The 144,179-nt window shown below is 41.7% G+C and overlaps 7 protein-coding genes across 8 annotated transcripts in view; all 7 read left to right on the top strand.

Annotated features, from left to right (window-relative positions):
• Window positions 1-9,894, top strand: part of crfb1 (cytokine receptor family member b1) — a 15,139-nt gene extending 5,245 nt beyond the window's left edge. Inside the window, exons 4-8 of the mRNA XM_028591213.1 lie at window positions 1,244-1,401; window positions 2,365-2,531; window positions 5,444-5,597; window positions 6,652-6,779; window positions 7,530-9,894. Coding sequence (XP_028447014.1) covers window positions 1,244-1,401; window positions 2,365-2,531; window positions 5,444-5,597; window positions 6,652-6,779; window positions 7,530-8,333 — 1,411 coding nt within the window. The 3' untranslated portion in view covers window positions 8,334-9,894. The remainder of the gene's footprint in view (window positions 1-1,243; window positions 1,402-2,364; window positions 2,532-5,443; window positions 5,598-6,651; window positions 6,780-7,529) is intronic.
• Window positions 9,895-9,981: 87 nt separating this feature from the next.
• crfb2 (cytokine receptor family member b2) lies at window positions 9,982-54,409 on the top strand. The gene is made up of 15 exons (XM_028590492.1): window positions 9,982-10,097; window positions 10,708-10,862; window positions 15,679-15,808; window positions 16,376-16,551; window positions 19,366-19,523; window positions 21,527-21,689; window positions 22,549-22,664; window positions 28,288-28,990; window positions 33,020-33,115; window positions 33,554-33,686; window positions 36,219-36,397; window positions 40,588-40,733; window positions 50,212-50,374; window positions 51,774-51,910; window positions 53,669-54,409. The coding sequence occupies exons 2-15, from the start codon at window positions 10,814-10,816 to the stop codon at window positions 53,750-53,752; spliced, it is 2,433 nt and encodes an 810-aa protein (XP_028446293.1). The 5' UTR covers window positions 9,982-10,097; window positions 10,708-10,813; the 3' UTR covers window positions 53,753-54,409.
• A 9,369-nt stretch (window positions 54,410-63,778) lies between these two features.
• Window positions 63,779-78,034, top strand: LOC114564416 (interleukin-10 receptor subunit beta). The gene is made up of 7 exons (XM_028591747.1): window positions 63,779-64,028; window positions 65,394-65,517; window positions 68,752-68,924; window positions 69,217-69,371; window positions 73,970-74,126; window positions 75,751-75,896; window positions 77,404-78,034. Exons 1-7 carry the CDS (start codon window positions 63,971-63,973, stop codon window positions 77,572-77,574), a joined length of 984 nt encoding a protein of 327 aa, XP_028447548.1. The 5' UTR covers window positions 63,779-63,970; the 3' UTR covers window positions 77,575-78,034.
• A 6,079-nt stretch (window positions 78,035-84,113) lies between these two features.
• On the top strand, window positions 84,114-113,452 carry il10rb (interleukin 10 receptor, beta). 2 transcript variants are annotated; one of them, XM_028592049.1, is made up of 8 exons: window positions 84,114-84,292; window positions 94,943-95,066; window positions 98,064-98,254; window positions 101,910-102,070; window positions 106,176-106,329; window positions 107,004-107,158; window positions 109,416-109,576; window positions 110,698-113,452. In XM_028592049.1, the coding sequence occupies exons 1-8, from the start codon at window positions 84,238-84,240 to the stop codon at window positions 110,924-110,926; spliced, it is 1,230 nt and encodes a 409-aa protein (XP_028447850.1). In that variant the 5' UTR covers window positions 84,114-84,237; the 3' UTR covers window positions 110,927-113,452. The 2 variants fall into 2 exon arrangements, with proteins under 2 accessions (XP_028447850.1, XP_028447852.1); XM_028592051.1 differs by lacking the exons at window positions 84,114-84,292; window positions 94,943-95,066 and adding an exon at window positions 96,162-96,209.
• Window positions 113,453-120,873: 7,421 nt separating this feature from the next.
• Window positions 120,874-123,924, top strand: LOC114564426 (dnaJ homolog subfamily C member 3-like). The gene is made up of 4 exons (XM_028591758.1): window positions 120,874-121,188; window positions 123,014-123,124; window positions 123,224-123,348; window positions 123,676-123,924. Exons 1-4 carry the CDS (start codon window positions 121,086-121,088, stop codon window positions 123,766-123,768), a joined length of 432 nt encoding a protein of 143 aa, XP_028447559.1. The 5' UTR covers window positions 120,874-121,085; the 3' UTR covers window positions 123,769-123,924.
• Window positions 123,925-126,543: 2,619 nt separating this feature from the next.
• On the top strand, window positions 126,544-129,994 carry LOC114564427 (dnaJ homolog subfamily C member 3-like). The gene is made up of 4 exons (XM_028591759.1): window positions 126,544-126,589; window positions 129,358-129,477; window positions 129,678-129,782; window positions 129,877-129,994. Exons 1-4 carry the CDS (start codon window positions 126,552-126,554, stop codon window positions 129,950-129,952), a joined length of 339 nt encoding a protein of 112 aa, XP_028447560.1. The 5' UTR covers window positions 126,544-126,551; the 3' UTR covers window positions 129,953-129,994.
• A 7,485-nt stretch (window positions 129,995-137,479) lies between these two features.
• The window catches only part of ifngr2 (interferon gamma receptor 2), a 10,497-nt gene continuing 3,797 nt past the window's right edge, over window positions 137,480-144,179 (top strand). Inside the window, exons 1-5 of the mRNA XM_028592024.1 lie at window positions 137,480-137,688; window positions 139,255-139,366; window positions 140,361-140,530; window positions 141,421-141,566; window positions 144,105-144,179. The exon at window positions 144,105-144,179 is cut by the window's right edge and continues 73 nt beyond it. Of these exons, the coding sequence (XP_028447825.1) occupies window positions 137,649-137,688; window positions 139,255-139,366; window positions 140,361-140,530; window positions 141,421-141,566; window positions 144,105-144,179 (543 nt within the window). The 5' untranslated portion in view covers window positions 137,480-137,648. The remainder of the gene's footprint in view (window positions 137,689-139,254; window positions 139,367-140,360; window positions 140,531-141,420; window positions 141,567-144,104) is intronic.

Here is a 144,179-nt window from a genome sequence, read left to right as displayed (position 1 = left end):
TGTCATGTAAGGGCCCTGTTCATGTTGCACAGACATTTTAGCACCGATTCAGCTCGTTTTTTTTGCTATCGGCAGTACTCATATACTGTACATATAACGATCAAGATTAACTAAAAGTTGCCCGGAGTTCTCCTTTAAACTGATTATATGCTGCACCGCAAGCCCACACTGACTCGAAAACTTGCGTACACGAGTTCAGACCAGACGTGAGATTTTATCGCAGACTACGCTCACATTCAAATTCATAATAGCGTTGCTTTGCGTAGGAGTTGGCGTACACCCGTCCTACGCCTGTTGTAGGTCGTACGCACGTTTCATAAACGAGGGCCAGTATGTCTGTAATGTGGGAGCTAGTTAAACAAGACCCAACCTATTCTGTATTTTTTAGAACTATGCTCACATTGTGAGTTGTTTGCGAGTTAAAAAGTCTAAAAAAGTGATTTTTTTTTTTGAATCAAGGGATCTGTCTGACAAGGTGTTTGGTGTTTTTTGCCCCCAAAGTCGCCTTCCAGGCAGCGTGGCAATGGATATGTTTAGGGTTAAGGTTAGGGTTAGCTGCCTGGAAGGCGACGTTGGAGGCAAAAAACACCATAGAGCATCCGTCTGACACGGTTATTACCATTAGCGCTGCTTGAAATGCGCTCTCTTTAGTATAGAGGATCGTTGATAATAAGCCATGTGGTCATATGTGCCATCTGTTGTTGCTTGATGGGCTCGAGTTTGCCAAATTATGCTCTCAGCATATTTTTCAACATACAGTTCCTTTTCTGGAGAATATTCTAGACAGTATTTGTCATTGTTTTAGATTGTTGCAGTAATAATAAACATTTGCATAAATGTTGTTCCACTCCCATGTTAATGATAAGAGCATTAAAAACCTGAAAAATATCACTCTTAAAATACATTAAGAACAGATAAAAAATGTGTGCATTACTTGTGATTAATCGCGAGTTAACTATGGACAATAATGCGATTAATTGCAATTAAGTATCAACATTTTTGAGAAGGGTCCCTCAAATTTGGTTGTTAAAAATTGAGATCAAGACGTGTCAAATATTACCTCAAACTGTACTTCAGTTTCTTGTAAATAACTGATACTGATATACAGTATCTAATGAGCCAATATCAGGCAATAATCATATTCACCTATCAACTGAGGTGATAGTTTTGTTACCTGCTAGGCCATACTGAGAGAAATGCAAGCATGACATAATGTTTGTGCTCTGTTTCTCTTTTTGTGCAGGGTGAACAAAAAAGAATGGCTACAGTCTACTAAGAGAACATCATTAAAGATAAGGCTTCCACACTTCGACAGGAATTATGCCGTGACTGTCCAGGCGTTCTACAACCAAAGCGTGTCTCCAGAGTCCATAGCACTCTCCTTCGACCCTTCAAGAGACAGTACGTCGATGTCAGAGTCTTTTGAAAACGTGCTTGTTGCCTTGGCTTTATTGAATGAAATATTGTGATTTGTTGCTCACATATAAGAGTCTTACTGAATCACTGCAGCAGTAAATAAAAGTGTTGGCCAGTTAAAGAAAGTATAGCGAATCAGAATCAGAAAAGGGTTTATTGCTGTGTCCACAATAAGTTGACACAGTTGTGTCCGAGGTGAAATCGGGATGAGATTGGTGACAATCGTTCCTGCCTGCCTCAGCGTCAGGGAGGCATACAGGTCCGGGAGAGACGGCCGATTGCAGCCAATCACCTTCTCAGCAGAGTGGATGGTATGCTGCAGTCTGCCCTTGTCCTTAGCAGTGGCAACAGATGGTGATGGAGCAGGGGGAATGATGGCAGTGTAGAAGTGCACCATCATTGTCACCATCAGGTTGAACTTCTTCATCTGCTGCAGGAAGTACATCCTCTGTTGGGCTTTTTTGATGAGGGAGCTGGTGGTCCTGTGAGATGATGGAGCCCAGGAACAGAAGGACTGAGGATTCACCCAGGGTGACGGGGGCGGGTGTCACTTAGTCTATTTCCATACGCCAGTTTTTATGTGAATTTTAAATGTACACCTAAAAGTGGACTTAAACGTCCACCGATTAGACAAAAAGTAGCGGCCGATGAATACATCAATTCTGGTTTGAGATCTTTCCATCATGTTTTCCAAATTGTTCTCATTGTGGTAATAAACCTTTGTTTGAGGTTTGACTTGGCTTAAACCTTGAGAAGAAGCTGAACCGTATGAGCAGCTGACTCAAATTGAATACAGATATATTCACATTTTCTCCTTTAGCTGGCATAGAGCATTGGTCAGAATCTTGGTTAGTGATATTAAAAAACAGCAGCAGAGTTAACCAAAAACATGCCATATAATTGAAATGCACAAATTTAAAAAATAATGTCTTTTCTTCTTGTCACAAGCCAAAATAGGTCCTCCAGAAGTCTCCCTGACTGGATGTGGATACTGCATCCAAATCAACATTTCACTCCCTAAAGCTGAACGTGGCACAAAAATCAAGAATCAAGATATCAAGGCAGTTTTAAATCCTGTATTCGAAATCTTGTGGAAGAAACCTAAAGGAGATGAGGTAAGACATCCATTTCTGACATATGGCAAACCACACATTTCTTCTAATGATTCTGAACTGTACTATACTATTACTGTATTATTACTAAGTTCTCATTAGGTATTACATTTTATATATCATTTCTTTATAAAGGTAATTTGGCACTCCATTTAATACTTTTTATTGCCACATGGACATTTCGGGCAGTACGCCCTTCTTCGGCATTTTTCACAGGCGAGATTGCTGAAGGAACATTAGTGTGGCAAAAAGAAGTATTAATTGGAGTGCTTTCAAAATTACCTTTATTTTTGTTAGGTCTTATTATTTATTATTTAATTCATAGACACAACTTTTTTCTTTCTTCTCCGGAGGGAGAGAGAGTGTGATTGGTTGAGTCTTAGTAGACAGAGGCAAATCATTACTCAAGTTGGATATTATACAATATTTGATTCACTTTACAATTTGATTCACCTCCAAATCACATCATCATTTGTTTACTGTATGTGTTTTTTCCCTAACTACTGCACATACTATCTGAGCGTTACTGACTAGTAGTAACAGCCCAGTCTCATGGCAGTTCGTGAAATGGTCACGTTATTGAATCTATTGATTGATGAACAGGACACGATTATGTTGTTTTTTTCGTGTGGTGAGCACAAATTTTAATTTAATGTATTTAAATGGAAGCATATTTCATGATCACACCACATATATGTTCGAAAATCGTGACCTGTACACGAAATAAACGAGAAATCTGTACACAAATCAATAAATCTAAATAACATGACCATTTCACGAACTAGGGTGAGACCGGGTTGGACTAACGGACAGTTTTCACAGCAGACATTTTCGACACAGGTGGAAATAATACCCATCACAGGGGCCCCATTCCATTTAGTGTCCCAGTAAGCCATGTCAGTGAGTAAGCATGGACAATATCAGAGCCTTGAAACTGGCTCACCTGAATGAAATGCAGCCATCATTAGTGCTTCAACAAGTCTGTCTGTAGTGAAAAGGGAATATTAGTTCTATTATCCAAATTGCTTATTTCTCTTGCCGTTCGGGTTTAACTGCGGACATTTATTCTTCCAGAGCAGCTCTGCCTCGGACAAAACTTAGAACTAAAACTCCAATCTTCTCTTTGGAGTGGAAATGGTGGCATCTGCGACCTCAGCACTCTGTGCGGTACTCTGTGATTCGGTCACGTAGAGGTCCCTGTGCCAACAGTGAGAACTCTTATCCAGCAGCAGCTCATATCTTCAAAGATATTTGTTATGAAACCATATATGTCACATGACTGCTTGGAAAGATAAAATGATTACCCAGGGTGAAACCGAGATTTAAAGTTCTATTGTGTTATATATTTTTATATGTTATAGGGTTACAAAGTGAAAAAGCCCAAAGTCCACCCCAAAGAAACTTATCATCTCCAACAGAAAACACTGTTCACAAACTTCTCCACACAGCTCTATTGTAGTCCAGCCTTTACTTCAGAGACAAACTTTGTAACACACCGTATAATGCTCGCCTAGCTAGAATTTAAAATCCTTCTCCTGACGTAGAAAAACTCTTAATGGTCAGGCACCATCATATCTTGAAGAGCTCATAGTACCTTATTGCCCCACTAGAGCACTGTCCTCCCAGAATGCAGAGTTACTTGTGGTTCCTAGAGTCTCTAAAAGTAGAATGGGAGCCAGAGCCTTCAGCTATCAGGCTCCTCCTGTGGAAATAGCTCCCAGCCTGGGTTCGGGAGGTAGACACCGTCACCACATTTAAGAGTAAACTTAAAACTCTCCTCTTTGATACAGCTTAGGGAGTGAGGAGTTGCAGCGTTCGCCTAGACCGGCAGGGGAGGGTGTATGGCTACAGAAACGTCCCCCCTTCTCTGCTTTTCTTCATTGTCGTCAGATTCCTCTACCAGCCCTTATAGAACTGGCTCAGGTTTGCCTTGGACCAGCTCTTAATTATGCTGTTATAGTTTTAGACTGCCGGAGGGACTTCCTTTGATACACTGAGCTTCTCTCTCTTTCCATCTGAGTGCATCCATGTAATGTAATCCATGCATCCATAAAATTGAATTGAATTGATAGCTGCTAACGTGGCACACCCTCATACTCTGCTTCTGGCTGGCTAGTAGTCCTTACCTAGCTACTGTCAAGGCACGGCCTCATACTCTGCTTCTGACTGGCTAGTAGTCCTTACCTAGCTACTGTCAAGGCACGGCCTCATACTCTGCTTCTGGCTGGCTAGTAGTCCTTACCTAGCTACTGTCAAGGCACGGCCTCATACTCTGCTTCTGACTGGCTAGTAGTCCTTACCTAGCTACTGTCAGGGCACGGCCTCATACTCTGCTTCTGACTGGCTAGTAGTCCTTACCTAGCTACTGTCAAGGCCACCCTCATACTCTGCTTCTGACTGGCTAGTAGTCCTTACCTAGCTACCGTCAGGGCACGCCCTCACACTCTGCTTCTGACTGGCTAGTAGTCCTTACCTAGCTACCGTCAGGGCACGCCCTCATACTCTGCTTCTGACTGGCTAGTAGTCCTTACCTAGCTACCGTCAGGGCACGCCCTCATACTCTGCTTCTGACTGGCTAGTAGTCCTTACCTAGCTACTGAGCATGTGCGACTCCCAACAAAGATGGAACAGAAGTGAGATGTCTCACTCTGTAGCTAAAACAGAGAGCTCAACACACAGGGTGAAAAGAGGAGCTGCAGCAATGTGCAGTACAACAAAAATATGGTGTTTTCTGAAAATTAAACCATGTAAACCTATTCTGGTACAACCTCTAAATACAATTATGAACCTGAAAATGAGCATAATATGCTACATCTAATCACGCAGTAGGTTAATGTACGGAGTGCTGGGGTCACGGATAAAGCTCAAATGGAAATTAATTTAAACAAATTTATTTCTTCATATTTAACCTGCAGGTGTCCATCGAAACAACAGACAGCCTTTATAACCTGACCAACCTACAGTTTGGTACGGAGTACTGTGTAAAGGTGCACCCGAAGATTGCTGGGAACATAAACACCTTACCATCCGATTGGAATTGTACCTTCACTAGCATTGTGGAACCAAGAGGTGAGCTGAACTTTCAGAGCTGATGTTTATTATGTTGTGATGATGTGTGTTATTAACGGTTAGGTTTAGGATAAGATTTTGAATTGAAATTTGAATTGAATGGGCTCTATTGTCAAATAAAGGGGTGAAGAGCAGTTAAGTGACCCAAGCCAGTGCAAGTGCTGTTTTGGTAATTTCATGGCCAGGGGTTCCTGATACACCTGCAACGCACCTGTAACACACTTGGTTACATGTTAGCATCAGAAGGAATTTATTATCATACATTACAGGTGGCCATTTTACAGGCTGCGACAACTGTAGCCAACTGCATTCGATGCTTTCATCCCCTTTTCCTGCATGACCCTCCTGATCCTCCATGAACCCTGCGCGGGGTTGTTCCTCTATGGAAAAATATTATCTAGGATGTTTATAGTTTCATGTATGTTTACAGCAGCTTACATATGCTGCCAAGGCCAGATGATGTCTCTTTTTGAGTTCACATTGTTTAAAATCCGACAATCCAAAGGCTTCCATGTGTGATAACAAGTAATCAGAATCAGGTTTATTGCCAAGTATGTTTTCATATAAAAGGAATTAGCTTGTGTTTTGGTACATAGACAAGAAACAAATAGAAAACTTTTATAATTATATTACTAAATACTATATAATAAGTACAATGCAACTGTTTAAAATGAGAGAGCTACACGGGAATGTGCAAAGATGACTCATACATTAACCATATACAAATACAACCGTAATGCTATACGTGAAATGAAAAATGTGGTCTAGTTGTGTTTTGCATGTTATATTTCATTTACATTTGACAAGTCAAAAGTTGTCTATTCAATCCTGATGATGCTAAAATATATAAACTGGCAGTACGCTATACCAGGGGATACTCACACACTTGTTTCCTCCCGGTTACCTTGTCCTTTTGCATTGATTCACACTTTTGTTACTTTTTGTCACATGGTACATTGTTACATGGTACCGAAGAAGTAAATAGACAATGGAAGGCACTAGTACTTCCAGATTAACGATATATGACTCTGTGTGTATCTGTGCATGTCTTCAGACCTTTTGGTTTTAGGTGCAGTTGCTGCTTTTCTGATTTTGGCTGTCGGTGTCCTGATGAGCTCCATGTTTTGCCTCCACTACACTGGATTCCTTTGTAAACTGAATGCTCTGCCCAGAGTACTACATGTAAGAACATTTTGTATTTGTCTATAATATCTATCAATTTATCTATTTCTTTATACATCCATTATACATCATGTCATTCCTCTCCTGCCACTCGAGGAACTGCAGTTCAGCTGCGGAGCTGCCACTTCGCTTCAATAACACACACAACCAACATTTTCAGCATCTTACTGATATCTTACTAATTACTTAAATAAAAAATACACAAGCACACCGGACACGAGCTAGCATTAGCTTAATTCAGTGTTACATTTTCATTCCTTTATACATTATGTCATTCCTTTATACATCATGTCATTCCTTTATACATCATGTCATTCCTTTATACATCATGTTATTCCTTTATACATTATGTAATTGTATTGTTCATCATGCCATAAAACATTTCAATTCTATGCTTTATACACTGACAGTGACTGACAGACCAGCTTTCTGTTAGGGGATGACTCACTCGCTGCTGTTTAATAATAATAATAATAATAATAACTTTTATTTATATAGTGTGAAACCCAAGGACACTTAACAGATTTACTGTGGCTAAGCTGTTTAGGAGATACTGTAGCTACAATTTACACAATTTCACACTTAACATTCGCTGCCTTAGATCGCTTCCAGCACCATACTTTTATGTGGTTAAATAGATGAGGCCATACTGTATTTAGCAGGGATGGTGCATCTTTGAGTTGGCGTATCTATTACACTGTCTCACTGTCATTTCCCCTCCGTTCCTTTGTTCCCTTTTTGCCACTCTAGGATGCTCTGAGCCAAGGCTACACCCTGACACCAGAGAGAACAATCCCTGACAATATCTCCATCAGCGCAAGGGTGAAGAAACAGAGAAACCTCAACCCTCCCAGAACTCCAAAACCTGCCACCAGGGGCAGTAACTCGGAGGAGGAGGATGAAGAGGAAGAAGAGGAAGAGGAACACGTCTATATGGACAGAGCTGTAGAGCTTTCCTCAGGTGAAAGTTCCTGCCAAAACTCTGTTGATGTGTTGGGGAACAGCAAGGTGGCTGCATCAGGGGGCTCGGCGAGTTTGACAGTAGAGACAGAGGTACCGGACACAGAGGTTGAGGTCACACGCGGGCGCCTTGATCGAGACGAGGAAAAAGCTGAAGGAGCGGAGGTTTCTCTCATGCCTGAGATACATGTCACAGTTGAAGTGCATGAGCCGGAGGATAAGGAGGAAGTGTGTGAGAGCTCAGGCAATATAAATCTGTTCTCAGTCACCCTCGCTGCACTGGCTGTATGCGAGGAAGGGGAGGAGGAGGAGGAGGAGCAGAATACAAGAGATTCTCTCGCAGACTTCTTGTCCGATCTGGAGCTTCTACTGCCCGCAGACTCAAAATGGACTTTGAGCCACAGAGACTCACAAACTGAGTCAGATGATCAGACAACACAAGAAGACTTCACTGCGACTGGGTCTGAAGGCAGACACGCACACAATTTTTCCTGTGACGGTGAGCATCAAGAGACACAGGAGGAGGAGGAGGAGGAAGAGGAAGAGGAAGAGGAGAAGGATGAGGAATTCTCTGGATATATGAGACACACATGATAAGTTGCTATGACGTGTGTTACTGTATGTGTATAAGTAGCATTAATGAATTTCTTTCCAGCAAGAACATTCCATTCTTTTTGAGGGAAAGTTGTAACTGAACTATTTGAACGTAGTTTTGGTGCTCTGATTTCCTAATATTAAGGAAAAGCAAGGACACAAGACATGAATACATTTCTCCTGCAGCTACAATGCCATGGTACCCACCTGCACTTCACAGTTTTTAAAGCCTGAAACTTTTCTGAGAGCTCGGCTATATACGACTTAATAATATAAAAGCCAAACAAATAAAGATACCTCACATTAGCCAAAGCCAAATTTGATAAAAGAATGTTATATGATTATATTTCACAGCAGCCATTTTGGTCTGTCATAGTAGGAAAAGCACAGAAGTTACTAATAAAGATGGCTCCGTTCAATCCAAGTGTCCCAGTAAGCCGCGAGCCACAATGAGCCAACATGCCCAATACGACTGAAGCAGATCAATGGAATTCAGACATTATTTTTTTTATTTACACCTGTGCTTTTGTTCTGTTAAAAACCCTATAGTACAACCCTCATCAAAACTCAACTCTTCAATCATACAACCATCTCAAGTTCACTGATGCCGTGAACACTCACAAGTTCACAAATGGGAATATCTCCCATCTATTTTATATACCCTCCTTTGGGCATTTTCCAACAATTTGGAAATTAAAAGAGCTCACTGAAGGAGGTCACACCAGAAAGGAAATGGTACTGTATAACTTGAGAGACTAACCATAGACTGTACATAAAGAGATGTAAACAGTGGAGTTTTTGGCTATGATGTGAATACATGTGTATGCTGTTCCCTTACAATGCTGAATGTTAGATGCTGTTCTTCATCAAAATTGCCTGAGTAGTTGTAATCTTAATTTTGCACACCACTGATGGTTAATTATTGAACAATTCTTGCCTCTATGCGTTGCAAACAACAGCTGAAGCTGCGCTCACTGCGCTCCCTCCCTCCCTGTATTCTACAGTACTTCTACTAGGTCACGTGATTTCCTATCAAGAACCCTGTTGTCAGACGCTGCCTTCACACACCGCCGGACAAATATAAATCACCTCAACGTGAAGGGGTGTAGATACTAGATCGGATCCGATAGACGTATCGACGTCAAAGGACGTGCCTCGTGGCCCGCCTTATTCTGCCTTGGCTTACCCTGGTATTCCTACGTCGACCATTCTAGCAGATCCGATTTAGAATATACCACGGCCCCAAAAGCCGCAAAATACAACTGATTGTTTTCATAACATAAACATAAATTTGAAGGTGCAGTCATGTCACCACCTGTCTGCTGGAGAATGCTTGCTGATTACTATGTTTTCTATTTATTTGTAATTGTGTAAAATACTTTAACAATGGCCTATTTTGTTGTGTGTCTTGTTTTTATGTTGTAAATTATTGCTGTTAAATTTGTAGATGTCACATTTTCTACATTCTACCTTAGTAACAAAACACATTCCTGATGTACATCGTCATTCTTACATACGGAGAAAGTTGCTCTATTCCTGAAAATTAAAGCAACGTTATAGCCGAAAACGTGTTTACTGTTGTTTTTTGTCGTTATTTTTTTAAGTATCCAGTCAGTGTGCCAAAGGCCACATCGCCGAGCTAAACTGTGGTTCCTTAAAGGCAACAGGAGCAGCTGCAACGTGCGTCCAGTGTTTTTGTGTGTGGTTGTCTGTGTGCGGTTGTCTGAAATTGGTGGATAAACATGGAAACGCTTTTCAGTACAGGTAGCTGTAATATTAAACTTACCATTGAATGTTACGAACAGTTTTATTCTAAAAGCTTCAGCTTGCTAGTTAGTTTAGCTACATGCTGACAAAGTTAATGCTAGTCCGTTAGCTAGCTAGCGCTAGATTCATTTCCACCGGCGAGTGGGCGTCTTGAGAAAAAGACAAATAGCGTTTCTGGGCAGAGTAACGTTAGCTAGATAAACCTTACCGTTATCAGTTTTTGGGAATTCAGGGGGATTTCAACGTGTTTTGTAATTAAAGTAACGTTAAACTGGGTGTTTTAAGCTAACGCAGGTCAAAAAGAAATTATTTTGTAACTCATTCGTGGTTACAATATGAAAGTAAAAGGGTAACGTTAACGTCATTACAGTAATTTGGCGTAATGTTGAAATTTAAGGCTATGCGAAGTAGAAATCGTGACTAGGATTGTTTTAGAGAATAACAGTCAGACACAGTGCCAGTGAACAGTAACCCACTTTACATTGAGGTTACATTCATTTCGCAGACGCTTTTCCTTTTATTTAACCACTTGATATGACATGTGATGTTGTGTCTACAAAGTTCGCAGTAATAACGCCAATTCCTGATTTGTTATTACATACTGTAGTGTTTAATAAGGAAAGTGAAAGCAGCATGTGAGTCCAGAGATGAGGTGTGGTGGCAACTTGCTTGAGGGGCTGATATAGCAGTGGAGCAGGGATGCTTTGCCTGTCATGACTGCTCTCCTCTGGATGGTCGCATGGCTGCCTCAGGTCCTAACAGGTGAGTACCCCGTCAGGTGATGTTATGTCTCAGTCTCATGATAACCCTGAAAGACACCTCCTCTGCACACAATGTTGTCGTTTTAAACAAATTGGTGTGTGGCATGAGGTGTTTGCTATGAGGCCCGGTTTAAAGGAGACCTATCATGCTCATTTTCAGGTTCATACTTGTACTGTGGCTTTCTACTAGAACATGTTTACAGTAATATTACTTGGTAGTCCAACAGCAAGAAGGCCAGTCCGCCGTCTGTCTTGTGGCTTATTCCCCAAAGCTCTCGCCAACCACTAAAAGCCCGTCTGAGATCCAGTCTACCCTTGCCCTCTCTCCCTTTCTCTTCTTCGCTTCCTCCGTCAATGTCCTCTTCCCCTCTGCCATAATGTCCCTGCTCTCTGGTTCTTCCACTACACTGGCATTGCGTCCTGCCAGCATCCTCACTGGCTCTTCAAAATAGTCTCAGAAAAAAAAACTTTTGGTGGAACATTTACACCCCGCACAAGATAACGCCACATACAAAGGAAGTTAACTGTTCACATGATTTCGCATTGCCAGACCTTCCTCTACAGTGCTGCGGAGGAGGGACCGGAGTATAAAATGTCAACCCAAAGAAACCCCCAAGGTAACGGATATCCCAGCCTACATGAGTGAAATCCGGCGGAATGTCCATCGGCAACGGAGCAATCCCGGAAGTGGAACATCGTGGATAAAGACTCCTGTACAGCCAATCAGTGTATCACCATGTGTACTTCATCCACAGCAATCCTATCAGTTGGTGCCAAAACGTCCCAGTAAATGCCATAAAAATATTCTTTGTAAATCTTTACAACCCAAAAGAACCAAGCAGGCCTGCCTCGTTGCACTCTCCAAAGTTTTTTTTCAGCGTGTAGCTTAGTAGTTTCCAGACTGCGATGGTCACATTTTGCAATAATCAAAAAGTGTTTTTCACAACTATCAACATGGCATCATGACTTTGCGTAAACATACACGGCACTTTGCTAAAGCCAAATGGCGTGTTATCTGTACACATTTTGAGCTATCCACGTGGCATCTTATCGCGAGAACGTGCCGTACTATTGCGAGAACGTCACACACGTGTTTAAAAAAAAAAAAAAAAAAGCTTGTGGCTTTATTAACACAACAAAACATGACGGTGACCAACATCACACGCTTAGGAAAACAATAAACGGTTGGGTTTAGGAAAGAAACATTGGGGAAGACTTAAAAAAAAAAGAAGAAATTAACAAAAAAAAACAACCTTGATAAATGCCACACTCAGGACGCGATCCCGACTCTCCTGGGTGAAAGTCCTGTGTTTTACCCCCAACCAACCTCCTTCTGTGGACTTTCATACATGGCGAAAATTCACACGTAATGTAGGTCAATGGCAGTCGAACGGCATTGATAAAAAGTGATTATGCGTCTTGATAACACCCTAAAATGGCATACGAATTGGCATGTCATACATACGCCACTTTATGAGATCAGTCTGCAACTATTTTCGCATGTGCGACCTTGCAAATTTCATGACTTTTTTTGATTACCGTAGGATTTCATGTTGGGGGGAAAAAAGGAGGAGAGAATGAGTCTGCCAGAGTTGGCCAATGTGTGTGAGAGGGGGAGGCTCTGTGAGTGATTGGTTCACCGCGTGGGTAACGTCATCTACACTTGTGTGTCCCGCTTTCGTAGCCTCACACTCATAGGCAGCACGTGCTGTTGCACAGCGCTGCTGTTACCGTGTTTCCGTGAAAATCATGATAGTACAGTCCAAAATATATCTACGAGTGCCGAAGATACATTGGAGGGGAAATGCTGCGTAGTAATAGCCGATAAGGAGTTAGCCTTAGCCTAACGTTGGCCCCTCCTCTCTTCCCCTCACTGTTTCCATCTCCACCTGGATTACCTGCACTTCGGGTCAGCAGAGCTGTGTTGATAGACCTCAGCAGCGTTGTATTTGGTCTGGTCACAAAATCAACCACGTTTTTACTCCGTGTTGTCTCGATCTCAGACACCACAACTCCAGGATATCACCTAACTGCCCATGCATTCACTGATTTATTTGCATTTTTACAGAAATGCTAGTAGGCTCATTGGAGACGAGCCAGGTCTGCTCAGAATCGATCACCGGCGATTGCCGCCCAATGCACGCCGGTTAGATTCGTGTCTGACTTTGATCCCCACTTGCTCTGACGTCAACTATAACCTCACGAGATCAAGGCGGCCGCCGGTTTTAGACGCAGGCAGCACAGTTGCTTTTCACCGACTGCAAGACCCAGGCGGTCCCAGGGGCATGCTGGGAAACGCCGGCCTCTCAGCTGATCTAACAGCTGATTGGTTCAGAATCGACTTAACATATGATGACGTTTTATATGAAGTTTTTATTGAAGGATTTTAACTGCTTTTTGTCTGATTTAAAGGCTTATTGTGTACAGAACACATGTTGTGTGGCTGATAGTTAGGTTTAGAAGTCAGAGAGACTAAATCTGTTCAGGTTACAGATCATCTACAGTGTAAATCGCACAGATCGCACGTAAAGAATTTTCACAGCTACTCTGTCATAATAAAAACAACTGGAGACGAGCTGATACGTATATGGGTCTGATAACATTTTATTACATCAGAATCGGACCTAACAGGATGCAAGTGTTTCTGTGACTTCCTGTTCAGCCCGCAGGCTGCAGGAAACAGCTTTAATCTGTCCGACTAAACCGCAGGACTAAACAGCCCGCTGCTGCCGCCGCCTGCACTCGTCCACTTTACAGGCGAGGCGCAGTTCATCTCAAACGAGCCTAACGTCAGCCCCAACATTCGCATACCGCTCCCCCACTTGGGTGAGAGAGTTAGAGATATGACAGCAGTGAGCGGAGAACGCTTCTTTGAAGAAGAAAAAAAAATGGTTCCCTCATCACTCAATCTTCGCCACAATGGTCGTTGGGTAGTTAGAAACTCTCTTTTCCATGAACGTTTGAACACCTTAGATATGATCGCTATTTCGGTGTAAACAAAAAAGAGAGGAGTGAGGGATAGCCTGTGTGAGGCAGTAATACAGTACGTTAACAGCAATAATACTTTTACATTTCTGATACACATCTGTGCATTTGTAAAGCACTTGTCAATTAAAATGAGACTGTGAACTATAATAAACAGCACATTGTAGCTTCTGTTTCTGTTTATTTATCCCCAACGCATTTATCCGTAAAACAGTAAAAATTGCATTGCAGGTTGTGCTGCTCGATTATGGAAAAAATATAATCACGATTATTTTGGTCAATATGGAAAGTTGTTGCAGTTATTGAACTTAAAAAACAGTGGAAAAAGTTAAATAAATCAACAGTAACAAAAACACAACAGTGAAATTTGCCTTGATATTTTTCCTATTTAAACGTTATTTTATCATTCAGAACAAAAGAGAAAGAGTTTACTTACAAAACATAATGAGCTAAATAATAGTTTTTCTCGATTATTCTGTTTTTGTGATCATTGGTAGCCAAAATCATAATCCCGATTTAATTTTGATTAATTGCACAGCCCTAGATGCAGGTCAATTTCAGGTGTGCGGCCCTACATTTGCTGCCTGTGCCTCTACAGTTTTAAGGCTACAGGGCTCCTAGTTAGAAAAAAAAAAAAGTTAGTCTGGAGCCCTGACTCATGAATAATCATAACTAGGGTTGGGTACCGAAACTCGGTGCCAATAGGGAACCGGTGCCGACGTAAACGGTAGTAATGAGACCGAATAAGAACGAAAGTTTCGGTGCCTCATTTCGGTGCTCAACTTTACACTACACCTGACAGCGTGTAACGTTAGCCTACCGTTAACTAGCAGCTGGATTAATCACGGTTAAAATGCTGACAGCTAACGTTAAACAGTGTAAAGTGTGACTGTATTTCACTGTGGAGGACTTCAACAGCGGGATGTAACAGTCTGCGCAGCAGCTGCCGTTGTCGCAATTCATAGATATACAGTATGTTTATATGACCGTTGTTTACTACCCTTATTTTTTTTCTTCTTTTTTTTTTAACTTTATTGAAAAGTACCGGTTCAGGCACCGTTTAGGCACCGGCACCGTTTTAAAAGTATCGATTTAGCACCGGAATCGAAAAAAAACCAAACGATACCCAACCCTAATCATAACTGTACGTACACACCGCCGCCGACTTGAGCTGCAAAAGAAGCTCTGGTCCACCCTGTCAAGGACGCGTGTCAAAACGTACGGGGAAGCTTTGGCCGCTCTGACGTGGCAGGACAGTCACATCAAGCAAGGAAGACGTGCATACGTACTTAAATAATAAAGACATCACGCCATACTTCACCAACTCACCGGAGACACCAACTATCCCAGCTATTTTATCCCATGCCTCGTTATTTTTATTTTTTATTATTTTTTAACTGGTCCCTACACGCAAACAAAGCAACCCAGCAACAGTTTGGTAGGAACAAAAAAAAAGTTTCTCTGGAATCAGCCAGTGCGAAGGACGTCTAAATTTTCCGATTGGTTGGTGGTCGTGTGCCGCTGAAACAGGTCATAGCTCATTATTATAGTGTATTTTAGTTCTTATAATTTTAATGTTATCATTTTGTAATGCATTATAATCACTTCTATGAGACATTATAATGTGATTACAAGTTGCTGTAAGTGGTATATTTAAATCTATGCAAGAAGAACAAATCTCTGGATTGCACAGTGTGGTTTAGCAAATATAGAAGAGAGATTTACAATGACCATTAAGTCCAATAATTGAGGTGATTGACTGAGGTGCATATGAAAATGGAAATCTACTATATGTATATATCCATTGAATGTCGTGTTTGTTTGTATTCCAGCTATGAGTGAACTCCCCCAGCCTGTCAACGTGACTCTGTCCTCAAAACATTTCATTCATGTGCTGAAATGGGCTCCTGGACCCGGGACACCCACAGGAGTCCACTACCATGTCAGCGTTTGCACAATTCGGTGGGTTTCACCTGTAGTTGTGTGTTTGTACTTGTGTATACACTGCATACTGACATTGTCCTGGAGAATCTCTGTAGGGGCAGTCAGCTGGAGCCCTTTGGATGTGTGCAGTTTGTGTTTTAACCGAAAAAAAGGATAACAGATGTTTGTCAGAGTTTGTTCTCGGACATATGGTTGTCAGTCACGGAGAAGTACTACGTTGTAGTATTAAGTCTTTCTATCCATATAGTGCTCCGAGCAGGTTAGAACAAATGTTTAATGGCTAAACCATCATGTCGTGCAAACGGTAAAAAGTGGATCGGAAATCGGCCAAATGTCACAGATCCACATGCAATAGTGTTTTCTGTTCTCCGTTTATTTACAGCGTGTAAAACTACTGCTGATCCTTTACCAGTTCCAACTTGCGCTTCCTAATAAATTAATTTGAATGTAAAGGCCTTCACAATGAAACCGCAAGTGTTAATAGATAGTATTACTGAAAGCTTACTCAAAACCAAACTTTAAAAACAAGCCTTGTTCTTTTGACCCTCTAAAGTCTGCTTCTTTCCCTATTCTCCGGTCCTGAAGGGGGACTTCCTTGGTGCCAGTGGCTGGCTGCGAGCTTGTCCAGCACCCACTGGTTTGCAACCTGACAGAGGCCTTCTCTAACCCAAATGAGTCCTACTTTACCCAGATTAAAGCAGTGCTGGACGCACAGGAGTCAGAACCAGTCACCCAACCAGAATATAAGCCAATCAAAGACGGTAAGGGGCATTTTATTGAAACTACAAGATTTTAATTAAAAGGGACACATATCAGAGATAGTGTCTCTTTTTTCTCTCCATTTGATCTTCTGTTCTGGTCTTCTGTCAGAAAAAACTTCTTCAGTTCATTTCCATTTGGGGTTTTCTTTTCGTGTCTCTTCCTTAGTTGTGGCTAGGGATCGACCGATACTGTTTTTTTCAAGGCCGATACTGATTTTTAGTAGTTAATGAAACCGATAACCCATATTTTGAACGGATATGAGTTTACGGTGAAAATAAAAGTCAAAAAGTGGAAACAAACATTTAAGTCAAAATTAAGATTTGGGAATGTGACAAACTCCAACACAAAACTTTTGTTTTAATGCTTTAAGCAATCATTTAATAAATTAGAAACGTTCAATATAATCCCCAGTAATAGAGAGTCAGATAGTGTTGTTGGGGGGGGGGGGACATTAAGTCAGACTCAGTGGAGAGTGAAACAGAAGCAGAGGGACAGACACAGAGCTGTAGCTGAACCAAAGTAGACGACTTTATAATTCATTAACTTGATCAGTTATCAGGCAAATAAAACACAGATACAGACGCTCTACAACCTGCCGATAATGGGCCAGGGCTGATAATCGGTCTGTCTCTAGTTGTGGCTTTCCCAAACCAATGCAAATTACTTCAGCTTTCTGGAGGGCTCCTAGGAAGCTTTGTGCTGGGGAGAGACCTGTATGATGGGCTTATGGTGTTGTCATTTATACATATGTTTATTCGGTTTAAAGTTGATAAAAAAAAAATACAAAATAAAAAAATGTCTATCGTGTAGCGGTAGAAAGGGATCCGCAGTCCCTGTTGCATCCCAGGTTCCTCAGGAAGAACAGTCTCTGCTGATGTAGGTAGTGTTCAGGCTCCAGGTCAGGTCCTCTGGGATGTAGACTCCCAGGATATTAAAGGACTAGGGACTAGGGTAGTCCCGATCAGTTTTTTTGGCCATGAATCCCGATCCGATTTTAAAAATATTAAATATCTGCCGATACCGAGTCCCAATCCGATACTTGTATTTGCCTAGATAATAGAGCTGCACACTGTTTTTTTGTTAAGTAAACAAAGTAACTAATTTATTTAACTTAGTGCAGCTTGCTCCTTAGAATGGAGTAGAATTTACTGACAGAAATGGTCGGAGTAAGGTAATCAGGATGCCTGCCGATCCCCGATCAGTTATAAAATGCCCATATCGGCTGCGATCCGATCGGGACCTCCCCACTGGAGACCCTCTCCAGCTCCGCTCCATTTACGCACAGACCATCGTGGAGTGTGTTTTGTTTTGTTTTTTTTGGTGCTTTTCCTGAAATCTTTTTATGATTTCTTTAGGGTTTTCTTGTGTTGAGGATGAGGTTGTTGATTAGTGTCTGGACCTCCTCTCTGTAGGCCATTTGCAGGGAGAGCTTCGTGTCGCTGCGTCTTTGGCGCCGCCGTCTGCATGATATAAACCAGCAAAAAAGCAATGCTTCCATTTAAAAATGCATCTTTGCAGAGTATGGAACTCTGTAGAGACAGTCAATTCAGTGTTATCCTAATGGTCATTAAGATAACACTTTACAGCTCTGGATTTTAAATGTATTGCAATTTATAGTAATTAACCTGCTTTACTCCCTGAACTGAAGGGTTTTGCTTGAAGTTATGAGAGACTTCTATTGAACATTTTTGCATCAAATGACTTTGCATAAACCTGTTTGGTTTTTGGTTACTGTTCGGTACCTGCATTCATTAGCAGAGGAATTGCACTTCAATAAGTCTAATTTAATGCGGCATTTTTATAGTGGTTACACTACCGGTCAAAAGTTTGGGGTCACTTAGAAATTTCCATTCCAGACACAATACCTGCTGAGATCAGTTGTATTGTTTTTTTTAACCAGGGCAGCAGTTTTCAGATTACATTATGTGCTTACATAATTGCAAAAGGGTTCTCGACTGTTGTAGAAAGAAGTGTCTGAAGAAACACTTGAAATTCATGCTTTTTGGTCTAAACGTCATACCCAAATTAAAAGTGGTACAGCTCCCATATACTTTGACACTCAGGGGTGTGCCTGATATCATTGGAAAGGTGATTTGTTTGTGTATTTGAGAAGTGTTGTATTTTGTAGTTTTTTGGCTTTTTTATTTGCACTTTTCAAATAGAAATAAAAAAACGCACAGACATATTTGTAGAAAAGAATTCATATAAAATCCATTTTTGAGTCTTTTAGCTTCTGAATTATTTTCTGTAGTAAGCTGAGACGTGGCTAATGCTGTGTTGTCTGTCACCTGTCAGATGTGTTTACAGCAGTGTATTTTAATAATTTTACAGATTAATAACTTGGACAGAAATAAAAAATCTCCATTCTAGCCTCTGTACCTCTGTGTCAGTAAGGCCTAGAATCACCCTGACACAACTTGAGTGTTTCCTTTCCAATGATATCAGGCACACCCCTAAGTGTCAAAGTATATGGGAGCTGTACCACTTTTAATTTGGGTATGACGTTTAGACCAAAAAGCATGGAATTTCAAGCATTTCTTCAGCCACTTCTGTCTACAACAGTCAAGAACCATTTTGCAATTATGTAAGCACATAATGTAATCTGAAAACTGCTGCCCTGATTAAAAAAAAACAATACAACTGATCTCTGCTGGTATTCTGTTTGGAATGGAAATTTCTAAGTGACCCCAAACTTTTGACCGGTAGTGTATCTTTCCTCAATTTGGATGAACTATTGGTAACCCATCGTGTGATGGAAATTTGAGTTTATGTAACTAAATGATCTTATTTGTCCCTGTGTCTTTGTCCTCCAGCTGACATGGATCTGCCGCTGCTGACTGTGACGCCGTGTGGACGAAACTTGTGTGTGGAACTTCAGCCTCCCATGGAGCACCTTAGGGGGATCTATGATTCTCTGCAGTACAGACTCAGGATACAGGATACAGGATACTCAGGCAGCAATACAGACAAAGTTCAGTGCTGTACATATACTCACATACAGAGTCATGAGAGTTTTAGGGCGCTTTCACTCCTATAGTTCGGTGGACTCGTTGCGATTCGGGGGGTGAAGTTGCAACATTGAGTACATTTACATGCACACCAATATTCCACTATTATTCCGAATATGACAATATTCTGAATTTGATACAGGTCACTAGGGCTGCCATTTCTTTAGTCGATTTGTCATTTTTTTGTACTTATTCATGCTTAATTACTTATTTCCAAGAAACTTCTGAGCACATTTATGGTAAACACAAAATTTAAAGTGGTGCTTTTGCAGGATTAATTGTGGAAAAACGCAGTTTTACAGATGGTTAATTAACTACATTTATATTGTGCTTTTCTAGTCTTAACCACCTCGCAAAGCGCACAGCTCTGTCTATTAAATCAACTAATTGATTAGTCGACAAAATCGTATAAGTGCTAGTCAACTTAGAATGTCTTTAGTCGAGGACAGCCCTATAGGTCACGTAAACAGCATATTCCGGTTGGATATTCCGAATAAGGCCTTTTTCTGAATATAAAGGCTGTTATTATATATTTGCCTACAATAGCTGCACCACAAGTGGGATGTATAGAGTGGAGTACAGTAGGCTCTAAAACGGGCTGTTTTAACTGTGCGCATATGAAATTAGCGTGCCAGCAAATTGGCTTGAGTATACAGCTTTGCAGCACTGGCGCTGCACATAATCATCATCATTATCATCATCATCATCATCATCATCACCACCATCAAATAAATGATTCCTGATGATGTGACCCAAATATCTCACTTTGTTTACCACGTTCAGTGCTTTGTCTGCCATAAAGAACAAATGAAAAACGTTCCTCTGATCCTCCTTCAGTAATGTAATCATGGTAACAGTCTTTTTAGAGTTAAATTTAATTCATACTGCACACCATACTGTGGGCAACATACTGTAGGCCAGCACTATACTGAGTTATCAGCCTACATTAGATAGTTAATAAGACCATACATCCAGTTTTGCACTCTTTTAACTTTTAGAAAGATCCTCTGTATACTAATTGAAGAGAAGAGGTGACAGTATTCCCCCTTGTCGGACCCCATTAGTCACTAAGAGGGGTACAGATATACTTTTATCCCATCTAACCTGCATGGTTTGATGCATATACCAAAAGTGCAAAATCCTTATCAGATATTGGGGGCCCCTTGCTCAATTTAGTCAACAATTTCCATGATTTCTACGGTCAAAGGCTTTTGACGCATCCAGACAACACATAAATATTGTAATGTTATGTCTTCTATACTCAATAACAACCAAATTTGAAACCAAATACATTTTCAGTGGTTATGAGGTATTCTTGAAGCCTATCTGACCAGATTGGTTCTAATACTTTGCAAAGTGCCAGGGCAATTGGTCTTGCTGGTTATTTTTACCGGTTTTGTCTTTGACTACAGGCACTAATAGGAAAGATAAAATAGAATCAGCCTTCGGCTAGCACACTAATGATGTTCTTCTGTCGTTTGGTCAAAGCCACATGCTTTGTTAGCTGCCCATTTCTCAGTGGCATAGCACACTCCATCAGGTCTAATTACCACACCATCGTGGTTGGAAAGATCACCAACCATAACTTGTCACTTTTAACACAATTATCCCCATAATGTTTTCTCCACAGTTTAGCAATATTTTCAGACCCAGTAGTGCCATCAATAATAGGTGGCAAGGGCATCTTAGTGTTATTGATAACCTTAATGTCTTACTTACTTAACTTAGAATCTGACTTCTTTTTGGAACCAGGGGAGTCGCCCCCATGCTGGAAGTTAGAATGCAGGTTTAAGGCACTAACGCATTCAATTGCTGGGCATGCTTTTTTCAGGCCTAGAAGTTGCCACTTGACCTTACCATAGCATTAGCTTCCTATGGTTTAATCTATGGTGGTAATGCTGTGTTTGTTATGTTGTTTTTTCTCTTGTACTAATCTGACATCTGTCTGTGTTCTCTCTGTGTGCAGTATAAATCCATCAGGTCTCTGAGACGAGTGCCTTTGGAGGGTCTGGCATCTGGCAGAGAGTACTGTGTCTCAGTCTGCTTCTCAGACGGTTTTGCGCCTAGGACATCCAGATACAGCCAACCTGTGTGTGCTTCCACCCCTGGTGTCTTCACTGCAGGCACAGGTCACTGTGTTTGTGTGCATGTTTCTCCTACTGTTATGTTTTTCAAATGCCACATCATCTTAAAGGCCTTGCACAGCCACACCGGTGTTTTCAATTCCCCTGGCTTATTAGCCATATTATTTACTCACTTACGTGACTATTAATTAGCCATATGGGCCGCTGGTAGAGAGAAAAAAAAGAGACTGGTTTGCCTTAGCAACCAGCTGAGTTTACAAGCATTTGCTGAAGAGATAGACAGCTAGACAACAGTTAGACTACAAATCAGACAGCAAAAAAGTTTTAGCATGTTTGTAGCAGTTTGCTATTTGTGCTGTGTAACACAGCTGCAGCGAATGAGAGCACACTGACATATTTTACATGTTTATGCCTGAACAAGTGTAGCCAGAGTAGTGCCTTGTTACTCACAAAGGTTTTATTGCAATTATAAGCTTTAAAGTTCCACTTTACTTTTCAATGCGACTTTTGTGATCAGATGCGCAGATTAGATATCAGCTGTGTTCGCTTAAGTGTGTCCTGTCTGGTTGGATAGTGAGCGGTAGCGGCGTCTCTAGGACTTGAGGACATCGGGGGCTTAGCCCGGACCTCTGTTGAATTGTTCTTTTCTTTACTTATTTTTTAAGGTACAATTTTTTTAAGGTACTTGTACTTTAATATTTCCATATTAAGCTAACTTTGACTTCTAATCTACTACATCTCAGAAGGAAATATACTTTTACTCCACTACATTTATTGACAGCTTTAGTTACTTTGCAGATTTAAATGATTTTTTAGAGTGATTTGTTTATTTTATTTTGGCCCCTGGCTCCCTCTGTGTTTATGTGTGAGTAATATGTCCCATGATGCCCTCTCCTCTCTGCAGACCCATGGATCGCAGCCTTGTTGATTTTGTTGGTGATGTTGGTTTTGGTCGTGGTGGCCCTGCTGGTCTTTACTGGTTTCATCTGTCTGAGGAGGTGGTCATTACCATCAGTCCTGGTAAGTAACAGAATCCATTGTAGTGTTGAAATCCGTAGCTGGTGTTGCAGCACTAAAGGAAGCAGTTGTTGGAAGGAACCCAGACTGCCCCTCTAAGTTAATTAGTAAATTTGTTGGTGGTTTAAAAGTTTTCACTCACTTTTTTAATTGGCTTTTTTATTTTTTTAAATGAGCAAATAGTCAGAAGTCATTACTGGAAAAATGGCATGCCACATCTCTAGCATTACATTAATATTCAAAAGGAAGTAGATCTGAAGAGGTCCTTTTGAATGCAAAAAAAGTAGTGAAACATATTTGTGTACACTACAGTACTGTCTCCATAGTGTTGCTACTTAAGAACTTTTGTGGTTTTAGATCTCTGTCATCTCACTATTAGACTCTTTGAAGTAGAATCATCTGTAGTGTGATATGGAATAGACAACTTGAATTGTAGTCATTTAAAGTACAGTTCAACATGATCCAGTTTGACATGATGTGTTGTTATTTTCTTTACCATATAGTAAATATGTCGTTTTGTTTGTGGTTTGACTTTTTCTGAGTAAATTAGGAAAGAACTGCCGGCGGAAACACACTTTGTGCACATTACTCGAGTGTAATGTGCCATGCCTGTGGTTGAACTGTGGTGTAAGACGAAAAGGCAGACGGCTGCAGGCAACTGTGCTGTTCTTCCATTTTCTTTTCTTTTTTTCTTTTGCAACATCTGTTTGATGTACCTAGTTTGTCTTGTTATTGAGCTGCCAGTGGTGGTGTAGACGTTAGATGGTCCAAAAATGAAAAATGAGGCCTGTAGATCTAAAGAAATACTCCATATCTGAGTACCCTTTATGCATGTTATTTAATTCTCATCTAGTTTGTTGGTCCGTGTCTGTGATGAGCCACTGCAGCTGTAGAGGTGTGACAGTGTCTCGCTGGGCAATTGATTCTGTTGCTTTTCTGGGTGAGATAAACACAAATAAAATGTGTACAATATGAACATTTCTGACTTGGGCGACTTTTGCTGACATGCCACCTGTGATATCCCTTTTTCATGTCACGTACAGTGGCCGTCAGTGGCAGCAGTACCCCTGCTCAGTTTCACCTGGAGAATAACGTTAATGCTTTACCTCGAACCATCCAGTCCTCGATTAAAAAAAAAAATGGATTGATCGAAATCAAACCAAACCAATGGCAATTTTATTTCTATAGCTGATACCTTCTTGTATTTTAGTTTTCATATCACATTTTCTAGTTTGTAATTTCCAGTTATATAACATTTCTTAATGTTAGACATTAAATGCCTGTCTCTGCAGTAATGGAAATAATTGTCCAGGACTTTACTATTATATCTATTATTGTTGATGTATAGATGAACGTTGTCCAAACACCAAACCAAAGGGGAAAAAGGAGTTCATTGTGCACCTTCCTCAAGCAATGTGTTGTCACTGGAGCATTATCCACGCACTTGACATGTAAATCATGTTCCTCAGTTAAAGTCTTCGAATGTTTTCGCTTTGTTTTGAATATCTTCTCTCCTTATGTATCAAACAGACCCCAAACATTACTCTCCTGTACATTAATGACTTACCTACAGTCTGTGAACATTCTACTTGTCTCTTATATGCAGATTATGTCATTTATCTGGACATCAAGCTCACATTTGAAGCGCACACAAACTTATAAATACTAATCCGTCCGATCAATTACATAATTGCCTTTTTCCTTCTTTATTAGTTACTATTTTCCAAGATAATACTCTGATGGATTTGGGGGAATAACTAAAGCTATCCTTTTTTTTCTGAAATAAAATACCATATTAGAAATACTATTTTTTACAATTTAAACATGTATTCTTTCTTCTTCCGGAACATTTCAACAACAATCTCTTACCTCAATCTTTCCGATTCTTTAATTGCAACCTATTTCTGTAGACATTTTCAAGTTTTAAACTGCATCAGGCCCACAACTGGTAATGTTTTACATTGCTACGATTTTACAAGTTATGAACCTGGAAAAAAACATAGGGGGGTTGGCAGTTTCTAAAGTGAGATCATTATTCAGTTGGCAGTCACCAATAGCTTTTGAAACTTTTGAAAATTCATATCAGTCATTGGCTTTATTTTATTACAGCACGCTGGGATGTAAGAACTGGTTTGGGCGTGGGCGTCAGTTACAGTTAACCTTTACATTTTTGTGGTGTTTGTCTCATGCAGGGGGATTTGAGGACGCTTTCTTGTAAAATAATATGTAGTTTCATGTTCCATTATTAATTACCTTAAGTCAACCAGAGTGACAGCGAGATGTAGAGGGGGTTTCCCCTCACCCCGGACTTGTATGTGGCCGATAAATTAAATGCGGAATTTGGAGGCCATCCGTTGCTCACCAACAGTTTCTTTCCCCCGCACTTTGTGGAACCCCACTTCCTTTAATATGATTCAGCAACATTTCCACTGCTGGGAAACATGTCGCCTGATAGCACAGAAGGGATACAGCTTCATTTTTGTCAAATGTCGGAACATGCACACATGTGAACAGTCTGATAAGTTGAGGTCGGGCTTAAAGGACAGCTAAGCATCCATTCTGTCAAAGTGTCTTTGAGCAAGAATCCCTACGAGGGTCAGCCGCTGTTCCTGTTGTGACGCATTAAGAGTTTGGTTCGGTTTAGCAACTGATAGCTTGTGTAAAGATATAACCGCATTCAATGGAAACGTCCTTCTGAATTTGTCTAAAATTATAACATTATTATAACATTTGATTAGTCAGTTAATCAGGCCACATCACCATGACGTTGCGCAAACACAAAAATCACTTTGGGTAGACAAATGGCCGTCGATTTGAATTACGGAGATATGTGAAATCTGTTAAAGTATTTATTTTCTGTTGTCATTTTAAGTAGTATATATATATATATATATATATATATATATATATATATATATATATATATATATATATATATATATATATATATATATATATATATACACATATATATATATATACACACATTATACACATATATATATATATAATGTATATATATATATATATATATATATATATATACATATATATATATATATACACATATATATATATATATATACACATTATATATATATATGTATGTATGTATATGTGTATATATATATATATATATATATATATATATATATATATATATATACACACATATATATATATAATGTATATATATATATATATATATATATATATATATATATATATATATATATATATATATATATATATATATATATATATATATATATATATGTATGTATATATATATATATATATATATATATATATATATATATATATATATATATATATATATATATATATATATATATAGAAACGGCTAGAAACTGTCTGACTTGAGAGCAGATTTCTGTCACCGTCCCCGGCTGCTGTCGCCTGCTCTCGTCTACTTTACAGGCGAAGCGCAGTTCATCTCCAACGAGCCGAGAGTTCAGTTCATCTCCAACGAGCCGAGAGTTCAGTTCATCTCCAACGAGCCGAGAGTTCAGTTCATCTCCAACGAGCCGAGAGTTCAGTTCATCTCCAACGAGCCGAGAGTTAAGTCGGCAGCAGGGCAGTCGGGACTCACCCGGAAATGGCGAGCGGAATGAGGTGACTAGAGTCTCTCAAAATCTGACGACAATCTTCTAAACTGACCTTTGTTGAGCTGAGATGAAGACAGATTCAGCAACTGCACGGCCTATTTCTCGCTTAAAATGTTTTCAGAAACATGTTTCAGTGAACTATTTTAGTACAATATGAGATCGTATTCTGAACGGCCGCCATGACAGTCTGGCTCTCAATATCCGGAGAAAACAAACCCATGTGACGCGTTCGTCCAATCAGCTGCCGGTTTTCATTACTTGGGCAACAATACAGAGTAGCGCCGCCTGCTGTTATGTAGACGTATTACGTTTCTCAGCCGCCACATGAAGTAAACAAACACAGCTGCGTTAATTTAATAAACGAGTTAAATATTAAAAAATTAACGCAAAAATTAACGCGTTAATTTTGACAGCCCTAGTGTGTATGTGTGTGTGTGTGTGTGTGTGTGTGTGTGTGTATATATATATATATATATATATATATATACACACATAAAATACTGTTGCCATAAAGTCTAATTTAATGAGGCCTATAATCTCAACTTTGTGTTGACATTGTGTCACCATGAGGAAGGGCGATTTCACTTCCATGTTTGAGCATCAAGGTCATGTGAATCAGTGATAGTGATGTAATGGACGGCAGCTGTGTTTAAATATTCTGCCATCCCCCCCAAATATTCTGCCATTCCCTCCCCCCATTGTAATGTATGAGTGCATTGGGGAGGACAAAACACACCTTTAACTATGACCTCAGTGATAAACATTTGAATTTAAACTTTTCAAACTCATATTCAAATGATGTCCCCCAAAACCAAACTTTGTCAACATCTGTTTTGTCTAAAGAAAAAAAATGTCTTATGAGTTTGTCAGCAATTGATTTTTCAGTGAGGTGAACAAACTTTCTTCTCATTTCAGGGTTCCATCTAGTGGACTGAAAAAGCAAATACCTTATTATTCTAGTACCAAAAGGTTACATTCTCATGTGCAATTTATATAATAAAAGGTCAGTACTTGGCATCCGTGTATCGATACAGTATTGCCACGGATAATATTGCGATACTATGCTGTATCGATTCCCCACCCCCCACCCCTAGTACCTAACAAAGTTGCCACTGAATGTATTTTAATTTATTTTTATCAATAGTGAATAACATATATATATATATATATATATATATATTACATTTGTTGCAGCCCTACAGTTAGCCTTAATTAACTCTCACACTAATGACAACTCTATGCAGTGTTGTAATGTAACAAAGTACAAATACTTTGTCACTGTACTTAAGTAGAATGTTCACGTACCTGTACTTTACTTTATTTATAATTCCGGAAAACTTTATTACAACACTGCATAGTTGGAAAGAAAGAGTCTTTCTCACAAAAAAATGTAATTCTGTTTCTGTTCTTCTCTTTGTTGATGTCAGACTTGATGTTTAAGAAGGTGTGGAAACCCTGAATATTATGCTATAATATAAGGAAGCCACAATAAAGTTCATAATCAAAATTATTTTTTATTTTTTTTAACTTCTAATATTAAGTACATTTTGATACTTAAGTACAGTAAATATCAGATACTTTAAGACTTTTCCTCAAGTAATATTCAATAAGGGGGACTTTAAATTCTACCAAAATCATTTTCTGGTATAGATACTTGTACTTTTACTCAAGTATTGCTTCCAAGGACTTTATACAAGAACTGACTCTGTGTCCCAGCCTCCCAGAGCAAAGTACCATTCATTTGATAAAGGGATTGAAACAAGTAGTCAAATATCACTGATTCCTTTCATGCTGACTAAAAATCAAGAGATTTCAGTTGTATGGGAGCAGCAGGCGGAAGGGCTGTTGAATATCTGCTATCTAAAAACAAGATGGTTGGACTACTGTTAATCTGCTTTATTGGTTTTAACATATTTCATTTGCTCTCTCTCTCTCTCTCTCTCTCTCTCTCTCTCTCTCTCTCTCTCTCTCTCTCTCTCTCTCTCTCTGTGTCTCAGGACATCCATCACATAGAAGGGCTTGTAGTGGTCGCATCCTGCAAGACGTCCCTGTCTTCTCTCCTGGATGTTAATCCAACGGCGCCCTCTTCAGGCGAAAAGAGGACCAGCCAAACATCAGACCAGAGCGACGCCGAGAGTGAAACAGAGAGCACTGGTGGGACCGGAGGAGGAGGGTATAAACTGCGGAGGGGCACTAACCTGCTCTCTTCCTCCTACTCATCTCCATCGTTGTTGTCGGCTCCTTTATGCGCCGAGCCGGAGCCGTTGCTGCCGAGCTTCTCCTCAGACCAAACGCCATCAGACTTCTTCCATCCCCAGCCCGAACCCTCCGTCTCTGCAGAGACACATTCCCGTGCTGGACCCAAGGATTCTCTGCCGATATCAGAGACGAGTTCAGGCCCTGCGGACGCAGACCTTTTGACTGTAGGAACAATCCAGCCAGAGAAGGCGGAGGAGAAGGTGGCGGGAAACGGGGACAGCCAGAATGTCAACCTCTTCACGCTGACCTTCGGCACGCATGGCGAGGAAAAGGAGGTGGAGACAGAGTCTTCCTCTGCTTCAGAGGTGTACCGCACCATCCCAACTCCGCCCTCACAAACTACGGACGCCAAGCACGTTTCCATAGCAACTGTTTCCTACTCTGACGATGACGAAGACGAGGAGGAAGATGAGGTGGACGAGCTCTCTGGATATATGAGGCGTCCATAGATGTCTGACAGGACTTATTATAGAAGTCTTGCGGTTTTCCAGCTGGACATTAGTCCGTTTCACGTCGTTTTACAGTCTCATAGTGTTTACAACGATACACTCAACTCCCGATTCGGTTCAGGATTTTAAGTTGGCGATACCATTCTCTGAGTTTGTTTTTTTTCTTCCAACAAATGACTAAAAAACATTCCTTTATTTCTATAAACCTCTTATCTCTTATCAAAAGGGACACTCAACTTGTATTTTATCTCAAATAACTTTCAAAGTGAAATCAAAAAACAATAATTAGATATTTTTTTAAACAAATCCCACATGAAAAGAAAAAAAGAAATCTCTTCAAATTAATAAATTAAGAAGACGTAGTCACGTGTGAAGTCAAACGTGAAACTAAAGTAGGTTACGCCCTAGGCCGTTTAAAAACTGCATCGCCATTCATTTTTTTGTCTCAACCTTTACACATTTATATCCATTTAGCCAGTTGGCATCCCTATTAATAATGTGTTATCACCAGTGTTATGGAATCAGACTGGTCTAAATACATTTCCACCAACTGAGTCCAGACCCTGAGCTCTGATATACTGTGATGAGTAATGCTCAGTGCAGCATGGACATAACTCCTCTCACACGTACAGTTATAAAATCAGTCGTCTAAAACGATGGGCCTCATGCAGGAACCGCTCGTGCAAACATTTGTTCTTTTAATTGATAAGACAGTTGTAGACAGGAAGCGGGGGGAGAGAGAGGGAAGATGTGTACGAAGGGCCCCAGGTCGGAATCGAACCCTGGGCCGCTCCACAATGGACTGAGCGTTGGTACATGCGTCGCCCAGGTGAGCTACCAGGGCGCCCCACAAACATTTGTTCTTAATGTAAGTAATATTATTAATATAAGTGGCACTTTTGAGTGATTAAGAAAACTTGTCACATTAATCAATTAACATTTTTTCTTTAGCACAAACTGCCGGAGACACGTTCTCATGTATAAATCTGGTTCAGACCGTCTGCCTGTAGTGCTCTTTTAAACTCCACTTCTTGACTCGCATGGACTCACCACTCCATTACATTACATGTCCTTTAGCTGACGCTTTTATCCAAAGCGACTTACAATTGCTATATATATGTCAGAGGCCGCACGCCTCTGGAGCTATTGGGGGTTAAGTGTCTTGCTCAGGGACACATTGGTTGATGTATCGCAGTGGGAATTGAACCCGGGTCTCCCGCACCAAAGGCACGTGTTATATCCACTGCGCCATCACCACCACACTCCGCAGTAGCCGACACTGTTGCCTTCATTTCAGCTGATTTATTTTCACTTAAAACAATCAAAAAACATGACAACACGTCTGAGTATCAATGCCCCTTCCTTTTACCACAGGCGACCATCATCTACTTAACCATAATGCATCCAGGAGTAATTGCACAATAATAAAATGGTTATTAATTCATAAATCAAAAGAAAAAAACACATCTGTCAGTAATCAAGCACATTGTGAAAAATACACTTTTACAACAACAACAAAAATAGCCCCAACACTCCAGCCTCTAATTGCCTATTACAGGGATCGTCAACAAGGGGTCCGTGACCCCTAGGGCGTCCTCAGAGTGAATGCAGGGGGGCCTCCAAATTAATCCAACATATTATAAGCAAACTGGCCTATAGGTAAGGTAGTCACTAAGGCCATCCACAAATACAGTTATTCCTAAGGATTCACAGTGCCACATGTAAAACATTAAAACATGATTTATAAAATCATGCAAACAACTATGCTAATAGCTTAGTATTACAGGTATGTATATAAAGGCTTTAGTCCGCCCTACAGGTTATTGTAGGCCCAGTTTAATATATGTAGTAGGGGGTCCCTGCGCCGTCTCTCTTCCAGTTAAGGGGTCCTTGCCTTAAAAAACGTTGAAGACCCCTGGCCTATTACATAGAAACTAGGGGTGGTACGGTTCACAAAACCCTCGGTTCGGTTCCTATCACGGTTTTAGGGTCACGGTTTTCGGTTCTGTACGGTTCTTGTTATTTTTTCTTTTAATCTTTAACACTCCAGAAATATACTTCAGCATATGATATATAGCTTAATTATCCACAATGTAGGATACAGTATTAAATAATGAGTGTGTGTGTGTGTCAGTCGCGGGGAGACCTGACAGGATCTAAACGCCAGCCGCTTCAGCGAGTGAAAAAACGTTACAGTACATTGATGTTAAAATGTCTACAGGTTGGCAGGACGGCCAGAAATGTTTTGCACCGTCTTTCGCTGTAAATTTTGTTGATAACTTGTCCACACCTCTTCTTTCACGCGAAAAGGAAACACTCTGAGGTCCCAGACGGGCACGAGGCCACATTGCGCATGTGTCGAACCGTGTGGCACACACACATTCCGAACCGAGACAAGCGGACCAAGCGGTTCAGATGTTTTTTCTTGAACCATACCACCCCTAATAGAAATTAGAACAGCTCATACATAGAGCCAATCATTTGGGGCAACTAAAGTGAATCAGTTTTTCAAGTCACTGTACTTATAAATCTTTCAAAAACATCCCATTTATTTTGTACTTCTTTAGCTTCCAGGTAAACAAACTGTTTGTTGCCGGGTCTCTGTCCTACTACAGCTGACGCTTTTTAATCAGGACACCGTGTACTCGTCCTTTAACTCCTGGCACGGTGTGTACAATGCCACCTGCAACTCTTTTATTTCTCGTCTTTGGGAGCTGAGAGCGTTGTGGGAAAGCCACTTGAGTAGAATAGTCCAGGGAGAGAGAAAGCAGGTACATGTCACATGTCATCCAGTGTATTATACTGAATATTTCTGACTGGTGATTTACAGTCTGGGAGCTTCTTAGGGCAATATTCAAACTTGAAATATGCTCCTTCGACATGCACTGAAACTTTGTGAATATAGCGAAGGCAGAATAGTAGTTTGCATAAAAGCTCCACATGAGTAATGTAATTTTTTTAGCTATGTCCATATCAGAATTTATTCACTTCAGCTCTATATAGTGAGACTAGAGCTGACCCTATTAGCTGCCTAATCAGAATGAAATCAAATGAAACCTCAACAATTTGTGGAATTTGAAATATATTTAAAATAAGTGTCAGGTTCATCAATTGAGACATTTTATACTTTGTGATTTGTAGATTACTCTTACAAACAGAAACACTTTAAGGTCATGTATGCAGCACATTTAAATTTATAAAACTCCAAATATTCATGATTCAGAGATGATAGTAGTCGTCATCATCATCATCATCATGTATTTACATTTTTTTTTAAATCCTGACTGACTGTTTAGGTTCTTATACATCATGCATTTCTGATCATGTTTGAACTGTGAATGAGGAATATGGATGAATGTTACACAGTTATCTACAGGACATGGTTACATACATGCCATTCTGTTTTTATTTTTGCCATATCATCGTCATGTTCAATGTACAATCATAATAACATTGCACTTATTGGAAGACACATTGTATCAGGATAGTAGGATAATGTATTGTGTCTAGTTGAAGTATGCAGCCAACTTTATTTCAGCAATATAATCGAATAAATTCCATTTATGTGACATTTTTTTATTTTTATACTCGTTATAAAATTGTAATGTCATGCTCATTACTCAGCCATAAACATGTACAATTCACAACTAATAAAAGTTACATTTTTACAATGCAAGCCATAGTTTGTCATATAATTGCAGTAAAAAAAGTACAAATTCTTCACGCTTACTTTGTACAAAAAGATACTAAAGCCCAGACGAATATACTAAACACAAGAAGGAGAAATAAAAGTCCCAGAAGAAGAAACAAGGTGACGTTGAAGTCGAGTGTGTGACTGTGAGATCTCACTCAGTTAAATGCGGGACTGGAAGGACAATATGCACAGGGAGGGACTTCTGGGGAAACAGAAACTCAGCGCTGCATATGACAACAACCGGTGTTCATTTCCCAACCCCCACACATACCCCAGCTCCCTCCCATCCCTCTCTATATGTTGTGTGTACTCTAACCCTAAAACCAGCCTTTTCTTGTGCGAGACGTTTAACTGCGAGCCAACACACATTCCATGGAGGGAAGATGGGGCTGTGGATGCTTCTCCTTCTGCTTTTACACCTTGGTAATGCTCCCTGGGTTGGATGTGGGGAGAAAGTATGGTGAATATGTTGAGATGAATGAATGCATGTTGTCACTGTTCAGGTCAGCTTTATTAGCGTTGTGAAGGGACGTTGTGTGTGTGTTTAATCCTCTCCGTCTCTCTGTGTTTACACCTTTGGACTGAGATGTGTGCAAGGTGTGTGTACAAGTGTATATGGATGTTGGCAGGAGGAGTAAAGGCTATGTTATTCTGTCAAACTTTGCTTGTAGAGCTCAGAATGGGCTCGCTTAGATGCATGCCACACTTGCAGGAAATGTTTCTGTGATTTGTGCAGCAATGTTTAGTGTTGCAGAGTTATAAAATAATAAGACAGACCAACCAAATATTACTGAATTCTAATATTGTCACTGTCACTCTGGAATTTCATAGTTCATGTTGTCCTTGTGTCCTCATGTGCAGGGGTGTGTGTTTCCCTCCCGGCGCCTTCCAATGTCTCCATCTCCTCCTTCAACATGGAGCACACGCTCCGCTTCCTGCCTGGCCTCGACACCCCCTCTGACGCCCACTTCGCCGTTCAAACCTCCAGCCTCAGGTATTCAGTCCACAGAAAGCCACGATAGAGCGGGAAGAAGAGGCGATAAGAAAGAGGAAGGTGACGGAAACACGGCCGAAAAGAGGCAGGATTTTCCGGCGGCACCGGAGCAATCCTGGTATTAGAACGTCGTGGATATAGACTAGCTTGGATATTAAAAAAAAGAGAGAACTTCTGCTGCAAAATTGTGCAATCAAGATGCAACCCTTAAATATATTTTATAATACATTTACATTAAGAATTGACGCCCAAAAAGTTAGTTTAAAAGTACTTTTTCCATGGTTATAAGGCATATATTTAAAGATTGATTTGGGGATTTTATTAATCGATATCAGATCACTCAACAGAGATTTTAATTGGAGAATGGATTATTTCAACCCAGTCTTCGATAAGCACAGCAAGGCAGACTAAGGACCATTATTTATGAATCATTATCATTATCTAGCGTTAAGCTCCGGACGCAGCGACGGTGGCTCTGCTAAAAAGTCTCAGGAGGGAACTTGTTCTGGTGGGACATTTGCACACTGAAAAAGAAAACACCACATACAATATTAAACAAAGTTACCTGTTGACATAATACAGTAAAGGGAACTAATTAAATGAGCTGATACATGGTTAAACCGAATTGGCTCTTACCAGTATATCTCCGTGTGTACTACGTCCACAGCAATCCCACCAATCGGTCCCAAAATGTCCCAGTTAGAGAGGAAATGACCTAAACATATTCTTTGTAAATCTTAACAATCATTCCCTAAAAGAACCAAGCAGGACTGCCTTATCACACCATCCAAATTTTCTTAAAAACTTGTCATTTTCAGCGTGTAGCTCGCTAGTTGGAAGTTGGTTGTTGTTTCCCAAAGCGAAGGGAGTCTGAGAACAGCAGCTCACAGGGAGCAGGAGGGCCCAGACCTGAGCGCCGGGTGTCAGGCTTTATCCTGGAAATGTACTTGTGTTGATCCAGACTAGCAGTGAGTTGACCAAAAGCCAAATTCACAAACAATCTGCAGCTCTTAAAGAGGGCACAGAACTTTTTGTTGTGTAATTTTGTTTTTTGTCTGCATTTCCTGGATGGTTCATGTCGTTTTAGACTTCAATGGCAGCACCAGTGTCCTTTCACCGTTTACAGATCAGCTTGGGAGAAGGGATCGAGCCAGATCCATTCTGGATTTGTGAGGCCATACACATATCCATATTTAACTGAGAACAACATTATGTGAGATATATAAGCTGACTTTTTTTTTTCTTTTCTTTTCTTATTTTTACATAAACGAAACACATTTAGGGATTCCTTTAAATTAGTATTTTTTTAAAGAATTGAGACCGAGGCATATACTGAGCGGTACGTTCTACTTGAAATTATTGTCAAGGGATCACCAAAGTTATCACACATTATCCTGAGGGGAACATGAATGTCCCACATTTCATGGCAGTATATGGTAAGTATTCAGATCCTTTACTAAAGTAAAAGTACTCTGCTACAAGTAAAAGGCCTGCATTGGAAATGTCACTTAAGTAAAAGTATGTAAGTACCACAAGGAAAATGTACTTAAAGTATTAAAAGTAATCACTTCAGCTGGACTTGTAGGCCGTTGTATTGTTGGCTAGTTACATTTATAATCAAACATCAGATTTTATAAACTACATGTGTTCTGTGTGCAGGAATCTGAATGTGTAAAGTAACTAGTAACTAAAGCTGTAACAGATGAATGTAGTGGAGTAACTAAAGTAACTAGTAACGAAAGTTGTAACAGATGAATGTAGCGGAGTAACTAAAGTAACTAGTAACTAAAGCTGTAACAGATGAATGTAGTGGAGTAACTAAAGTAACTAGTAACTAAAGCTGTAACAGATGAATGTAGCGGAGTAACTAAAGTAACTAGTAACTAAAGCTGTAACAGATAAAGTAACTAAAGTAACTAGTAACTAAAGCTGTAACAGATGAATGTAGTGGAGTAACTAAAGTAACTAGTAACTAAAGCTGTAACAGATGAATGTAGTGGAGTAAAAAGTCCAATATTTCTCTCAGAAATGTAGCGGAGTAGAAGTAGAAAGTGGAATGAAAAGAAAAAGATACAGTAAAGTACAAGTAGCTCAACATTTGGACTTAAGTACAGTACTTGAGTAAATGTACTTAGTTACATTCCACCGCTGCATGGCAGTCGATCCAGCACCTGTTGATATATATATATATATATATATATATATATATATATATATATATATATATATATATATATATATATATATATTTAACTCTTATGTTTCATTTTTGTTTCTCTTAAAGCCTGTGACTAAGCACTTTCCTTTTTGCGTAACTGTGACCAATATCATAACAAGTGAGTTCCTGGTATCAGGATGATGTGCACACAGCCCCCCCTTTCTAATCAGCTTGTTGACAAGAACCCTTGCCTCCCTCTCCACATTGGCCTTCACCTGCCGTGGTGAAAGGCTGGAACATTGTTCTTCCCAGTGGTCTTGGATTGTCTTTTATTCTCAGTCCCTCTGTATTTTCTCTTCCCCCCACCCCCCCAGGAGAAGGAACGTATGGAGGCCAGTGGCTGCATGTTCGCAGCTGACGGCCAGACAGCCGTGTAACCTAACCCGAGCCTTCAAGGACCCGCTGGTTCACTACCAAGCCCGCGTCCAGGCCTTCACAGCCACCCAGACGTCCCCGTGGACCGTGTCTGGCCAGTTCCAGCCTCTGACAGACAGTGAGACACACACTTATGTACTCTGTCAGACAGTGAGACACACACATATGTACTCTGTCAGTGAGTCACACACTTATATACTCTGTCAAACAGTGAGACACACACTTATATACTCTGTCAGACAGTGAGACACACACTTATATACTCTGTCAGACAGTGAGACACACACTTATATACTCTGTCAGACAGTGAGACACACACTTATATACTCTGTCAGACAGTGAGACACACACTTATGTACTCTGTCAGACAGTGAGACACACACTTATGTACTCTGTCAGACAATGAGACACACACTTATATACTCTGTCAGACAGTGAGACACACACTTATGTACTCTGTCAGACAGTGAGACACACACTTATATACTCTGTCAGACAGTGAGACACACACTTATGTACTCTGTCAGACAGTGAGACACACACTTATATACTCTGTCAGTGAGACACACACTTATATACTCTCCCAGACAGTGTACTATATATTCAGACAGTGAGACACACACTTATATACTCTGTCAGTGAGACACACACTTATATACTCTCCCAGACAGTGAGACACACACTTATATATTCTGTCAGTGAGACACACACTTATATACTCTGTCAGACAGTGAGACACACACTTATATACTCTGTCAGACAGTGAGACACACACTTATGTACTCTGTCAGACAGTGAGACACACACTTATGTACTCTGTCAGACAGACACACACTTATATACTCTGTCAGTGAGTCACACACTTATATACTCTGTCAGACAGTGAGACACACACTTATGTACTCTGTCAGACAGTGAGACATATACTCTGTCAGACAGTGAGACACACACTTATATACTCTGTCAGACAGTGACACACACACAGTGAGACACACACTTATATACTCTGTCAGACAGTGAGACACACATTTATATACTCTGTCAGACAGTGAGACACACACTTATATACTCTGTCAGACAGTGAGACACACACTTATATACTCTGTCAGACAGTGAGACACACACTTATATACTCTGTCAGACAGTGAGACACACACTTATATACTCTGTCAGTGAGACACACACTTATATACTCTGTCAGACAGTGAAATACACACGTATACAGTGGGGGAAATAAGTATTTGACCCCTTGCTGATTTTGCAGGTTTGCCCACTTACAAAGAATGCAAAAATCTACAATTTTAATCATATGTACATTCTAACAGTGAAAGACAGAATCCCAAAGAAAATTCCAGAAAATCACATCATATGAATTTATTAAAATTGATAACCATCTGATGAGGAAAAACCATTATTGGCCAGCACAGATGTCAAACGGTTTTTATAGTTGGTGACAAGGTTTGTGCACATTTCGGCAGGGATGTTGGCCCACTCCTCCCTGCAGACAGCCTCCAAATCATTCAGGTTCCGAGGTTGTCGCCTGGCAACTTGAATTTTAAGCTCCCTCCAAAGATTTTCAATCGGATTCAGGTCTGGAGACTGGCTAGGCCACTCCAGAACCTTGATGTGCTTCTTCTTCAGCCACTCTTTTGTTGCTTTGGCGGTGTGCTTAGGGTCGTTGTCGTGCTGAAACACCCATCCTCGACCCATCTTCAGCTCTCTCACTGAGGGAAGGAGATGTCGGTCCAGAATTCCACGATACATGGCCCCGTCCATCCTCCCCTCAATACGATGGAGTTGTCCCGTCCCCTTGGCTGAAAAGCACCCCCAAAGCATGATGTTGCCACCACCATGCTTGACGGTGGGGATGGTGTTCTTTGGGTTGTACTCGGTGTTCTTTGGCCTCCAAACACGACGAGTTGAGTTGAGGCCAAAAAGTTCTATTTTGGTCTCATCTGACCACATCACCTTCTTCCAGGCCTCTTCTGAGTCATCCAGGTGGTGAATGGCGAACTTCATGCGGGCCTGTACATGTTTCTTCTTGAGCAGGGGGACCTTGCGTGCGCTGCAGGATTTCAATCCATGACGGCGTAGTGTGTTACCAACCGTTTCTTTTGTAACTGTGGTCCCAGCTGCCTTCAGTTGATTCATCAGTTCCCCCTTGTGGTTTTGGGATGATTCCTCACCGTTCGCATGATCAGGGACACCCCACGAGGCAAGATCTTGTGTGGAGGCCCAGACCGAGGGAGGTTGGCGGTGGTGTGGTGCTTCTTCCATTTCCTGATAACTGCACCGACAGTTGATCTTTTCTCTCCAAGTTGCTTTCCGATTCTCTTGTAGCCCATCCCAGCCTTGTGCAGATCAACAATCTTGTCCCTGATGTCCGTAGAAAGCTCTTTGGTCTTGCCCATGGTGGTGATGTTGGATGCTGGTTGTTTGGGTGTTGACAGGTGTCTTTTATACAGGTAACGAGGTGAGGCAGGTGTATTTGATGTAGATAATTGGTTCAGATTGGGTCTGTGTCTTAAAGAACGACTAACTGGCTTATAGGAGCCAGAATACTTGCTGTTTGTCCAGGGGGTCAAATACTTGTTTTTCCTCATCTGATGGTTATCAATTTTAATAAATTCATATGATGTGATTTTCTGGAATTTTCTTTGGGATTCTGTCTTTCACTGTTAGAATGTACATATGATTACAATTGTAGATTTTTGCATTCTTTGTAAGTGGGCAAACCTGCAAAATCAGCAAGGGGTCAAATACTTATTTCCCCCACTGTATACTCTGTGAGACACACACATATATATACTGTCAGTGAGACACACACACATATATGTATACTGTCAGTGAGACACACACTTCTATACTCTGTCAGTGAGACACACACTTCCAGTACATACTGTCAGTCGGTCCTTATTTCTCCAGGTGTAACCGAGGGTTTCTTATATCGTCTAGACTCAGTTTGGGCTGTAAAATAAAGACCAGGCTTCCAGTGCTGGAACCAAGACGCCACGGCACGTCTCACTTTATTCCTCCCTGACACACTCAACCGTAACAAAATACAACACTTTATCCACTTCTGTTTTCCCGTCACAATAAAAGCTCTATGTTTACTGTGACTTCCTCTTAACCTTCAACTGAGAGCTTACACAATAAAATACCTTACACAGGTCATGTAAACAGCATATTCCGAATAAGGCCTTGTGTTTGTGAGATATATTCCGATATTGTTCTGGTTTTAGAGGCATTCTTTGGACGTGTACAGCGCATTCGGAATATGCGTCTCAATCAGGGTTTTCACCGCAGCCTTATGGTCCGCTCTGTGCGTTGCTATGGTTTCTGTACACCAAACCAACCAGCCAACAGTTTGCCAGGCTGCAGACCCGATGAGGAGAAACACAGCTACTTTTAAACATTATCAAAGACTTTGATATCAACAGGTTTTTGGATATGCTCAAACATCACTAGGCCGACCTTTTCAAGAAGCTGGTTGAAGGAATGGAAGAGAGAGGCTGTGTTCACACGGTCCAACAAGTCCAACACCGCTGGTTAACTTTGAAAAAATCCTTTTTGCACGGCTACAAGTAAACAGGAATATTAGTGGAATACTTACTTTCATTAGCCATGTAAACAGCTTAGTCGGAATATCACCTTTTTCGGAATTAGTGCAAAAACCGGAATATTATGTGCATGGAAATATACTGATTGAGACACACACTTACACTATATACTCTGTCAGACAGTGAGACGACCACTTCTAAAGGAGCACCTTATTCGATCTATTCTTGTCCTTTTTAGAATGTGCCTTGGTCGACGCGCTTAAACAAGACTCACAATCCACTGATTTCTTTCATTTGTCACATTTATTGTCATTGTTGTCATTCAAACTTCATATTGATATGTTTACTTCTTTTCACAAGCAACTAACGTCACCCTACTAACCCTTCAGCATGGCAAAAAGTAAAAGATATAAGAAAAACAACTTCAATTCACAGTCACTTATTATATTTCAAAGTTACACACATTGCTTCAACCAAACCCAAAAGCCACAGTGGTTCTGAGAGCAAGGTAGATGGTGGCAAACTTCAACGGCAAACGTACAGAATAATTGGTCCATAGAAACATGGAATATGCAGTGTACTTAGTACACATGAGGTTTCTTTTTTCAACATGTTGTAAAAGGAGTGAATGTGCAAGTTCCGTCCAACATCTGAATGACATCTTTGCTTCAGTTTTTTTTTTTTTTTAAACAATGATTATTAGGATCTCCTCCCAGTAGACTGAAAGGTAGTTGGTTTGTGTCTGTAGCTGTGCTGGGACCTCCGGAGGTGTCTGTGTCCGGCTGTGGGAACTGTCTGCTCCTGCGCATCGGAGTCCCAACAACATTGGGTCGGCTGAAAGACCTCCACAGTCAACTCGTCCTCCGTGTGCAAAGGACCAGGGATGGTGTGCAGGTAGGTGTCAGGCTCAAAAAAATGATATTAATAAACAATGTACAAATTGGTTATTTTATACAAATACTTGTGTAAAATAACCATTTGTGTAGGAGCTACAACAGGAAAAGCAGAGGTGTAAAGGTTTCAGGGTCCTGCTATTGTTCAGGCAGGCTCACTGTCATGGCTGCTGGGACAATAAGGCCTCCTGCACACTGGCTGCGTGGCGTGTCCGTTTTTTATTTCGTCTCCCATGGTAACAGGTTAGAGCTTCCACACTGCCTGCGTGGCACGCACGTCTCAGGCACGGGCCTGCTAGAAATAGAACCAACGCCTATTTTTTACGTGCCACGCAAGCGTGTTGGAAGCTTTTCCAGGTAAAATAGAATAGGAAAATATGTTTATATGTCATTTTGACATAAATACATTTAATAAATGACATTTTGATGTTTGAAAGTCTCGAGGTTTTGACATAAACGCAGATATAAATGTAATAAAAAAAAAAAAAGAATAAATAATTATCGATTTGCACCTGTCAATACAGAAGGAAATATTCTGGAGCCTATTTTGCCATCAGTACTGCCGACGTTGTCCTTGCTGTAATCAAATCAGCATATATTTATGGTTATGTTTATGGGAAACATACATGTGTACAGACATGTTTCTGGTGTGCAAAGACAGAAAACGACACGCAGCCGCCACGCAACAGAAACGCCACGCTCACGCCACGCTCACGCCACGCTCACGCCACGCTCACGCCACGCTCATGCCACGCAGCCATGTGCAGGACGCTTAACAGAACAGAACAGAGAATGCGTTAGCGTTATTACAGTAGATGAATGTAGTGGAGTAAAAAGTATGTATATATTTCTGTCTGAAATGTAGCAAAGTACAAAGTGACATGGAAAGAAAAGACTCAAGTAAAGCACAAGTACCCTAAATTTTCCCTTAAAGGTGCAGTAGCTAAGTCTTATAAAACTACCTTTCTGTCATATTTGCTGAAACTGACCCTATGTTCCAGGGGTCTAATTTATAAAACTGTGCGTAGGATCCTTACTATAAGTGTACGTGCGCCCAAAAGCCCAAATTGGCGTACGCCGAAAAAAAGTCAGATGTTGGATGTGGATGTGGGTGGAGCTTATGAAGGGTGGGGGTTGTATTTGTTTGGCAGTTGAGTTTAAATATCAACAATCTTTGCACAGAATCACTTACTTCAACTTTAATGTAAAAAAAAAAAGTAAATGGAGTGCATTTATGTAGCGCTTCTCTAGTGTTAGTGACCGCTCAAAGCGCTTTACACTACAGCACCCATCATTAATCACACACACATTCATTCACTGGTGGCCAGGGCTGCCATACAACCTGCTCATCAGATAAACATGCACACCAGGGCCGATTCTAGGAGGGGCCCTGTGGGGCACCCTCTTAACATTATTCTAACTGTGCATTTTACATCATTTTGAACCATCATGGTAGGGGAAACATTGAATTATGTAACTAGAAAGACACCAACAATTCTGAGAAATCTTCCTTTAATGCTGATCCACAGGGCCATTACTACAAAGGTGAGGTGGTATTGCAAATGAAATGGGATATGGGTATGTATCTCTGTATAAGCAGACATTTCTAATATGCATTGTCAATAACTTTTAAAAATTAGAGATGTATGCGATTTTGATTAATGGCTGACAAGCAAAAATTTTCTGAAAATGACTGTGAATGTTTTTCTGAATGATCTATGCGTCTAGATTCAGGGTTTAGTTTCACGATGCTGTGATATTCCTAGAGCAGAACTCCTTAGCTCACGATAGATTTTTTTTTTTTTTTTTTTTAGCAATAACTTTTTTAAGGGGTGCCAGAATCAAGTTTAGGGGTGCTTTGGCACCCCTATCAAAGGGCTAAAAACGCCCCTGTTTACACACCGATGGCGCAGCATCGCAAACAATCCGGAGTTCAGTATCATGACAAAGACACTTTGATATGTAGACTGCAGGAGCCGGGGATCGAACCACCGACCTTCTGAGCGGTGGACAACCGCTGTTAGAGAGATAAAGAGCTGCCTTGTGGCTTTGCTGTTTTGATTTCTCAGAAAGGTTCATATCTCACATGATTGGAAACTCAGAGCAGCGTGAAATACCGAGAAATCACAACAGCAAAGCCACACTCATATCTACGGCTTAGAGAGGCGTCAGGCTCCCTCAGATGGCTGATGTTTTTCACTGTGTGGGTTTTGAGACACAAACTGTCTGAATAAACTTCCTGTTCCCCTGAAGCTTCAAAACGTGAAAACGAAATCTGGACTATAAAGCCGAGTGAAGCGTGGCATTCAGGAGACATGGGTAGCTTTTTTACTTTCTTTAACAAGCAAGCGTATTACTGAAATAATCTCGAATCAGGGGAGATAGAACAACAGACGTACTGCCACTTTTTACACATCAGTGAGCCTGAGTCTTGCTGCTTTGCGTTTCCTGTCTCAACACCTGGGTGTGCGGCAGCTTTTTTTTCTTGGCAAAATGTGTACTTTGACACAGGAAGTGTCACCTTTGCTACATGAACTGCAACAATTTCTTGGGAAGTACGTAACCAGATAGTTACAACGAACAGTGAAAAAAAAGAAAGAAAAGAGTTTCCCCTAAAGAAACAAATACAGAACTGTTCCAACACACAGAACAAATCTGGCCCCAAAAGTGGCTGATAGAAATAACACGAGATAACCCCATAAACTGAAGAATAAAATACAACAAAATGTGGCTGCAGGTTTTCACAATAACAACTGGAATATTTATTTACTACTCTGTTTGTTCCTTTATATAAATCAGAGACCTTCAACAGCGGGCCCTGGAACCCTAGGGGGTCCTCAAGGTCACTACAGCGGGGCCACCAAATTATTGTCAATTTTAGAAAGTTTTTTCAAAAACAAAAATGTCTTAACATAATTTGAACATAATATCAGCAAATATAAATCTCCACTGATGATAGGCTTACTGGCCTATAGATTAGTTAGTCTCTAAGGTAGCCATCCACAGATACAGTTCATCCTAAGGATTCAATGTGCTACATGCATGTGTAACATTATAAGATGATTTATAACATCATACCTAAAATTATTATTTTAATAGCTTAGTATTCTATGCAAAAAAGGTACAGTATAAAGGCTTTAGGCCATCCTACACGTTATTGTAGGCCTGGTTTAATATGCAACTTCATTTTATACAATATATGTAGTAGGGGGCCCTGCTACATCCCTCTTCAGTTAACGTGTCCTCTGCTTAAAAATGATACAAATTGAAACATGAAAACAAACTTTATTGAAATTTCTTTGTTAATTAAAGTTTTGAAAAGTAACTAGGTAAAATTACTGCACTTAGAACTTTAATACATCTTAAGGAACTTTACTTAAAGGTGCTCTAAGTGATGTTGGGTGATGTCACTTCTTGTTGACATTCGAAGTCTTGTCAAACAAAACGGAGGCTAGCTCGCCCCTCCCTCCTCCTCACCCCGTCCCCTCCCCGCACTAACCCCCCAACCCCCACCCCCAAATCATTCTTGTTTGTTATTGGCTGGAACACTGTTTGTTATGTTTGGTGGTGCAGGGTGGCGCAGTTTGTTTTTGTCGCAGTTTGTGGAGCCTGGGCTGTCTACAGAGACCGGGTTTTTTTTACAGTGTGTTCAGGGGACAGGCAGCTAGCGGATAGTGAGGAGATGTATTTTTTTACAGTGTGTTCAGGGGACAGGCAGCTAGCAGATAGTGAGGAGATGTTTTTTACAGTGTGTTCAGGGAACAGGCAGCTAGCAGATAGTGAGGAGATGTTTTTTACAGTGTGTTCAGGGGACAGGCAGCTAGCAGATAGTGAGGAGATGTTTTTTACAGTGTGTTCAGGGGACAGGCAGCTAGCGGATAGTGAGGAGATGTTTTTTACAGTGTGTTCAGGGGACAGGCAGCTAGCAGATAGTGAGGAGATGTTTTTACAGTGTGTTCAGGGGACAGGCAGCTAGCAGATAGTGAGGAGATGTTTTTACAGTGTGTTCAGGGGACAGGCAGCTAGCAGATAGTGAGGAGATGTTTTTTACAGTGTGTTCAGGGGACAGGCAGCTAGCGGATAGTGAGGAGATGTTTTTTTTTACAGTGGGACAGGCAGCTAGCAGATAGTGAGGAGATGTTTTTTTACAGTGTGTTCAGGGGACAGGCAGCTAGCGGATAGTGAGGAGATGTTTTTTACAGTGTGTTCAGGGGACAGGCAGCTAGCAGATAGTGAGGAGATGTTTTTTACAGTGTGTTCAGGGGACAGGCAGCTAGCGGATAGTGAGGAGATGTTTTTTACAGTGTGTTCAGGGGACAGGCAGCTAGCGGATAGTGAGGAGATGTATTTTTTTACAGTGTGTTCAGGGGACAGGCAGCTAGCAGATAGTGAGGAGATGTTTTTACAGTGTGTTCAGGGGACAGGCAGCTAGCAGATAGTGAGGAGATGTTTTTTACAGTGTGTTCAGGGGACAGGCAGCTAGCAGATAGTGAGGAGATGTTTTTTTACAGTGTGTTCAGGGGACAGGCAGCTAGCAGATAGTGAGGAGATGTTTTTTTTACAGTGTGTTCAGGGGACAGGCAGCTAGCGGATAGTGAGGAGATGTTTTTTTTTACAGTGGGACAGGCAGCTAGCAGATAGTGAGGAGATGTTTTTTACAGTGTGTTCAGGGGACAGGCAGCTAGCGGATAGTGAGGAGATGTTTTTTACAGTGTGTTCAGGGGACAGGCAGCTAGCAGATAGTGAGGAGATGTTTTTTACAGTGTGTTCAGGGGACAGGCAGCTAGCGGATAGTGAGGAGATGTTTTTTACAGTGTGTTCAGGGGACAGGCAGCTAGCGGATAGTGAGAAGATGTTTTTTACAGTGTGTTCAGGGGACAGGCAGCTAGCGGATAGTGAGGAGATGTTTGCTGTATGTGACAAAAAAATGTGGTAGCCTAAAAGACGCATGACATCGCTTAGAGCACCTTTAAATATTTCCGTTTTATGCTACTTAACTTCTACTTCACTACAATCCAGGGAGAAATATTGAACATTTACTCCACTCTTCAACAACTAGTTACTTTAACGAATACCGTAGGTTCATTAGCCCCACCTCGACCAGCTGAAACATGCTGTCAACTAGAAGGGCACTCAAGCTACGATTACAATAAAAACAAATATCTTTTGCTATGTTTATGCCTTGCATCGCGTCCACAATACTGCAGAGTTTCCAAGCCCCTAAAACAGAGACATTTGGAAACACTGCTGCCCCCGTTTTTGGTTTTAAAACTGCGGGGTTGCTTTGTAGTCTGGACAGACACAAACGGAGACATTTAGAAACGACGACGCATGTCACTCAGTCTTATCGGTTAGGTAGGCTTACATACCTTCAGTTACAGCTCCACCTCGTTGTCACTCTAAGCTCCCTGCTCTTACTCTTCACCTTTGTTCTTTCTCCGAGTAGTTTCTGTATTTTCAACTTCACACATCTGTGATTTCCAACCGCAGAGTAACGTCAGACAGACTCCCAGTCCGTACTTCCTGCCGCCCTTGTCGCCTTGTCGTCCCCTGTATCTGCTCTACCTCGTCATTGGTCCAAACAAAGAAAAAGATATCTTACTTTTCGCCGTTGCTGTTTTCTTCCATAGTCTCTTCTGCAACTAAAAGGTACTACCACGCCAACATCACCGGGCAGAGAAAACACGCTGCTTCCTGTTCACACCGTGTTGTGAATGAAAAAATCCGATCGCGACTGTTTTGTGGTTGGAATCCTATCATCTACTGGCTCGACCTCTTGTGAGTTGATTCTGAAAGCAGTGGCGAGATCTCGGAGAACAAAGCGACACGAAGCAGGGTTCAGTTCACAATGTTCTCAAGGTTTAATGAGACACACAAGGATACACATATTCTCTAACAACTGCTACATTCATTTAGTGGCGTGTAGTAAGATACAAAAGAGTCAGGATGGGCGGAAGGATTGTCCAGAGGTTTGTTCACACAGAAAACAGTGTTGCAATTTAGGATACAAATAAAACGGAGAGTTCTCACAGAATGGAATGTGGATTGTAACGTTATTCCGGCACGCACATGCCCAGTATATGTGATTGGTCATGTGATATGCAGTTTGGGCATTAGTATAAATGGAGATTAATAAGCTGCTATTGGAGCTAAAACCCAGAGATGTTTTTTGGTAGCCTGACGTGGTCATACTCAGATTCTAGTCAGAGTCTGATACTGCTCCATTGGGCTGTGATTATGGGGCGGATTTCAACACAACCAGGAAAGAAAATGCCTCTGCACTCAATTGGATAGACCTACAACCAATCAGAGCAACGGAGACAGACAGACGTTGCAGAACCTATAAGTCAAAGGCAGGCTCCGACAGAGCAGAGGCAGAGGTGACAGTTTCTGTGTTGTGCGGACGGGTGTGGCAGTGTGTATACATACGTGGTCGCGGTTCTCTGTTCCTCTTTTAAAATGAATGCGCTGTCGATATCTTCTAGAACAGACGAGATAGCGGAATCTACACATCTCAATTCTCCAGCGGCAGCCATCTTTGTTGTAACTGTTGATCCATCATCATATAAAGCCCGCCCTGACAATTTGATTGGTCCGAACAGCTCTGGTTGGAGCATAGTTGCTCCACAACGGATCAAGTCCAGACCGAACTTCCCAACCTCAAATGTTGTGGGCGGGACTAAGTTCGGCTGGCATCCAGGCTAGTTTTTTGGCTCAAAACGCCACTTAAAAACCAAAACGTAGTAGTGTACAGTACAGGCCAAAAGTTTGGAAACACCTTCTCATTCAATGTATTTGTTTATTTTCATGACTATTTACATTGTAGATTCTCACTGAAGGCATCAAAACTATGAATGAACACATATGGAATTATGTACTTAACAAAAAAGTGTGAAATAACTGAAAACATGTCTTATATTTTAGATTCTTCAAAGTAGCCACCCTTTCCTTTTTTTGATAACTCTGCAAACCCTTGGTGTTCTCTCAATGAGCTTCATGAGGTAGTCACCTGAAATGGTTTTACCTTCACAGGTGTGCTTTGTCAGGGTTCATTAGTGGAATTTTTTCCCTTATTAATAAAAAAGCAAAGGGTGGCTACTTTGAAGAATCTAAAATATAAGACATGTTTTCAGTTATTTCACACTTTTTTGTTAAGTACATAATTCCATATGTGTTCATTCATAGTTTTGATGCCTTCAGTGAGAATCTTCAATGTAAATAGTCATGAAAATAAAAAGGAAACGCATTGAATGAGAAGGTGTGTCCAAACTTTTGGCCTGTACTGTCGATGTAGCCTCAGAGAGGCAGACCTCCAAAGCCAAAGCCCTGTTGGCCCCTGAGCCCTGCACACCTGCTTCCGCCATCACACAAGAAAAAATCACAATGTTTTTCTCATATTGGTTGTGGTGATATTTGTGTTTTACCACGCGTCGCCCATGTGACACCTTTCTACCAAGTTTCATGACAATCAGGGCCAGCAGATTTCCATAATCCTGCTGACAGACAAAAAAAATTCAGGCCTGTTACAAAGATTTTAGAAATGCTAAAGTCATGGAGTTCATCTACATTTCTGTTCTATTTTTTATACATTTTATTTCTCAACATGAAGTTCTAATTGCGGTTTGAAAATTCTAGTGGATACATGCTAATTGCTTCATTTATTTCATCATCAGTTTAAAATGACAGACCAAATTGGATACACCATCAAATTTGGGTCAATGCAGCACCAAGCGTTTTCCCAGTCCTGTGGTAGTTAACACCTCTAGAGAAATGTTGTTTTCACCCAGTGTTTCTTCGTACATTACTGTTGAGTTATTTACCCAAACTATTACTATTATTTTGACTCACTGTTAGACGCAACTAGCTCAGGTTTTAGCCTATTGTTACAAAATGATGACATTTAAAACAGCAAAGGAAACATATGATATAACACAGTACAACCATAGTTTAGCTAAACGTTCACCTCCTGGTGTGTGAATAAATGAATGGTTTATTTTTGCTTACACGGCCCATCCATTATGGGATTATTCACAGTGGTGTAGACTAATGTATTGTAGTGGGTATACTGTACTGTATATTGGCCAGAATCTGCCTTTGGGGGAGGGGGGGGGCATATCATAGTAGGGGGGGACTGGGTGTCCTCCCTCAGGGAAGTTTGGAGCATCAACGACTTAATTTCCTGTTTTCTGATACACTTGTATGCACCAATTTACAGTGGAAATCCCTTTATATAGCCTACATGAAGAAGAGCAACACAGATGTCAATTCAAACTATATCAAAAATATAATGGAAAGTATGTCGTTGCGTGTCATTTTTAAGTGGGTATATGGAAATCTTGGAGCTCTCTTAGTGGGTATACACCACTGATTATTCAGACAGATTTTGAATGAACACTTTCCTAGTGCTGAGTGCTAAACAAGATATTGTGGTGGAAGTTTTCCTTGAAGCAGCAGCATTAGTGATATTCATGATAAAATCGAAACGAATAACGACTGTTTGAGAATTAAACCAAAGTCTGGTCTTTGAGTATTTATTTACATTTGCAAATGGAGAAAACACAGTTTCAGGTACACGCAGCACAACTGAAAATGTCTTTCTAACCTAAAGTCTAAACATCCAAACATCATATAGTGAAGAAACTCCGTTAAGCCACCCCTCTAAATGTATCTTTTAGCATGGCCATAGTTGAAGAGAGGACATCATTAACAGTCACACCATTGTCTCACCTTCCCCTCGGCTCCTGTTCTTTTCATTAGCCTAAACAACAGTTTATCTCAGGAGGCAGAAGGAGACACGGTTTGTGGCCTTCTCCACTTCGTCTGCTAAAAAGTCAACAATGTGAGAAGGTTCAAACTAGTAAAACTAAATAACTCTCTAGGCTATAGTTCACGGTTGCCAACTATTTCACTTGGAGCCTTTTGAATCTACACATGAAGAAGCTAAATCTTGTGGCGTTATAAAACAATCTTTAAACCAATGGTTAATATCATTAAACAAATGGTTAAAATAAAATTTGCCACCACAATATGTACATAAAGTGTACAAATATGACATTTACAATTCAACAAAAAAAAACTAAATAAAGAGTAGGTACAAGTAAGGGTACTAACATAAAGTTCAAATTTTAACATTAAACCCTTTCAGACCAGAATAAATTACAGTAGAAGTTAGGGCTGCACAATATATCGTTTTATTTTTTTTTTATAGTCGTTGAAAAATCAACTGGCACATTAAACATATCGTGAAAGGCTGCTACATATCGCAAAAGACACTCCGATTTTCTGTGACAGTTGAAATCAAATATCAACAGGAGCCGGCACTCCAAACTGTAAATGTGTTTTTATTTGTGTGTGTGTGTGTGTGTGTGTGTGTGTGTGTGTGTGTGTGTGTGTGTGTGTGTGTGTGTGTGTGTGTGTGTGTGTGTGTGTGTGTGTGTGTGTGTGTGTGTGTGTGTGTGTGTGTGTGTGTTGTGTTGCAGTTCACGATGAGTGTGCCTTACGAGGAGGAGCACGTGATCGGGTACCTGCAGCCGGGGGTGGAGTACTGTGTGAAAGTCTTTGTGACGTCGTTCTTCAACACCAAGCATGTCTCCAGTCAGCCTCACTGTGCCTTCACCAGCCCTCCTCCGTCCAGGAGCTCACGTACGTCTTCTTTTACTGCCAGGCTCAGCAGCCGCCAATAAATCAGACAGACAATGGTGATCCAAGCATGTGCCTTTTCTTTTAATCGGTTTATTTAGGGGATGATCATAATAAGCAGACATTGATGCCACAAAAAGAAGATATTTACCTATATGAAGGTCAGATTGATTAAAACTGGGAACTGAACTGTGTTTGAATAGGCTAGTGTTCCTCTCCAGTGTTTAAAGGCTGAAAGAGGAACTTCATTTGAATTTTAACAGTTCCTCTCAGAGATGTTGATATTGGACAGTTTAACACTGAAGCTTGCCAGGTCTCAGGTTATTAGTCTTGCTTTACCAGACCCTCCTCCGCTGCGCCGCAGTGGAGGAGGGTCTGGCGAGGCCACACGGCATTCCAGCATGGGAGAAAAATGTGCTCTGGTTATTGCCTTTTCTTTAAGGCCTCGACACACCTGACTGTCGGCAGAAAAGCCAGTCGGACTGATCAGTCGGCTCCCCAAGGTCCAAAAAGTGCCTCCGAACACACGCTGTCTTGAGCGTACGTGACAACGCGTCACGTGGGTCTGGCTTCTCCAGCTGACACTCATGGTGGCATGTTCGAAATACGAGCTTGTATTTTACGAAAATAGTTCACTGAAAACATTTTAAGTGAGAAATAGGCCGTGCAGTTGCTGAATCTGTCTTCATTTCAGATCGACAAAGGTCAGTTTAAAAGATTTTCGTCAGATTTTGAGAGCCGTTCGTCACCCATCCTGCTCGTGTGTTCCGGGTTAGCAACTTAGTCTGACTGCCTGCCCTCCGACCAAGCATGGTCGGCCGACAGCTCCTTAGAGGGGCGACGGCACGGAACACACCAAACTGACCTCGCCAGAAGGCCGATTATCGGGTTGGTGTGTCAGGGCCATTAATCCAATCACAATCGTCATGGGCGGAGCTAAGCGCCCAACGTCCTCGGGACGGAACTTGTTTTGGTGGAACATGTGTACGTTCAAAAGTAGTTTTAGTTGTGCAACAGAAAACTCCAACGTTTTGGACAGATAGTCTAGCTAGCTGTCTGGATTTACCCTGCAGAGATCTGAAGAGCAGTTAACCATAGTCCTCATAAATCCACCAGAGGTTAGAACGCCAACACAAAGGAAGCGGAAGGGGACGGATTATCCGGCCTAAATGAGTGAAATCCGAATTTCCGTCGGTAAAGGAACAATCCCGGAAGTGGAACGTCAAGGATATAGACTACAGGTTATTTTCTGGGATTCTCACCTTAATGTAATATAGTAGCCATGCAAACTGAAGGCTAATTGAATGTCCAGCCTTTCCACAAGTAACTGGATTTCTGATATAATGACAAGTGTGCCAGTCTGTGAATGTGATGCATGTTGCTGTCCTCCTGTCCTCCCCAGTGTATGTGGTCTTCAGCCTGCTGGCGGCTTTCTGTGCCCTGGGCTTCCTCGTCACTGGATTGGGCATCTACGGTGGTCAGCTGAGCTTTGAATTACTAAGACAACGCCTCCCCAAAACCCTGGTAACAGATCCAACTGTGTGTGCTGGGACTCGAAGAATCAATTGTTCATCCTCGCCTTACATTTAGCACTCAAAATATACTCCATGTGCACACAGAGAGAAGGTGCCACTGTTATCCAGACACTTACTCCGATCAGTCTGTTTGATTAGTTAGTACCTGAACTAATTAAAGGTCCCATGACATGGTGCTCTTTGGATGCTTTTATATAGACCTTAGTGGTCCCCTAATACTGTATCTGAAGTCTCTTTTATATAGACCTTAGTGGTCCCCTAATACTGTATCTGAAGTCTCTTTTATATAGACCTTAGTGGTCCCCTAATACTGTATCTGAAGTTGTTTTATATAGACCTTAGTGGTCCCCTAATACTGTATTTGAAGTCTCTTTTATATAGACCTTAGTGGTCCCTAATACTGTATCTGAAGTCTCTTTTATATAGGCCTTAGTGGTCCCCTAATACTGTATCTGAAGTCTCTTTTATATAGGCCTTAGTGGTCCCTAATACTGTATCTGAAGTCTCTTTTATATAGACCTTAGTGGTCCCTAATACTGTATCTGAAGTCTCTTTATATAGACCTTAGTGGTCCCCTAATACTGTATCTGAAGTCTCTTTTATATAGACCTTAGTGGTCCCCTAATACTGTATCTGAAGTCTCTTTTATATAGACCTCAGTGGTCCCCTAATACTGTATCTGAAGTCTCTTTATATAGGCCTCAGTGGTCCCCTAATACTGTATCTGAAGTCTCTTTTATATAGACCTTAGTGGTCCCCTAATACTGTATCTGAAGTCTCTTTTATATAGGCCTTAGTGGTCCCCTAATACTGTATCTGAAGTCTCTTTATATAGACCCTAGTGGTCCCCTAATACTGTATCTGAAGTCTCTTTTATTTAGACCTTAGTGGTCCCCTAATACTGTATCTGAAGTCTCTTTTATATAGACTTAGTGGTCCCCTAATACTGTATCTGAAGTCTCTTTATATAGACCTTAGTGGTCCCCTAATACTGTATCTGAAGTCTCTTTTATATAGGCCTTAGTGGTCCCCTAATACTGTATCTGAAGTCTCTTTTATATAGGCCTTAGTGGTCCCTAATACTGTATCTGAAGTCTCTTTTATATAGACCTTAGTGGTCCCTAATACTGTATCTGAAGTCTCTTTTATATAGACCTTAGTGGTCCCCTAATACTGTATCTGAAGTCTCTTTTATATAGACCTTAGTGGTCCCCTAATACTGTATCTGAAGTCTCTTTCCTGAAATTCAGCCTTGGTGCAGAATTACAGCCACTAGAGCCAGTCCCACAATGAGCTTTCCTTAGTATGGGCCATTTCTGTGTCTTTAGCTATTGAGGAGGAGAGAGGGGGAGGGGGGGGGGGGGGGTGCAAGGTGGAGGTTGGGGTGTGGCCTTGACCAACTGCTCATTTGAAAGCCATGATGTCTCTCTCTCTCTCTCTCATGGGTGGGCCAAATTCTCTTGGCGGGCAAAGCAGAGAAAGGGGAGGTAACCTTGCTCCTTATGACCTCATAAGGAGAAGTTTCCAGATCAGCCCATCTGAGCAGAGCAGGATACCCAGTGCTCAGTTTACACCTATCACCATTTCTAGCCACTGGGGGACCATAGGCAGGCTGGGGGAACGCATATTAATGTTAAAAAACCTCATAAAATTTACATGCCATGGGACCTTTAATTTTACAAAAAAACAACAACAACACAAACCCTGGTGAGACTTTAGGTAGCGTATTGTCTATCTCTGACTCTTTCTCTCTTCTCTCCAGTCATACATTCTCCTCCAGTGCCAGACTGGTGGATGTGCTCCCGTCGGACTCTCTGACTGTTCATTCACTGAGGAGCAGCTCTGAGGAAGGACAGGAAGACAGCCGCGTGGCTCTGAAATCAAATGTTTCAAGCCGTTTGAAGTGTTGTGGAGGGACAGGATGTAAGCTGGAGACCAGCGGAGTCTGTTTAGGTGGAGTTGGTTTGGTTGTCTGGTTTAGATAAAAGGTAGAAGTTGAGGGGTAAAGTGTATGGTTTACTATCAGAGTGAGATGTTTTTGTAAATTGTTATTATCCTGTTTCTATGCCAATATCCTCTGATTCTTCTTCTGACTTTCTAAAATGTGTTTGAGATAGATGAAGTTGCTGTCTGTTAATGGTTTCTTTCTGCTGCTGTGACTTCATTTCCTAATAGAACTTTTATAATCCATTGAATAACTACATCAAATGAGTATGGACAGAACAGAAATCAAAAGTTCACTTTAGATTTAAAGTAGACTGATGCATTAGACCCTGAACAACCAAGTCATAGGAATAGGCATAAAACGTTAGCATAGTTCATGCATTAGTTTGAGTATTATTACTGCATGCGCTTGTTTTATTATTGTAATTTTACTTAAATGCTGTGATTTTTCGTGTTGTCCTTTTTCTGTGACTCTTTTCTTTGTTACTGTTCTTACATGTATTTTTCTTGAGTGCAATATAATCATAACCATCTGGTGAATAAAGCATGGTATCCTGTAGGAGAGTTGTACGACTTCTTTAACTTTAATGCTGCGCTATTGACTTTAGACCAGGTTTTTGGTCAATGGCGCGATCACTTCCCGCTGCCTCGAGATAGCAATACGCCCAGAATGCACCTGAACACACCTCCCTGTAAGACCAGCACGCCCATGGGCCACAGATGGGCGCAGGTATTTGCTATTTAAACGACGTGGGCGCTGGACGGTCTTAAAATAGCAAAGACACTTGCGTCGGGCTTTGCGCCGCGCTGGGTGCAGGATAGGACCCATAGTGTTCATGGGAAATTGTGGGATTACTACTACAAGCACTGTTGCCAGATGCTCATGTTTTCCAAGTCAAACACACACACACACACATACGTCCCCTAATCTGAAGTCTCTTTTATATAGACCTTAGTGGTCCCCTAATACTGTATCTGAAGTCTCTTTATATAGACCTTAGTGGTCCCCTAATACTGTATCTGAAGTCTCTTTATATAGACCTTAGTGGTCCCCTAATACTGTATCTGAAGTCTCTTTTATATAGACCTTAGTGGTCCCCTAATACTGTATCTGAAGTCTCTTTTATATAGACCTTAGTGGTTCCCTAATACTGTATCTGAAGTCTCTTTTATATAGACCTTAGTGGTCCCCTAATACTGTATCTGAAGTATCTTTTATATAGACCTTAGTGGTCCCCTAATACTGTATCTGAAGTCTCTTTTATATAGACCTTAGTGGTCCCCTAATACTGTATCTGAAGTCTCTTTTATATAGACCTTAGTAGTCCCCTAATACTGTATCTGAAGTCTCTTTCCCGAAATTCTGTCAAAGGTGCAGAATTACTAGAGCCAGTCCCACAATGAGCTTTCCTTAGTATGTGCCATTTCTGTGTCTGTAGCTATTGAGGAGGAGAGAGGGGGGGAAAGCCATGATGTCTCTTTCTCATGGGTGGGCCAAATTCTCTGGGCGGGCAAAGCAGAGAAAGGGGAGGTAACCTTGCTCTGGTTGCACGCGGACCGAGGAGAAGCTTATCCCCTTGGCCAGCCTCCACAAAGCGTACCTCCTATGGCGCCATTTTGATGCTAACAAGCCATCACCCGCCGTTAGCATCCCATTGACTGCCATTCATTTTGACGTCACATTGACAGCGAACAGAGGTGGGTAGAGTAGCCAAAAATTGTACTCAAGTAAAAGTACTGTTACTTCAGAATAATATGACTCAAGTGAAAGTAAAAAGTAGTCATCAAAATAATTACTTGAGTAAGAGTAAAAAAGTACTTGGTGAAAAAACTACTCAAGTACTGAGTAACTGTTGAGTAACGTCTGATTTATTTATATACAAGCATTCAATCAGATGGACAAAAATACAAAATAATCATATTTAGGCAAATTATAAAAGCAGCAGGGGACCCCAAACCGAGCAACATTAACCAGCTCCGACTGGGGGATCCCGAGGCGTTCCCAGGCCAGGTTGGAGATATAATCCCTCCACCTAGTCCTGGGTCTTCCCCGAGGCCTCCTCCCAGCTGGACGTGCCTGGAACACCTCCCTAGGGAGGCGCCCAGGGTGCATCCTTGATGCGCGAACCACCTCAACTGGCTCCTTTCGACACGAAGGAGCAGCGGCTCTACTCCGAGCTCCTCACGGATGACTGAGCTTCTCACCCTATCTCTAAGGGAGACGCCAGCCACCCTCCTGAGGAAACCCATTTTGGCCGCTTGTACCCTGGATCTCGTTCTTTCGGTCATGACCCAGCCTTCATGACCATAGGTGAGGGTAGGAACGAAAACTGACCGGTAGATCGAGAGCTTTGCATTCTGGCTCAGCTCTTTTTTCGTCACGGTGCGATAAATTGAATGTAATACCGCACACGCTGCACCGATTCTCCGACCAATCTCCCACTCCATTGTCCCCTCACTCGCGAACAAAACCCCAAGGTACTTGAACTCCTTCACTTGGGGTAAGGACTCATTCCCTACCTGGAGTAGGCACTCCATCGGTTTCCTGCTGAGAACCATGGCCTCAGATTTAGAAGTGCTGATCCTCATCCCAACCGCTTCACACTCGGCTGCGAACCGACCCAGTGAGTGCTGAAGGTCACAGGCCGATGATGCCATCAGGACCACATCATCTGGAAAGAGCAGCGATGAGATCCCCAGCCCACCGAACTGCAACCCCTCCCCACCCCGACTACGCCTCAATATCCTGTCCATAAATATTACAAACAGAATTGGTGACAAAGCGCAGCCCTGGCGGAGGCCAACCCTCACCTGAAACGAGTCCGACTTACTGCCGAGAACCCGGACACAGCTTTCACTTTGGTCGTACAGAGATTGGATGGCCCTGAGAAGAGACCCCCTCACCCCATACTCCCGCAGCACCTCCCACAGTATCTCCTGGGGGACCCGGTCATACGTCTTTTCCAGATCCACAAAACACATGTAGACCGGCATACTCCCAGGCTCCCTCCAGGATCCTTGCAAGAGTGAAGAGCTGGCCCGTTGTTCCACGACCAGGACGGAATCCACATTGTTCCTCTTCAATCTGAGGTTTGACTATCGGCCGAACCCTCCTTTCCAGCACCTTGGAGTATACTTTACCAGGGAGGCTGAGAAGTGTGACACCCCTCTAATTGGTACACCCCCTCTGGTCCCCCTTTTTAAAAAGGGGAACCACCACCCCGGTCTGCCACTCCTTTGGCACTGTCCCAGACTACCACACAATGTTGAAGAGGCGTGTCAACCAGGACAGCCCCTCCACACCCAGAGCCTTGAGCATTTCTGGATGGATCTCATCAATCCCAGGGGCTTTGCCACTGTGGAGTTGTTTGACTACATCAGTGACTTCCACCTGGGAAATTGACAAGATCCCCCATCATCCTCCAGCTCTGCCTCTAACATAGAGGGCGTATTAGTCAGATTCAGGAGTTCCTCAAAGTGCTCCTTCCACCGCCCTATTACCTCCTCAGTTGAGGTCAACAGTGTCCCATCCTTACTGTACGCAGCTTGGATGGTTCCCCGCTTCCCCCTCCTGAGGTGGCGAACAGTTTTCCAGAAGCACCTTGGTGCCGACCGAAAGTCCTTCTCCATGTCTTCTCCAAACTTCTCCCACACCCGCTGCTTTGCCTCTTTCACGGTAGAAGTTGCAGCCCTCTGGGCCCTTCGGTACCCTGCAACCGCCTCAGGAGTCCTCTGGGATAACATATCCTGGAAAGACTCCTTCTTCAGTCGGACGGCTTCCCTGACCACCGGTGTCCACCACGGTGTTCGTGGGTTACCGTCCCTTGAGGCACAGCTCCTCGCCGCAGCTTCAGCAATGGAAACTTTGAACATTGTCCACTCGGGTTCAATGCCCCCAGCCTCCACAGGGATGCACAAAAAGCTCCGCCGGAGGTGTGAGTTGAAAGTCTGTCGGACAGGGTCCTCCTCCAGACGTTCCCAATTTACCCGCGCTACCCGTTTGGGCTTACCAGGCCCTCCATCATTGCCCACGTGTGCGTTGAAGTCCCCCAGCAAAACAATGGAGTCCCCCACTGGAGCCCCATGCAGGACTCCACTCATGGTCTCCAAGAAGGCCGAATACTCGGAACTCTTGTTTGGTGCATATTCACAAACAACAGTCAGAGTTTTCCCCCCCACAACCCGCAAGTGTAGGGAGGCAACCCTCTCGTCCACCGGGGTAAACTCCAACGTAGCAGCGCTCAGCCGGGGGCTTGTGAGTATCCCCACACCCGCCCGGCGCCTCACACCCTGGGCAACTCCGGAGAAGAAAAGAGTCCAACCCCTATCCAGGAGTATGGTTCCAGAACCGAGACCGTCCGTAGCGGTAAGCCCCACCAGATCTAACCGGTAGCACTCCACCTCCCGCACCAGTTCCGGCTCCTTCCCCCACAGAGAGGTGACATTCCACGTCCCCAGAGCCAGCGTCTGCTGCCCGGGTCTGGTCCGTCGAGGCCCCTGACCTTCACTGCCACCTGTGTAGCAGCGCACCCGACCCCAGTGGTTCCTCCCACAGTTGGTGGGCCCGTGGGATTTGAAACAAGGAAAGCTTATATCAAAATTAAAGCAAACCATGTTTAGCCATTTTGACTGAAAGGTGTTAAGTAACACTAACATCTTAGTGTGTTTTACAGTTTTTTTGGATTGCTTAAGCACGATTTTAACCAGGGCCCGTGTTTTCAAAACACTACACACAATTAGCACAACCACACACCCAATTAGCACAACACCTTTGCACCTTTGCAAAATGAAACACTCTTGCAAAAACTATACACTAATTTATAAAAAACATATTTTGTTACCATATGAAACACACACCTTTCATTTGACTTAATTAAGTTTTAACCATATACACACTGCTGTTGCTAACCTAAAACACTTTAGCAATTCTACTTCTCAGTGATTAGAGTACTGTAAATGAATTACACAGAGATATTTACAATAAGTTCACCAAACACTACACAAGACCAATGCTGCAGACTGAGGGAAATATAATTTATTTCTCTCCATATACCCAAATCAGTCAACATGGAGAATCAACAACAAAACATGTCCCAGTTTTCATTCTACGACAGTAGTGTGCATAACACTGTTAGCTCAGCAAACAAAAAACTTAAAATATTCTATCCAGAACAGGTTACAATCACAGAAAAAACAGACAAAACAAAAAAAAAGATCTGAAAAAGTACAGAAAATACTAGACATTATCTCTTCGCCTAGCTGGATCCGGCCAAGAGAATTTCATCATTATCACAGGTGATATCCTCATTGGCAAGACAACGTGGGAAGAACCATCTTGAATGTCGAATCCATCCTTGCACAGCTGCAGCGTAGATTTGGTCACAGGGGTCCTCTATGGCCTGAATGAGGGGTACCTGAGCCTGGGGCCTCAATGAGGGGTACCTGAGCCTGGGGCCTCAATGAGGGGTACCTGAGCCTGGGGTCAGAGATCGTAAACCCTCGCGTGAATATGGGCCCCCTTCCTCCTTGTTGTTTTCGACCCTCAATCCTCATGTCACAGACATGCCATATCAACAGTGCTGATATGGTGCATCCAATGAGCAGCTGATTACTGTAGCTGTAGACAGATTTTCTTTGACCTGTTTCCTTGTTGAAATGTCCTCATGACAGATGCCACTGTATATCTACTAAGATTTGGCTGAACTCTTAGTCCAGTCTCCCTCAGCATCAATCCGTGGTTCACAACATGGTCCACTAGTGTGCCTCTACCTCTGGTTGGGGCTTTTCCTCTTCCTCTACCTACTTCTCCTTCTCGAATTTTTCTGCAATTGTTATCTTTCCCTCATCATTTTGTACAGCAGGACATTTCAAGCTTGTATCCAAAAAAACAGAAATTAGGCACAGCATGTGTACTCTTCACCTGGTTAACACATTTATAATGCTTGACTGGGAAGCTTCAAAGCAGCTGACTATATCTGAATACAGGATCATGCCTTGTGTCAGCTTTCATGCAGTGTTCATGCTTTTATGTCTTTTGTGACATAACAGTGGAAAGTTGTGTCTGTTTAATAGGCAATAAGTTCCAAAATAAAAGTCTCTTTACAATTGCCATTTCTGGTTAGCACATTGTAGACACATAATCAAAACAGTGTAAGGTAATTATTGTATTGTATCACCCCTTCTTAAGATCACATTAAGGCATTATGAATGTGTTACTAATCATATCTAAGACAAAACAGCAACACTTTATCTTCACCGTATCTCAATTAAGCACCCGAGTCCAAGTTGTATCGTTGACAAAACCCTCTAAAATGTTTCCCTTTCTCAATATATTCATATACAACATTAAACAGATGAAAACAAAAACTATTAACAGAATCTAAATCACCCCCCCAAATTTGAGAATGATGCAAGTACTGAGCACCCTCGATGTCTTGACTCTTCCATCTTTTTTTTTTTTTTTTTTTTCAAACCTGTGTGTGGCTGCACAAGGGTCAAAAGGCATAGAAAGCAAAAAGGAGTCTCGGCCCAAAGATTTCAAAAGGCTCAGACGTTCCTCTTTCTCCTTGAACAAAATCAGTTTATGTTATGGGAGCGGTTGGGTTTGTTTGTTTTCCTTGTCCTGTGTGTCTGTCCATGTTGCTGGAGTGGCCGAAAGTAGGTCAAGGGGCGTGGCCGGGCGATCCACCTACCTGCACAGCTGCTGGCTATCCTGCAATCTCTTTCTGCTCAGCTGTTGCTGATTGTCTCATCACAGCTGCAGTATTTAGACCTGGTTGGAACCTGTCTTCGGCGCCAGATCGTTACAGCTACCATAGTGGTAACTTGGCTCCTAGTGAATCGTGCGCTCAAGTTTCTTGCCTCATGTTTTTCGTGCTCCGCTTACCTATGTTTGTTTTTGTCCTCTCATCCAGACCTACACCACTCGAACCTGTGCCTACGACTGCTGTGCCGCCAGCCTTTCGCTCCTCAAACATTTCATCTCCTCGTTTGGATCCCTGTGAGAGTTGTTTTTGGACACGCCACGCTCTGCCCACGCCGCTCCAGTCCTGTCTCCTCCACCAGCGCAGCCGACTGTCTCAGGCTGCTGAGTTTTTGTTTATGACATTCATTAAAGACATTCTAAACGTTTTCCTCCGTGTTGTGTGTGGTACTCCGTGTTCTGGGTCTTAGCCACAGCCATAACAGTTTATGAAAGCCAGAGCGCAGTGAGCACGGACAGCAGAAGTGCTGCCAGACTGTAGGTCACACATTGGCAACCGAGGGTAGCTGAGGTTGTTGACCAACCACAGAAGACAATTCTATATAGTCCGATGTCCACATTAGAGTATTTTGAGTGATAATCATAGCACAAGTGACAAGAAGAAAAAGCAAACATAATAAAAGCACAAACACAGAGAGAGAGAAATTTGTGTGTATGGCAATGTCATGGTCCATAGGTGCCCAAGAAGATCACACATGAAGACAGGAAAAGGACACAGAGAAAAGGGAAGCAGGAGGGAAAAAAGAGGGAGAGAGATAGAAAAATTAAGGTCAGAAATACAGAAATATAACTGAATTGAGGAATAAAAAGGGAAGTCTAAGTTAGAGTATCAAAGTAAAAAGAAGTCATAGCATGTTAGCAGCACGTCAAAATGACACATGGCACACGGCATGCATGGGTGGAAGGTCACACGAGTGAAGGGAATGGGGAATGACAACAGAAAGGAAGACGTTTCAAAGACACTACAGTCCAACCTCTTTGTTCAGTTTAAACAAGGAAGACATGTTTTTTTTTACATGAATCCGTCATGGTGCAGATCAGTGGCAGAGTTTAGGATAACATAGACGGCATCCTGGATGTGAGAACACATCCACAGGAGTCAGGCTATTATCTCTCATTTGTAATGGCCAGTGGTGTAACATATAAGGTAAATGCAAGTACTTACGACTTATCCAAAAACATCATTAATTCACCCATCGGGTCATTAATGGAGAAATTATGGACACAGTAGGGCCTCTAGATATTTGTGCGTGTGTGTCTTACTTATACTGACTGAGGAAAAAAAAATATTTGAACATCCAATCAGCAGCTCCCTTATAAGCCAGTAGAACAGTGATGCTGGATTGGTTTGCAGCTGCCGCATCAGTTCCTGACTTGCTGCGCAAAAGCAACAGCATCACACGGACACAACTCTATTAATTATGAGATATGGATTTTAATCAGATTTAATTGATTTGTGAAATTGTAGCAGGCAATACTCACCTATTACTGACAACATAACTATGTTGATACATTTACTGCATTTTGTGTTGCAACATTGCAGATTAATTCATTCGAGAACATTTTCTCACTATGCTGATCAAACTGTAATCCAGGCGGCGTTCTTGCTTCCTTCAAAACATATTTGCTGTTGCAATCAGTGGAATATGAATGCTCCCGGAGACAACGTTGGAAAAATCATGTCATCTCCCAAAAGATATATACACATATGCAAGTGTAGCAGTGATCATTGGGTCAAAAAAAAAGTAAAAATAGTTTTGTTAGACAAATGTGGCAGCTCTTTTGTGTTTAACAAATAGAAAACCATTATTCGGACATCTGTTTTTTTATTATTAAGTACTAAAAGCACAAATAAGTCTACTACTGCAGCCGAGTACTTCACCAGACAGATAGTTGGTGTGAATGTGCACACAGGTAGGAAGGAGAGGGCGGGGTGAAGTTCACAGTAGAGCCACTTCTTCAGCTACCATTACACCAATGGTCATGGCAGGGAGAATGGCCCATGCAAAACCACACATCCAAAACAGAAGCTGGTTATGAAGGTCAGGTCTATGACATGGATGAATGGGCAATCTCATGTTATCAACACTGCAAAAGTTAATAGCTGTTTTTTCTTGTAGTTTAACTCCAATGTCAACATTAGCTGGGGAGATTTGGATGAATCAGTTGTCAACACCTGCCACTTCTGTACCATATTTATGTAGTTGTGACACGTTTTGGCACGTGAATTATAATGATGTATTATCTTTCCACAGCTGGGCAGCATTTCATCCAGATTAAAAATGCTGCCCAGCTGTACCTGCAGAGAACAGAGACCACACAAGCCAAATTGTAGAAAGGCTTTTGAAACAGATTGAACAGGTCTTTTTTCTTTTTTTTAAAGAAGAGGCATCCTTACACCTTCATTTTAAAATTCATTCACTTTGGTAGATAGGTGTTGTGGCATTTTGTATGTGTGTGAATGCTTTCTGAGCATGTGTTTGAAAAATGAAAAGCAGAAACAAATTTAAACAGATTGAAACTGAACCTCGGATCAACCCTGAATTCGCAATTTGCCTCACCGTGCCAATTTAAGCATACAGTCAGTACATACTTAAAAAAATAAAAAGAGCAGCCGTTTCAAGCCAACACTACCGAGAACAGCACTGAACCTACTGCAATTAAATACAGATGCAGTAGCTAAAAATAAACCTCAGCAATACCCCACATGTCTTGAAGTGAAGAAAAATCAGCAGCAACTTCAAAGTTAGACTAGACACCAAAAAAAAAAAAAAAGAAAACAGAAAATGAAAGTAATTATGGGAATTAAAGGGGTATCGACTTGGATGAGGCCCATGTGAACTACTGCTCTGGTAGTATTATAACTAATCCAAACCTCCCATTTCTAGGCTACGTCCCATATTTTCTGATATGAAACAAAAATTGAAAACGGGTCAATGTGACGTCAACACAAGGGTTAAGAGCCAGAGACACTTGATCTGTTGGTCCATCATTATACTGTCTATGGATCTGTGCTGCCTGCGCGATCCGTTATGCGCATGCGCTATTCAAAATTCTCGATCCATTCAGAGGCAACTCAACCACAACACTGGAACCTCCCCTATTAGTCTAGTTTATTCATATTTGACAGTAGTCCCTGGCACCGATAGGCTGCTTCCTGGAAGCCGCAGGCGTTTCTGCGCAGGAGTTTCGTTTCCGCGGACTCCCCCTTCTCTTGTCGTCAGAGAATGCTACCAGGAAATACAGTTTATAAATGAAAGCGACTCGCTCACACACACACACACACACACACACACATACTCACACACACTGCCGCTGGACTACATTATAAACTGACAGAAGAGCCTTTGGGATATCATGTCAGCCTCTATTTCTGCCTTTATCCTGACGTTTTCAACACTATGCGGATCCAGAGGTAATAACTGCTCTGTTAATCATCCAGCCGAGAGTATACAGCGCGCGCGCGCGCGCGCGTGTGTGCGTGTGTGTGTGTGTGAGTGTGTTTGTGTGTCTGTTTAATTACTGTAACTGCAGTTAAGGATGAACTGTGTTATCTTTAGATTAGAACGTCACCAGCCAAGTACCTACTTAAAACATCACGGCTATGTTTAAAAGTTGAAAAGTATTCAAGATTAACAGTAGTAGTAGAGGAGTTTATTGAAGGATATTCTGTCATAGGGCTTTTCGATTGAGTTTACATTGTCTGAATAGAAAGAACGTGTTTTTGCCACATCCAGATCACCTGTTCTGAGTTGTTCACCATGTAGCTACTTACTGAAGACGCAATTAAAAAGGGTGACACAGTGGTGATCATAAAGACAACAGCAAGTAGTAGTTCATATTATTATTTATTCAATTCAGAAAACACTTTACACTTTAAATACTTTTTGTATTAGCATAAAAAGATAATTTACTGTTCTCTCCATTCCTGAGTGTACCCAGAGGTGGAATGTAACTAAGTATATTTACTCTTTAAGTACTGTACTCCAGTCCAAATGTTGAGGTACAGGTACTTTACTCAAGTCTTTTTTCTTTTCATGCCACTTTCTACTTCTACTCCGCTACATTTCAGAGAGAAATATTGTACTTTTTACTCAACTACATTCATCTGTTACAGCTTTAGTTACTAGTTACTTTAGTTACTCCGCTACATTCACCTGTTACAGCTTTAGTTACTAGTTACTTTAGTTACTCCGCTACATTCATCTGTTACAGCTTTAGTTACTAGTTACTTTAGTTACTCCGCTACATTCATCTGTTACAGCTTTAGTTACTAGTTACTTTAGTTACTCCGCTACATTCATCTGTTACAGCTTTAGTTACTAGTTACTTTAGTTACTCCGCTACATTCATCTGTTACAGCTTTAGTTACTAGTTACTTTAGTTACTCCGCTACATTAATCTGTTACAGCTTTAGTTACTAGTTACTTTACACATTCAGAAACACATGTAGTTTATAAAATCTGATGTTTTATTATGAATGAAACTAGCCAACAATATGACCATTAAACACACAACTGGTTGGATCCTTTACTCTTTCTACAGTGGGAGGAGAGTTCTTTACTTTTAATACTTTAAGTACATTTTCCTGATGATACTTGTATACTTTTACTTCAGTAACATTTTAAATGCAGGACTTTTACTGTAACAGAGTGTTTTTACAGTGTGGTATCAGTACTTTTACTTAAGTAAGGGATCTGAATTCTTTTTTTCCACCCTTGAGCGTACCTGTAATAATACTAACTTTATGTCGTATTCTGTTTGGATGTGGACTGTGCAGTGGTGTCAGGAGTCCTCAGCCCACCCAAAAACGTGCGCTTGACCTCCTATAACATGGATCTGGTGCTGAGGTGGGATGCACCTGACCAGCCAGCCAGCGGCCTGCTCTACACAACTGAGTACAAGTGAGTCAACACGTATCTCAGCCAATAAAACCCTCTGTGCTTCTGCAAACATTTGCTCTTTTGTCAGTGTGCTAGTGCCAAATGTTCACCGTCGGTTTGCGTCCACTAAAAGTGCTGTTTTTGCGCAGATTATTATTCTAAGTGTCTGACAACATTATGGAAAGGATCCCTAGAGAGATAGACCTTTTGTTAAAGACTAAGATCCTTTTAGTTTAACATGAAACAGCCCCGAAATCACCATCCCCAAACTCCACCAGACTCCATGTAAATTAACAATACTTTAGCATGTATAGAGAGCCAGTATGTAAATGGGTGAATTTCAACCAAACCAGAGCGGTGATTGTTGGAACAGTGGAAAAACGAACCATGATGGATTTTGATTTATTTTGTCCATGTTGACTTTGAATGAAGTGTGTTTTACGATGATACAATTACTGTTAATTTAATCTGGTGGGTTTTTGCGAGAGCGATTTCGGAGCTGTTTCATGTTAAACTAAAAGGATCTTACTCTTTAACTAAAAGGTCTATCTCTGTAGGGATCCATCCCATAATGTTGTCAGACACTTAGAATAATAATCTGAGTCTGTCAGTGGCAAAAACAGAACTTTTAGTGGACGAAATTGAAGGTGCGCAATTGCCCATTAACGTTACATTGTAGCTTGTTTTGCCCCTGCCGACTGCAGCGGTCTTGCTTAATACTGGACCAGTTTCAAAGATTGTTGTTCCCATCAGTCACTTAGACACAAAAACATGGGAACATAGGGTCCAGGTTGGAAAAACTAAACAAACTTACCCTTTAATGATTAGAAATTTGAAATGTGGTTAATGTGGTCTAAAGGTTGCTGGATTGGTAAATGCTTTGTTGTGTATTTGGATTGGGGCTTTGGGTTTAACAGCCAGATTTTATCAGGGTGGGGGCATTTTTTAACTAACTGAAAAACTTGCAAGGCAAGTAAGCACTTACTATCAAGCCCCACTCCCCCTCTGCCACTCGACACAGAAACTGTGACCAGTGAAACGTTTCCTATGAGTGGCGTGGTACAGAAGTACCTTCTCTTCTGGGAAAGAAGACTGATCCACCCACTATAAGATAATGAGCAAACACATTGTTGTCCTCCTGACACACCAATCTGAAATCTATGAGCTCATTGTTCCTAATTGACTTTCCACAGTTTACCGTTAAGTTATGACGATATGACTTATGCAGTGCAACCTGGGTAACATCAGTGAGTCGGTGATGCATTATAGTTTTAACGTAAATGATAAATCTGTAGGGCTGCAACTAACCACTACTTTCATTGTCGATTAATCCGAGGATTATTTTCTGGATGAATGGATTAGTTGTTTGGTCTATAAAATGTCAATAAATGGTGAAAAATGTGGATCATGGTTTCCCAAAGCCCAAGATGACGTCCTCAAATGTCTTTTTTTTTTCCCCAACTCAAAGATATTCAGTTTACTATCACAGAGGAGAGAAGACACTAGAAAATATCTCAGAATTTTGTTTTCATTTTGGGCTGTGTTCTAGTATTTTAGAAGTGATTGGCCGAATTATGCCGACATGGGTTAGGCGATTAAAGATAAAATAGACTTTATTAATCCCACCTTGTTACAGCAGCTCAAAAAAAAATTCACACATATCAGAATAACACAAATACACATTAAACATACATAGGAAAAATATACAAAAAGTATTATAAGAAATAGAAATAAATAGATATATATATATATATATATATATATATATATATATATATATATATATATATATATATATACAGATGCGGATGAACAGTAATGACATATTGCACAGTAGGAGACACATAAATAAATGAATACGCATAGTGCAGAATATTGTCAAGTGATGGCTCATATTGCAGAATCAGCTAGCAGTGCTACATTATAATGTTGTATTAAAGAGTCTGACTGCTGCTGGAATAAAGCTACAATAATCAATATTTTTGTATAAACAGGAGATCAACTGACTACGGGCCATGTGAAGGGCATCATAGTGAGGAACCCACAGCAAAGTATCGCCTGGCTCTGCTGCTCCCCTCAGAGCTACACAGCTTTGTAGTCAATTTTGGTTTTCTGGCCCACACTTTCAGATATAGTTGACTTTGTTTCCAGCAGTGGGCAGACAAAGAAAGATGGCAGCTGCTGAGTGGAACATCTAGAAGCTAAAGCGATAGATGGTTTCCTAGGTAGTGTAGAGCAAAACAGATCTAAAAAGAGAGAAAACAAGAAAACCACATTCTCATCAATCTCGTTTCCAACCGCAGCAGCTGTTTTTCAGTGAAAACGCTCTGATAAACCCACTACATACAGTGGGAGACTCGCTGGTGAACATAGTGGAGCATTTAGAGACACACTCTAAGAAATAAATCTGCAAAATAACAGAAAAAGTTCTGGCAGCTCATCACCTGGACATTGCCCCGTGATTTAAAAAAGGAAATTGTGTGTGTAGCAACAGTAAAAATACAGAATATTTTCTGTTATTTAAAATTCCCTCATAGAAGCTACTCAGTTATAAACGTCTGAAAATGTTGAAGAAAACTTCCCAAATGTCGGAAGAAAGTGATAACCGTTAAAAAAGGCAACAGAAACGACAAAAATGACGGAAAGAGCTTTAAAAAGGTAAAAAAAGTGACAACCTGGATTTCTATAATCTCCAAAGCCAACCTCCGTGGCCGACCAAAGTTGTCTGAGCACAAATTATACAATTCGAAATGTAAAAATCAAAAATACAGCTGTGAATCAATTCTATGGACCATTTCTATTAAAAATATACAGTCATACAACATATTTCTTAGAGTGCACATATTGTGCTCTGGAGATGGTGGAGACCAAAACTGAGCTAAATAAAAGTAAATATTGGATTTACATTCATCAGGTGGACACAAACACAAATGAATGCTAATGTTGCTCTGTAACTGCTGGATGTTTACATAGGCACCTGCTTGCTAACATGGGGGTGGGGGTGGGGGGTCATAGCCTCAATCAATGTGTTGATGTATGATCAGGTCTTAATTAGACATCCTTGTGTCAAACGTATTTACACACATGCACACACTGACACATGCGCCACACACTGTGTTGCTGTCAAGCTCACAGTTTAACAGGGGTTTTGTTACTGCTGTTCTTTTTCTAAGTTGTCATCACAAACACACCTGACAGGGACGCTGAAATCACCAATGGCACATCTGTAACAGCAGCACTGTGTTTTGTCCACAGCTCCTCCTTCATTAGCTACAAAGGCTGTGTGAACATCTCCACCCTTGAATGTGACTTGACCAACCCCAAGCACATATATGAGTATGGAAGGTATACAGGCAGAGTGCGGGCGCAGCTGGGGACAGAGAGCTCCGCCTGGGTGGAAAGCAACCAAATTGCCTTGGACAAAGATAGTGAGTAGAAACTCTCTGTTTTCATGGCTTGTCACTGTAAAACACTGAACAATGACGCAATGGGCCAGGGGTGAGGTGTGTTATGCCCTCCCGTTAAAAGTAAAAAATGTGGGGGCGACCTCTAGCTCAGAGCGTGCGCCCCATGTGGGTTGAGGCATTCGCGGCCTTTTTTCTCCACAACCATCAGGCGACCCCCCCAGAATTTATCTTACGACCCCCTTGTGGGGTCGGGACCCCCAGGTTGAGAACCACAGCTTCAAGCTTTGTTAACTCCTTCCTCTCTCTTTCTCAGCTGTCATCGGTTCGCCCAATGTCTCTCTCTTCTCCAACGGGGCTACTATTGAAGTCAGCATCAAAGATCCAGTGTTCAGGATCTCTACACTCCTAGATGTTTACAACCTGGCCAGCTACAAGATCACCTACTGGAAGCACGACCAGAAGGAAAAGGTGAGGTGCACTGGTTTAAAGGTGCTGCATACGACATTCAGAACATGAATATACTGTAGCAGAAAACAACTCATTGACATGTAATGCTAGTTATGCGTGATGCGTCGGTGATGGGTTGGGAGTGTCTGCACAGCCAAAGTGATGTCACACCATCAGACACGCCCCCCTCCCCCCTTTAATTACGTGGATGGGTGCCTAAAATGTAGTCAAGAATCCGGCATGTGTTGTAATCTGAGCTTCTCTGTTCTTTGTTGTGGTAGCTGGTAGGGCTGAAACTGACCATTATCTTCATAGACGGTTAATCTGACGATTATTTTCTCGATTAATCGATTAGTAAAATGTCAGAAAATGGTTAAAAAAAAATGTGGATCAGGGTTTCCCAAAGCCCAAGATGACATCCTCAAATGTCTTGCTTTGTCCCCAACTCAAAGATATTCAGTTTACTGTCACCGAGGAGAGAAGATACTAGAACAATATTTACATTTATATACATACACACATTTAACAAGCTGACATCAGAGAATTCTTGACAATTTATCATTAAATCAGATTTTTTTGTTTTTGTTTATTTGTTTCAGTTCCTATTTATCTTGGCCATGTCCTGCATGTCACCGTACGGTGATTTCATTTAATTAAATTGTGTTTTCTGTCTTTAATTTAACAAGCTGCATTCAAAACCAAAAGCCCGTCAGAAGATTATCATCTGTTTGTGGTGGAGAATGAGATGACCAGTTCTGTTTGTCTGTCCTCGCACCCTGCTGCCTCTGTGGTGTCCTGCAGGCTAGCTGCTGCACACCTAGTCTATATCCACGACGTTCCACTTACAGGATTGCTCCGGTGCCGCCTGAAATTCCGCCGGATGTCCCTCTTTTTGGCCGGATGTCCGTTTCCTTCCGCTTCCTTTGAGTTGTAATTCTAACCTCCGGTGGATTTGTGAGGACTATGGTTAACTGCTCCTCAGATCTCTGCAGGGTAAATCCAGACAGCTAGCTAGACTATCTGTCCAATCTGAGTTTTCTGTTGCACGACTAAAACTACTTTTAAACGTACACATGTTCCACCAAAACAAGTTCCTTCCGAGCCTTTTTTGCAGCGCCACTGCGGCTTTTCTCCGGTGCTTAGCACCGCCCAAGACGATTTTCATTGGTTTAAAGAAATACCAATTAACCAGAGCACGTTTTTCTCCCTATGAAAAACCCTATGAATAAACGAGGTAGAGATGGAGTGACCCTGCCTGGAGGAAGCCTGGGGCCCCCGTCTGGAGCCAGGCCCAGATGGCGGGCTCGTCGCCGAGCGCCTGGTGGCCGGGTTTGCCACGGAGCCCGGCCGGGCACAGCCCAAAAAAGCTACGTGGCTCCCATCTCTCCAGCCCATGGGCCCACCACCTGTGGGAGGAACCGCTGGGGTCGGGTGCGCTGTCGCATGGGTGGCAGTGAAGGTCAGGGGCCTCGACGGACCAGACCCGGGCAGCAGACGCTCTGGCTCTGGGGACGTGGAACGTCACTTCTTTGTGGGGGAAGGAGCCGGAACTGGTGCGGGAGGTAGAGCCCTACCGGTTAGATCTGGTGGGGCTTACCTCTACGCACGGTCTCGGTTCTGGAACCATACTCCTGGATAGGGGTTGGACTCTTTTCTTCTCCGGAGTTGCCCAGGGTGTGAGGCGCCGGTCGGGTGTGGGGATACTCACAAGCCCCCGGCTGAGCGCCGCTACGTTGGAGTTTACCCCGGTGGACGAGAGGGTCGCCTCCCTACACTTGCGGGTTGTGGGGGGGGAAAACTCTGACTGTTGTTTGTGCATATGCACCAAACAAGAGTTTGGAGTATTCGGCCTTCTTGGAGACCTTGAGTGGAGTCCTGCATGGGGCTCCAGTGGGGGACTCCATTGTTTTGCTGGGGGACTTCAATACATGGAGAGGCGTGATTGGGAGGAACGGCCTCCCTGATCTAAACCAGAGTGGTTGTTTGTTGTTGGACTTCTGTGCTAGTCATGGATTGTTTATAACAAACACCATGTTCGAACATAGGGATGCTCATAAGTGTACCTGGTACCAGAGCACCCTAGGCCAAAGGTCAATGATCGATTTTATAATCGTTTCATCTGATCTGTGGCCGTATGTTTTGGACACTCGGGTGAAGAGAGGGGCGGAGCTGTCAACTGATCACCATCTGGTGGTGAATTGGGTCAGGGGGTGGGGGAAGACTCTGGACAGACCTTGTAAGCCCAAACGGGTGGTGCGGGTAAATTGGGAATGTCTGGAGGAGGCCCCTGTCTGACAGACTTTCAACTCACACCTCCGGCGGACCTTTTCGTGCATCCCTGTGGAGGCTGGGGGCATTGAACCCGAGTGGACAATGTTCAAAGTTTCCATTGCTGAAGCTGCGGCGAGGAGCTGTGTCTTAGGTGCCTCAAGGGGTGGTAACCCACGAACACCGTGGTGGACACCGGTGGTCAGGGAAGCCGTCCAACTGAAGAAGGAGTCTTTCCGGGATATCTTATCCCAGAGGACTCCGGAGGCAGTTGCAGGGTACCGAAGGGCCCGAAGGGCTGCAGCCTCTGCTGTGAAAGAGGCAAAGCAGCGGGTGTGGGAGAAGTTTGGAGAAGACATAGAAAAGGACTTTCGGTCGGCACCAAGGTGCTTCTGGAAAACTGTTCGCCACCTCAGGACGGGGAAGCGGGGAACCATCCAAGCTGTGTATAGTAAGAATTGCACACTGTTGACCTCAAATGAGGAGGTAATAGGGCGGTGGAAGGAGCACTTTGAGGAACTCCTGAATCCGACTTATACGCCCTCTATGGTAAGGCAGAGCTGGAGGATGATGGGGGATTGTTGTCAATTTCCCAGGCGCAAGTCACTGATGTAGTCAAACAACTCCACAGTGGCAAAGCCCCTGGGATTGATGAGATCCGTCCAGAAATGCTCAAGGCTCTGGGTTTGGAGGGGCTGTCCTGGTTGACACGCCTCTTCAACATTGCGTGGAAGTCTGGGAGAGTGCCAAAGGAGTGGCAGACCGGGGTGGTGGTTCCCCTTTTTAAAAAGGGGGACCTGAGGGAGTGTGCCAATTACAGGGGTATCACACTTTTCAGCCTCCCTTGTAAAGTCTACTCCAAGGTGCTGGAAAGGAGGGTTCGGCCGATAGTCGAACCTCAGATTGAAGAGGAACAATGCGGATTCCGTCCTGGTCGTGGAACAACGGACCAGCTCTTTACTCTTGCAAGGATCCTGGAGGGAGCCTGGGAGTATGCCCAACCGGTTGAAACAAAATTTTGAACTGAGCCATGTTGGTTTTTGAAAAAGCGGACTTTTCAGGATGAAACGGATCACTTTTTTCATTTTTGTTTTTCATTTGGAGGCCACAGCTCTGAGACAAAAGGGTTTTAAAGGGGATAACATGTGTTTTGTGGATCTGGAAAAGGCGTATGACCGGGTCCCCCGGGAGATACTGTGGGGGGTGCTGCGGGAGTATGGGGTGAGGGGGTCTCTTCTTAGGGCCATCCAATCTTTGTACGACCAAAGCGAGAGCTGTGTCCGGGTTCTCGGCAGTAAGTCGGACTCGTTTCAGGTGAGGGTTGGCCTCCGCCAGGGCTGCGCTTTGTCACCAATCCTGTTTGTAATATTTATGGACAGGATATCAAGGCGTAGTCTGGGTGGGGAGGGGTTGCGGTTCGGTGGGTTGGGGATCTCATCGCTGCTCTTTGCAGATGATGTGGTCCTGATGGCATCATCGGCCTGTGACCTTCAGCACTCACTGGATCGGTTCGCAGCCGAGTGTGAAGCGGTTGGGATGAGGACCAGCACCTCTAAATCTGAGGCCATGGTTCTCAGCAGGAAACCGATGGAGTGCCTACTCCAGGTAGGGAATGAGTCCTTACCCCAAGTGAAGGAGTTTAAGTACCTTGGGATTTTGTTCGCGAGTGAGGGGATAATGGAGCGGGAGATTGGTCGGAGAATCGGCGCAGCGGGTGCGGTAATATATTCAATTTATCGCACCGTTGTGACGAAAAGAGAGCTGATTCAGAAGGCAAAGCTCTCGATCTACCGGTCAGTTTTCGTTCCTACCCTCACCTATGGTCATGAAGGCTGGGTCATGACCAAAAGAACGAGATCCAGGGTACAAGCGGCCGAAATGGGTTTCCTCAGGAGGGTGGCTGGCGTCTCCCTTAGAGATGAGAAGCTCAGTCATCAGTGAGGAAAGGAGCGTCGAAAAGGAGCCAGTTGAGGTGGTTCGGGCATTTGGTAAGGATGCCCCCTGGGCGCCTCCCTAGGGAGGTGTTCCAGGCACCTCCAGCTGGGAGGAGGCCTCGGGGAAGACCCAGGACTATGTGGAGGGATTATATCTCCAACCTGGCCTGGGAACGCCTCGGGATCCCCCAGTCAGAGCTGGTTAATGTGGCTCGGGAAAGGGAAGTTTGGGGTCCCCTGCTGGAGCTGCTCCCCCCGCGACCCGACACCGGATAAGCGGATGAAGATGGATGGACGTTTTTCTCCCATCCCGGAATGCTGTGTGGACTAGCCAGACCTTCCTCCGCAGTGCTGTGGAGGAAGGTCTGGTTATACAAGACTACTGCACACCTGACCCCCTCTCTGTTCTTCCTGCAGGCCATAAGCATCAACGACATGAGGCAAAACCGGGTGGTTCTTCCCAACCTGGACCCCTGGACCAAGTACTGTGTCCAAGTCCAGCTCGACACAGAGAGGAACCCCAACCCCAACCACAGCGAGCCCAGCGCAACTGTTTGTGAGAGCACCACCATCGGTGAGCACCTTTTTCATTTGTTTATTTGTAAAAGCACTAAATCTGTCTCTCTCGCCATTCTTGTGCTCTTTGGATATTCCGGGTGCACTTATTTCATCCTGTGAAGGGCTCATTGCATGGGTGGAAACTGATCTTGATTTAAAAAATAAGTAAAAAATGCACGTCTCCTTTTAAAAGCAATCCTTGAGTTGCTTTTGAAAGAGACATTTAACATGTTTTAAGTCAAGATCAGTTTCCACCCATGCAATGAGCCCTTCCCAGGATGAAATAAACTGAAACTTTATTTACAGGTTCAAATAAAAAATATAATCTATTTGACCGGTGTGGGATATTTCCTGTCTCGTTTGGGCACTTTTTCTGGTTGTGCCCATAGTTATTCAGTTTCTGGGACTCAATATTTAAAAGTTGGTCTGATATTCTGGGACAAGCGGTTAAACCCAAACCCAGTGTTTGCTGTATTTGGAGTACCGGGAGAGGACTGTCCTCTTACAGGACCCTCTCTCTCAGTAGCCACGATGCATAACCCTTCTTACGCGTAGATGAATTCTATTGAACTGGAAACTGGCACAACCTCCCACTTTTACTACGTTGATCAAAGACGTTATGCAGCCCCTAAAACTGGAAAAACTCAGGTATACATTGTGTGGTTTTGTTGAAAAATATTGTAAGATTTGCCAACCCTTCATTGATATGATATTAGAAGTTAGTCATGTGTGTATATATATATATATATATATATATATATATATATATATATATACATTTATATTAGTGCTGTCATTAACGGCGTTAACGCAAACCCATTTTAACGCCGACTATTTTTTTATTGCGCGATTAACGCATAGACAGTTAAAGAAGGAGTAGGCTCGTTCAAGATGAACTGCGCCTCGCCTGTAAAGTAGACGAGAGCAGGCGGCAGCAGCCGGGGGCGGTGACAAAAGTCCGCTCTCAAGTCGGACAGTTTTCCAGCTGATTCCAGCAGCATTCAGGATGAACAGGAAGTGACACAAACGCTGTGGTCCGATTCCGATTTAATAAAATGTTATCAGACCCATATATCAGCTCCTACACAGTCTCCAGTTGATTTTATTATGACAGAGTAGCTGTCAAAATTCTCTACATGTGATCTGTTGCTGTTTTTAATTAACAACAGACTGTAGATGATCTGTAATCTGATCAGATTTAGTCTCTCTGACTTCTAAACATAACTATAAGCCTCACTACATGTGTTCTGTACAGAATAAGCTTTTAAATCAGACAAATCGCGGTTAAAATCCCTCCGATTCAAAATCAATAAAAAAGTTTATATAAAACGTCATCATGTTAAGTTGATTCTGAACCAATCAGCTGTTCGATCAGATGAGAGGCCGGCGTTTCCCAGCATGCAGTGGGTCCACCTGCGTCCGCCTGGCTCTTGCAGTTGGTGAAAAGCAACTGCGCTGCCTGCATCTCAGAACTGCGGCCGCCTTGGTCTCGTGAGATTATCGTTGCCCACGTGTGCATAACGTCAGAGCAAGTCGGGATCAAGTCGGACAAGAATCTAACCGGCATGCATTGGGCGGCGATCGCCGGTGATCGATTCTGCGCAGATCTGGCTCATCTCCTTGGTCTGAATGTTTTGCAGAAGAAGAGGCTCCCTGGCTGGCAGCTGTGGTGACGTTTGTCGTCATGGCAATGGCAGTGGCTGTAGTGGTGGTCGCAGTTGTGCATCGGAAACGTATATCCCACTTTCTATGCCCAAAGGATGCACTGCCTCAGCACTTTAAAGAGGTGTGTATGTTCATATTAGTCTGAATGGATGTGTGTGCACCAGGTGGGTTGGAATGACTCATTCACCCTCCAACCCTGTCAAGTCTTTGTGCATGTGGCAAGCAACAAAACGTGATCTCCTCGTGGTCCACTATATACTGATTTCCACTGTGTGCATGTCTGTATTCATGCATAGGTGTCTTGAAGTGTTTTCCCTTCTTTTGGATTCTTTAGACAGGTATTTAATTAGTTAATCCTCTGAGGACAAAAGACGCACCGGCACGTCCACACAATGTTTGACAAAACTCCTACTCAAAAAGCGATATTTCAGACATTTATTTACAATTTTAATCATATATGCCTAAGACTTTGGTACGCTCAGTTAAGCACTGAAACAATTTGTACAACACATCATAAGTTAAAGTGCTCATATTGTGCTTTTTGGCTTTTCCCCTTTCCTGTATTGTGTTATATATATTTTTTGTCGATTTTTGCATGTTATAGGTTTACAAAGTGAAAAAGCCCAAAGTCCCCCCCCCCAAAGGGACTTACCTTCTCCAACAAAAAACACTGTTCACAAACTGCTCCAAACAGCTCTATTGTAATCCAGTCTCTACTTCAGAGACCAACGCCTATAATGCTCGCCTAGCTGCTAGTGTGGCACGCCCTCATACTCTGCTTCTGACTGGCTAGTAGTCCTTACCTAGCTACTGTCAGGGCACGCTCTCATACTCTGCTTCTGACTGGCTAGTAGTCCTTACCTAGCTACTGTCAGGGCACGCCCTCATACTCTGCTTCTGACTGGCTAGTAGTCCTTACCTAGGTACTGTCAGGGCACGCCCTCATACTCTGCTTCTGACTGGCTAGTAGTCCTTACCTAGCTACTGAGCATGTGCAACTCCCAACAAAGATGTAACAGAAGTGAGATGTCTCAATCTGTAGCTAAAACAGAGAGCTCAACCCACAGGGTGAAAAGAGGAGCTGCAGCAATGTGCAGTACAACTAAAATATGGTGTTTTTTGAAAATGAAACCATGTAAACTATTCTGATATAACCTCTAAATACAATTATGAACCTGAAAATGAGCATAATATGAGCACTTTAAGTCTTGTTTTCAAAAAAGATTTGAGGAATTTCAAAAAGCCAACATCAACGTTTCAGCTTTAGCGCCAAAAAAATCTATTTACACATTGCTCTAGAAAAAAATGTGGCCGGCACTATACGGAAAGCTGAGTTTATTCTGAACATTTTTATATGAAACACATGGGGATCAGTTATATGCAAAAGGTAAATTTAAGGGGCGGCCTGTTACTCACCCAGTAAGAGCGTTTACCCCATGTAGGCTGCGGCCTGGGTTTGAATCCGACCTGCAGCCCTTTGCTGCGTGTCATCCCCCATCTCTCTCCCCCTTTCATGTCTGTCCACTGTCACTATAAGAAAGGGGAAAAAAGCCCCAAAAAATTATCTTAAAAAAAAAAAATTAATTTAACACAAACCTAAACCAGTTTTCTCCCCCCTTCCCCTACAGTACCTGCTGGCACCCCCCAACTCGTCCATGTACCTAGACATGCGAAACTCCCATCCACCTAAGGAGATCTTTGACCCGGTCAGCATCATCGCAGACAGCAGCACTCTGGAGGAAGGGCTCCCTCTGGAGGCAGCAGGGACTAGCTGCAGCAAACAGCCTGGCACCACATAGAGATGCTTGGAAACAGGGAAATGCTGGAAAGCACAGCAGCAATGAAAGAAGTTGGGACTGTTGGAGATTATCAGCAGGGACGACTGCAAAGACACTGACAAACAGGGAAATAACCGATTCTTGCTTGATTTAAGAGTATTAGAAAACAAAGAAACAAATTCTGCAGCAGTCCTATATTATTCCTCAGAGCAGGCGTTACTGTGAAGTGATTAGAAGCCACAGAGACATGTACAGTACTTACAAGATTGGTACCACATCCAAATGATGTGGTTTTTGTGCTGTACAGCTCGCAGTATTACCACATACTGTACTTAACAGAAGGAGTGCGGCACGGCCCTTTGGACCTGCCCGCACTAAGTATTTAAGCTGCCATTATGGTATAAGATGCCCGTACACTTGTTTTTTCAACCTGGACCCTATTTTCCCATGTTTTTGTGTCTATGTGAACAAAATGTTTATTTTTAAAGATTATTTTTGGGGCTTTTTAGGCCTTTATTGACAGGACAGCTGAAGACATGCAGCAAAGGGCAGCAGGTCAGTGTCGAACCCCGGGCCTGCTGCGTTGAGGAGTAAACCTCTATATATGGGCGCCCCCGCTCTACCAACTGAGCTATCCGGGCACCCGAACAACATTTTTTGAAATTAGTCCCGTTTTAAGCAAGACCGCTGTAGTTGGCAGTCAGCAAAACAAGCTGCAATGTAACGGTAAATGGCAAAAGCGCACCTTCAATTTCGTTCACTAAAAGTTCTGTTTTTGCCACTGACAGACTCGGATTATTATTCTAAGTGTCTGACAACATTATGGAAAGGATCCCTACAGAGATAGACCAGCCCTGAAATCTCCATTCACTGTTCCAACAATCACCACTCTGGTTTGGTTGAAATAAACCCTTAATTCACCCATTTACATGTGGAAATATGATGACTAAAGTATTGTTTATTTACATGGAGTCTGGTGGGTTTGGCGATTTTGGAGCTGTTTCCTGTTAAAAAGGATTTTACACATTAACAAAAAGGTCTATCTCTGTAGGGATCCTTTCCATAATGTTCTTATCATTTGAATAATAATCTGAGCCTGGCATTGGCAATAACATAGTGGACACAAACTGATGGTGAACAATTGTCCTATCGGATTACATTGCAGCCTGGTTCACGGCTGACGGTTACAGTGTTCTCGCTCAATACTGGACGATTTCCAAGATTCTTGTTCACATCAGCAACTTAAGCACCAATGCACATAATAGGGTCCAGGTAAAAAAAAATAATAAATTAAATGAAATGACCCTTTAACCGTGTATGATTCTGTATTATCCAGTATGCACGTGGACTGAAAAAAAAATGGCATAATCTGTTTTTAATGGGCATCATATTTTGTAAAGCATACATAGTTTTCATTTCCTCATTGTAGCAATCTGGTACCCTGGAAAACCATATTTCTCGCGAGAGCACAATTTGAATTTGCTCAGCGAGTCACTCTGGCATTGAGTAATGATGCTCATTAACTATGCCCTGGGAGCCGAGCTGAACCAATCACATCGGTGTATCTGATATACAGAGGCGAGCTAAACAGTTAGCTCCACTGGTAGCTTAGCATATGGGTACGCTCTGGATACGTCACCCTGTGTATTGTTGTGATTGGTCATAGTGTTATCCAATTGTAGTGTCATCTAAATGCAGCGCTTGGTGCCGCCCCTCAATTTGGGCCAGTTTCATTACTCATTGCCAGACCCCTAATCTTTCGGATTTGGGTCTGGATTTCCAGGCTGGCAATCTGAAGTGTGTCATGGTCTCTAAGCCATGTGATTGTAGAGGAAACAAGGTATAGCTAACACATTACATTTAGCTGACACTTGTATCCAAATAAACTTATAATTGCTATATATATTGCCTCTGGAGCAACTAGGGGTTAAGTCTTGCTCAGGGACACATTGGTTGATGTACTACAGTGGGAATTGAACCCAGATCTCCCACACCAAAGGGATGTGTCATATCCACTGCGCCATCACCACACAACGTCTAGCTTGGTTTACAATTTATGTTGTACTTAGTTAAACTTAAATAAAGTTGTTGTTTTTTTTTGTTTTTTAATGTGCTAAAGTTGGTATGCCTCTGTTCATTTGGTTTGATTTTATTCTGACATGAAACACGGATTCTGCGGCCGCAGAATTTTTCTAATTAAAAATAAACCTCAGGATGTAAGCACATCTCCGCAAGCAAAAATAAGAAAGTGCTAAATTCCGCCGATTTTCATTCTGGATCACCGCTGAAAACAGTAAAAAATAAATTAAAAATTGCTTTTTTTAACCACAAGAAACACATGAAAACTGTACCTTTTGGAAGAAAATAAGAATAAAACAGGCTTGTATTCATTTTGCCATCACAATGTAGTCCTTAACCTGAAACTACCAAACAATTAATTACAACTAATGTTGGCGATAGCATGAAAGATAATATATAACTTACAATAATCTTGTGACTTTTTCCTGTAAGTAATTGGTTAAGCATTACAGTTGCAGCTAAGTAAATGCAGTGACTGTTTGTGTTATTAAACCTGTTCTTTAATCTCCTTATGTCCAAAAAGGCTACAGAAGATCCATATGGAAGATGTGTTTATGGAATAAGTGGGCCAATTACTGTAAGAGGTATATATCCAACTCAAATACAACATCACTACTGTGTTCTTGGTGAGAATCAATACAGCACCAATGCATTTGAGATATACAGTAGCTGTATTATAGTCCATCAGTGTCAAAAATAGGTTTTAAAAAAAAGAGATCGAAATAAGACTTCATCCAGCCATCCGGTGGCGTGCACCGTGCAGGCCTGCAGGAGGAGCTCCAGCTGAGAGTGGTGGAGACAGAGAGGTCCCACATTTCCTCAGCAGCTGGGGACCATTCAGACAAGTTAGTTCCAGATTTACCACAGCTATATGCACCATATTTTTTAAAAGCCATTTGATAATGGAATAGCTACATTTTTTTTTTTTTTTTTTTTTTTACAAAATTATGGGAAAAACATGATGCCAAGGAAGAAAATCATCCTGTAGTGCCGACATCCTGTTTTGCATCTAACTGTTCTCCAACTGCATTCGTCATTCTGAAACCAGAACACAACATATGTTGAGGATGAATCATTTTCACTCTGCCACCTAAAGAGAGGCAAAAAACTGATGTTACTATTTTCAAATGGCATAACATAGGCAGGCTAGGAATTTGGCGTTAACACAACAGCATTACTAATCTCAAAACCTATTTTTGTTACACAATGCTGGAGTAGAGTTTACACAATGAATGTTTAGCTAACACATCTGAATCCATCCCATAATAATCTGGGCTGCTCTAACTGCATTACACTTGGGAAAGCCATACTTCCTCTGAATGCCCTCTGTCTCTAGTTTGTAAAGTTCCATGAGGCTGTGTTGGTACGGAGCCCCCCTGGGGTCAGCTGAGAAAAAAAACTAAACCGTGAGCACAGAATAAAAATCCGTTCTCTTGGTTTCATTAACGTGAGCAAAGTTAGAAAGATATTCACAGAGTCCAACTTCCGGGATCAATCACAAACGACGCATCTTTCCTAATAAGGTTAACAAGTTACAAACTCATTTTCATCAAAATGAGCCTATGACAGCACTTAGGGACCGTCTACAAACTAGGTAACAACACCGAAAAGAGATACAACAAAAATAGTTATTAATTAAATTATTAAATAAGGTAGTGTCTCCAAACTTAGCTCAATTATAACTTGTCTCCTGCTGGTTGTATTACATCACTTACTTTAAAATAAATAAATAAAGCATATATATATATATATATATATATATATATATATATATATATATATATATATATATATATATATATTTTCCCAAAAGAATTAATATATATCATAATAACAGAGAGCCAGTTCTCCAAAACTACTCCGCACATAGAAGGTTGTATTACAGCAATTACCTTTCAAAAATAAGCATAATATAATTTTGGGGAATGTTTTTTGCCAAACAAAATTATATTTTAATAATTAAAAAGAGTGATGTCTCTAAACTTACCTCACAGAAAGGTTTTACTACAGCACTTACTTTTTAAAAATAGGCATATGCATAATTTGGGGGAATATTTTTTGCTAAAAAAATTTAATGGGAGTCAGCAAAAAAATATTCTCCCAAATTATATTATGCTTATTTTTTAAAGGTAAGTGCTATAGTGCAACCAGCAGGAGACAAGTTATAATTAAGGTAAGTTTTGTTGTATCTCTTTTCAGTGTTGTAGCCTAGTTTGTAGACGGTCCCTAAAAACTCGTCTAACTGCCGTACATTTTCATTCTGTGCGCACGGTTTAGTTTTTTTTTTCAGCTGACCCCAGTATGTTTGTCCTCGAGGTCACAAAAGTTCAGTGAGGTCAAGTTTCAAAAGTGCTCTCACTACAATGAAATGGCTCCGATGGGGTCGAACATCATCACACATGATTACAACTGGGCTCATTAGTGAATCGTGAATGGTTTTTGCATAGTTGCATTGTTTTTATCCCACACTGTATGGGATTAGTATATAGTGGCCATGTCTGTAAATGCCCCTCTCCGCCGCTGTAGCCTATATGACATACATTTCTTTGGGAAAGGATTGTTGTATCATTGCAGAAAAATACTTGGCACATCTACAAAGTGAGACAGGTGCATAGGAGGGGGACTAGCATGGTCAAGAGTTGCAAAGAACAACTCAAGCACACTATCTAACTTGCAAAAATAGAGAGATTTAATCTTCATCTTCACTTTGCCTATTATTAAAACTCTATATTTTTTGCAAGTTAGGCAGTGTGCAGGAGTTTTTCTTTGCAAAGGATTGTTGTATAACTTATTGGAATGCCCACGCCTGATAATAATTTAAGTTTTCCAAAATGTACTTGAAGTGGCACCTCTTTGCTTCTAATTCTTCTGTGCCACCTTTTGAAGTCAGTCTAACTACAACCAGTATTTGAAACACGAGCAAAACAAACGGTCTTCTTTTTAAATGTTTACTTATAAAACACAAAATGATACATAGGCATGGAACCTGTGTAGCTTCCAACCTTTCTAACTTCAAACTAAACATCCAGTCAATTACGTTATGACGTAGTGCTATCTGACTGGAAGCTCAAAATACTGAAATGTTATCAGACCTAAACATTACTAAATCATGCATTTTAAACCAATACATTTTTTATGAATTTTCATGAAAGTTTTTATTTTATTTTTTTTACCATTTTAACTGTTTTTAAACAAAATTATTATTTCAGATGAACTAGTCCCTATTTGGCTCTTACAGTACTGTATACACAAACGATATACCATATTTTTTACACACACACACACACACACACACACACACACACACACACACACACACACACACACACACACACACACACACACACACACACAGTAGGCTATGTCAAGTCACCATCTGAATAATAAAACAGTTAGGCCTACAGACGAAATATATCTACAGTATGTCTTAAAACACCCAGTAATGTGGGCTACATATCTGCTTACAATAAAGGTTCTAATAAAAGTAAAAGAAAAATGGTAAAAAAGAAAAAAAGGAAAGTGAAACAAATGTTCTTTCAAACAATAGCTGGAATTCTGTAACATATTCCTAATATAAGTGGAAAATATGATAGCCGTAAAATGTTATGGACTTGAGTTGCCTGGTGGTCTCCAACACTATTCCTCAAACTGCGTCAGGTTACAGAAATAAGACCGGAAATAATATGATTGTTCTTTCAAAGTAAAAAAATATGTTTTGCTCTCGATAATATACTGTACGTAAAGACAAAAAGACCTGATCTGTCAGTGGTGGTGGTGGATGTTAAAAAAACAACTATACCAATAGTGTATATTACTGAATTATGAATAGCCTATAGGCTCCTCTGACCAGGTTTTCCTCCCTTTTATCATGAATTTTATTATGTATTGGCATGTTGTCGCATATTCCCGCCCTCCAATGAGAATTTAACCTAAACAATATGGGAAGCAAAAAAAAGAAACTTGTGGCGGTTCAGTTGTTGAGTTGTCTGCTTATGTTTCCACCACTGTCATCCAAATCTGATCAAACTTCACCGACATATGACTAGACAAAGTGCTGATGAAGTCCATGGGTGTTAAACTGTTATCACTTTATAAGGAGACAGTTTTACCATTATCTGAGATACCCGTGTTGATGTTGGGTTATCTTCTCTTGGATTAAGAATTGGTAATGCTTAAATAAATGACACAGTACGTACCTTTAAAAAACTAAACTCTAAAATGCATAGGTAACTGAAAATAATGGTAGGGAGAAATTAGGGAAAAGGGTCTTACCACATTTTGCTGCTTGTATGATATTGAAAAATGTGGATGGCATGTATGAATGTGCGATAAAGGTTCTCCAACGGATTATTTTACTTGCAAATAACCCACGTTTCACTTTGGTTCGAGCTGGCTATTATTTTGAAAGTACAACCGGAACACTGTTTCCGAACAGTGGAGAAATTGGCACCATGGTTGGTTGGCAGTGGCAGTGACACGTGATCCAGCGGTGGAGACTGGGACTGGAGAGCAGCCGCCGAGCAGCTGAGTCGTTCCGTGTCCAAGCCTGGAAGGAGACGACGAGTCCATGTGAAAAAAGTAACGTTACCTCGAAGAATATCAACCATGTCTGCTGCTTTTTACGTCTGCCTTGTCCTTTGGTACCTCCAAAACAACGCTGGTAAGTTCTGTTGCCGTTCGCCTGTTTGTACTCCAAACGTTCGGTTCGAGTCAGAGTGTGGTCGTGGTAGCTAGCTAACGCTATTATTCAATGCGCTGTGTGAATTCCTCAAATAGGGCACAAACCGGACTGTTACTAGCTAAGCTACAGGCCTAAGGTTAACTGTTAGCTAGCTTCTCTACCAATGTACTGTATATTTAAATTTCACATCGTCTTAGGTAAAATGGCGAGTATTAGCCTGTTACCTGTGTCTGTCGTAATCAAGCAATGGGCACATTTATTACTGTTAGCTACACGGTGTGTAACTGCAACTGCAAGCTCACAATTAGTGGGTAAGGTTTGCTAACATTTAAGCTAGACCCTAATACATTAACTAAGCTGCAACAACAAGGCTGACGTGCACAAAACATAACGCTGGAGGTGCCAGGTTGATGTTCTTTATAGTCTGATCACGTTATATGCTCACAGAAACAGAAAGTACTGAAGTGCAATGGCATTTTCAGTTTGTGTTTCCTGACCATTTAGATTTTAACTTAGATAGGTGTCATGTAACGTTACAAGATGAATCTGCCGTTGAAATTTCAAAGAATGTAGAAAAAAGGTCATCTGTGGTTTTTATTGGTCTTTAAAAGTCGCCTACTCTGAACTGACAACCATCATAACAATCTTATTAGCGTGATTGTGAACTAACGTTAGCCTTAATGGATAGCTAAGTTGCTTTGTACTTTGACTTTGTAACAACAGCAACTGTTCCCTCGCATGTTTCTATCAATCTATCTATCCGTCAGTTTGTCTTTTTCTGAAGATTTTTACAATCTAATATCCGTTGTTAAAGGGTACCTAAATTAGCTCCTGAAATACCCAGAATGCATTGTGACATGACATTGATTCCTAAACTGCACAGGAATATAGAGCTGGATGATATGGAGAAAATCAGAAATCACAATATTTTTGACCAAATTCCTCAGTATATGGACCTGAGCCAACGTGGAAGTGGCAAAATATGTTCATAGATAGATAGATACGCTATTCATCCTGAGGGAAATTTTAGGCATCCAGTAGCTTAGACAACCATAACACAACAAACACACCTCTCACATACAAAATCAGTCACGGAAATTTAAAGAGTTAACAATTTGTGAAGTGATTACAAAGGTCTGGTATGGACTGACCATGTGATGCAATGACCAGGATAAGGTGCTATATGGTAGAGTGGGTGCAAAAGTGAACAGTGCAGGGATTGAACAGTGCAATAGCTTATTATTAAATATTAACTATGACTATGAAAAGACAATAATGTAAACATAATAGAATTGCTTGACAAACAAGAAAAGAAGTAATATACCTTAAGAACAATATATAACAGGGAATAAGTTATAAGATGTAGATGTTATGACCACAGCAACTTGAGGCCATCTCCAAAAGGGACACAATCCCTATTCACACCATGTTTAAAATGTCCAACTTTACAGCAGAAAAAAACTCCCAGGCAGTTTTTCTTTTTTCACCCTGATAGTGTTTTAAAACATTTTTTGTGGCAGCAATAAAGGCGGCGATAATTTCTGTTTACTGTATGGTGTTCTCACACCGCTCTTTCTTTGTGTTGGCGTTCTAACCTCCGGTGGATTTGTGAGGACTATGGTTAACTCCAGTTAACATCCAGAGGCTATTTTTCAGCGCTGCCCCAAGACGATTGTTATTGGTTAAAAGAAATGCCAATGAACCAGAGCATGTTTTTTGCCCATCCCAGAATGCTGTGTGGACTAGCTAGACCATCCTCCGCAGCGCTGTGGAGGAAGGTCTGGCAATACGAGACTACCCCTGCGGCAACCCCTTCCGCCCCTGTTCACAATGAAAGTATAAACCTGCACAGCCTGAACGCACCTTTTGCTGAAATAAAACATTCTGTTTATTGTATTGTAGAGAGAACAAATAAAAAGGCATGTTTTGAAGCTTCCTCCATTTCCCCTATTCTGTATCCTGTGATAGTCCCAACTCACCCAAGGCTTTCTTCTCCTTCTTAAAATATGCTCTTTTAATCTCAGGCCACGCTCTTCCTGTCCTTGTTCCTTGTTTGGAACAATAGTTGGCTAAAGCGAGCCATTTTGGTGTATTTTTTTCCCCCAATCTTTTTTCTTTCATTTTCATCTTTCTGTCACTGTGTTGGCCTGGATGGGGAGGGGTGGTTAATACATGGATGTATTAAGAGAACGAAGGGTTAATACAGGTAGACTGACTGACATGACGTGGAAGCAGCTAGAGAGCCAGAACAAGCAGCTACGCTGTGAAGAGCTGTGAGTGAGCGAGCAAGGTTGGTTTGACGGCGCCCGGTGTAGGCCTGCTGCTCATGCTGTTGTGAAGTAAATAAACTACTCATCCTAAGTTAGTGCTCGAGGGTATGACCACAAATTTGTATCCTAGTATGTATATTTTGCATTAATGGTTATAAGTGGCTTATTCTACTGCCAGGAGTACATAGAATTTAAAGACATGCCGTCTGGCGTAGCAGTTAATAGGGGACTTGTATCAAATTCAGAATATTGTCATATTCAGAGTATTAGTGTGAGTGTTTCAGTTTGACAGGCTGGGTTTATGTTTAACTGTGTGAGTCATTCATTTAGTATCACTCATATATGGTGTGCCACACCTGAATAACCAAAGGTTCAATGACAGCCTGTGGAATGCTGCTATAGAATCTGTGTCTGCGGGGGTGAGGCAGACCTTCTCTGGACTGAGTTTTTAAGAATATTCTAATGTTGTGAAGTTGTACTGTAATGATTTAGTAACCTTTCATCTTCATTACTAACCAGGACTCTCTCTAATGCCAACACTACCAATTGCAAAACGTGGTATCAGACTCCATTAGGTGTACAACATGAATCATGTATTCATCTCAGTTAATTTGAGAGAATTTGGCCACTGTAGTGTTTTGTAGTGGCTGTTTGTGTATCATGTCTGTGTATACATGTAAGAGCTCGTTGATATGGAAAAAATGAAATATCCTAATATTTTTGACCAAATACCTCAATATTAACATTGTGGCGATATTGTAGGGTTGGCTATTGGTGCTTTCACAAAATATGCACTCAATGAGATTTTTGATAAATAATCATCAGTTATGTTGATATAATAACTGTGGGTAAAGGCAAATAATAGAACAGCTAGAACAGTCTGGTGTGTTCGGAAAATGACATCACTATAAATACAACTGTATCTGGTACATTTACTCAATGCTGTGAGTTTGCCAAATAAGAAAAACACTCTTGGCTGTCATATGCTGGCTGCGTGCCGGTGTCTGAACTATTAAAACACAATCTGAGAGAAGACACATTACTCTGTAGTTTTTTTATGCTGGCTGTGTCTTTTTGTAGTTCTATAACACCAACAGAGTGATGGGTCCTGGTCTCAATAAATGATCTAGATCACTGCCTCACGTCAGTTCCAGACCGGTAGCTGGCTAGCTGGTAGCTTGGTATTTGTCGTGTGGAGCTGGTGTCAGCTGGTGGACGTTGTCGGCAACCTACCCGGCCTGTCCTGACCCGGCCTGTTCACCATGCTTTGTGTGTATGTGTGACTTTTTTGCCGTGTCCTCACCAGTCTTATCTATAGAACACCTGTCACAAACCGTCGGCACGCTATCCCTGCTAGAATATAAATATGTGAAGAAACCACAACAACAGCTCAGCTTGAAGTATGTGACTTTGGCTGTGGAGTCACTGATGGATGATTTGCCTTGACTTTCAGGGGGCAGCCCTAGTCTAGTGTTTACACCTTGTGTCGGAGTTCTTGTGGGGCAGTGTCTGAGTCATGTCTGTGGACGAAACCATTCCGCTTTGATTTAGCATGGACTGAAATATGTGTGATTTAAATTGCAATGTGGCTGAGAAATTGGTATGAGATGGACAGAAACAAATAATTGCAAAAGAATGAGTAAGTGAGTCAGTGAGGAAAATGTTGTGTAACCTCTTCTGCCAAAATCCTCAGTAGTCCACAGAGAAGCCACCCTCCTCCCCGAAACTCCTCTTTTCTTCCCTCAGGCATTTCCTGTTTTTGTCATGTAGGATCATGCTGGCTCAGTCATGCGGGAGGCCGAAACATCTTTTATCTACTTTTGTAACCAGTTTTTTCCTTTTTTTGAACCTACATTGCGATATGATCCACGATATTGGAGGAAATGATCATTTTTGTATCATTATTCTCACTGAAAAATATTACATTAAAATTTTTGTGTGATTTTCGTAAACGATCTGTACCAAACAAAGATTTTGTCTTTAGTCTGTAGGATACGATGTGTAGGCCGGGACGGCGCTGCAGCACCACAATACTTCATTCAGAATGGTTTGACGCAGATTTTATCTTTAACAAATATTGCGCAGAGATGGCGAAATATGCACACAGGTGTCTTGAAGAGCCAGAATTATTCATAGCGATTCTCTGTTTTGGATTTGTTCCTCTTTCTTGAGGTCACAGTGTTGTGTGGCGGGGATTTATCTTGATCATGGTTCTTCTTTGCTCAAGTTTCAGACGGCATTAGCACACGTCCTCTCTATTTTGTTCTCGGTTTGGTTTTCATATTGACATTATTTATATTTGGTGCGTGTTCATGTATTCTTTGTGTGTTCAACTGTTTCTTTTGGTATTGAGTGCACTCACTAGATTCTGAGCATCAAAGGTTTAACATCCCAGTTGGCAAAATGTGTGCCTGTTTTTTAGGGATGCACCGATTTCATACCAAGTACAAGTAATTACAATTTGGTACTTGCCGACACTGAGCACTGATATAAGTACTTAAAAATACCATTACAGTTCTAACAGTTACTTTGAAAACATGCATTATTTGCACCTGAGTGCATCATGACTTTATGAGGCGTACCTGAATGCACCATGAAGTCCTGTTGGTGCCCACACGCTTTAACGTTGTGGTTTGTTTAACATAACTCACGGGGAAGGCAACATGTTGCCACACGGTGACTTCAGGGAAGCAGGAGGATTTAACAGTTGTGTTGTTTCTCATCATGTCCAACTCCAGCAGTGGTCTTTGTGTCTGGAAAAGTGAATCTGCAGGATACCGGTAAGCTGCGCTGTGTCTTTAGCTACAGATGGTTGCACGTCCTGGACTGGGACTCCGGTCGTTTGAACCCTTCTAAGTGAATTACTTTAAGATTTTTAACCGTGTTTAAGCAAGCCATTAGCCGGTGCTAACAAGCATCACAAGCAGTGATGCATAAAGTGGTATCGGATAGGGGTGGGGGGAAAATCGATACAATATAGTATCGCAATATTTTCCATGGCAATACTTTATCGATACACAGATGCCAAGATTCGATCTTTTATTATGTGTGTTGGTCAGTCTGTCTGCTTGACAATCCCATTTTGCAGCAATACAATTGAAGTGAGATGAACAAACAGAGAAATGTATTTCTTTTAGATAAAACAGATTTTGACATTTCTTTTGGGGAGGGGACATAATTTGAAATTGGGAAAAATTTTAAGTTGGAAAAAAGGTAATTAATTGGAATATATCGCAGAATATTGCAATATGTATCGCAATAATATCGTATCGTGGCATAAGTATCGAGATGATATTGTATCGTAAGGGCTCTGGTGATTCCCACCCCTAGTATCGGAGTAGTTTTGAGTATGAGTACCTGAGCACATGAGTACTTTTTTTTTATTATTGTTTTAAATAGTTCTCTAAAAATGAAATCATGACAAAATCATGAATATGCACCTTCCTTTTGTTAACAAAAAACATGCACCAGTTGTATTTTGTATTGCTTTGAAACTGCATACTATGTGTTAAATTCACTCCAGTCTCCTAAGTACACAATGAACGTTAAACTGTCACAATGGTAACACTTATCTTAAAGTCCCCCCTATATAGCAGTTCTGCGGACCATTTTGAAATCAATTAAATTGTTTTTTTAAATCAATATTTGTGCTAATACAGCTGCTCAGCGGTCACAAAGAGAGAGAGATTGTGGCAGAAACGGAGATAGCTAACAGCGCCAACGGAAACAATGCAACCACAGCATTAGATAGCTCCATAGTAAGCTCCCTCACCGGGGCGACCTGGCTTCCCCCGGAGAGCCATGCTCAATGGTAAAGTTAACAGTCCCGACTGGGACGCAGGCCTTATCACCAGGTAACCTCTGTATGAGTGAGAGATGAGAGTTACAGTGACCATCATATCATATTTTCTTATGCTCTAAGGTTAATTGTTACAGTCTCACTTCCACTGTTGTCTGGTTTGTTGCAACAGTGAGATGTCAGGCTTCCTGTCCAAGTTTCACACTGACACAACATGCTGTGTTTGCATGTTATGATGCTCCTGAAGATGCTCATTGGGTGTGACGAGACACCCAGCTCATGAGACGAGACACAAGATTGAGTTCACGAGATTGAGACAGAGACGAGGTTTTAACACTGTTTTACGGAAAAGTTATAAATGAAGAAATGCATTGAGACCAGTTGTTTTGTACTTTAATTTGTCATTGTACAGTAGACCGAGAGAAATAAAGCTTATTTCATTGCTTCACAGTGATTACATTCTAAAGCACAAATAAAGTACCATCAAACACTCAACGGATGATTTTTGTGAAGACCGATGCTCTTTTCTCCTCTGCATTTTATTCATTGCAGTAAACAAGGAAGTAGGCTACTCTAGTATTGATTTATGACCATTATAGGACAAAGGGAGAACATTTCTCTTTTTTTAATGTCATTAAAAGTTAAGTGACTCATTATAAAAAGGACAGAGAGAGAGTGGTCAGCATGAGACAGTGCCACAGTGAACTGCAGGCAGCAGACAGCAGTGTGTGTGTCTCGGGCCAAGAAAGGGAGAGAGAGAGAGAGAGTGGCGGTACTCTCTAACCTTCCAACGGTGGGTTTTACAGGCAGCTTTTTTCTTCCGCTTTCGCTCTGCAAAAGTTAACTCGGAGTCAACTTTGGAGAACGGGGTGGAGGGATCTTCTATGCTAGTTTCGAGGTCAAGTCAGACTAATCCATCATGCTGGCTGCTACTCTGCACTAGGGCTGTCCTCGACTAAAGAAATTCTTAGTCGACTAACACTTATAGGATTTTGTCGACTAATCAATTAGTTGATTTAATTGAGAGAGCTGTGCGCTTTCAGAGGTGGTTAAGACTAGAAAAGCACAATATAAATGTAGTTAATTAACCATCTGTAAAACTGAGTTTCTCCACAATTAATCCTGCAAAAGCACCACTTTAAATCTTGTGTTTACCATAAATGTGCTCAGAAGTTTCTTGGAAATAAATAATCAAGAATGAATAAGCATAAAAAATGACTAATCGGCTAAAGAAATCTTAGTCGACTAAGACCAAAGCGACCGATTAGTCGACTAAGAGGTGGCAGCCCTACTCTGCACTTGTGTACTGATATCGCGAGATACCTTTTACCTCGATGAGAAATCACATGGTACAAGATCTCTTCATGCCTCATCCCATTTAACCACTTCTAACATACAAACTTGTCAAGACCCAAACCAGCAATGAAATGATCCTACTAACAAGTCCTATCCTTTTGTGTCATAGAGCTCCATTGTTGTCCAAAAACTATAAAAAAAAAAAAAAAAAAAACACATCCATGAGCCACACTGTTGTACTTGGTGACATGTTCCTTCACTATCATGAACATATACACAGTCCTGCTGCCCCAAATACTTACTGGAGCACCAAACCTGGATTAATCCAACACCAAATCCCAACTAATGCACAATTTCCTACTGTTTTAATAATGTTTGCTTAAAACTACAGTGACCAGCTGTTTTAAGAAATGATTGTGCCTTTTAAAAAATTAAACTATACAGTGCATACGGAAAGTATTCACAGCGCTTCACTTTTTCCACATTTCATTATGTTACAGCCTTATTCCAAAATGGATTAAATTACTTTTTTTCGTCAAAATTCTACACACAATACCACATAATGACAACACAAAAAACTTTTTTTTTTAAATGTTTGCAAATTTATTAGAAATAAAGCATGAAAATATAATATCTACCGGTACATAAGTATTCACAGCCTTTAATCAATACTTTGTTGTGGCACCTTTGGCAGCAATTACAGCCTCAAGTCTTGGAATATGAAGCCACAAGCTTGGCACACCTCTCTTTGGCCAGTTTTGCCCATTCCTCTTTACAGAACATCTCGAGCTCCATCAGGTTGGATGGGGAGCGTCGGTGCACAGCCATTTTCAGATCCTTTCAGAGATGTTCAATGGGATTGTTGAGGCTATCCTAAGCCTCGGTATGGATGGCATGGTGTTCTCAACACGTAGCAAAAGATCTTGATTCCAGGCATTGATTATCGTTGGGTGGTGTTCCCGTTTATTATAAAAAAGTAGAAAAGGAGGTATTTCACATAAAATAGTACTTCACCCAGCGTGGCTAATTAATAAAGTGCGGGGACTTGCTGTCAGTGCAGTGGGTGCTCACAGCTGCGGTAAGAACTGTGTGTTTCCCACCATCCACACCTTGCTCTCACTGATTGCCACACCTGCAGATATATCCAATTCAGAGTGACATACCACACCCAATGCAATACTCCCCCAAGTGGCTAAAATAAATATAAACTAACTTAACCTAACCAAAAAAGGTGAATATAAATGGCTCCTACAGGGATTCAAGTCTGGGCTCTGGCTGGGTTACTCTAGGACATTTACAGAGTTTTCCTGAAGCCACTCCTTCGATATGTTGGCTGTGTGCTTAGGGTCGTTGTCCTGTTGAAAGATGAACCGTCGTCCCAGTCTGAGGTCAAAAGCGCTCTGGAGCAGGTTTTCTTCCAGTATCTCTCTGTACATTGCTGCATTCATCTTTCCTTCAATCCTGACTAGCCTCCCAGTTCCTGCCGCTGGAAAACATCCCCACAGCATGATGCTGCCACCACCATGCTTCACTGTAGGCATGGTATTGGCCAGGTGATGAGCGGTGCCTGGTGTCCTCTAAACATAACGCTTGGCATTCACGCCAAAAAGTTCAATCTTTGTCTCATCAGACCAGAGAATTTGTTTCTCGTGGTCTGAGTCTTTCAGGTGCCTTTTGGCAAACTCCAGGCGTGCTGCCATGTGCCTTTTTACTAAGGAGTGGCTTCTGTCCCGCCACTCTACCATACAGGCCTGATTGGTGGAGTGCTGCAGCAATGGTCGTCCTTCTTGAAGGTTCTCCTCTCTCCACAGAGGAACCCTGGAGCTCTGTCAGAGTGACCATCGGGTTATTGGTCACCTCCCTAACTAAAGCCCTTCTCCCCCGATCACTCAGTTTAGAGGGACAGCCAGCTCTAGGAAGAGTCCTGGGGGTTCCAAACTTCTTCCATTTACGGATGATGGAGGCCACTGTGCTCATTGGGACCTTTTTAAAGCAGCAGAATTTTTTCTGTACCCTTCCCCAGGTCCGTACATTGAGACAATCCTGTCTCTGAGTTCTACGGACAATTCCTTCAACTTCATGCTTGTTTTGTGGTCTGACATGCACTGTTAACTGTGGGCCCTTATATAGACAGGTGTGGGCCTTTCCAAATCATATCCAATCAACTGAATTTACCACAGTTGGACTCCAGTTAAGCTGTAGAAACATCTCAAGGATGATCAGTGGAAACAGATTGCACATGAGCTCAATTTTGACCTTGATCGCAAACGTTATGAATACTTATGTACAAGTGATTTCTTCATTTTTTTATTTTTAATAAATTTGCAAAAATCTCAAACTTTTTTTAAGTTGTCATTATGGGGTATTAATTAATTTAATCCATTTTGGAATAAGGCTATAACATAACAAAATGTTGAAAAAATGAAGCGCTGTGAATACTTTCCGTATGCACTGTATATCTGTGATTAATTGTATAGATTTAGGTCTTCAGGAAGAACCAGTGGGCTTGAGGTTGAGTGGCATGGAAAAGTAGGGAAGTCAGAAAGTATTGAGATGGGATTTTTTCACAACAAGAATATTATAAATGAATGCCTTTTTTATTTTTGGAGCATTCTGCACCAGCACTAGCTTGCACTAACTAATACTGTATTTAATAGCACCTGACACTTTATTCTGTACTGTATCTTTCATCCCTGGATGTATGTAATGTTTTATGGGGTTAGGGTTATGTATTAAATGTTTATTTCTTACTATGTGTCTTTACTGTTTTGCTGTGATTGTCTGTTGATCTGTCATGAGCACACTAAGGCAAACTCCTAGCAACTAAGTTGTGTGGCAATAAAGAATTGAACCTTAAAGCATTGAATCTTGAATGTGAGAATGAAATGCTTCTCTTTATCATATAGGATAATAAATTGAGTACACTTGGGTTAAATAATAACCAGCAAAGTAATCGATAAGGAAAAGAATTGTTAATCACAGCAGACAGTAATGTTATTCATTATTAAAATATTATTTATTTTATTGAATCCAGGGTCCAAAATGAACTTTTTTGTCCACCAGCCAAATGACAAGTTTTACCAGCCACTCAATAGATAACCATTGTTTTTTGGCTGGTGAGTGAAGTAAATCTACTAGTCACTTTGGCATTTGGCTGGTTAATGGTGCTAATTTTGGACCCTGATTGAATCATTCCATATTGTTGTGACACAATCTGCAGCATAGGCTGTGTGGTCATGCCGGATCTCCCCTTGCTTGTTTCAGTCGCAGCAGAGCTGGCCCCACCGGAGAACCTGACCCTGATCACCTTGAACACCAACTACACCCTAAGCTGGGACCAGAGTTTTGCAGAGGGACATGCTGTCAACTTCACCACCCAATATGTGGCGTAAGTCTCACTTTTACAGACCCTTCATACACGAGGAAGAGAAGCCAGCGACCCTGAGGCCCAGCAGCAAGTTTGTTATGCCAAACTTGTGAGATGTGGTTTGTAAGGACAGGGTTAGGTGGTTAAGGTGGTAGGGTTGGCATCTGACCGCATCTACTACGCAAATACACTAAGTATTACATTTCAATAATAATTTATAATTAATAAATAACCAGCTTTTTCAAAAATGCAATTTTATGCTCATTAAACTATTAAAAAAAAAAAAAAAAAAAAGGTGCTATAACAGTTTAACTCACATGGCTCCCATTATCCTCCGTGACACACTCTCTTCCACTTCGCCTGACAACTCTTCTCCAAAACAACCCGCTCTGAGATAACAGTGCTTAGCCCATAGATTCACTCACTCAAAGCAGATAGTATGCGTGAAATAAAAACAGGACACGTCATTTCGCTGTGTGTAGTGTTAACTACGCTAACTAACCGTGTGTTGTGAACCGCGTGTAGTTATTAAAAAAACAGACAACAGCTGTGTCTCAAAGACCGGGGAACAGCCAGGACGTTGAGAATCCACGCGGCGCGAGAGGTGATGGATAGTTCCAGTCACTTCGTCATGTATTCACTTCGTTGAAACAAGAGAAGAAAGCCTCACTGATGCGAAGAACAGAACAGGACAGAGATACATATAGAAATGCTCTCTGCCTGCCATATACCAACTCCGGTAAGTCCATCACCCGGTCTCTGCCCGGGCATGCCTATACAGACCTGCCAACCTGTACGCATTTTGCGTAGTAGATACGTATTTTAACATCAAAATACGGTGATACGATTTGTCACTTTAAACTAAGCGTAAACCAGGTGACTGCTTTGAGTTCACTCGTTGACGCGCAGTAACCGTCTCAGTCTAACACTTCATGGTAGTAGGCAGCCAAACTTATGGCTAAACAGCGTAGCAGCCACGAGCATGCTGGAAAAAAAACTAAAGACAAAGAGTTCGACCAATCACACCATCAGGTCTCTTCCTCTAATGTCAATCGGGGATATCGGCGACTGATAGTGTTATTCATTCCTCCCTCATTCCCGTTTAGTTTGGTTGGTTTCCCCAATATCTATGGGTTTCCCAAAGGGAGGACGGTGCTGGCAAAGGTAAACGGATTTGATGTAGAAAAGTGAAATTGTGAAATGAATTAATTTACGTAGCCTACCTGTCAACTTTGGAGAAATATTATTTATTTATATTATTAATAAAGCCTTGCATTTATAAAGTCTTGGATTTCGTTACAAAGGTCTTCTATTATTTTGCCTTTCCTATGATTAAGTTCATACGTAACAAAATTAACTTTTACTAATTTAGGCTAATTAAAAACTGGGCACCGGTGCCCGTCGCTGGACGCACCGAAGGACCGAGACACAAAGTAAACACGCCTTTCTGATCGGTATTGGGGGTTAGCGGTTAAACTGAGCGGAGGATGTGCGGAATGTGTCGGTGTCTGTCGGACCTTGGCTGGCCGTTCGGCTCCTTCAGACAAAGCTCAAGCTAACAGGCTAACGGCTTATTAGCTAGCCAAACACCGAGCGGTAACATCTGCAAAGATTGGCTCTGTGAGCGCATCAATCTGCTCGGTGTGTGTCTTATAACAAACGGAGCGAGCAGCCGCCGGACTCTTATACCTGTTTATCCGTGCAGGACTTCACTGTGAGCGGACTGTTTCGAGACGATGTGACCGGCAGGTAACGTTAAAGGTTAGCTGCTACTGTAGCAGAGCTGCATGGAAACACTGAACTGAGCTGTGTGTTTTCAGTGTTAAACACAGCTGCAGGTGTTAATGGTGATTTCCAGAGGTGGAAGACTTACTCACATCATGTATTGCAGTAAAAGTAGAAAAAACTGTGTTGTAGAGTTACAAATTACTTGTCAGTTACAAGTCCTGCATTCAACATCTTCCCTATGTAATAGTACAAAAGTATTCTCAAAATATTCTTAAAGTACCAAAAGTAAAAGTGCTCATTATGCAGTGTAATATATTTTATTTTATTGGATTATATTATGATCCAATTAATTGTATTAATTTAATTAAACTGACAGATAATTTAAATAAAATGTTTTATTTAATTCAAGTAGCCTACTTGAACATCATTATTTTTCTAGGGTTTAAAATGTATACAGATTTGACATTTAATGGCACATTTATCCTGCGTGCGTGCCGCCGTGTTGATGAACCAGAACTTTGACAATAAATCAGTAAGTTGCTACTCAGGTAGGTTTGCCTATATATAGCCGCCCGCACATTTGTTGACAAACTCCGATGTGCACGTGGCGGTCAAATGGCGATTTTATCCCTTTAAATGTGAATAAACGCAGCAAATGCTCTTTCCGTTGTGATTGGTGGTATCAACTGGCTGTTACCTTGTTTTCCTGTGACTGTGTTGATGCGACTTGTACATTACAGCCACACAAACAGGACAGAGTAACACGGCGGATATAAAAAATTTTTTTTTTGAAGACTTCATTAAGGCGACAGGCGCGTGTTGTTAAGGCAGGCCACGTAAACCGGAAACCCTGAAGATAGTCAAAATATAATCCAAACCAACTACAGGAAACAACTGAAAAACTAACTGCACAAGGAGATAAAAGTTGTGTAATAGCCAGCAGTGTCATGCCTGGGGAGTTGAGCATAACAAAATGAAGAAGGTAAAACTGCGGTGTAGATGATGGATCATATTTTATTTTGATTGGCATGTAAAATTACAAAATTTGTTCAGATGAGATATCTTTCTCTTGTGTGATGTTTCAGACATAAATACAGATTATTAGAACAGTTGTTGGGGGGTTTATTTGTACCAATAGCATGTTAGCATTACAGGTTAATCATTGCATTTCTTTTACCTTTTTTTTCTTTAAATAAAATAAATTTTAAAATAAAGGATGTCTAGTTCAAGATGGATTTTCTGTTACGATGATTAATACCCTACATTTTGTTTTGTTTCTCGTCCTCTCAGGAAGTTCAAGCTAAGGTCTAAGAAAAAGAGTCCAGTGTGGCAAACTGCATGTGAGAAGACGTCACGTAGGTCATGTGACCTTACAAAGTTGAACCTGTACTACCTGGGCATTTACATGCTTCGCGTACAAGCCAGTGTGAACGGGCGTGTCTCCGACTGGATAATGAAGGAATTCTGCCCTGATAAAGATGGTAAGAGAGAGGGATGAGATGAAGACGAGTGGAGGCAGCGCAGGAGGGTGGGCTGAGGGAGAGAATCAGGCCCTCTAAATGTTGTCAGACCGATACTTAACAGTTTCCAGGAAAGATATTTCATACACAACCCTATGGCAGCATTTCATCTTAGGTGACACAAACCACAAACCATCCAAAACGAGACAAATGCACTGAACAAAACGGCAACTGAACAGAAGAGTTTACAACCACAAAGTAGCTGTGAGCAACATTTGCATGTGTTTTGCAGCTCTGAACTATGAAAACCACAGCGTTGAGTCAAGATCACGTGAGAAGCACAAGTTAAAGTGCCCATATTATGCTTATTTTCAGGTTCATAATTGTATTTTGAGGTTGTGCCAGAATAGGTTCACATGGTTTAATTTCATTGCTGCAGCTCCCCTTTTCACCCTGTAATCAGGTCTCTGTTTTAGCTACAGAGTGAGACCTCTCGCTGCTGTAACATCTTTGTTGTCAGTCGCACATGCTCAGTAGCTAGGTAGCTGTTTAAACAACTTCAGTCAGTACAAGGCAGGATTAGCCGGGAGACTTCTTCTAAACGAGAGCACACTTCCAACTTTGCGTGGAATACCTGCAGAACAGGGACATGGAAGTAGTTCTTCTGGATATTATGGTGAACTAGTGTGTGTTGTAGCAGTGTTTTGCCATTGAGCACTACGGTTAGCCCCTTCGTTTCAGCCAGTGACGTAGAAAGCCGTGCAGATTTTGACCAGCTCACCCGGAGACTGAAGGCAGAAGACATTCAGAAACCGTATCTCACTCAAAACAGCATGGATGTTTTTTTTTTTCATAATATCTCTAACATGGTTTCTGTAAACACAGCGTCACTAAGCTTAGAATTCCCCACACAGGCAGCAGAGCTGGAATAGCAGGTCCTCATACTGCTCACTGGTTGATTTGTTAGTGGTTTTGTCAGCTGAGATCAGATAAAAGGTGATGGTATTTAAAGATTTCAGTTTCTTGCTCAGGGACACTTTGACATGGGATTAAACCGCCAACCTTGTGATCATGGGGCGACCTATCTACCTACTACCACAAGCTACCCCAACTTGGGGCTCAAACCCAAAACCCTGACATTAAGAGTAGCTGGGCGACAATCAGCCATTCTGATGTGTGTGTGTGGTTATCCTGTAGCAGTCTGGTTTCCATATTTGTACCCAGGTTAACACAGTAGAGTGTGCTGTGTGTAATGGCTCTGCAGCAGCACTTCTCCAATCAGAGGCTGCAGATTTCACAACATATTTGTCCTGCTGCCTTCAGATGGCTGCAGGCATTTAATGAACTGAAGGAGAGGGTTTATTACCGACAACACATACTGGAAGAACCACACACTCATGTATAGATCAATGCAAACTGCTTCACTGATGGTCCTGCTGTAATCACATTAAATGTTTTAAGCATCATCCCATTATCGCAGCAAATTCGTATTTAGTTTGGTCTTGTGGTAGGGCAGGGCGATATGGACCAAAAATTATTATTATAAAATCTATTTTTTATTTTGTGTCAATACACAATATATAACTTCTAAAAAGTAGGCTAAATGTGCATTGTAAGTAGGTTACATACTGTATGAGATGTCACAAGCACTTTAATTTGAACAGATTGCATCAAAATAATATGCAAAGACAAGGTTTCCTTTCTTGTTTGAAAATACACAGCTGCAACAAATGTAAATGAAAATGTATATTAAATAAACAGCCTATAATAAATAGATTAAATAGAAAAAGGCCTATCTCTAAAATGCTCATTCAGCTGTTTTCAGAGAGAGAGAGAGAGCGAGAGAGAGAGAGAGATTGATCGTCATTTTTGCTTGTAAAAGACATATGGCCCTATCTTGCACTCAGCGCAATTGCCTTTGTATCATTCCTATTTTGCACCCGACACACAGCGGACTTTTCCCTCCACAGACACACGTCAGTAAATTAGGGAATGTATTTGCGCTCCCGGGGGCGGTTCAGCGAAAAGAGGAGGCGTGTTCAGGTACAAACGTTCCCTGGTGCTATTTTGCAGTTTCAGAAAACAAATCTGCCACTGACCAGGAAAAACCTGGTCTAAAGTCAGTGGTCCTAGTCTAAAGTCAGTGGTCCTAGTCTAAAGTCAGTGGCGCTAGTCTAAAGTCAGTGGTCCTAGTCTAAAGTCAGTGTCAGTGGCTAGTCTAAAGTCAGTGGTCCTAGTCTAAAGTCAGTGGTCCTAGTCTAAAGTCAGTGGTCCTAGTCTAAAGTCAGTGGTCCTAGTCTAAAGTCAGTGGTCCTAGTCTAAAGTCAGTGGCGCTAGTCTAAAGTCAGTGGTCCTAGTCTAAAGTCAGTGGTCCTAGTCTAAAGTCAGTGGTCCTAGTCTAAAGTCAGTGGTCCTAGTCTAAAGTCAGTCAGTAGTCTAAAGTCAGTGGCGCTAGTCTAAAGTCAGTGGTCCTAGTCTAAGTCAGTCTAAAGTCAGTGGCACTAGTCTAAAGTCAGTGGTCCTAGTCTAAAAAGTCTAAAGTCAGTGGTCCTAGTCTAAAGTCAGTGGTCCTAGTTCAGTGATAGTCTGAAGTCAGTGGTCCTAGTCTTCAGTAGTCGTTATTCAGATGCTATTTTAGGGGCATGCTTGGCCATAATGTGGCGTGTACATAACGTGCATACACTTTGCTTCTCTCATCTACACAGACGCAGCAGTTCCCATTTTTTCAAACCATACATAATTACAAAGAAAAATATTACTGAAAATGCGCTTCAGGTGTTTGGATAGATCAGGAGGCACTTTACAGTACAGTCCTCAAAAAGTCCCAGCATTCTTTGTGGCTTGTTGTGTTTTACACAACATTTCCATGAATGATGGATGTGTTGATGACATAAATGAGGAAATATTAGAGGACTTAAGGAGACGTGATGTTGAACTACGGTGGGATTGGACACTCCGGCGGGATCTGGTCCGGGAGTAATGCGTGATGTGCTCCTGGTGGAGCGGGTGGACGGAGATGGAGTGGGGGGAGGAGGAAGGGGCACAACAGGAGCAGGTGGTGCGTTTGGAGGCCCACGCTCCATGGCTGCAGCAATCCTCTCCAGACTTGAGGAGATGCGCCCGAGAGGAGCAGCAACATCGATAAATAATATTTCATTTATTACTTTGCTGCATCTCGGACAGCTCCCGCTGGCGTGCGTCAGGCAAATCTACCGTCATAATAGCAATCTGCCATGGAACAAGCACGCCTGCTCTTAAAGGGAATGAGAGATGAAGCTCTGATTGGTTTACTGCACGTTACGCCCAAACCACACCTAGCTACTTCAGACCAACCCATTTTAGATTTGCGTCGGGCGCAAGACTCATTTATCCCGCCGGTATCATAGCAACAGCGCCCGAGGTCAGCCCACAAAGCTACTTGCGTTTCACATTTGATACTATGAGTAGTTGATACAATTTTTGTGAATCGACTAATTAATCAAATATCAGTTTCATTTCTATACTTGAGTACATGATGATATTGTGAAACAAGATTCCTGAAGTTAAATTTACGAGTAAAGTTAATTTAAAACTTTTTATATTTTTTTTTTATTGAATAAAAGGTTTCTGCTATTGAAGCTTTCAAAAATAAAAGGCCCAAACGACCTCTCGTCTATCCATTCCTCTCTCCCGCTAGCTGCTGTGGGTCCTCCATCCAGAGTGGATCTTTCTCCTGCTGGAAGTGGCCTGGACATTATCATCGTTGACCCTCTGACCAGCGGCAACCGCTCCATGAAGGACCATATCCCTGACCTGTACTATCACATCCTCTACTGGGAACGCTCCGTAGACACAGAGGTAGGAAACCCAACTCTCATCCCTCTGACAAACACTAAGCTCATGCCTAAGCCAGGGTCAGACTCGCTGTCAGACAGGCAGGTGATCCCATCCACGACAGCTTTGTTGGGGTTTGAGTCTTTAGCTTCTTTAAACTTGGCTGTAAGGCTCTTAAAAATCAGACCTGTATCTGACTTAGGACTACCTTTTTTTTCCCCCTGCAGTCTGAAAGTGGCCTTTTACTGTATACTACATGAAGAATATATATCAGCATTTCCACAGACTTTTACATCTTTTACATCAATTCCTCTGTAGCCTTTATGTTCTGTGATAACTCTCATACAGGTTCTTTGTTCAATAACTACAGTGTGGAGAGATCCACACAGACATGTTAAAACAGGAAAATACCCAACAGTTTCCCCTGTTGACACTTCCTATTTTCTCTTCAGTCCCTAAAGAGAGCTGCTGAAACTCCTGAGACTGCAGCAGCCACATAATCAAGTCATACGCTCACAATCAGCCCTGTTAACAGAGCACCTGCTTTTTGTGTTTCTCTTCCGTATGTTCAGCGGTGTGTTTATTTTAGTGGTTTTTACTTGTGCCCTATATGCCTGGCAGCAGTGATTCCTGTCTGTGCTACAAGGCGGGTGAATCTCACATGAAAGAGTACGTGAGTTCTTTTATGGTTACAGGATTTCCGGCCAGCTGTTTGTAAAAAGAACAGCCTGCAGGTCTGACTTCAAACTGGTTTGACGAGGAAGACGCAGGTTACTACAGTGCGTTCTGAAATAGCCCAGAGCTAAGGAGTATGTCAAATGATATGGATAAAGGCAAAGCATACACAAAAGGAAAAAAACAGTAATTAGAAACAGCCTAGAAAATGAATACCATCACATGTCCTTTAATATTGCATGTGCTGCAGAGAGATAAATATATATTATTTAAAAAAAAAAAACAGTTTCTCAGTTGAAAACGTAAACCTCTCTTTTTTCCCCCTCTTGTTCTTGCATGGGGTTAACACAGTATGCCCTCATGTCATGTAGCTTTTGTGTTTTTTTTTTTTTTTTTTTTACATTCTAGTCATGTGAACAAGATTTTACTGGGCATTTAGAAATAATGTATGTTTTAAAATGATAACTGTAAATTCTATCTAGTTCTGCATTAGGAAACATCCTTTGATTTGCAGGGTCAGCCCCAAAATCCTTAATATTTAAGTTAAGATTGTTTTTAAAGGCCTAAGAGGCTTCTGTAACGGGACGTCTTTCTGAGTAAACACGATAAATGGGCGTTGGATCATTTCTAGAGGTATTAGACTGCATCATAAAAAGGGCGTTGGTTACCAAGTTTCTAGAGAATTACAGCGAGCGGAGCTGTAGAGAACTGGAGGATTCCACCCACACCTCCCTCACCTGTGTCAGGAGGCGGAAGATATGGCAGAAACCGATGAATCAGACTACATTAACTACAACAACAACTACATTCTTCTGATCCAAACACACACCTCAACCCATATCACTCTGCTAGCTACCTGTTTTCTGTATCTATTCTGTATCCATTTCATGGGATGAGAAGTTATTATTGGCTAGAAGGCTGGGGATCAAGCACTAATCTAGTGTTGTACATTAATTATTTACAGTCCATATCCACGAGGTTCCAAATTGCTCCGTTGCTGAGCTCTTTATTTTCGGCTGGATTCCGCTTTCTTTGTTGTAATTTTAAACTCCGGTGGATTTGTGAGGACTATGGTTAACTGGTCCTCAGATCTCTGCAGGGTAAATCCAGACAGCTAGTCTGTTGCACGACTGAAACAACTTTTGAACGTACACATTCCACCAAAACAAGTTCCTTCCCGATGGGCACTTGGGCTGCGTCCAGTGCTTAGCGAGAAAGGTCTGGGAGAGCGAGACTAAGGCAGGCCCATTTTCATAATGAACTGAAAATATTTTACACTTCTCAACGGGTACAATCAGCTGGGGGATGTATCTCTGGGCACATATCCTCCGCAGCGCTTAGGCTTTAGGTCAGCTTGGAAAGGCTCTGGGTGGAAGTGGCTCGTGGCTGACAGCTCCTGCTCCCCGCTTCCCGTAGCAGTGCTACGCCCTCTCTCCCTGCTGGCAGGGCTGTCGGCCGGGCCGGGGCAGACTGTCGGCTACTCAGTGTCAGGGGTCTGCAGTGATGTCAGCAACCCATCAGACTTGTCTTGATTGCCGTGCTTTCTCTGTGTGATTGAGTGATATATAAAAATGATAAGATATAAAAGATAAGAACAAGACTCAGATCTCCGCAAGGCATGCCCTATCTCAATGCAGTGGGAATTTTCCCAGTTGGTAACTTATTTTCTGATTATTCTAACACGTGACAACATGAATGCAGCACAAATGCCCTATCTTAAAGGTCCCCCCATTACATGGTGCTCTTTGGATGCTTTTATATAGACCTTAGTGGTCCCCTAATACTGTATCTGAAGTCTCTTTTATATAAACCTTAGTGGTCCCCTAATACTGTATCTGAAGTATCTTTTATATAGACCTTAGTGGTCTCCTAATAGGGAGGGGGTGTGGCCTTGACCAACTGCCACTTTGCTCATTTGAAAGCCATAATGTCTCTCTCTCTCTCTCATGGGTGGGCCAAATTCTCTGGGCGGACAAAGCAGAGAAAGGGGAGGTAACCTTGCTCCTTATGACCTCCAAAAGGAGAAGATTCCTGATTGGTCCATCTGAGCTTTCATTTTCTCAAAGGCAGAGCAGGATACCCAGGGCTCGGTTTACACCTATCACCATTTCTAGCCACTGGGGGACCATAGGCAGGCTGGGGGAATGCATATAAATGTTAAAAAACCTCATAAAGGGACATTTTCATGCCATGGGACCATAAACGAAAGTGAATATAATTAGTGTATCCACCAAGGGGATAAGTGAGCATTCAGAAAGCCTACCTCCCATGGGGAGATTCTGAGGCTAACAAGTCATCACCTTCCGCTAGCATTCCATTTACTCCCGTTGATTTTGGTGTCACTTTGACAGTGAATAACTTTACATCTGAAGCGTTTAAAGACTCAATTTGTCCATTGCTTATTTCTAAAGAAACTATAAAAATAGGCTAATGATTGTGTTGTAACCACGCAACTTTCTGTCTCATAGTAGACAAATTACCGTATAGTCAGGAGAAGCTCGCAGGCAATCGGGGGGGCGTGGAGGCAACAGTCAAGGGAGAAGCCCATAGAGAGTCCATGAAAGCATAGGAACAAAATATTTCAGCAACATTTTGATGGATTGGAAATACTTCGGTATGTGCTATACCTGCGGAAAAGAAAAATATTGCAATGTTTTTTTATTCTTTTATATATCGTGCAGCCCTAATGAGAGACACCAAATTTCCACCAGCTCAGATTCTCAGTTCCTCTGGCCTGGCCTATGCATTTCCTGTGAGAGTTGACTGGTGTTTTGAGGAAACAGCCATAAAGCTATTTGTTGAGAAACTTCCATTCCAGCTTATTGTTAAGTGTTATGGTAGCAATACTGCAAATGTAGGCCGGTGACGTTAAGGGACAGCAACACACACCTTGCTTCACCATGTGCTGGCACACTGTGACACAACGCCATCTTTGACCGCAGACCTTTGAGCCGCCGCTGTTTATCGTATTTGCTCTCAAGCTTGCTGGCTGTCATTTGCTTAACAGAATCACCCATATTTGAATGAGGATAAAGGAGAAACCCAAAGTCCTGTTTACATACAGAGCATTAATCTCCGTAAACTACCATCAATGTCAAAAGATCTGTCCGCCCAGACATTTGTGGTCACACTAATGCACGACAGCTATGAAGTGACTCTGATCTGATCTGACTGTTATTATAGCCTTTTCAATATAGTGTTCAGGGGTAAACAAATATGCATAGAAGTGGGCGATTTACTACAATGAATATTAAAATAAATTATCATCATTCGTCAGTTAGTTAATCCTAATGAAATATTAATGAAAAATATATAATAATGATGTGGTTGAATGACATCTGTGCTGAAAGATCTATTTTTTTTTTTTTTTCAAACTTTGGGTTTGACTGTAGTACGCTGGCTCGTGAATAAATGAAATGAAGTAGCCTTCCTAAAGGTCTCACCTCTCCTTCAGGACTTAGAAACCCAGACGTTGGCTAGCAACGTCCCCGTGGTGACTCTGTCGGACCTGAAGGCCTGGACCTGGTACTGTGTGAGCATCCAGTCACGCTATGACTTCTTCAACAAGGAGAGCAGCTTCACCTCACCCCACTGCGTGCAGACCGAAGGTAACGCTTTTTGCTGCCCTCTGAGAATATATTATGAAAGCAATGCAAGTCCGCTTTATTTGTATAGCCTGTATGAGAAGATAGGTATACAAAGTACTAAAGAGAGCAGTGATTTGTATAAAGTACATCAGTGTGTTGTTGCTCAGTGTGTAATTCAAGTGGTGCATGTGTGTATTGTTTTGTAGGATTGTTGCGTTTTGATTGCAGTTTCATTTTGACATAGAAGTGACATTTCGGTTTGTTTTCCATTTGCACAGCCAGGGCTGTGTAGGAACACCATTTTTTTTTTTCAGCGCACACAGAAAGTAGAAAGTGTGACCGTGAGGAGATATTCGCGAAATTTGACAAAAAGTGTATTGGATTAACGGCGCTAAGATTTAAGAAGACATTGTCCACGCTTGGTGTCCTGTATCCATCACTGTCGATAAATACCCGTGCCTACTGCAGAGTAATTTGTCCTGGGAGTAAATGCTGATTGTAACCTTTGGCACTGCAGACAGAAGCCAGATGTTAGTGGGTGTAAGTGGCTTTTTGGCCAGTGGGAAAGGAGTATAACAGAAGCTACACATTCAAGTTTGTATGTACCTGTGTGAGTGTATGTAGGTGATAACAGAAAGCAACCTGCAACTCTACTCAAATTTGGTGTGATCTATGTACGTGTCCCACTTTAACAGGTGCCTTTCTGTGGTGGCAGATCTTTGGCTACTTCCTGCTCTCTCTGGTGATCTGCTTCTTGTTCGTGCTAGTCATACTCTGCAGCTTCTTTTGGTTCTTCAAGACTGTTAAGGCGACGTTTTACCCCTCCAACCAGCTGCCTACACACTTCCAGGTATGAAGCCAAAGCTTTGGCTCTGTGCACACAGCAGGCACATTTAGTCTGTTAACGTTTCTGATATGTAAAGTCAAAATAGTTGTTTTGAGAACATGGGTTTTATGGTCCTATATTTGGCCAATTGAATTAAAGGGTAACTACTGTTTTTTTTTCAACCCTAGTTTTTGTGTCTAAGTGACTGATGGGAACAACATTATTTGACACTGGTCCAGTATTAAGTGTGAACGCTGTAACCGGCAGCCACAGCAATTTAAAAATGTTAAATTTAACCTTTATTTATTCAGGGAGGCTGCCTCTCTTTTGCAGGAACGCCCTGATCACATTCACACAGTTCTAGATTCATACCTGGAAGCTGCCCAGTTCAACCCCAGTCTGATCTGCTGGCCACTGAGCAGCTCCACTGGAGTGGTTGGAGGTTAAGGGCCTTGCTCAAGGGAACCTCAGTGGTGGTAATGAGGGAGGGACAAGCACTGCTCTTTCACTTTCCCCACCCAGAATTTATCCCGTCGGTCTGGGGATTGAACAGACGACCTCCTGGTCACAAGCTTGCGTCTCTAACCTTTATACTGCCCAATGCAATATGACCCTGTGGGGCAAATGTGCATCGTCAATTTAGTCCACTAAAAGGGCTTTATTTTGCTGCTAACAGGCTCCAATTAATATTCTAAGTGTCTGTTACCATTATGGAAATGATCCCTACAGAGATAGACCTTTAAAACCTCTTTAAGACCTTTCTGAAGACCTTTCTGTTTAACCAGAAACAGCTCTGAAGTCGCTAGCACTAAACCCACCAGACTCCATCCCAAATAGGGTTCAGGTTGAAAAAAAACAGTAGTTACCCTTAGAGGTCGACCGATATGGGTTTTCTCTGGCCGATGCCGATCTTTAGAAATCAAGGTCAACCGATGGCCGATAAATGCTGCCGATTTTTTTTTTTGCCCGATATTTGGCCGATATGTGCTTGTTTTTAAACCTCTATTTGAAAGATAAAATGTAACTCTAATATACACTGAATTTCTCAACAAAAACATTTATTGAACACTTCACCAATCTACACTTGTATACTTCAATTAAAAATGTATAATTTAAAAACATACTGTATATTGTATAAATAATATATGAAAAATATATTAAATAAACGAAACAGGTAAGAAGAAACTAAACTTTGTCAAATAAACTTGTAAATGAAAAAATAAAGTTTAGTGCACTTAGCAGCATTTATTAAACTTCTGAGAATACAAATCTGCACATCTTCACAGAAAGTGACATGTTATTATTAATCTCAACACTATTTCCTCCTAACTCCTGTTGAATCAAATCAGACTAGGGTTATCTAAAGTCAATTCTTGTTTACCTTGTTTGTTAGATCATTGTTTATTTGTTGAAGTGTTGTATCTGTGTTTTGGGGATCCTAATGTTACATGTCCTGTTGCACTCATTAGGATCAAAACTCTGAGTTGTAATTTAAAACTCGTCCAGCCAATTTAATAAAATTAAGGGTTTTATTCATGCTCGAGTCCATAGATGCAGTTAATGGATACAGGCACGGAGAACTGAAGGCTCTGTTAGCAACAATTAGCTCCGTTAGCGGTTAGCTCCGTTAGTGGTTAGCTCCAGTTAGCTCCGTTATAGGAGTGGATGAGACTGCCACGCACAGGGTAACAACCAGGCTTTGATAAATGACATTCGGGGAGCTTCCACAGCGGTGTGGCCGCGGTGTTTTGTACGATTTTATTAGTACAGTTAATCCCAAGGCAAGAACACCAGCAATATGCTAGCTACTACTAACGGTAGCGTCGGAGCCTGAAGTGACTGTGTGAGACACACAGCGCAAGAATTCACGAGGGGAGGGGCTTGAGGCAGGTGGTCTGAGTGCGCTGTAAAAAAATGTCGCCTATTCATGTTCTTAACTCTAGGCTGCCCGCAGATGCCGCCTGCCTATTAATCGGCTTGATATACTGGGATATTGGCCGATGCCGATTATGTAAAAAAAAATGCCAAAAATTGGCCGATTAATCGGTCGACCTCTAGTTACCCTTTAAATGCAGCACAGGAAGGCTGTGTTTCTTGGTGTTAGTGATAGAACGTATAGCTAGCCAATTGCTATAGCAGCTGAGTATCCACCACATTGATTATAAGTCAATGAAGAATTTGCATGTCAGAATTTAATCTCACTAAAGTTTATATACAGACATCATTTCAATCTCTGTCCTCTCCTCCTCCTCACCCCTGTCTCCCCCCCCCCCCTCCCCAGTATCTTTGTGACTCATCTGGGTCTGACATTCCTCGCCTCCTCACCCCGGATTCCGACTCGGAGCTGTTGTGTGATAAGGTGACCGTCTGTCCAGAGCCACCGGTCCCGGAAATCCACATCCCTGCCCCTGAGGCCCTGCCAGTGCCCCCGTCAGACAGCAGGTGGGTTCATCTCTGAGGCTACATCAGCTCACGTGTCACATGTTCGCCACAGGCTCGTAGCCCAAATATGCTTCTCATAAGAACATTCAAGGTAAAACGTTACGCGGGGCCAGGAAATGCAAGCAGCCAGTGATTCTCTCGAAAACGTAAACATTTTTTTTCATTTAAATAAGTTTACAGACATTGCTCCGCGAGCAATGTCACAACGTATGTCACTCTACTCGCTGAGGCTTGTGTCTCTCTGGCGGCGACGGGCTTGACCACGGAGATGCAAGAGACGGCGATCAGCCGACCTCGGTCTTATCCTGTCCTCTGAGCTTCTCGGGTGGTCCAGAGGCAGCGTGTCATGTTGCTGCATCAAGTTAGCCATCACTCTCATGTCCGTGGTCAAACTACCGCCGCTAAAATTGGAGTGCACCTGTATTCTGACCTTTACCGTAATTGCCCAGGACACACATGGGACATCTGCTTTTCAAAACACAGAGTATATACAAAATACATATGAACAAAAGATAATTTGGATATTATTCATAGGAAGTTTAAAACATGTTACCTGTGTCTTTTATAAATTAGGAAATCCCACTACATTGTGAGAGAAATTACTTTACTCTGATGATGGGTTGCTCTAAACAAATCCTGACAGTGACTGAATTTCATTTAAGGACAATTTAGACTAGATACAAACAAAAAAATCAAGCATTTCTACTGTTTATAGATTGTATTTATATATATTTATTTATAGATATTTATACAAGCACAAAGTGATGTAAGCATTGGTTTGTTTCAAGCTAACACCAGCAAACTTCAGATAGCAGACTCATAAGACTTTTGAACTGCTCTAAACTCGACTTGACCACCCATCTGTGGGTGTGACTTTTTGCAGTGTCATCGCCATTCATATCTATACAAGCAACCCTAGAGGCTCCGAGGTCCACCCAACACAGTCTCCCACAATCCTGTGGGAAACCCCCAACATTTTCAAGGGGTTTTATATTTATATGGCTTTCAAAGACTCAGCCGCTCTTTCACCTCACAATGTTCACATATAATTGTGTGTGTTGCGTTGTATATTTTTGCCAGCAAGTGATAGAATAAATGTACCTTCCCCTTTATGTCTCCAGTGGCAGACACTGTCGCCAGGGCAGCGGCGGCAGCGGAGACTCAGGAGTGTACTCCACAGGGTGCAGCTCGGGCCTGCGGCAGCCCGACAGCATTCAATCGTCCTCGGGGGACGAAGACTCTGGCCAGAGTTTCCTCGACTTGGAGCAGGTGAAGATGAAGAACATGGCTCCAGGGCTCAAGACTCGACTTCTGATCGCCGACGAGGGCGTTGTTGACATGTGTGTATGAAGGCAAGGCATGCACGCTAAAAAGACGTTTGTTGAGAAGAGCATGAAGCGAGGATGAACCGTGGTAAAGGAAGATAGAGGTTTGTGGAAAATGTGCAGCGTGCCTTTTCTCCAACTGTCACTGTGAAATGAGAGGAAACAGTTATTTAAAAAAAAAAAAGAAGAAAAGTGTGGAAAAAGGACTTTTAGAAAACAAGATAATGAGTCACACGGGAACAAAACCATGTGCTGTGATGTCACTCCGTGTTTCCAACTGCCAAGAAGGATACATGTGGTCTTCACTGTTGATATCTTTCTTTACTGATGCAGATCCTCATGTTGCCTACTGTTCCTGTCTAATTTTAATGTTGTACATTTCTTTTCCCTCATCTCCAACAGCCGCAGTCTTAGCCTTCATGCTGTGAATGGTTGAAAGGTCCCTCTAATCTGACTAAATGTGGGTGAGAGGACAAGCTAAATTTATACTTCTGCTGCTGTGCGCCTATGTGGGCTGATGCATGCTGGGACCACAACTGTCCTGATATCCCACCTTCCGGCTCTGATGTCCAATCAGTCTTCTGCGGCATTTTTGGCGTCCCATGTTTCAGGAGACGAGCCTCTCTCTGGGAGCTGTGGGGCAAACCATCTCTGCAGCTCTGCAGAAAAGCTTGCGCACAGATGGTTAGCATACTATAAATTAGACATTGCGTATCTATGAGTGTATATATGAAGCCTAGTCTGCATTAATAATGTCATTGTGCTTTAATGGGTTTACATAAGTAGCCTAAAGGTGCTAATTAGGTAGCATTAAGTATAGGGCTGGACGATTAATCGAAAATGTATCGACCTCGAACTTCTGATGCTGTACCAGTCAGCCGCATGGACAGCATCATGGAGGATAACTCAAACACCAAGTCCCTGTCAACTGAGCAACTTGTGCCAAAAAAAACGCAGTGTCCGTCATCTGGAAAGAGATGATTTAGAACAATGTGATTTAATTATCATTCATTTATTGTTATCGAGGTAGAATGTGCAATTAATCGTGATTTGGATTTTAGGTCATCGTGCAGCCCTAATTAAATAAACATAAGCAGATGAAGTCAAATAAAGTGACTACAGAAGGTATGACTGACACCAACAGTGGACGTGGGTGCAAGTGTTGTTGAAAGATGTGGGAGGCTTTGAATGGAGTCTGCCTCTTGTCTGTTTTGCACCTACAGGAGAGTGCAGCGATTTCTTACAAAAAACCTAATTGACATCAGTAGTAAACAGAAGCACATACACTCGGCTGCTGTTGGCAGTAAGTCCTCCTTAATGGAGGTTTAAAAGTTCAGTTTTTGTGGCCGTTGAACTGTATCGTCTTCCTGACAGGTGTTTGTTATATAGCCTATTCTCATTGATATAAATGGGATGGGCAAAATAATAGACACACCTGTAGGATAATACAACTCAACAGCACCCCTGGCAGTGCTGGTCATTGCGAGTTAAGGGTAAGACCTGGCCTGTAAACCAGATGGATCTGGTTCTGCCAGCTCGTGTTTCACATTCAGACAGATTTCCAGCCATCCAGAACCCCAGCGGACCAATCACAACCGGTTAACTCATATGGGGCGGGTTTAAGACGATGACTGGCAGAGGAGCGTCGTGTTAGTAGTTACCGAACATGGTTACTGAACGTAACCGGTATACTGCACCAGACTCAGATCAAATTGTCAAACTAGGCAGTGCTGCTCATAGATGAATCAAGACTCTGTTACTCTATTGCATATAGTTTTAAGGAACACATTTTAGTCTACTGATTAGTTCTAGTTTTAGAAAGTTTTTGACTCGGGGCGCCATTTTTGTTCCTGCTTCAAAACGGAGCAAGCACCGCCTCAAGTTGCATGTGTCGCTCAGCGCTACGTCGTTTCGTTGCGGTGATTGGTTGTAGAAGGTCTATTCAGTTGCGCCCAGAGGCCGTTTGGTAACGCCCCTTGGAAATTTGAAATGAACTCCATTATTATGAATCCACTTTATTTTTATTTAACATTTCTTTTTCTATACAGATAATCTCATTGAGACACACAAAGGGCATTCACACAAAGAAGGAATAGGACACAAAGTGTCATAAAGTGCTAAGTCAAAAGTGCCAAGTGGTAGTTTCAAACTATCAACAAGAACAAGAGCAGATCCCCACAGACGCTCTTTTCAGATTCCTTAAAAGTCATTTAAAAACTCCTCGGGGAATCATGTTGGCCAGCTGCATGTTCCAGCCTCACCTTTAAACAGGCTAGTTCACCGTAAACAGGGATCGCTGGTCATGTCCAACAATTCATCTAAAACAGCTACTTGTGGAATTTCTTCACATAAAATGAAACCTTTTCCGACCTGTTAACATAGTTACAAAGTTAAGTGGTGTGTTTCTGTGTGTAAAACAAACAAAAAGGAGTTAGGAATTCATTTCTGTCCTTTGGTTTTTCTATTTCTCATCTAATCAGTCAGACTTGATGTCTCTGAGGGAATCTTGTATTAATTTTAACAAGCATTTGAATACATTTTTATTCTGCCATTTATGATTCTTATAGAATATGCATGCCATTATAGTTTTATTTGTTCTTTTGACATATTTTATTTGTATCAAATATATTTTCATCATATTTGTCATTGGAGCTACAGTGAGGAAAATAAGTATTTGAACACCCTGCTATTTTGCAAGTTCTCCCACTTGGAAATCATGGAGGGGTCTGAAATTGTCATTGTAGGTGCATGTTCACTGTGAGAGACATAATCAAAAAAAAAAAAATCCAGAAATCACAATATATGATTTTTTAACTATTTATATGATACAGCTGCAAATAAGTATTTGAACACCTGTCTATACGCTAGAATTCTGACTCTCAAAGACCTGTTAGTCTGCCTTTAAAATGTCCACCTCCACTCCATTTATTATCCTAAATTAGATGCACCTGTTTGAGGTCGTTAACTGCATAAAGACACCTGTCCACCCCATACGATCAGTAAGAATCCAACTACTAACATGGCCAAGACCAAAGAGCTGTCCAAAGACACTAGAGACAAAATTGTACACCTCCACAAGGCTGGAAAGGGCTACGGGGAAATTGCCAAGCAGCTTGGTGAATAAAGGTCCACTGTTGGAGCAATCATTAGAAAATGGAAGAAGCTAAACATGACTGTCAATCTCCCTCGGACTGGGGCTCCATGCAAGATCTGACCTCGTGGGGTCTCAATGGTCCTAAGAAAGGTTAGAAATCAGCCCAGAACTACACGGGAGGAGCTGGTCAATGACCTGAAAAGAGCTGGGACCACCGTTTCCAAGGTTACTGTTGGTAATACACTAAGACGTCATGGTTTGAAATCATGCATGGCACGGAAGGTTCCCCTGCTTAAACCAGCACATGTCAAGGCCCGTCTTAAGTTTGCCAATGACCATTTGGATGATCCAGAGGAGTCATGGGAGAAAGTCATGTGGTCAGATGAGACCAAAATAGAACTTTTTGGTCATAATTCCACTAACCGTGTTTGGAGGAAGAACGATGAGTACCATCGCAAGAACACCATCCCTACTATGATGCATGGGTGTGGTAGCATCATGCTTTGGGGGTTTTTTTCTGCACATGGGACAGGGCGACTGCACTGTATTAAGGAGAGGATGACCGGGGCCATGTATTGCGAGATTTTGGGGAACAACCTCCTTCCCTCAGTTAGAGCATTGAAGATGGGTCGAGGCTGGGTCTTCCAACATGACAATGAGCCGAAGCACACAGCCAGGATAACCAAGGAGTGGCTCTGTAAGAAGCATATCAAGGTTCTGGCGTGGCCTAGCCAGTCTCCAGACCTAAACCCAATAGAGAATCTTTGGAGGGAGCTCAAACTCCGTGTTTCTCAGTGACAGCCCAGAAACCTGACTGATCTAGAGAAGATCTGTGTGGAGGAGTGGGCCGAAATCCCTCCTGCAGTGTGTGCAAACCTGGTGAAAAACTACAGGAAACGTTTGACCTCTGTACTTGCAAACAAAGGCTACTGTACCAAATATTAACATTGATTTTCTCAGGTGTTAAAATACTTATTTGCAGCTGTATCATACAAATAAATAGTTAAAAAATCATACATTGTGATTTCTGGATTTTCTTTTTTTTTTTTTTAAGATTGTCTCTCACAGTGGACATGTACCTACGATGACAATTTCAGACCCCTCCATGATTTCTAAGTGGGAGAACTTGCAAAATAGCAGGGTGTTCAAATACTTACATATTCACTGTATATTATTTCCACCTCACTTGCACTTCATCTTTCATGTTTTATTTTTAAATTTTTTTTGTTTTGAGGGGGGAACTTGGTCGTAAAACACAATTTCCTCTACACACTTCTACACTTCTACATTCAGCCAGAGCTTTCCCTGAATGTCCACAGCTTAGCAAACCTATTTAGTGAATAGATACAGCAGAGCAGGCTGTCTGTGCTCTGTGTACTTGTACAGTTAAACAACTTCCATCACTTTTATCTGCTTTATCACAACAAATTGCCTTTTCCTGATTCTGCAATGTTGGGATGTATGGGGGACATTTTGAGACTGCAAGTGTTCAAACTGGAGAATGTGATAGAAAAAATTTCAACAAAAAAAAAATGAATTCAAGGCAGGATGTTCAGTAAGTAACCTTTTGAAAGACTAAGGAGTGCACAATCACTGAAATGCAACATCCTTCCAAGTTTTATAGAGCGTGTAGAAAGCGGTCTAGTCAACTTAGGACTTCATTTCCTCAAGCTTGATCTAGTCCTCCTTTATTGCAATTTTCAATCTGCATTGCCTCATGTCTTGCCTTTTTGTTGTAACTTGTATATAATATATATATTGTATATAAGCATATTGTTTAGCAGTGTACTGGTGACATTTGTGTGGACAAAGCAGTGGCGATGTCAGTGTGTGTCCCTGGTCTCACATCTACCAACTATTGCATCTACAGCACCCATGTTAATGGGCAATCATTCAAATCAAATAAAACCCCTCTTAAACCAAACCTTGGTGTCAAAATGAGTGACTTTACTGTGGATTCTCATACCAGACTGATCTCATGAAGTGGCGTATGTATGACACGCCAATTCATACACCATTTTGGCATGTTATCAAGACGCATAATCACTTTTTAGCGTGTTTATCTACTCAATTCACCCACCACTGACCTACATTACGAGTGAATTTTCGCCGTAGCGAGTAGCATTAAGGGACGTAAGTCCGCAGAGGGAGGTTGGTTGGGGTGGCGGATGGGTTTTTTACACGCGTGTGACTCTATCGCGATACGTCACGTTCTCGCAATAACACGCAACGTGGCAACGCCACGTGGTGTGTATGCTCAAAAGGCACACGCCATTTGGCTTTAGGAAAGTCATGAGGCCATGTTGCTGATACACATGCTGAGGTCCAGACACAGTTTGCTCTCCTCTCTCTGTATATCCACAGCCTGAACCTGTACGAGGCTGGGTCTGTGTCGACACACTGCCTCCTCTGTAGTGACTTGCATGATATTCTGGAGTGAATCGTGTAGAAATAAGTGTGTGGTGCATGTCCTTGTTCGGTGCTGGGCCTTCTGTCTCCTCTTTATGTCTCCTCCCGGGGTGGTGTGTGTGCGCGCTGACCCGACCTTCCTACTTTGAGGAGAGTAAGACTAAATGTATCTGCCATCTAATGTATTATTTTACTAATCTACCCATGCTATTTTAATTGGGATTTTCTAAACTTCTTTGGAATAAAACCAAACTTATTTTTTGTACAATCGATGCCTCCTGTTAACTGTTTCTGTTCGGGGAGAATCAGAGTTGGTCACACAACACTCTTCTTAACACATGAAGGGTTTAAAGGGTTCTCCTGCCCCTCAACAGGAGGGGCAGTGGTCAGCTCTGAAGGTTTTCTGTTCTCCGGCACTACATTATGTTATGTTATTGTGGCTAACGTTACCATCGCCAGCTTCAAGGTAATATGTTGGACAGTAAGATGATTCCCACTTTCTCACTGGCATGCAACCATAATGTGTAATGTACTGACTGTACAGTAAATATACATACACAGTCTAACGGGTCTGGAAGTAGCAGTACCGACAATGTGCTGAAATTGTTCCCCCGCTTCTGTTCAGCGGGCCTATAGCTGACAGACGGTGACTGTGCCCTGGGTACAGACGACCGTGAGGTCAGGCACAAAGCTCTGCAAGGTTGTGGTCTTTTTACCGGTCGTTGTTGTTACGGTTAGTCAATAAAAGGTGACTGTCAGTCGGGTACAGAGCTCCGCAAGAGCACGGGCTTTTATAACCGCCAACATAGCAGCATCTAGCAACTCTTCTGTGGAGTAACGTCTGGCAATGCAAGACTAGCATCAAGCTAACGTTGACATTGTGTGACGTTGGGTTCCGCGTTCTCAACCTGGTGACTCCCGTGAACTTCGCTTCTGGGGAGGAGGGTATTTTGAATTTGGACTGCAGTAACCATTTTAAACGTTAGCTGTAAGTATTACATGTTGGACTTTTAAGCAGCTAAATGAAATTCAGCCATAATTTATTTGATTATTGACACCTGTGCTTTTCATCCTGAGACACGTCAACATGTCTTCTTTGAAGACAGCCTATTGTGTTGTGGTCGAGGCTGAAATCACAGAGACAGATCTCCTATAACCTGGACAAGTAATCCCAAACTACTGTATTTGCATGCAGGGGCGTCGGACTGGGGGAAAAGTAAAGTATACAGGGCCCCAGTGTTCGAAACTATAGAGCCCACTTTTTTTTTCGTTGGGGTGGGGGTTGGGGTCGTGCACTTGCGACTTACAATGACTTACAAAGATACATAACAGCTACAAGTGTATGCACTATACAGGATTTACCCTATTATACTTTATCAACAGGAATAGATAGGTCAAACAGCCAGCCACAAATAGTCTAGAAATAAAGCATCAGGCTGTCTTTGAGATTTCACATGAACAACGGTTAAAGTTACTCAGGCTACCAAAGAATACCAGAATTCCTCCGTTCAATTAGACCTTAGCTACGCACCCCAAGCTTCCATCCTTAACCATTTTGCCAGCAGCGTGTTAGCATTTGACCAGAGTGCGGTGTGTCCACAGTGTGTGCAGGCTGTAGTTCTAGTTTTGCCTGAGGCCTCTTGGAGGAGCAACACGTAGGTTTTAGTTTGGGACCTCCTTGCAGTGGAAACGGTCTCTAACATGTTCTGTTTGAGCTTCAACTTTACTCTGCAAACAAAAGTGTATTGGGAGTTGCACCTGGAATCGCCTCCAGCCTGAAAATAAACAACAAGAACTTTGCTATTAAAATGAAAAGGTGAAAAAACATGCAGCTGTTACTTTCATCTATTCTGAATAAAACCAAAGGATGCAGCCAATGGTCAAGTGTGACTTTGCTCAAGATGCAAAGGCGTTATACTGTCAGCTATATCATTCAATAGATAATCTCTCTCAACGCTTAAAGACGACACAAGGGTTAACAAACAGCCATGTGTATGGGCTCTTCCAGTCTCTCCACTGCTGGCTGGTCCAGTTTAACGGGAGAGAGAGGAGCGAGAGGGGTTAGGATGGTGACCGGCCTCTGATGATCTGTTACCACCTCCATCTTCAGCCAGAGAGGACATTATTTCTTCAGCTTCTTCTTGCGTCACGCCGATTAATGACCTCCAATGTTTATATTTTTCCTACGAATTTTTGAGTTAACATGTACTAAACATGAGTTGAATTTGCACTGCAGCGCCACCACGCCTTGATGCTCATAACAAGAATAGCATGTATAGTTATCTTTATTGAAGTGAATTAGGTTTAAATCGCTGTCATGCATGAATGAATATTTTTGCGATTTTACACATAATAATCCACGATGATTACATTACACAAAACTGAAATTGCACGTCAAAATGACATGTTAATATGTTTCGAGACCCCCCCCCCCCAAAATTTCACAAATCACATTTTCAGAGGAGCCCATGTCTTATTAAGGGGAGCCAAGCTCCCCCTAGCTCCCCCGTGGTTCACACCCTGCAGGGCCGGGCCCGCACAGATGGTATGGTACAGGGGCCAGAATGTTTTGCTTTGCCTGTTTTCATGGCTAGATACAACTGTATCACAAGGGGTAAGTGCAAAAATGAGTATTTTGTGATTTAAATGAACTGACTCTTTAATTAAATTACATGTTTAGGCTGTTTCTACAGGGTCCCATCCTCCCTTGTCCTCATGTCAAAGTGTCCTTGAGCAAGACGCTGAACCCTAAGTTGCTCTCGATGGCAGGCCAGTAAAGCACTTTGTCCGGTTAGGTAGAAAAGTGCTATATAACTGCTGACCATTTACCATTTACCACACATAACGTGCAGCTACGCAGCGAACTATGTCGCCACATATGCAGAGGACACTGACTTCCTGTGTTTTACCATTTGTCAGAAATGAGCAGCAGCTTTCTCTGCCACTGCAGCCATGATGAAAGTCAACTGAAAATCTCAATCAGGTGGTGGCTCCCTGCTATCACCCCTCAGCAGAGTCCCTCTAAAAAGGTCTGGGAGCAGTTCAAGGCCAGAAGCACAAGACCAGCAACAGGCCAGCAGCCTGTATTTCAATTGTGTATTCCACTGTCTGTCACATGACATACTTAATATTGTAAATACTTCTTTACAACCAGTAGTTTTCCCCTCTTACCTCAAGCGTGCTATTACTACACCTTTCCCGATAAGAACAACCGATTCCGAGACAAACAAGTACAGACCGATCTCTTACATCCCTTCTCTTAGTAAAATACTTGAAAAGTTTGTCTACAAACAGCTGCATAGTTACCTGTCACTCCACAATCTGGCTTCAGGACTAACCACAGCACTGAAACAGCTCTAAGAATCGTATGATCTATAGATCAGCAGTGTTACAAACACACCTTCCATCTCAGGATTACTAGACCTGGCTGCAGTCTTGGACACCGTCACTTGGCCTTTGCAGCCGTGCCATTGACTGGCTCTCTTCCTATCTATCAGGCAGGACATTCTCTGTATCTCCTGACAACTTTAATACTGGCATTTTTAACATTTGCTGTGGGGTCCCTCAAGAACCAAAAAAAGCAAGCTAAAGACCTATCTGTTCTATCAGGCCTATGACTAGCTCTCTCTCTCACACACTCTCTCTCTCTCACTCTCTTTCTCTCTCTCTCTCTCTCTCTGTATTTCAATAAAAGGAGCTTTATTGGCATGACAAGACATTGCCTATTTTGCCAAAGCAGAAAACATATAAATAAAAGGAGATTGACAATGACAGGCACAGCACATACTACAGCATAAACACCAACTTAAACATGCAATGGTACAGCAAAATCATTACACAACTTAACACATTGTTACTTTGTTTCTGTCTCTCAATCTGCGTGGGTGGGTATGTCTAGGTTGGTTGTTGGTGGGTGGGCAGGGGATGAATTATTTTTCATTATGTTTTATTTTATTTTGTTCATAATTATTTAGTGTGAAGCACATTTATATAGTATGTATACTATTGTATTAAGGGTGCTATATATAAAAATACTGTAGATTTGACTTGCCTTGACTTAAAGCCAAGGGCCATTACATTGTATCAGAAGTTCAAGGTCCATATTGGCACAAATATTCCCTCTACTGCCCAGTACTGTCATAAAGCACAGAGTTTGTTCCATTGCAGCATGATGGTCAGTTTCAACAGTGGATAGAGCTCTCAGGAAGTCCCCTGAATTGGACTCATGTCGCCCTCTGCTGTCAAACTGGGCTCCACACTTTTCTTTTCATGTTGGGTCAGGTTTTTTTTTCTTCTTTCCCTCAAGGGATCAGTTAATTTCCACCATAAAAAAAGAAGATACAAAAGCAACACAATCCCTCATATCTCTCGGTCATTTTCTGCACAATGGGATCGGCCAAAGGGCAATTATTTCCTGAATTAGTGTCGAGCTGAACTGAAGATTGTTAATTACCTGTTCCTGAATAATACTATTTTTCGATACCAATTCTATAAAACATGACAACCTTACAAATCTTTTTTTTCCCAGCTCCTTTAACCCTGAGGCACACTCTCATAAAACAGAATTTCTATGACGCATGCTGCATTGGCTCACTGACGCTGATGGGATTTGCTCATAGGGTTAATTACTCCTATTGCGATTTTGTGTTGGAGACACTTTTCTTTTTCGATACTCGATGCTATGGAGGCAATTTGGTCGGTGCCTAAAATGATCAAAGTTCGGTATCCAGCTCTACTGACTTACATCCCATATGTTCTTGTTTTGATGGACATGAGATATGAAGGTAAGAACCTGACTATATATTATATTATTATATATACATTACTTTGCTTGGAAAGCTAACGATAGCAAGTAACGTAATTCTTATTTGCCGCCTGGAACAACGATGCATCAACTGTGATGTGGTATGTAATCACAGATGTCTCTACAGCACTGGATGGAAAGTAACGAATCTAGTTAGTGACCAGTGATGCTGTTTAATGACAACTTCTGCTCCAAATACTGACTATATAGTTTGCACACATGCTCAAATTGACAAAGTAATCAAAGCGATCCCAGTGTTAATTAAAGGTTTAGTCTAAAAAACAGAAACACAGTCAGAGCTCCCATAGAGTGAGGACTGGCTCCCATGAAAGCACCAAAGTCAAAAATCTGAGGGGATCTCTCATATCCGAAGGTGTCTGCCATATGTGGCATTGTAATTTTATCTTAATCAACGCTCATTATCCATCTCATGCTCATGAACGCAGCATGACTGCACTGCTGCGGTGCAAATTCAACTCATGTTTGGTAGGCTACATATTAACTCAAAGATTCATAATAAAAATATAAACGTCGGAGGCCATTAATTGGCGCACACAGTCCTTGAAATCCATTCTGCAGTAAGCATCATATAGCCATGGTAAAAAGAAAACAAGGCAGTTTAATTCATTTAGGTTTTTACTAAGAAATTGTGTAGCGATGACGTTAATAGCACGACCGATTCACCTCCTACAAGCCCTGTTAGCACACCTCCCGCCGGGGGGGGCAACGCAAGAAGAAGCTGAAGAAATAATGTCCTCTGGCTGAAGATGATCCTAACCCCTCTCGCTCCTCTTTCTCCCGTTAAATTGGAACAGGATTGTATTATTTTAGATTCCTCAAAGTAGCCACCCTTTGCTTTTTTTGATAACTCTGCAAACCCTTGGTGTTCTCTCAATGAGCTTCATGAGGTAGTCACCTGAAATGGTTTTACCTTCACAGGTGTGCTTTGTCAGGGTTCATTAGTGGAATTTTTTCCCTTATTAATAAAAAAGCAAAGGGTGGCTACTTTGAAGAATCTAAAATATAAGACATGTTTTCAGTTATTTCACACTTTTTTGTTAAGTACATAATTCCATATGTGTTCATTCATAGTTTTGATTTCTTCAGTGAGAATCTATAATGTAAATAGTCATGAAAATAAAAAGGAAACGCATTGAATGAGAAGGTGTGTCCAAACTTTTGGCCTGTACTGTATATATATATAACGGCTAACATTAATCAATTATGTTAACTTATATTGAAGCAAACAGATTTAAGCTTATTAGTTAAAGTAACCAGTTAGTTTGAGCCTACAGGTGTAATGTTAACATGCTTACATATGACAGCTAGCTCGTCATCTCTCTCATAATTAACGTTACAGATGGACTGTTTATATATAGCGCTTTTCTAGTCTTAACAACTACTCAAAGTGCTTTTACATTGTACAGGAACCATTCACCATTCACACACATTCATACGCTTTGGCTGAGGCTGCCGTACAAGGTGCCACCTGCTCCTCAGATAAACATTCACACACGTTTACACTCCAATGCACAGCATCGGGGGCAACTCGGGTTTCAGTGTCTTGCCCAAGGACACTTCGACATGGGACTTTAGGGCCAGGGATCAAATCAGCAACCTTCCGATTGGCAGGCGACCGCTCTACCACTGAGCCACAGCCACCCCTTGATAATGCTAACGTTTTATGCTGCAGCCCATCATTTGTCAAACCTTACATCGACCCATTAGGAACATTAACGTTACTGTAGTAACTAGTCTGTGCTAATATTGTGGTGCAGGATATCAGTATTGTGCATGTTTTTCAGGAGTGAAATGTCACAGGTATGGGAGTGTAGACAGTCATATGCTGATGGGGAAGAAACTGCTCGATACTGGCCAGCTAGCTGATGCCCTCTCTCATTTCCATGCTGCTGTGGGTAAGTGACAGAAGCATGCTAAATTTTAAATATATATTTTTACAGCAATAAATTTAACCCAAAACTTGTATAGTAATGTTAACTGTATCCTTTTCTCAGATGGAGGTCCCAAAAACTACATGGCCTACTACAGGAGAGCTATAGTCTTTCTAGCAATGAGGAAGTCAAAGTCTGCACTGCCAGATTTGAGCAGAGCTATTGAACTCAAACCAGACTTCACATCTGTGAGTTTCTGTTTTTACATCAGTTGGTCTCAAACCTTTATTTTCACATAAATTGCACACAGTTTGTTTGTCATACTGCAGACTTATATTGTTGGTCTGACAGAACTGCATGAGGAACACATCTACTGGACACAAATCATTGGAAGAAACTGGTATATTTGTATAGGCTATGCAATCTACTGTACGTGCAAGTTGTATATCAGCCCAAGGCACAACTATGCTGGGAAACCAGTCAGTGAAGTCAGCTGCAGTGCTGTGGAGATAAGTCTGGCAATGGGAAGACTATGTCAGCTATGTTGATAAGTCTGCACTCCTCTCTCCATACAGGCTCGCCTTCAGAGAGGAACTCTCCATCTGAAGCACGGGAGACTAGACGAAGCAAAGAGGGACTTGAAGAAGCTGGTATTAGAGATCGAGTGATACTGGTTCTTCAATACCGATTATTTGTAATTATAAGTTAATGAAACCGATAACTGATATTTTGAAGAGTTTGGAATGTTTCAAACTCCAATACAACACTTTGTTTAAATGCTTTTAGCAATTATAAAATAAATGAGAAATAATCCCTAGTAAAAGATAGTCAGATAGTGTTGTGGGGAGGGGACATTAAGTCAGACTCAGGGGTGAGTGAAACTGAAGCAGAGGGACAGACACAGAGCTGTAGCCGAGCCAAAGTACAACACTTTAAAATTCATTAACTTAATCGGTTATCAGGCAAACTTCAACTTCAAATCAAGGCTTCACTTCAACAAGACCCTATTTTGTCCGAATAGCAGAGATCACCAGGAGCTGTCAGTGTTGATCTGTAGCCTGGCTTTGTAGTGAAAGTAAACTCTAGCATGAAAACTAGGCTTAGTGTTTTTTCAATATCATTTGAAAGAAGGGCAATAGTTTAATTTATGAACAGCTTTATTGATGTGAATTTTTCTATGCATTGTCCACACTTTATTTGTATTATTTATTTCATTATACTGTCCAGTTATATTATGAGGTTGACAACATGAGAGGTTTTGTTATTGATGAGCTGAATGGACATAACTGTCATATTCAAGTTCAAGTTCAAGTTATAGAGTCCTCATACACACATATTGGAAAAAACAAAGAGGCCCATATCACACATCATTCAACTTAAGAAATTAAGAAATGGCAAACATTTTAAAATTAAAAAGTTCTTACCGGTCCAGATTATACTTAAATATTGATGTGAACTAAATACTAATAGTAAAAAAAAAAGTAAAACAAAATGAATCAGTACAAATTTGTTTAGGTTGTGAAAACATACATAAATGTTAAAATTTAATAAATAAATACAATAAATAAACACCTGTGCAAAGTATAGCTATGACTTATTCCTCAGTGTAATGGCTGCAGGGACAAAACAGTTTGTGTGTCTTTTTGTTACACACCTAGGGATTGTAAGGGTCTCCACGTTGAGCTGTGGCTCACCAATCAGCCTGCTAGACCACTTAACTATTTGGTTGAGTGAGTTTTTATTTTTCAAAGAGAGGTTCCCAAACCAGGCTGCTAGCGCAAATGACAAAACTGATCCAATGAAAGCGTGGTAAAAGAAGGTCATGATGGATTTGTCAATGTGGAAGCAGCTCAGTTTCCTCAAACAGAACAGGCGCTGATGCCCTTTTTTTTTTTTTTTTTTTTTTTTGCACACAGCGTTCATGTTTACATGCGGGTGCCATCTTGGATAACAGTCATGCGCAGTCGAACGACAAACGCCGTGCAACCAGTAACCAGTAACATAGCTCAAACACAGCGTTCGTGATTCGACTGCTCATGACTGTTTTCCAAGATGGCGCCCACATGTAAACATGAACGCTACTGTCTTTATAAGCTATGTTTTAATAAACTGTCTGTACACTTACAAAGTTCTCAATGCTTCGGTTTACATGTAGGGACCCTCATTATGCTACCGTTGAAGTGTGGTGCTATTTTGAGCCTTGTTAGTGGTATAAAATAGCAATTTACCCTCTGCCCCGAAAACTAGCGTTAGCAGCTAACCACCGGTTTACGGTAGCTTGTTTAAAGCTAGAGACGCATTCAATTAGCATGACAACATATCCCAGAGAACGGTCGACTCAGTACACATATGTTATTAATGTTAGGTTCATTTTGCGCCGGAATTGTCCTTTAAAGATCCAGCCTACCAGGTTATTGCTCAGTTCAAACTGAAACACTGTCAGTATACCCAGGTCTATTTATAAAGGATGTGTTGTTAGCTGAGATTGCTCTCGTGAATATGATAACATCTGTGATGCGGATGATTATAATTTAATGGGTTTAGGGAATGGTAAGCACTGCAAATGCTCTGTAAGGCAATGCTTGAAGTCAACACAAGTACCTCTTCAAAAATACTGTATAAGGGCTCATATATATGTGTTGGTAAAGGACTAAATACAATTTTCTTAAGTCACTCTAACTTTTTTTCTAGTGACACTGCTTTAATCAAGTCAAGTCAAGTCAAGTCTTTATTTTTGCTAAAGCAACGCAAATCGCCTGGAATTCATTTTGGTGATTTTGCTCACACAGGACATTACAAGACAGTATAGGACAAGGATGACAACACATCAGACTGGACTAGGGTTGGGTATTGTTTATATTTTAACGATTCTGATTCCAATTGCGATTCTTCCTTTCGATTCCGGTTCTTATCGATTCTCGATTCCAATTCTTTGAGGGGTGGAGTTGAAACGGGTCACATGCTTATTTCACAAATAAGAGGAAAGTTTTATTTTGATTCAATAGTGGGTTGCAGTTTTCCTGGTCTTTTTCAAAGTAAAACAAAGCCACACTAGAGCGCTGCTTACTGTGCTCCAAGGCTGCAACACAACAAGCACCTGGATGCTACGGAAACCAAAACTTGCGCATGTTAAATTTGGAACCCATGATCAGATTTGAAACCAATCACTGATCATTGAAACCACATGGCTACCAATGTGTAAATACAATAAATAAACAATAGATCAGACAAAGTGTTAGTGCATTTAGTGACCCTGAGGAGGAGGACGTAGCTGTGTAAGCAGAGCAGATAAGGATTGTTGGTGTGAATTGAGGGCCCTCACAGTAAGTGCTATTTGAAAAACGGGTGGGACTGGATCTTAGCAGGGTAATCATGACCATAAGCGTGCAATGTATTGTGTTGATTGAGCGGCTGGTGACCCAGGCACGCATCAGCTTCTGGAGAAGGGATTATGAGACAGCTGCTGCCCAGCTCAACACTGTCATTGAGGTGAGATACCTACCTTGCAGGCGGTGCCTGCTTGTCCTGCAAGCACAACATTGCCCATGTTAACTTTACTGCTAAGTTTGAAGAGCATTTGTAAACTAACTAGTACTGCAGTTTGTAAGACCAGTGGTGGAATGTAACTAAGTACATTTACTCTTTAAGTACTGTACTTAAGTCCAAATATTGAGGTACTTGTACTTAACTTGAGTCTTTTCTTTTCATGCCACTTTCTACTTCTACTCCGCTACATTTCAGAGAGAAATATTGGACTTTTTACTCCACTGCATTAGTCTGACAGCTTCAGTTACTAGTTATTTTACACATTAAAGGTGCAATATGTAATATTGTGTGTAATACTGGCAGCTAGTGGTTAAAATAGTTACTGCACTACCAATTCAAAATACTGAAGAGTGGTTTCCCCCGCCCCCTCCTGCCCAGACTCGAAGTTCACGGGGGTTGCCAGGCTGAGACCGCAGCATTCACAACAATGTTGCTAGACGCTTTTCTCACATAGCCAGACATTACTCCACAGCACAGCGGAGTAGCTAACGTTAGATGCTAGTCTCACATAGCCAGACATTACTCCACAGCACAGCGGAGTAGCTAACGTTAGATGCTAGTCTCACATAGCCAGACATTACTCCACAGCACAGCGGAGTAGCTAACGTTAGATGCTAGTCTCACATAGCCAGACATTACTCCACAGCACAGCGGAGTAGCTAACGTTAGATGCTGGCTATATTGACAGTTATAAAAGCCCGTGCTCACGCGGAGCTCTGTAACCAACTGACACACACTTTTTCGGCTTAAAATTACAGTATGACCCGCTAAAAACACAACAACCTCACTGTCCTCTCCACACGCCAGTCAGGCACACTTCCTTGACTTAGAATTACAATACGAAACGCTAAAAATACCACTACCTTGCCGACGGAACAAACTTCATTGGCTTAGAATTACGGCAACAATCACTAAACACACTGCAAACTCACAGTCCTCTCTTTCCGATTTACAGCCCCCCTCTCGTGGTTTAAAATAACTCACCGTTGTCGGCTCCAGCCGCTGAACTACACGTTGTAAACAGCCATGGCCCGCTTGCCTGGTCCTCCCGGTAACGTTAACAACACAAATGTTGAAATGACAAAAAATGCCCGTCCCTAGTAGCTGTGATAAATTAGCCTGAAGCTAATGCTTACCTGTTCCAGAACCTTGATGTGCTTCTTCTTCAGCCACTCTTTTGTTGCTTTGGCGGCGTGCTTTGGGTCGTTGTCGTGCTGAAACACCCATCCTCGACCCATCTTCAGCTCTCTCACTGAGGGAAGGAGATGTCGGTCCAGAATTCCACGATACATGGCCCCGTCCATCCTCCCCTCAATACGATGGAGTTGTCCCGTCCCCTTGGCTGAAAAGCACCCCCAAAGCATGATGTTGCCACCACCATGCTTGACGGTGGGGATGGTGTTCTTTGGGTTGTACTCGGTGTTCTTTGCCCTCCAAACACGACGAGTTGAGTTGAGGCCAAAAAGTTCTATTTTGGTCTCATCTGACCACATCACCTTCTTCCAGGCCTCTTCTGAGTCGTCCAGGTGGTGAATGGCGAACTTCATGCGGGCCTGTACATGTTTCTTCTTGAGCAGGGGGACCTTGCGTGCGCTGCAGGATTTCAATCCATGACGGCGTAGTGTGTTACCAACCGTTTCTTTTGTAACTGTGGTCCCAGCTGCCTTCAGTTGATTCATCAGTTCCCCCCTTGTGGTTTTGGGATGATTCCTCACCGTTCGCATGATCAGGGACACCCCACGAGGCAAGATCTTGTGTGGAGGCCCAGACCGAGGGAGGTTGGCGTGGTGTGGTGCTTATTCCATTTCCTGATAACTGCACCGACTGTTGATCTTTTCTCTCCAAGTTGCTTTCCGATTCTCTTGTAGCCCATCCCAGCCTTGTGCAGATCAACAATCTTGTCCCTGATGTCCGTAGAAAGCTCTTTGGTCTTGCCCATGGTGGTGATGTTGGATGCTGGTTGTTTGGGTGTTGACAGGTGTCTTTTATACAGGTAACGAGGTGAGGCAGGTGTATTTGATGTAGATAATTGGTTCGGATTGGGGCTGTGTCTTAAAGAAAGACTAACTGGCTTGTAGGAGCCAGAATACTTGCTGTTTGTCCAGGGGGTCAAATACTTGTTTTTCCTCATCAGATGGTTATCAATTTTAATAAATTCATATGATGTGATTTTCTGGAATTTTCTTTGGGATTCTGTCTTTCACTGTTAGAATGTACATATGATTACAATTGTAGATTTTTGCATTCTTTGTAAGTGGGCAAACCTGCAAAATCAGCAAGGGGTCAAATACTTATTTCCCCCACTGTATATGTATATTTCATTCATGACTTGGACATTTCCACTTCAATATTATAAATATTTGCAGTGGACTGCATGCAGTCCCTAGCTTGCCATTTTTTACCTCTATAAGTTGTCTCATGTTGCCCTTTAAAATGTGTAGTAATGTAATGTGGCAGGCAATAAAGGACAAACTAAGCTAAAGGACACATGTTAAAGACAGAAACACTACATTGGCACCAGGGAGCAATGAGACCCACAGAAACGATACATTATGGGATGTTTGTCTAACAACAATGCAAACTATAGCTTCAAATACGACCACATAGTTTACTGTAAATCAGTTGTGTTATTTTAAAGTATGGAAATTTAGCACGCCCATCAGGTAAAATATTAGCCTGTTATGACCTTCCTCCTCTTGTCTGATCTGCAGTGAGGTGCGCCAGTGCCTGAAGCTTGATCCTGATCACAAACACTGTTACAGCCATTACGAGCAGGCCAAGAAGCTCAACAGTCAGATCCAGTCTGCAGAGGAACTCATCCGAGAGCAGAGGTGTGTGTGTGTGTGTGTGTGTGTGTGTGTGTGTGTGTGTGTGTGTGTGTGTGTGTGTGTGTGTGTGTGTGTGTGTGTGTTTTAGATATGATGATCCCAAGACTAAACAGCGAATCACAGAGCACTCGATGTTTGTGGGTGCAGTGATCCATGTTGCAGTCTGCGTTGTTCACACCCCCACCTGCCTCCTTCTCTTTTAGGTATACAGATGCAGTGAGAAAATACGAGGCAGTGATGAAGACCGAGCCCAACGTGCGCCATTTCTCTCTCCTCGCCAAAGAGCGCATGTCCATGCGTTGGTACAGGTAAGACCCTTTACTGCTCCCACAAGACGCATTAACTCACTCTGTGTCTTCAACAGTACATCTATCCAACATGCTGTCCTTGTGTCACAAGCAGGGCCAGCTGGCCGGCAGAGCTGTCTCAGTGTGTGGCGAAGTCCTCCAGGCAGACCCGGAGAACGTTAACCTGCTGAAGGACAGAGCTGAGGCATATGTCCAAGAGGAAGAGTATGAGGAAGGTAAGCCTGTCAGATCTAGTAGTATGTAGTTCGGATCTATTAATTTAAAAGTCCCATGGCATGAAAATGTCCCTTTATGAAGTTTTTTAACATTAATATGCGTTCCCCCAGCCTGCCTATGGTCCCCCAGTGGCTAGAAATGGGGATAGGTGTAAACCGAGCCCTGGGTATCCTGCTCTGCCTTTGAGAAAATGAAAGCTCAGATGGGCCAATCAGGAATCTTCTCCTTATGAGGTCATAAGGAGCAAGGTTACCTCCCCTTTCTCTGCTTTGCCCGCCAAGAAAATTTGGCCCACCCATGAGAGAGAGAGAGAGACATCATGGCTTTCAAACGAGCAAAGTGGCAGTTGGTCAAGGCCACAACCCCACCCTCCACCTTGCCCCCCCCCCTCTCCTCCTTTTCAGGAAGGTGGGCCTTGAGCTCAGACAGAAAAGGCTTGTTTGAGATGAGCCAGGCCTGCGCAGACTCGACCACCGTTGATCGCCGCCCAATGCATGCCGGTTAGATTTGTGTCCGACTTGATCCCGACTTGCTCTGGCAGGCAGGCGCCGCAGTTGCTTTCCAATGGCGGCAAGACCCAGGTGGACCCAGGGCATGACGGGAAACTGTTCAGCCTGAAGGCTGCTGGAAATGGCTGGTCACTGTCCGGCTAGACTGCAGATTTTTGTCACCGCCCCCGGCTGCGCCGCCTTCTCTCATCCACTTTACAGGCGAGGCGCAGTTCATCTGAAACGAGCCTACTGTTTCAGGCAGAGGAGCTGCAGCATTGAGCAGTATGATTTGAACATCAAAGCACGTAAACCTAATCTAGGAGACCCCAAGACTACAAATTTGACACTGAAAAGGAGTATAATAGGGGCTCTTTAATAGAGTCAGTCTGATAGATTTACACACACAGAACCGCCATCACACTGAATGCTGTACAGTCTACCAATCTTTACTGGGAACCGATTCATTTCAGTTTATAGAGAAAATCTATGGGCATGTGAATTTTGACACAGCTGTTGTTGTTTGGAAACGAAGTATATAGATTTATTAACACCAATAATGATTCTTTTTTCTAAATAGCTCTACTCTTCTCACACAATTTTACCTGTATGTATTAGTGACGTTTTGGTTATAAGAACACAGCCGTTTAAATGAAGTTACTGAAATGGTCACTTAGTTTTCAGTTTATTAGCTACACCTAGCTAAAATGAATTCAGTAGAAATACAACAGTCAACAGTCCTGTAAGAAATCCTACCTTCATGAAGGTTTTAGCTAGGTGTACCTGAATAAACTGGCAGCTGAGTGTATGCTGTAATACTCCTACTGTACTACAGTACATTGTACAATGATGTCATGGCAGGAGTCTAACACAGGGGGGCCTTGTAACACCACAAGAAGTACACAGGGAGATGAAGTTAAATTATCAATGACACATCATTAAGACTCTTACCTTCTGATAATTTTATATGTTGTAATTTGGGTGCCTTCAGAAGTGATTTATTTTTTTTATTATTTTTGGGGGGCTTTTCCCTTTATTAGACAATAACAGTGGATAGACACTAAAGGGGGAGAGGGAGAGAGAGAGGGGATGACATGCAGCAAAGGGCCACAAGTCAGATTCTAACCTGGGCCGCTGCAAAGGACTCAGCCTACATGGGGGGTACACTCTACTAGGTGAGCTAGAGGTCACCCCAGAAGTGATTTTAATGTAATAATCCAAATAAAATGCTGTCAAGCAGCATACAGTCAGAAAAGGGATGCATGCTCACATCCAGTTAAATTGTGCCTCATTTAACAATTTTTCTGCTCATCACCAAATCCACTTTGAATTAACAAAAGCCCAATAAAGACTGAATATAGATAAATACAGCAGGATGTCCATATCTTAATTAAAGCATATAACTACTATGTCCAAGTCATCTGTTAGTGCATTTATCCCATACAGTGTAATTACAGTTAGGTGTGGAGCCCAGTGTTTTAGGAGTAAGTATAGTCTGTAAGATGTGGAAATGTCCAGTGATTGCCGATGGTGAAATCACCCGGAATTCTTTGTGTTCCGGCCATTTTACATGTCACCTAGTCACGCAGCTCTCCTAAGAAGGTCTGGCTAGTCCACACAGCATTCTGGGATGGGAGAAAAACGTGCTCTGGTTTATTGGCATTTCTTTAAACCAATCTCAATCTTCTTGGCGGCGCTAAGCGTCAGACAGAGCCACGGTGCCTCTGCAAAATAGCCTCTGGAAGGAAGGCGGAAGGTAACGGACGTCTGGCCGAAATGAGGGACATCCAACGTAATAATGTAAAAAGCACCATGTTCCCTCATTTTCTGAAAGTTAGATATATCCTGTGTGCTTTATATCCACAAATGAATGGCATAATGATAAAGCCAATTAACTTGAAGTATGATTTGGGGATAAAAAATAGGGACATTCTGAAATAAATACAGAAATCTCAGCAGGGCAACTACTGTTTTTTTTTTCAACCTGGACCCTATGTTCCTATGTTTTTGTGTCTGATGGGAACAAAAATCTTTGACACTGGTCCAGTATTAAGCAAATTCGCTGCAGTCGGCAGTGGAGAAACAAGCTACAATGTAAGTTAATAGGACAATTGTCCAACTTGTATATACCTTCACAAAAGGCTCAGATTATTATTCTAAGTGTCTGACAACATTATGGAAAGGATTTCTAAGGAGGTCAAGGTTTTCAAACCTGTTGATGCATTAGAAGAGCTGCCCGGTTTGTCCAGGTGCCAGTCAATTACAATGTTGTGGTCGCCTGCAACAATCACGTTCATGTTAGAAAGCTCAGGTAGCATATTAAAGATTTTTACATTACATTTAGCTGACACTTTTAACCAAAGCAACTTCCAATACGTGCATTCAACCACGAAGGTACGAGCTCAGAACAGCTAGAATCACAGAGAAGTACATTGACTTCAAATAAGGTGCCACGTGTAAGTGCAATTTTTTTTTTATCTTTTAATAAATGTGCTGATAATGTGCTCCCCATTGTCACAGAACTGCCCAGAAAAATGACATTATGAAAGCCTACAGGAGACTGGCACAACAGTGGCATCCTGACATGATCCAGGATCCATATAAAAAGAAGAAGGCTGAGAAGAAGTTCATTGAGATCGTTCTGGCCAAAGAGGTTCTCACTGACCCAGGTAAAAGGTTTTTGTGGTCTGGAGAGTCAGTGGAAAGTTGTTGTGGTTCATCCAGTAAATGCCAGGGCTCAGGGGGGCCGCTGGGAACAGCTCACTACGTGCTGTTTTGAGCAGCCTGAGACCTTTATTATTTTACAGGGCATCAGTTTTGTGGTCCCAACAGCCTGTAACTATGCTAGTGACACATATCTAATAAACAACTAGTTTCCTAATTTGACCATACAAAATTAGTGGGGTTTATTAAAGATTTTTTTGGGGCATTCAGGCCTTTATTGTGACAGCTTGGACATGAAAGGGGAGAGAGGGGGAATTACATGCAGGAAAGTGCCGCAGGTCAGAATTGAACCCGCAAACTCTGTCTCATGGATTGAGGCTATATATATGGGCACACGCTCTACCACTAGGTCACCCAGGCCCCCTACTAAGTTAGTGTTTGATTAGTCAGTAAAAACGTGAACATTTTTTGTGGGTTCAATTCACATCTTGCACCTAAACATTACGGTTGACATGTTAGTTCCTCTGGAAATTTGCAAACGCAGATCCAAGTGGTGGATCAGATTCAGTTGTCTGTTTAGGAGCCCAGATGAAATAAGGTCAAGCCTTATGAGCCAAATAGGCAATGTCGTTGGAGACTTCCACAAAAGTTCCCTTTTTAAGCCTCATTGATTCTCAGGCTGTATCAGCAGCAAACAAGCTCCGACCATTTAAATCACAGCAAACCTTTTATAAACTCTACCGGCATTGAACCAACTGCAACGTCATAGCATAAACTATACTTTTGATTTATTGTATAGAAGTATTGATCATCAGCTGATCTAAAATGTTGGAAGATTATTTTTACTCTTATAACATAATGGTAATGTGTAACAATCTATATATACACACACAACACACTAATTCCTGGAGAAAATTGATTTCTAATTCAAATGCTATGTATGAGTATAGTTTAAGTTGTGTTCCGACGTGTTTTTTCTAGACAAGAGAACCAGATATGACCAGGGTAGGACCCCATAATTCCGAAAAATCCAGCAGGGTCGTCATCGTCATCAGCACTAACATGGAGGATCACAGGGCTTCCAGGGTTTCAACCCATTCAGCTCCAGACCCTTCAACTTTAAATTCATCTTCAACTGAGGAATCTCATCCAGCACAGCAGGAGCTTATTTTCGTTTTTTCGGAATGTCACGAATGCCATAAGTCTCACAAAAAAATGTGGAGCAAATTGTGACTCAAATTCAGTGACCTTAAAGGTATAATATGTAAAATTTCAACATTTAAATGTCTAAAAATGACTATACCTATGTTATACATTTTATTAAGTTGTGTACTCACATTATCACAAATGTTTCTAACTATGTTCAAACCCAGAGAAGTCTGTAATTTGAATCACAGACAACGTGTTACGGGCTCCCCCCTTGTTTTTCTTCTCCCTCTCTGCTCTTCTTAGGGGCTTCTGATTTGATCATTAGTGGGTGGCCCCGCCCCCTGTATTTAAGGAAGGCTGGAGGACAAGGATCTCCCTCCACTGCGTATAATCTTAAGAATTTGGCGTGAGGTAGTTTCATGCTGAAGGTTTACGTGCAGTTTGATTTGGACCACAGGGTGAGAACCTGGGGCTGTTTGGTGGACCGGGCTGGAGATGGACAGAAGATGGCAGACGGAAGTGACGGATCAGGAAGTAAGATAGGAGAAATGGAAGTAGGTGGATGGAAGGATGATGGTAGGAATAATGTGGGCCAGTGGTCAAAAAGTAGAAAAAAATACAGCAGAATGACAGCATAGAGGAAAGTGATAGTTGTCCCGACAGGCCGAGTGATGAGGCAGCAAATACACGACACAGGCAGGAACTGATTATGTAAAAGTATTTAATAGAACCAACAGAAAATCCAGGGTTACGTGAGAGAAGAATCCAAACAAGGGCAGCAATCCAAAATAATAAAATCCAAAATGGCTTGAAAAGATTTTACACGAGAATACAAAGAACAAACACAGGGAACGAGCAGGAACATGTTGCGTAAGACAACGATGACGTGACCTGGGGTGCTTCTCATGTCGCTTAAATTGCCTCCTTGACTCCTCCACCTGCCTCCCTTCCTCGCGTCTCTCCCGTGCCTCCTCGGTGGGAGGGACTAAGACTGGTCCTCGGGGCCAAAATAAGAGCTTTGAGACGTCCTTTACCGAGGAGGGACAGAACAACTTCCAGTTCAGCCGAGGACCGAGGAGTCGAGGAGCTATCACATAAGTGACTGGCGTATTGGGTCAATTTACAAGGTCATGGTAAAGATCACCCTACAATGGCCATTTTGCAGGATTGTTGGGAGCATAACAAGTCCAATTTCCATAGTTTTGTGTGGATGGGAAATGTAAAAGCTGAAAATATAGGTTTAGGTAATATAAAATATAGTCCAACAGTCCTGTATTCAGCTATTCCTCCCAGGTTGTGATGCCATTAGTAGATTTAAATATCCAACTGAAATTGAGAAAGAAGTCCAAGCAGATATCTGCTGGGAATATAGTGCAGCATTATATTAAGCAGCACTTAGCAGATAAGCTGTTGAAATTTACAGATGGTTCAAAAGAGGCTCAGACTGGACGTACTGGAGCTGCAGTTTTCATTCCACAATATAAGATATGTATTAAGAAGAGAGCCACATATCATCTATGAGTTCATACAGTTGAGCTTGTAGCTATTATAGTAGCATTGAAGTGGTTGGAAGAAAACAACAAAAGTAACACACTAATTGCTTTGGAAAGTTTGGCTGCATTTACAAGCATCAAAACAGTGAAATTATGTAGACAAGATCGAATTTTTGGAAATGCATAATTTATTATACAGACTGTACAATAAGGATGTGATGCTGAAACCTCAATCCATGCCTTCAATACATCCAGACTTGTCTACTGCGATATCATTCTTTATGGTACATCATCATAAGACCGAAATAAACTCCAGTACATCCAGAACTCTACTGCTCGTCTGCTCACCCATTCACGCTCCCGTGACCACATCACCCCTGTCCTCCAGAACCTCCCTTTCCACAACCATAGGTGTAAGTTACATGGGGGATGGTGGGTTACAACCCCCCCCACCCCCATAATCAAAAATGTTACAAATATATATAATATATATATATATATAAATTATATCTTTCTTTACATAAATAAAGACATTTGCACCATAAATTGATGCAGACAAGGCACAAATTGTTGCAGAAAATAAAAAAAAATACTCTGAAAGTGTCTTTGAGTGTTGTAAAAAGTGTTATATGAATAAAATGCATTATTATTAAGATGTTGAGTTTTGTTCAGACCAGAAATGTGGGACTATGACCGTGGAATGGCAGACAGGGTGGTTTGAGTAATTTTTGCTACCACATGTAGATGTCAGGACCAGAATTTGGTATAAATAACATGAATCCATGTATACACTGCCTTATTGTCCAGGCTGCTGCTGGTGTACAGTGGGAAATATTGTCTTTGCACACATTCAACCCATTATTACCAATTTAACATGGTTTAAATGCCACAGCCTAGTTTTTGCTAACCATATGCATCCATTTATGGCATAGCCATAGATATAAAACATATATGTCATAGCAATCAAATGACAGCAACAACATCAATATTTTGACACTATTATATTATTAATAATGTTATTATTATTGGTGTGTAATATAGGTCATGTTTCCTTTCAGGGGCGGGTCTAGAGGGGTGGCACCCGCCCCCCTGACATATGATTGCCCCCCCTGCTGCTCCCCCCAATCCATTGGAGTAGAGTGTTGTCAATCTGACAAATTTGATTTCCATTGGATCAGAGTACTGTCACTTTGTTGCCTGCTCTGCCAATCGCTGCCTTTCCATTTGGTAAATGGATGTATACTTTAAACACACGTTGTATGGCAACTGTGTACTTTGTTTTTGAGGCCAATTTAGAAGTAGAAACATATTGAACTCACTGTAGGCCACTTGTTGCTGTAAGAAATAAATTGTGTATTGCACACTTCTTTCTGTTCTGTTTCCTATTATCTGAAAACTGTGCACAGCAATGTTTGTGTAGTGTATTGCACATTATTTTTATACGGTCCTGCGACAACAAAACCTTCCCAGCCCTTGTCACATGACCAATTAATGTTTCCACATATCTAAATGTTTGCCTTCATAATGAATGTGATGTGTTTTATTTAGCAAAATTGAATTGTGTTGTTCTATGCTATCCAAAATGTACTATATTTCTAAGAAGATTTTCTATGTTGTCTTCTGATAAAATCCCCTGGGCCCCCCTGACTGATTATTGGGCCACCCCACTTTAAATATCCTGGAATCGCCCCTGTTTCCTTTAGGGGGCGTTTCAACAAGCTACCAAAAAAAACAAGGAACTTCCCAGAATGTGACAATTCCAGGTTTCGGGGAAGTGTCGTCTTATCGCTTTACAGACAGATAAACTGCTATGGTGACAAGTGTGTTCGGGGACGCTGTGAAATGACTCTGTTACGATGCTTTTCAGAGTCCTGTTCATTCTAGTCGTCGTCCAAGGTAATTAATTAGCCTTAAGAGTTGGAGTTTGGTGTTTAGCTAACCTAAGGTTACCTCTATGTGCTAGCTAGTTGTGAGGCAATAGCCCGCGTGTGGGTGTCTGTGAGAAATGTAAGAGTAACTTCCCTCAAGCTAACGCTTGCTAAAAACCATAGACTGTAACTAAAACTAGCTAAACACCCACACTTAACGTTAGGCTGCTAACGTTACCATTAGCTAGTCTTAAACAACGCCGTTCTTTATTATTATGGAAACAGCTGTTTAGATAGCAGGCAGACTCAATTACAAATGTTATAGTTGATTCGTAAAGGGCATTGTGAATCCATTAAACAACACCTAATTTCACTAAAAGTTGCTTATATGCTTTTTGAACCACAACATCGTCATGCTTGACTGGTCACCAACTAGCTCCGCTTCACACTGGGGTCAGTAACTTCTGAACACTTTGGTGTAAGTTTGACTGAAATTCAAAGTATCCGAAATGTCATTCCCACCTGGCAGCCTATTGTGCTCATAGGAAACAGATGGTTGATCTCTCCATTTGTAGTTTGATAAATCACACACTTTCTTTCTTTCTAATTTAGTAAAACAAACGCTGATTGTTGCATCTCATACGGGCGAAAGTTTAAACACACAAACATGGCACTATAACAGGTCATTGTTTTAACCATTGTGTTGACTTTGGGTCAAATTGACCCGTTTTCAATTTTTGTTAATCCGAAAATACGGGACGTAGAAATAAGTGCTGAACATGTAAAGAAGAAAGTTTTTACAATTTTAAAACGTTGCAAAAAGCAATCAAGGTTGACGGGAAGACAACACAAGGGTTAATTCATTCTAATGGTATAGTTTTATTGTTAGAAGATGATGAAATGGTCAAAAAGTAAAATGCATACAAAAGCGCCCTCTAACTATCAAATTACCATAGTGATGATTGTTATCAAGAAAGAGTGGTCAGATTGATCCAAATTTAGATTTTTTTCTCTTGTATTCCCCAAAGACTATATTTATAGTAAAAACCAGAGCACATTTTTCTCCCATCCCGGAATGCTGTGTGGACCAGCCAGACCTCCGCAGCTCTGTGGAGGAAGGTCTGGAAATGCGAGATAACATACGCCTAACTCCTGGCTAATCCGATGGACGGGGAGCGTCCATTGTAGTATCCATGGAGCGTGGATGGAGCTGAGGCGGCTGAATGAAGCCTACAGTCTATGCTCACCTTTTTTTGACAGAAGCCACCCACCTGTCACTTAAAGTAGCATTCCCTTAATTATGCATAACTTTAAACCTCACTGTAATTAAATGTAAAGTTGTCATGAAGGGTGAAGTTCACCTACAGAGACGAACCTTTTTGTACTATTTAGTAAACCTGTAAAGTTGGGCATTCTAACGGGGGGATTTAATCCCTTTTGGAACCCCTCAAGTGACCACTCGATGACCTGTAGTTTTTTCTTTCGGATTGTTTTAATTTTCCAGCACTGCTTGGTATTCAAGCATAAAGTGTCAAAAAAAATCAATCCTATTCTCATTTGCTCCTCTGTCCATGTCCATTCCCATCTCTCGCAGCACTGTCTGCGTCGCCACCGGCTCCACAGAACGTCCATGTTGATAACTGGCTGCTGACATGGACTCCTGCTGCAGAGGAGGGAGATACCACCTACACTGTTGAGTACAGCAGGTGAGCTCTGATGCTGTGGTGCCTGTTGCAGTGTGGGATTCTACAACCTCCATGAGAAGACAGACTTCCTTTTTCAGTGGTTGTGAACATACATTTGGGAATCTGGAGGGCCTACCAACCCACAAACTGAAATAAGACAACCCAGCCACTTTTTTTGTGTGCTGCCTGGTAGGCCTGCACGATTCGGGGAAAAATATGAATCACGATTTTTTTAGCTTAGAATTGATATCCTGATTCTCTGCCATAATTTTTTTTTCTCATGAAGTGTAATGTTTATTGCACACATGAACCATGAGAAAACAAAACAAATTGGTAGTACCAAACAGATTTTTTTTATGGCACCTATAGCACATTGCGCATCACCACAAGCTTGTAAACATAGAGGCTTCAATGAATAAAGTACATACTGGCCATTACAGTACAGTAGGCTACCAAAAATAGTGACATATAACACATTAAACTAAATATGGCCCTGATACAGGCTCTATCTGACCTCCTTGAACATGTCTTTACATAATTAAAACGTGTCAATGTCAAATGCTTTCAATAAATGAATTGAAGGAGAGAAAAAAAAAGTCATTTAAAAATTAAATTCGCAAACGGTGAATCGAGATCACGATTTTATAACGATTTATTGTGCAGGCCTACTGCCTGGATCAGAAACCATGGGATCAGACAGACAGTATGAATTATAAAAAATTCAATATAAAATCATGTAAACATGTTCTTGTAGGCCCCCAAAATACAATTCCAAAGCTGAAAATAAGCACAATATGTCTCCTTTTATTTTTGTCTGGACATATGCCAGGCAATTATTGCATTATACTTCCCTTCTGTAGCATTTTTATTTTTGCTTAGAGCAATTATTAATAAATGGTGACACAGCTCACAGACATTATTTCCACACTGAATTTACATTTAATGCAAACATTGTTATTAACATCATGACAGACTGTGGACTGATAAATGTAAATGTCCTGTTCCTTGTCCTCAGCTTTGACAGCTTCGTATGGAAAAATGTAACATCCTGCGTCCATAAATCTTCAAATTCCTGTAATGTAACTTCCACCAAAGCTGAGGACGAGCACGGCTGTGTCAGGCTGCGTGTGCAAGCAGAGAGGCATGGGCTGACCTCGACACCGGTCGAAGTCTGTAGCAGACATGGTGAGAAACCACGAGCTGCCATGGCAACAGGGCCGTGTGCATCAGTGTCATAACGCCGCGATCACTCTCGCCTTTCATAGTTTGTGCAGACCTTTACAATTTGATGTCAAGGTAAAATCAGAGTTAGGGTGTGCCCTTCTCTCATGTAGTGTGATTCTAGGTGTTAACCAACCTAACCATGGTGTCAACCACATAGTGTATGAACCACATCCATATATCTCTCTCTCTCTCTCTCTCGCTCTATTTCTCTCGCTCTCTCTCTATCTCGCTCTCTCTGTCTCTGGCTCTCGCTCTCTCGTTCTCTCTCTGTGTCTCTCTCTCTCGCTTTCTCTCGCTCTCTCTCTCTTTCTCTCGCTCTCTCTCTCTCTCGCTCTCTTTCTCTCTTTTCTTAATGTTAAACAGTTATATGTACATATTTGTTTCTGTATTTATTGTTTATTTCATATTCATTTTTAATATATTTATGTATGCACCAACAACCAAGGCAAATTCCTTGAAAGTGTGAAAAGAAATCCCTTTCTGATTCTGTGAAGTGTCAAAAGCTAACTCATAGCAGGCTTTCATAACTTAAATAAAATCATCGAGTATGTTTACATGCACTATAATATTCCACTATTATGCTGTAAAGGCCATTATTCCAAATTTGATACGGGTTATGTAAACAGCATATTCCATTTGGATATTCTGAATAAGGCCTTTTTCAACATAGCATTTTCTGATTAAGACGTATGGGATATGCTGGTATTATTAGTATCAATCAGGGTTTTTACTGCAGTTTGTGACAGTTTCATACTGTATGAGATCTCACACCTACAATGGTGATCGAGGACAGCTGGCTTAGCCCCGTCCTGATTATGTCAACACTCAGTGTATGTGTTCTGCTCTTCCAGGTGACTCCTGTACTCCTTACTTCAGTCTGATGCCAGGGCCCGGCTCCCTGACCGTTCATTTGAGTAGGAACCACAGTTTGGCCCGGGACTATGCAGACCATGCAAAACACAGGGTTTACTATGGCAAGGAAGGGGAGTCCCTGCTGGTGAGAAACCTTCCCCTCTCCTCATTTCTCAGTGTGTACATCCCCACCTCCTCTCCTCGCGTCCTAGTCCCTCCCACCTGAGATGTTCACCCCCAGTTAACACATTTTCGTGATACTAAATATGGCTCTTGTTGTGTTCATATTTTATGTCAGGAAAGGAAAATTTAAATACATCCTGCTTGACATTCATAAAACTCCCAAGTGATTAATCAAAAAAAACAACAAGAAAAGATTCAGGCAGAGAGAGCAGAAATAATGAGCGATTAGCATAAGCAACATACAGTAGTGATGGAAAGAACAAAGCCTTGTGGAGCCTCTGAAGCTTCTTCCTGATTGTATCGCAAAATGATCCGAAGCGTCAAAGCATCGAAGACAACACGGCAGAAATGACAGCGGCTATGAACTCGACACAGCCAAAACGAAGCTCACAACATGGACATAGGAGAGACAGAATGGCCACATGCATATGGCCATGACTGAACTTGAATTAAATGACATGACTGAATTAAAAATATAAAGCCTATGTTTGAATATCACATTATAATATAATAATATAAACTACTGTGATCAGGATTTGAATGTAAGTATGTTTAATTAGGCTAAATATGGATTCAATAAACTGCAGCAACAATGCCACCTTCTACCGCTACGTAGAATTACGTACAGGTGTATGTAAGTAGGCTAATTTCCATTAATGGGCTAATCGAATAAATTACGAGCTGCACTGATAAACCCTGCGATGTTCCAGTGATTTCTAACGGGCCATTTGTAAGCACGCAGCGACGTGAAGCGAAGCTCATGAATGCTTAGCCTACTACACAAGCCTTTTTGATTTCATCTCGTCTCACAACATAGCCTACGTTGGAGAAAAGGCAACGCTATAGACTGCCAATCTGATGACTGAGGTATGGTTCCCGCTACCTTTACATGGGGAGCAGGTGTCTCGTGCTTATTATAGCTGTATGAAAAACATGTCTAGTTTATTCCGCTATCCAGTAAACCCTTCTGGAGTTTCAGTGACGTCATCAGTCACATGCTTATTTCGTTGTTTTGACCCAGTGTGCTTTGCGAGAGTGATACAAGCTTCGGTGTCAAACGTCCCATCACTAATACACAGGCTAAATAAAGTGTTAACGGTTCTTATTTACGGTCCGTTGGAGTCAGTAATACCCCGGTAAAACATTAACTTAAGTAAGTTAACCTAGTCCAACTCCGGCAAAGGGTATGGTGTAATTCTATAGTTTTTACTGTGACTTAAACACAGTGTTGTGTACATGCTAACAGACAGGAAGCTAGATGCTGCTGTCATCTGCTGTCATCAAAACGGGAAGGAAGTGGTAAAGTAATAAGGCTTGCTTGCTGCTTCAGCATGACGTGGTGCACAAACGTGTAATCAGACAACATACCCGATTCAGCCGGTGAGTCGGTCTCGGCCCAATATCCAATATCAGTATGTGATTAGTGCGTCCTCGCTCATAGCTCCTCCTGCAAGCCTTCTCTCCTGGTTCCTTGAGATGCATTTTTAGGAAATGAGACATCCTTCAAGATGCCGCGTGAGATCAGTTTTTCGGGTTACAGACAGGAGGAAGGAGGAGAGAGAAGGAGGAGGCACATAATAGAGAAATGAGAAGAGCCCCTTGTTAGTTTAACACAAGTACACATGCTGTTGCTTCCTGTTGAATGTGTACTGTAAGTGAGCCAACACTGTGTTCACACTAAGTTTGTTCATTTTGGAAATGTGTTACCCACCAGCATTGTCAGGTCATGTCAACAGTCTCCTAGCGCACTAAACAAAAAGGTAAATCTCTTCTTCTTCCTTTCATTTGGTCGCCAAACAACAAACCCGTTGATCACAGGCAACATGTGAGCAGCTCCGCCGGTTAAACCTCTGTTCAGTCCCCTCCTGCTCTCTGTAATCACCTACATTTAAAATGTTTTTTTATTTGCCATTGTGCATACACCCAACAGTCCAGACACATTCTTGTGCAGGCTCTCCGAGTCTGTTTAGCACAAGTACATTCACATACATTAGCTGTAAATCAAGTACTGTAAGTAACGTAAATAGGGAGTTTTAACCACACTATAATTTAACATGTCCTTTTAAACTAAACATGAATTGCTTATTCAAGTGCTTTTAAAGAAACATTTCACAACCCCAGTATTTGTTCATTTATAGGAACGTTTGGTCTTCCACCTGTCATATTGCCCCAGACCCCCACTGACACTGATTCTTTACCCCCCCCATCCCTAGTCACTACACTTTACTAACCTTCATCCTGGACTTTACATCTGCCCATTGCGGATACTACTGTATATATTCTCAACCCATTCAGCCTTTCTTTCTATGCAACAGTTACTTTGTATTTATATATATTTTTTCTGTATTCATTGTTTATTTTATATTAATATTTGTGTTTGTTTGTTTAATGTACGCCCCTTTCACCAAGGCAAATTCCACATAAGTGTACTTATTGTGGCAATAAAACCTTTTCTGATTGTAATATATGTTAATGTTCTCTAAACGCTTTCCCCTCAAAGTATGCTAAATATGAAGATGCTCTGGCCTCCGTGACCATCCCTGAGCTGCAGGAGGGACAGCGGTACTGTGTACAG

The sequence above is a fragment of the Perca flavescens genome, chromosome 11 (genome assembly GCF_004354835.1).
Source record: "Perca flavescens isolate YP-PL-M2 chromosome 11, PFLA_1.0, whole genome shotgun sequence".
Classification (NCBI taxonomy): Eukaryota; Metazoa; Chordata; class Actinopteri; order Perciformes; family Percidae; genus Perca; species Perca flavescens.
This window is presented reverse-complemented; position numbering and strand designations above follow the sequence as displayed.

Coding starts and splice junctions, on each gene's coding strand:
- crfb2 (XM_028590492.1), top strand. CDS start 10,814: ATGACTGCTCTCCTCTGGATGGTCGCATGGCTGCCTCAGGTCCTAACA. Junction 15,809..16,375: donor GTCAGCGTTTGCACAATTCG/GTGGGTTTCACC, acceptor CCGGTCCTGAAG/GGGGACTTCCTTGGTGCCAG. Junction 36,398..40,587: donor GTTCCAGCCTCTGACAGACA/GTGAGACACACA, acceptor TTGTGTCTGTAG/CTGTGCTGGGACCTCCGGAG.
- LOC114564427 (XM_028591759.1), top strand. CDS start 126,552: ATGAGACAGCTGCTGCCCAGCTCAACACTGTCATTGAG. Junction 126,590..129,357: donor AGCTCAACACTGTCATTGAG/GTGAGATACCTA, acceptor TCTGATCTGCAG/TGAGGTGCGCCAGTGCCTGA. Junction 129,478..129,677: donor GAACTCATCCGAGAGCAGAG/GTGTGTGTGTGT, acceptor CTTCTCTTTTAG/GTATACAGATGCAGTGAGAA.
- LOC114564416 (XM_028591747.1), top strand. CDS start 63,971: ATGTCAGCCTCTATTTCTGCCTTTATCCTGACGTTTTCAACACTATGC. Junction 65,518..68,751: donor CTCTACACAACTGAGTACAA/GTGAGTCAACAC, acceptor TTTTGTCCACAG/CTCCTCCTTCATTAGCTACA. Junction 68,925..69,216: donor AATTGCCTTGGACAAAGATA/GTGAGTAGAAAC, acceptor TCTCTTTCTCAG/CTGTCATCGGTTCGCCCAAT.
- il10rb (XM_028592049.1), top strand. CDS start 84,238: ATGTCTGCTGCTTTTTACGTCTGCCTTGTCCTTTGGTACCTCCAAAAC. Junction 84,293..94,942: donor GTACCTCCAAAACAACGCTG/GTAAGTTCTGTT, acceptor TGCTTGTTTCAG/TCGCAGCAGAGCTGGCCCCA. Junction 109,577..110,697: donor GTGCCCCCGTCAGACAGCAG/GTGGGTTCATCT, acceptor TTATGTCTCCAG/TGGCAGACACTGTCGCCAGG.
- LOC114564426 (XM_028591758.1), top strand. CDS start 121,086: ATGGAGGCAATTTGGTCGGTGCCTAAAATGATCAAAGTTCGGTATCCA. Junction 121,189..123,013: donor GATGGACATGAGATATGAAG/GTAAGAACCTGA, acceptor CATGTTTTTCAG/GAGTGAAATGTCACAGGTAT. Junction 123,349..123,675: donor TCAAACCAGACTTCACATCT/GTGAGTTTCTGT, acceptor CTCTCCATACAG/GCTCGCCTTCAGAGAGGAAC.